Here is a 143,261-nt window from a genome sequence, read left to right as displayed (position 1 = left end):
CTGGGCACAAAAGCACACAGATCACACGTTTCATAAATCTGAAACTCAGCCATCTTCTTCAACTCGTGAAGCCCTCCTGCTGTAGATCGTTTGCTGGTTTTAAAACCAGCGGAGTAACTAGACAAACAGTGATGTTGAGGGAAAAAAGCAAAAACAAACCATATTCGCAGTTTGAAGACTCTTGATGGAAATCTGTAACAGACATCGAGGTTGAAATTATTGCTTCGTTATTGCATTAATATTAACTATGGGGAAATACATTACATAAAACCTAAAATAAATGTAGGTGCAACATTTTATGTTTGGGTTATGTAAGTGGACAGACACTTAAAAAAATCATGTAACTTCAACCAGAATCAAAGGCTACAGGCACAAGACCCAAAACTGCTAAAAAACTCTAAAATTATTTGCTTCTGATGTTCTTTCCTTCCCTACCTTCTATGTTATCCTATGCATTGCTTTGAAGAGTTACTTTCCTCCTGTATATTTGCTTCCTTTGTTTTCACTCATTGGTTTCACCTGTGGTCTTTCTGCAAGTGCCTTGCTTTACTGCAAATTTTGATATCAATCCAATAACAAGGGTCAGTATTGCAGATTCCAATACCAATACTTATACTACAGGGTGGGCCATTTATATGGATACACCGTAATAAAATGGGAATGGTTGGTGATATTAAAGTCCTGTTTGTGGCACATTAGTATATGTGAGGGGGCAAACTCATCAAGATGGGTGGTGACCATGGTGGCCATTTAGAAGTCGGCCATCTTGGATACAACTTTTATTTTTTTAATAGGAAGAGGGCCATGTGACACATCAAACTTATTGGTAATGTCACAAGAAAAACAATGTTGTGCTTGGTTTCAACGTAACTTTATTCTTTCATGAGTTATTTACAAGTTTCTGACCACTTATAAAATGTGTTCAATGTGCTGCCCATTGTGTTGGATTGTCAATGCAACCCTCTTCTCCCACTCTTCACACACTGATAGCAACACCGCAGGAGAAATGCCAGCACAGGCATCCAGTATCCGTAGTTTCAGGTGCTGCACATCTCGTATCTTCACACCATAGACAATTGCCTTCAGATGACCCCAAAGACAAAAGTCTAAGGGGGTCAGATCGGGAGACCTTGGGGGCCATTCAACTGGCCCACGACGACCAATTCACTTTCCAGGAAACTGTTCATCTAGGAATGCTCGGACCTGGCACCCATAATGTGGTGGTGCACCATCTTGCTGGAAAAACTCAGGGAACATGCCAGCTTCAGTGCATAAAGAGGGAAACACATCATCATGTAACAATTTCAAATATCCAGTGGCCTTGAGGTTTCCATTGATGAAGAATGGACCCACTATCGTTGTACCCCATATACCACACCAAACCATTACTTTTGTTGTTCCAACAGTCTTGGAGGGATCCATCCAATGTGGGTTAGTGTCAGACCAATAGCGGTGGTTTTGTTTGTTAACTTCACCATTCACATAAAAGTTTGCCTCATCACTGAACAAAATCTTCTGTGTGAACTGAGGGTCCTGTTCCAATTTTTGTTTTGCCCATTCTGCAAATTCTGTGCGCCGACCTGGGTCATCCTCGTTGAGATGCTGCAGTAGCTGGAATTTGTAAGGGTGCCATTTGTGAGTAGCTAATATCTGCCAAAGGGATGTTCGACTAATGCCACTCTCCAGTGACATGCGGCGAGTGCTACGCTGTGGGCTCTTGCTGAATGAAGCTAGGACAGCCACTGATGTTTCTTCATTAGTGAGTTTTCTTGCGTCCACATTTTGGCAAATCCAACACTGAACCAGCTTCACGAAACTTAGCAAGCAGTTTGCTGACTGTAGCATGGGAGATGGGTGGACTCGTAGGGTGTCTTGCATTGAAATCTGCTGCAATGACCCGGTTACTGCGTTCACCAGATATCAACACAATTTCAATCCGCTCCTCACGTGTTAACCTCTTCGACATGTCAATGGCTGTGAACAAAGAGAAACTTGTAAATAACTCATGAAAGAATAAAGTTACATTGAAACCAAGCACACCATTGTTTTTCTTGTGACACTACCAATAAGTTTGATGTGTCACATGGCCCTCTTCCTATTGAAAAAACAAAAGTTGTATCCAAGATGGCCGACTTCTAAATGGCCACCATGGACACCACCCATCTTGATGAGTTTGCCCCCTCACATATACTAATGTGCCACAAACAGGACTTTAATATCACCAACCATTCCCATTTTATTACGGTGTATCCATATAAATGGCCCACCCTGTATAGAAGCAGCTTATACAGGAGACAGCAGCATGTCGTGATTTATGAGCTGAGTCAACATCAATTTGCAAATTATGAACACATTTTAATGACCACTAAATCACTGTGATTTTTACTTTGCACAATAATTAGTTGATAAAACAAATCACATCTTTCAGCTTTTCATGTATTTAGAAACTGGGTCTTTTGGAGAGCTGGAATGCAGCAGAGATGCAGTGTTCATCTCTAAAGCACTTTGGGTCAGCTTCTGTTGTTTAAATGTGCTATAGGCTATAAATAAAAAAGACACGACAGTCACACAAAGGTTCAGTTGTTTATTATAGTGCAGGTTTAAGGTACATTTTTTCACTTCCAACATAAAGTATACTAAAACAACCTCACACAATTCAGTGGGTTACAAACTGAGCTTAGGCGATAATAACAAAGTATCGATCCTATCGTGCTTGTATTGATCCAGTACCAGTTTTGGTATTGATATTATCAATATTTGGATCGATCCACCCACCTCTACATTCTATCCTGTGTGTACATGGTCTGCCTGTGTCTCCACGTCTGTAGTGGGATCATCTCTTTGCTCTTCATTTGGCTACCTCTCAGTTCTTGTGCTGCTTTTGGGAACTCTCTTTTGGACTTTGGATACAATGTTTTTTGGGTCACCCCCAAAAAAACATTTTAATTTATTGTCTCTGCTTGTCCCTGCTTCCTGCATTTGGTTGCTCTCTTGTACATTGCTACCTTGATATTGCACATGTATTAATCATATTGAGACCATGACACAATTCAGTGTTTGGCATCACCTCTCATAAAACTTTAGTGATATTCCAAAATACACGCACACTCTCCACCCTGTATCCCCTGATAATTAAGAGCCTAATAGATCTTGCGTATGATGGCGGTCGCACTTTGGCTGGCATTTTGCATCGTTGAATGACTTGTCCAGTTGCTCAGTCTCTGCAGCACACCGAGGCTCTATTGTCAAAACCAAAAGACCAGAGTGCCTCGACACACCCGCAGGCGACCAATCATGAGTCCAGCTCTCATTAGCAGGCATCCATTGTGGGTGACAAGTGGAGATAATTACCTTTGACCACAAGAGCTCTCTTGTTCTCTCCCTCTGTCATAGAGACTGTGTCATAGAGTGTTATGGAGACTTTACAGATAAAAATATACCCCATCCTGCTAAATCTGTCACTTTTTTGTAAAAATAGGAGACTTGTCTATGGCTTGCAAGAAAGGTCCTTTGATTGTGATACTAATAGTTCTTGACCGTGATGAACAGTTTCACTTTGACATCACTGCATTATATCTGCTGATGCTTGGACATGTTACTACAAGATCAGATTAACTTTCACAGCATGACATGTTTCTTAGCAAATCCTGTACTGGGTTTTCATCACTTTATCTTGATTGATCTCTGTCTAAAAGAAGACTGTAACACAGAAGCACATCAGAGACAAGGATGCAAACCCCGCCACTCACCCACACACACACACACATATAAAGACTACCCAGCCAGATTTAGAGTTAACAAGAAAGGATGATGTGAATAGGGGGCTACTGGGCATGCTCTGTGATTGACAGGCCAAGCTGCTGTCAGCTCCTCCAGGCAAGCATCAGCGAGCAGCAGTCCTGCTACTGTCAGAGCTCTGTTCTGGTCCACTGTGCCACACATACATATGCACATGGCCGAGCACCCACAAATGCAAATCAGGTTGGACACACACATGTACACACACACATGTACACACACACACACACACACACACACACACACACACACACACACACACACAATCTATTATTTTCCCTTGTGTCACTCACACGCACATCCATGCACTGATACACTTTCTGTCCCTCTGCTGTGCCCCAGCTGTCAAAAGCCAGTTAAATAACGAGAGTGCTGCTCTCCTGCCTCTTTGCATAGAAGCAGAGAAGCTGGTTATTGCTTGTATGGAACAGAGTATGTGTGTGTTTCTTCCCAGCTGCAGTGTGGTCACCCCACATGGGGAACTGTCTCATGAGGCTGTAAGAGTAACCGAGCATGCCTGCTCATCCCTGTTTAGATTGGATACAGGGAGAAGCGGCCTTGCACTGTGGTTAGCCTCTTATTTTTAATTCACTTCCCTGGAATGAAATGTAATATTGTGCACTCTGGGACTAATCCTAGAGTAAGGCAGTCGTAGAAGTTTGATTTATAAACGGATCACAAGTTACAGCATCATTTGCATCAGAAAGATCTGTTTTTGTGCCATGAGCTCTAGATGGCTGGACATGTATCACTTGTATATATTTAATCGACAGGTCAACATGTTTCAGGCATTACAGCCGGGAAAATGGTGTGGCTGAAGGACTGTGGAAACTGAGAAGCTGTATAGGATTGACAAGAGAAAGCAGGTTAGTGTGAAAGGTGCAGTGCAGTCGTTAGCAGGTTAAGATTTACATTGCTGTTAGTTGATATAGAGGTGGTGGCAGATTTGAGCGCAAACTAAACATGGAAATACCAGAAATAAAAAAAAAAGTGTCTTCCACTTTATATTGCAGTAACTGGCCACAATGTTGCTCTGAATGAAAAACTAATGTGAGCATGTTAACAGGTTAATGAGGTGTGGTTTAATGTGTGCAACTAATCTGATGATGGTTCTAGATTAATAGTTAAACACAGTTTGTCCTGCTACTCACATGGTTGTGTGTGTCATGGCAGTCCATCCCATAATAAGATGGGTGTAGCCATCAGGACATCACCCACTGGTGAATGTGATTGGTGGTTCTTACAGAAAAAATTCCAGGGACGCTACAATCTCATGTGGCGTGACTTGTCAGTCACAATGTTGGCCAGCTTTACTGTTCTTTTGACTCTAATATGGACCATAATTAACAACATGGACATGAATGTTTAATTCATTAGGACTTGAGTTTGCATAGAGCCTATGGTCTGTTTTACTCTATTTTACTTATTACTATTGAATTAAATGGAATTTCAATGCATTTTATCTGAAATTACAATTAAATTATATTTACTTACAAATGCTTTTCATAGATACTCAATAATAGTAGAAGTAATAATAATAATGTAATAATAAGAGGTATTTTAGCAGGAAAAGAGATAATTATACGGTAATAGATTTTATATAGTGTGTAACTTCAAGTATTTTATAAGAAACAAGAAAAAAATGATATTGTAAGTAATTTTAAGTAATCTGATTTTTATACATATTATCAGAGTACAACTGAATAGTGAAGAATCCATCATGCACACCAAAAGAAGGTATAATTATTTAATAAGACTGGAAGTTAAGCTACTTCATAATTAAGCCTACGGCCCTGTATGTACTGCACATTTACAGCGTAGGTTGGAGAAGTATTATTTTTGTGCTAAAATACATGGAAGTTACTCACTACTTAAAATTACTCACAGTATAAATAAATCTTCTTCCTTGTAAAGTATCTTACGTTACACACTACTTACCATTTTTACAGTGTAGTCTGTTTCTTCTCTAAAATACCTGACATTACTTAAAGTAGCATAAAGCATAATTATTTCTTCTTTGTTGTAAAAATGTGAAATTATACCCCCTTATGCTAAGCTAAATTAATAACATCTTAATTCTAGCAGAATTACACCCTTGCTGGGAGCCATAAAGTGCTACCAAATGATAAATAGTTTACAGTGTCGTTAAAATACATTGAAATTTGCAATGCATTTTTTGTTTGTTTTTAATTCTTTTCCTGTGCTTAAGTTTTAATCTGGTAAAAAATTATAACACCTTCTGTCAAGTATTTATAACTGATTGACAGTAATAGTAATTACATGAAATTTTAACTGTGTTTTATTTATACATGACATGATAAAGCTTCAAGCATACTAAAGTATATTTAATAACAATTTAGTCAACTCCATTAAGAGTCCATTATGACAAAAAAACTCAGAGAAATCTATATCTATTTCACAGGATGTAACTGTATGATTTGAGATTTTAGACGATATTAATCATCAGTCACTCCGCCCCTCACTCTTCACACAGCTACACCCATAGATTTTTCTGTTGCCTCGAGGCCACACACAGGTATAAAACTCCAAGACAAATCTAATTTCCCTGTTACAGTCATTAGATGAAATATTTTAATATATTCTATCCACCTTGGTTTTCTTGTTACTTATCCAGACTTTCATCCTACAAGAGAGCGCAGTTTCTGAATAATCATACTGATATTTCATTCAGTAAGCACCAACGCTTCGTGTGAGTCAGGCTCTGAGTTGATGAAACCCACTTAACAGCCTGTCAAACCTGATTGTGGGATCCATTCACCCTCGCTGCCCTTGTCACCACCATCCACTGGAGCAAACCAGTTTATTAAGTTTCCTTTCTTCCTTTTAGACACTAAAACGCGCGTGAGCATCAGTATATACCAAAACTATTATCTGTCATTATGATTTTAAATCTTACAGCATTCCCATCATTCACTTACTGTTCTCTTCATTTAACTTTTCGCACAGCTCTGACCTCCGATCATAGTCTGTCACATGACATTCAGCTAAACTCTGATAACTTTGCCTACCAAGATGCTTTGAACATTTTCCACTGATTGCAAAACTTCTCTTAATGACAAAATCTGCAAATATAATTACTGCTGCAAGAAAACCCAGCCAGAGATAGCGGACAGAAGCTGTCATCTGCTATTGTTTTCTAGTCCTTGTCCTCCAACTGAACTTCACCGACCGACAGTTTAATTGGTTTCAGGGAATCGAGTGTGAAGAGGAGTCATGACCTTGATCTTTCTCCCCGATAAATGACTTTTTCTCTTTTTTTTTTACGAACTATACATGCAAATATGCAGAGTATGTGTGTTAGAGAGTTGAGAGGGAAGTAAACAGATACATATTGTCTCATTTTATTGTGTGTTTAGTGGCTGATTAGAGGCCTAATTAAATACAGTGTTAGTGAGCTCAGAGGCAAACAGAGGAGACACTGACCCTGCGACTTCTAATGCACCCTGGGGATCAGCTGAACAAAGAGAGTAGATGCACATGGGAGGACAGAGAACATGCATTCAGAGACTTTGAACAAACAAGCATCACCAGACCTTTATCACCTGAACCTGTCCTTAATTCACTCTTCAACCCGCACCATAAATATTAATAGGAGGGCAGCAGGAAACTAAGCAGAACTAAACATTAGATCATGGTGATGTTGTTTGCTTCAGTTCAGACCTGAGGGGTAAAAAAGCACAATATTCAATATATAGGCACGGGGACCAATGTCACAACCTTGACATATACCCACAACTGACAACTCACCTGCACTGATTTCAAAACAGGATTTAGCAGAAATATCTGTAACGGTATCAGCAGCCAATCTCACTATCAGTTTCTTTCCATCTGATGCACTGATACAGCAAATGTTCACTTCAGAATAATATGATTATGTGAGAACTGCACGTTCTTCGCCCTTTGGTTGAACAACCCTGTGTTGTATACATTTTACATATATGTACTGTTTGGAAAACATATAAAACAGCACAATCAGATGACTTACACAATCCAAATCTGTCGTTTGTTTCTGTTATTTAGTTTTGTTTTATTTCCTTTTAAAAGTTATATCTCAGGTAAGCCTGAAAACTGCAAATTGGATTATTTATAATATTGCAATTCTCACTAGTTGACAATAAGATTATTATATGTTACTGCATTTCTTTTTTCTTTTTCTTTTTCTTTTTGCTTCTGCTACAGACTGGATGTAGTTTGGTTTGTCTGTTTGTCATTGTAAACCAAATTACATAAAAAGTTATGAATGAATTCATATACAAATTTCAGGAAACCAGAAATCCAGGATTCAGAAGGTAGGATTTTTTTAATGTTGCAAGATGGGGGGAAATTGGACCCTTTCCATTATATTTTCATGAATATATATCAGATTGAAATAGGAAAACACAGAGAGACATCTTGACGTTCTCCAGAAAATGATCCAAACTAATAAGATAAGATAAGATAAGATAAGATAAGATAAGATAAGATAAGATAAGATAAGATAAGATAAGACTTTATTGATCCCACAATGGGGAAATTTTTGCGTCACCTCAGCTCAGGTACAGATATATGAAGGAAATACAAAAATATAAATAAGTACAATCAATGAAAAAAAGTAAGATAATACACTATATACAATGGTAGCATACACAGTATGTGATTATGGATATAGTTGGAAATATGGAAGACATAAACTATATAGCTTGGAAGGTCAATAGAGATCCATGTATTCTTTTCATTATAGGAATTCAGTTCATACATAATGTTTAATGATTTTTTCCATTTCTCTGACGTATGTATTTGAGGATCTAGGAAATGCAATTCGAAAAACAATGCTCAGAACTGAAGGAACATGTGGAGGCCAATATAATCAAGACTACATTTCCCACATTGCAATTCAATACCACATTTTCACTGACTTAGCTGCCACTGGTAAGATCTCTTTCTTTTCTTTTCTTTTTTTTATTCTTTCCTCCTGATTTTAGTTTGATCTTAGTGCAATTAAACAACCCCAGTTACATCATTAAAGCTGCTTTCTAAAACTTCAGACAGTTCTCTAAGGAGTCACATGAGACATGGTCATATCCACAGGCTTAGTGCTGTGAAGGTTTTTTTTTTAATTATTATTTTTGTTGAAAAAAATGTTTCATTAATTTTTGGGACTAAAAACCAATTGGGAGTGCTTCCATAACTTAGATTGGTATGAAATTGCGGCAGGTAATTCAGTCCAAATGATTTGGTTATATTTGGGAATATCTGTGTCATGGTCTGGGTGTGTGGCTGTAAAATTCCATTGAAGGTCTGGACCTCCCTGGTATCCACTAGAGATGGACCGATCCGATATTACGTATCGGTATCGGTCCGATACTGACCCAAATTACTGGATCGGATATCGGTGAGAAATAAAAAATGTAATCCGATCCATTAAATATCAAAAAAGCACCTCACAAAACTTGCTACACAGCGTAACTCGGCTCGAGCAGCTGTGTGTATTTGTAGCTTCGCTACCAAACCAGCATTTCATCTCCGAGGAAGTTATCCCAGAGAGAAGTAAAGCAAGTGTGTAAGTTCATCTCTGAATGTTTGTAAAGCATTTTAGCGTTAAGCTTAACAACCGATATATGGAGCGACTGCCCCTCTCTCTCTCTCTCTCTCTCCTGCTGCTACTTCAATCGTGAAACTGCTTAATGATCAGGTGATCGGCTTTTCTGTCGCAAGTCCGTCTCTCTTCTTAGTTTTTGGCCCACTTCTCACCAGAAAGAGGAAACCAGCGGTTGAACAACAGCAGCACTATTAAGCTTGATAAGCTGTTGTTAGAATTTATTTAATATTACTTTCTACACCAGGATCTTTTTCTACGTAGCTGGTAACTGTGCAGGGGCGGATCTAGCAAAGTTTAGCCAGGGGGGCCGATAGGGCATGAACAGGGAAAAGGGGGCACAAAGACATACTTTTCTTTCTTATTCTCATTTAAAATGTCTAGCTTTTAATAAATAATTATCTGAATCTTACACCCAAAGTTTTAATCTGATGTAAAATATATAGTAGTCCATTACTGTATATAGTAACTGTTAAGTCTAATATACCCTAGTAAGCTATACTACTTTGGGAAGATACCATCTGTGCAGTCTGCAATTCTGTTGAAGAAAGATGTTGAATCTATTTAATTATTCTTGAAAAATAATTTATTTCTGTGCATTTTTCCCCCTGCATCAAATTTAATTTGATTACATCGATTAAGCATCATGAGGTGGAGGGTGGGGGGTGGTTCCCTATTTTTTTTTGCTGGGAGTTTGCAACCCTATTAGTTAGGTTGCTTGATATTTCTGCTAAGTACTCTTTAAAATACCAGAATAGGGAGGATGGAGTAGGTTTAAGTTTATTAGATTGATTGGTTTTGCTGAACTATGAAATATTTTGGGCGCAGTGTATTTTTTACATACAGGTATAACAGAATAGCTTTAGTGTTGTTATTTATTTAAAGTTGAGTATAAACTTATACAAAATGCAGCAAGATATTAAAAAAACGTTTTATTGATTAAAAAACACTATATCGGATTCATATCGGTATCGGCAGATATCCAAATTTATGATATCGGTATCGGACATAAAAAAGTGGTATCGTGCCATCTCTAGTACCCACCCATGGGCAGGGCCTACAGCCCCCCTCACCTGAAGCTGATTGAGGCAATCAGGTTGGAGATTTAATCTGCTTGCTGACACTACTTCCTCGCCACTTCGTCAACTACCCTATGTTGGTAACCAGGCCTCACGCTTCATGTTCATGAATCTCAAGTGCTCTACTAACCTTGTAATCTCGTGTTCTAGTTACTCCAGGAAAACTCCATCATACTGAACCACTCATCTTGGAAATCTGGTTAACCCGCCAGCTCTCGGAATCATCTCCTTGCCTCACCTGCCTGCCCTCCTGCCCTTACACCACCTCGGGACCTTCACCACTCAGGACAGCTGCCACACACCACCTAACCCACCTGGACCGCACCACCTCTCCCTCAACGCTTCCATCTCCCACCTGCACATACTTACCTAATCACCAGCAGCTGCCATTGCTTTCTTGGACCTGTCCCCTTGCTTGTCCCTCTCCCCTGGCCAAGACCCTCACGCCCCATATATCAAGCCTTAAATCAAGTACTAACGTGAACGTCATTTTGGTGTTAGTTAACAAACCTTTGTTAAACCCTTTACTCTGCCTCCGCCTTGGGTTTCCTGCACGTGGGTTTGATTTTTGGTGCTTGGCCTCCGGCCGTTTTGTGACAATCTGGTTCTCTGGATTAACACGTAGTAGGTGCAAGGCTTGGTATGTAAACCTTTTCAAATGAGAGATTAGCTACACCTTCTACAAACACAATCAAAGAGCATTACAATTTCTCCCAACAGGTGCTAAAGCTTGGCTAAAGAGTTTCACTTTAAAGCATTTGAGTCTTAACCCTGTGAGGTATGGTTCATCGCTGTTGATAAGCCTAGGCTAACAGACTATGTCATGTTTTTTGTCAATGTTTGCATCAAAGAGTACTTGAACTTTTTTCCAAAACATCCATTTTGCTTTTCTCCAAAGGATTCAAGTCCTGTTTTTGAAGAGAATCCAGCAGCTTGGGGTCTGCATTTTGCAACATTGGAGCAGTGGTGGTCAAAGCTTGTAGGCACTGCAGAATTTTCCTGCGCTCTGCTAAAACGACTGACAAAACAGTATCTCTCAGCAGAAATAAATAGATACGAAGAGAACATACATTAGATGTGTACATTTTTGCCAAGGTAGTTTTTCTTATGTACTGCTGTTGAGCAACATAACGGAAAATAAGAATCATTCCTCAAGTTAACTGATGATAATGCTAGTTGGAGCTGCAGGACAATATTATGTGCATTAACATTTTTTCCAGTATGCGCCCAGTCACTTTTGCTTGTGTTTTTTTTTTTTTTTTTTTTTTTTTTTTTTTCAGTGAATACAGACTAGCTTTAACAAACTTGTGACCATTTAGTTAACTGGTTGTACCAACAATGTTTTACTAGTTTGCTTTTTTGGGGGGTCCTTGAAGTGCCACTTAAGGCGCTTGACTTGGTGCATGACAGCTATGAAGGGCTTGCAGTAGTCATTAGCAGCAGAGAAAGTGTATGACGTGGGGCTTTATTTCATTTTCTGGGGCAGTGAACGTAATGTACTGGTAACATAACATATAACACTTCTTGTGGAGAAAGTTTAACAGCTTACACTATGTTAAACACACACACAAAACCCCAACAATTTATTTGACTGTGATGTATAGAGAGAGTGAGAGGAGTAAAAGGGGTAAAGAGAGAAAAAACAGGAGATAAATATGTAAAATTTATTTATTTCTGTACAGATATATGGTGCTTATCCCTGCTTCTCTAGTGCTGTTCTGTTGTGGTATTACAGACCTTATGTTTGGGGGGTTTATTTTTTTTTCTTTTACATGCATTAGGAATATGTGTTGAGTTCACAGTTGAGCACCTCTCCATGCTCTGATGGTATTCTGCTTCTTTGCAATGATATTTCGCTTCAGAAATGCATGACCTCTTTGAGCATTCTCAGGACTCACAGGATTAGCATTGATTACACACCTAATCACACACCTAATGTGTTTCTCAGTAAATGTTAACATTTTGGGGATTACGCACACCCCACTTTTCAGTTATTTATTTGTGAAAAATGTTTGGAATCATGTATGATTTTCGTTCCACTTATCACGTGTACACCACTTTGTATTGGTCTTTCACGTGGAATTCCAATAAAATTGATTCATGTTTGTGGCTGTAATGTGACAAAATGTGGGAAAGTTCAAGGGGGCCGAATACTTTTGCAAGCCACTGTAAGTATACCTTCAAGGTATTAGAGAAACTGGTTATGGAGCTCGAAGGGAACAGCCTTTCAAACAAGGCCCTGGTTCTCAGGAACAGGCTGTACAAGTGAACAGTTTTCCAGTTATGACACGGGAACAATATGTTTACTACTTTGAATATGTGTCCTTGTTTATTTTTTGTAGAACACTGGTAAAATTACAGTACATAGTGAAACTGTAGCATCCAGTGTTCACTTTTCAAGCCACGGCTCTTTTGAGAAACAGAAAGTGTCATGACATTTGCACTGTATTTTTTTTTCTTCTTTTTTTTCTTGTCACCTTGAGACTGAGTGTGCCACACCCTCTGCTTCTGGGCAATCATTTTCAATCGCAAGGTGAATTACCACAAACATTTTATGTAATGCCAACTCAATCCCAATCGACTGCAAAATGATCACTGCATTACTGCCGTCTTGATTCACCAAAGTGATTTTGAAGCTGGCAACTGATCTCAGGTGGTCACAAACCTGGTCTCAGTCATTGAAGCAGCTATTTAGAAGGCAGTCAGTTTGCAAGTTCATTGGACATGGTCACAGTAATTGTGGTTGTGCTGCGATGTCTGGCCACTGTTTTCCCTAGAATGATTGTAGCATAAGTTATTGTGATGTTTTGGTGATAGAAGCAAGCCAATGCTAATCATAGTTTAGGTCTCTTGGTTATGTGCTTGCAGGTTAAAATGTTGGAGTGGCACAAATAATTTGTGTGGCATCAAATTTGATGCAGAACAGCTGATTGTTCTGTAAATAGTTTGAAATGTTTATTTAAAAAAAAAAAACGCCTTGGCTGCATTTTTAGGTAAACAGCTGCAAAAAAACTTCATTGTTTGCAAAACTCAGTTACTTTTTTGAAGAAGTAACTATATAATTAATTGCCCAACATTGGTCATTATATACTGTATTTTGCAGACAGAGAGTTACAGGACTCTCTCCCAGACCACAGACTCATACTCACAATACAAGTCAGAGCTTTATAAAAAAAAAAAAGAAAAAAAAAAAGTTGTGTTTTCAAAATTGGAGTTCAAATTATTTTTACTTCCAATAGTGTTAACATACTACACAGGTCATGAACAAGATTTTTTTTTTTTTAATTTTAATTGTAAGTGGGCTAAAGCAGTTAATTAAAAGTAGTCTAACATAAATGCTGTAATTTGATTATTTTAATAAACCATGTAACTTGGATGGATTCGATGCTGGCGTGACCACAGTGCACATGTCTGCTGTTGCTCACAGTGGTCCAAGGGACCGCGCAGGGAGTTTGTGTGTTCGCTCAGACACATGAAAAATTAGAGAGAACATTGATCCAGAGTGATCTGCCAATCTTCAGGCATGTTTTCATCAACCTTCGGGACTGTCTTGTCGGAAATTGACAGTCTCCCGCTCCTTTGTTTGAAGTGAATTTCAGTACGACTGGCTGCAAACTCTCTACACCGCTTGTGAACATTTTTGACATCCATGCACAACTGTCCATACACGTCTCTCAACTGGCAACGAATTTTCAAGTGGTCCTTTTGCGTTCAAAAACAGAATAACTGCGCGCGCTTCGCACTTGGCGGTAGCGTTCAATGGGAGCTCCATTTTCATAGGGCTGCCAAGCCAAGATTGAGCATCCCAGCGAAGCCGCGCATGCTTGTTTGGGAGTGGAGGAAGCACCAATCACAACAGTGTGGCCAACAGCCAACCGATGTACATATGTTTTTAATGTTAATCCAACAGGTTATTTTTTTCAGTGTAGATGGGCCCTATAGTTTCTGTTTTACATTAACATGCAACATGCAGACCGCTGCACACGCATGATGTCCTAGACACCTTATCAAAACAGATGAGATTAAACTTTCATTTTACCTGAGGGTGCCTTTGTAGATACGATCAGAGATGTGGTAATACATGTAACATACTAACAATGTCAAGTGGGAATGATATAAATATTTAGCTAAAACCAGAGGTTTAATTATAAATGAGGAAGGACATTTGAGAGAAAACGGTATGGATTATGCAGTCTGAGGACGTGTGAAGGAACAATCACAAAACACCAATATTGCACATGGCAGGTGAAACGAATGGGAAGCTGTGGTAAAATAACCGTTTCAAGCCAAAGCTGTACAGATTGCAGCTCACTGCACTCTAACAGGTGTAATGAGGATACAGAAGGTATGAAAAGACCTAGGTACTGTACACAATGCACATGTCAATCTGGTGAAAATAAAGTACATGTAGAGGAAAGGCGATCAGTGCCACACAGTCCACAGAAGCAGTGAGAGTGCAAAGTATATCGGCACTGTCACCTACTGACGCGGTCATTATCACTAATCTGAGATGAGGGAGGAAATCGTCTAAAATAAGCTAAAATATCACTGCATTGGCCACACCTTTGATTTCCATTTAGCTCATATTGCTCCTGAGGCCCTTGAAGGCTATTTTTCATGCAGACCCCCTCCTTTGGTGCTCCCCCCCACCCCCACACCACCCCTTTTTTATTCCCCAGCTCTCTCATCCCCTCTCCACCCCATTGCCGCCAACAATACCCCTCTCACCACACCGCCCCACTCTCAACAGGCTTCTGTGGAATTTATTCAAATATTTTGACATTTCGCCTCCCCTCACTTCCCGAGCAGAAATGATTTGTGACAGCTGGAGATGGGTTCGGTCGGAGGAGCTTCCTCTAACACCCTGCCTTCTTTTTTTTTTCCTTCTCTGTCCTTCTTTGTAGAAGGGCAGATTTTTCTCTTTCGACTCCCCATCTTTTTTTTCCCTTCTTTATTCACCACTGCTCCTGTTAGCTGGCACAGGCCTTGAAAGCCTCTCACCCAGTTTTTTTTTTTTCATGTGACTTCGTAGTGTGATAGACAAACTGGGTGATATTCCTCTATTTGTTGACATTTTGTGTTTGCTGTCTCTTTTTGTGCCTTTTGCTCAGTGCCCACCTACTGTTTGATCCTGGGCTGACACCATGTATTGGTAACATGGAGGGTAATCCTTCTATGAAACGCCTTTCATCTGACTCCTCTGACGATCGAGTGCAACAAAATCCTCGCTTGTGTTGCCTATAGACAAATATAAATAACACAATTTTTCTACAGTGTGATCACCTGCATGGTGTTGCGCAAGCTGGACAGTAAGGGAACGACACCAGCACTTTCAAGGTGCCTTATTTTCCCACATGCATTTCAATAGCTGATAAACTGATAGAGCATCAACATGAGGAAGCGGTGCATCAGGCAGTGCTGCCTGTGACAGCAGAGTGCGGACTACAGCGCGGTGCACTGACAACAAAGACTCCATTTGAATAATGCTGCTCATTAGTTGGGGGACAGGGCCTTTTTCTGTTGGCGCCTGTCCCTGGTCACTTTGCACCACTGCGATAGACAAACACGCACACACACTCAACACCAAGGCTGTCATCCATCACCACTCTGGGAGAAAGGTAGGCGACGCTCAAGACAAATGCATTTTTCGTTTTTTTGTTGTTTTTTTTCCTCTGCAATGATTAGACATTTTCTCTTGTGGAGCATCACAGCATCCACACAGAGTGAAGAAAGTGATGCCAGCTCTCTTGTACTGTACATGGCGCAGACTGAAGGAAGCTATTGAAGAAAGATCTGAGATTCCAGCGGAGACTCGAGCTGTTGGAAATCCTTTATCAGCTCCAGTGTCAGACTACTGAAGAATAATAAACTTCCTGACTGACCACATACAAAAAAAAAAAACAACGAATCGTCATTATAATCTGGCATCTGCATAAAATTAATGAGTTTCTGTCTAAATTATACTAAATTAAGTAGTTTTACTGTGTTTCGTTAATCTGTACATGTCCTAAAATTTTACCTCCATCTACTACAATCTACCGCCCCCAAAAAATGAAAAATACAAAATTTCCATGAATAAGAATCAAAGTCCAGTATCCAGGACTAAAGTTGGATATGCTTTTGCAAAGCAAGTGGAAACATGAAGCTAGCGTCAAAGACACGTCAATCCCCACAGAGTCAAGTGAAAATGCCCAGAGCAAAAATAAGCATATTTGGTTTCCGTATGATAGGAGCTTATTGTTATTCATTATGAAGGGCTTGGCTAATTTGACTGACAAGTGGATGCTGTTTGGGGGTTTTTTGTTGTTGTTGTTTTTTTTTTTTTAAAAAGTAGTGAATTACTGATGGACCTTGCTGAAAAGCTAACTCGCAACCACCACTAGCATTTATGGTTAACACCCTAAGCTAGCTCTGCCTGTACTGGGGTTAAGCTAGCTTAAACTGCCACCTTAAATAAAACAAAATTTAAAAAAAATAAACAAAAGAAAGCACAAAAGCAGGAAACCAAAAAGAAAAGAAAAGAAAAAAACTGTAAAATAGTGTTAATAATGAGTGATTATTTTCGATAAGATCTTAGCGTCATTAGCTAATGCTAGCTGCATTTATAAACCATACCAGAAACTCTGCAAACATGGTTGAGGGGTCCAATCTAATAACACCAGTTAGTAAAGGTGAGGCTCAGCAGACAGCTGTGTGGGCGTAATGAGTTATAAAAAAAAAAACCAAAACATCAATCTACCATACAGTTGTTATAAAGTTAAATGGATTCATACTCATTAAGTGCTTTTCTACTCTGAGCATTCATGCATTTTCTGCTGCAAGCCTCATTCACCCAATCACACACACACACACACACACATTCATACAAGTGTTTTTTTTTTTTCTCTACCTAAGGGCCTTGTGTAACATTCGCACACAGACTAAAGCTGATGGATGCATTGGGGGCAATTAGAGATTCAGTATCTAGCCCAAGGATACTTGGACATACAGACTGGAGTAGCCGGGGAACTGATCCACCAAATGTCCGCTTAGTAGATGACCCGCTCCACCTACCCACTCTCTATCCAAAGGTGGAAACAATCCAAAGATAAACAAAGCATATTTTTGTACCTGTAACCATCTATGTCTTGGAGTCAGCCTGAAATTGCCATTCCAGGAACTGCAGTTTCACCGTTTGATTAATTTTACAACCCTGGAGGTTGTTGCTTGCTCCAAATGCTGACTTTGTGGTTCTTTTTACAATGAAACACTCCCTTTTGTTTTTACAAGAGCACTTGTATCAGTCATTTCAAAAAGTAGCACCAGACAGCTGATATCAATGTTTAGCTGCTCTTTTTATGACATCTTTATTTGGACAGAGCCAGGCTGGACTAAGCTAACTGCCTGCTGGTGGTGGATTCATAACAGCATTTTCCTCATTATGATATGATGATAGTTTTTCTTTAACTTGACCTTTTTGAATGATTGCACTACCTCAGATGAAAATATATACAGCATGCACCATAGGCATCAACTGAGTATCGGGAAATCCATCTTCAAGTACGAGCACATCTCTGGTAGAATTTAATTAGACAGTGGTTTATCCTTTATGCAAATAAAAAAAAAAGATGAAACCAAAGTAATTTGACTTTTTAAAAAAAGAATATTGTGATTGTTTGAACAGACCTGTGGAAAATCCAACTGTAGCTCTATAAAAGGAAAAGAATCAGTCATCTGCCAAGGACAGCCGGAGCTAATAAGTGTGTAACATGATAGAAAAGAAAATTAGTTCATAGCTGTCATCTTCTTGATGAAGAGGCAATCAAAATCAAAGTGAATCACTCTGTGAGGAGGATTGTGTTTTGGAATTCAAACGGGCAATGCTTCAATATGACAAATCAGCCGGTGTGGTGCATGTTGATTGATTCCGTCCATGAAAACCTAATAGATTTAGCCCTCTGTGAATTTGGCTCTCATTAACCTCGCAGCGTTTTCATACGAGAATGTATTGGAGCCATTTTATCCACCACTCAAAGGCAATTCAGTGGGTGATAAATCCTTTGGCTTATCTGGCTGCAGGTGACAGCACAGCAGAGCACTGAGGCTGACGGGGGCACAAACACACTCTCACAGAAATGCATGCGCACATATTCACACTCCGCAGACACACGCAAACACACATTCTGTTGTGACGCACACACATTTTCTCATAGGGGTCGCCATGGTGACCCATGTGCGGAAAAATCCTGTGATCCAACCGGAACCGAAGACATGCTCCTCGACCCGAGCGGCCAGCCGCAGCACAAAAATCTTCCTCTCAGCTCCCAGAAAAGAAGAGGAGGAAGACGAAGAAGAAGAAGGAGGAGGGTACAAAAAAAAAACTGAATTCAATTACACAGTCGAAACCCACTCCTTGCCCTCCGGGAGTGATATCAGCACCATTTAAAAGTCTGATTACTCACAAAACCAATAACATTTTGACTCCTTGGTAATGGACCAGTAGATTAGAAAATTTAGATTACATTTAACTGCCTGTAGATTCTCATTAAAACGCCACCAACTAGTTAGAAACAATAGGTAATTAAGAGTGTAATGAAGCGCAGTAGCGTTAGCGCACGTCTGCACGTATGCTACTCTTGTGGGACCCAGCCTTACTTTGCACTTATCCTGCAGCAAAGCCATACCAGCGTCTCATTTGGGCAATACGACATATTTAATTAGATTAATGAATTTCGGTGCCGTCTCCATGGGGTTGGTTGCGCTCCTTGCAGTGACAGTATAACAACGCATTATATATTGGGGGAGGCTTGCAAGCTGCAGGCAGGCCGGTTTTAGGTTGGTCCCCTGACAGAGGCGCAGTTTGTGACAGTTTGGGTGGAACCTGTCTCAGGTTTACTCCTGCAAAATTGTCAAATGCAAATAATCATAAGCAAATGTGCTGCAAGATTGAGCACAAACTCTTATCCAAAACTCAGATTTGATTTAGTAAAGTGAGGTGTATTGAATTAAACATGATTGATTGTAACAAAAACAGAACAAAAACTGAAAAACACAGGCAAGAGAACTAAGGGTGATAAATGGGTTAGTGTTTGGCTTAAAGCTAGTCTCTGTTGCTCTGGCCAGTCAAAAGTAAATGCTTCGACACAAAGTAAAGACTAAAGGAAATGAAACGGGCCGTGGGTCTCTGAGGCTGCAGCTAACTTGTTTGAAATACTTGGAGACTGTTTTCAGCCTGCTGTAACAGTCAGTTGAAGAAAGTTTTTATTTTATAATGAAATGGTAAATAACTCGGAAATACATTTAGCACGAAGTTCATAGCACCAATGTGATACTACCTTAATATGTTAGCTTAAACAGTGTTCCAATTGGGTTTACAGGCAGTTTTTAGGCTGAGATAATTTGCTACAAGAAGATGAGAAAAGATTTTGCTGAGTGTAACATGAATAGGTGTTACTGGAGTTGAACTCACCTCTTACGACACTGCTGCTATGACACTTCTCTCTTCCACGTCAGCATTTCTGTGTCTGTGTTGAGTGTCTTACCTCGCACAAACCTTTTGGGTGGCAGCGACAGTCGATAACTCTGTTTTAACAAGCAACTTATCTCACTGAACGTCACCTGTTTTTGAGCATATAGTCTGCTTTAGTGATTATTGGCGTAAACGGGACCTTTTCATAGCTCTGCTGTGTTGAGATATATTTAATTAATGAATCATCCTGACTGTGCTGTTTACAAAAGTTGATTTACTTATTGATTACTGAAAAAACTCATAATTCGTAAGTCATTTTTCTTATTAGGTTACATGTTGTGAATTTTTATGTAATTACTCACACACACACACACACACACACACACACACACACACACACACACACACACAGACATACTGTATGTGTAATAATTAATATATACTGATGATGATTTTATTGTGTTTGTATTTTATTGTAAATTCGTATGCTTTGGCAGTGTGATTATGTAAAGGTTAATGTCAAAACACCACAGATAGTAGTAATAAGAGAGGTTACAATCCATGTGAACAATAATACAGTGAGCACTATCATAAAATTCTGACTTAAAATTTAAGGGGAAAAGCAAACAAAAAAGGCAAAAATTGCATTGTTGATTTCAATAAACAGATTAGACTTTTGTTGAAAAAATGCACATGTCCAGATAGGGTTGATAGAATTGACTGCAAACAAAGGACAGCCACTGGAACTAATCACCTTTCTTAGTTTTAGAGAGGTTAAATGTAGTATACTACAAGGCCCTGATTGATCCACCCTGTGGGAGGAATAATTGCTAGTTATTAAGTTACTGATGCTGGCTACTCTGGACAGAGTATGATAGTTATTCCAAAAAAGAATGGATCAATAGAAGTTACAGCTGTTTACAGCTGTCGTTTAATAGCTGTTGCACCATCAATCCATCCGTACTATACCAGCTGTCACAGTGCAGCATGCGCTGTTGCCCCATGGGCTGGCAAATTAATAACAAGGAGTTAGTAGTTTATAATAAATGTTTTTATCAAACTAAGTATTAGCTATAACTGTGTTTTAGGTTAAGGTGGGAGCTCTGGTTACTGATTTTTCTTTAGCTGTAACTTTAGCTTTGAATATTTGCATTATTTTTGTTTGATTCAGTTTTTAGAGCATTACAAACATTTTAACTGGCACTAACAAGAAGTCACATATTACTCCAGTTTTGGATTCTCTTCATTGGTTGCCAGGAAATTTTAGGTTTCATTTTAAAATCTTAGTTTTAACTTTTAGAAGTCTATGTGGTGAAGCTCCCCAGTATATCTCTGACCTGTTGAAACCTCATGCTTCTTCCCGAGCACTTCCCGAGGTCTTCAGGTCAGAGGTTTCTGTTGGTCCCACGTACTAGGTTCAAAACATGTGGGGATCAAACTTTTCAGGCACTGGCAAGGCAACACTCTTCTGTTGTCTTTACACTCCATTGACTCTTTTAAAAAGACATGTCTATACACTTTGTGATTTTTTTCTATGAAAAGTGCTATATAAATAAATTTTACTAACTTACTTACTTACGATTCGTTATGGGTGTTGACTTGTACAGAAGACAATGTAGACCTGTATGGACCATAGACTGTAATGGGGCTTAGTAACCGTGACATTATCTATTGGTTAGGGAAGTTTCTGAAACCTGGAACTGAGCGTTTTCCCTGTGGACATCTTGCTGTTTTAAAATTAAACGCGATCTATGATAGTAACCATTAGGAGTCTCCCTCTGCTGGCTATTATCGGAATAAGCACATGTTTAAAGCACTTTCACTGTTTGCACAGCATCACACTGACCCATAAAAACACAACTCATAACTGATGAATAGATAGCATTCAAAGCTTTAACCTATTTAGTCAAATGGGTCCTCATCAGAGCCAAACAACACAGTTTATATTAACTGTACACTTTTGCACCTTTGCCTATGGACTGCGAAGCCATGCTTGCTATCATTTTTCTTTTGTAGTATTGCACTGCCCTCTATGGGACTGCATCCAAACTGCACACAGTTTTGTGTGTTTCGGGCATATCTCCTGCCCAACTGTTTTCAGCACATTATGGATCTATATTTTAGCACAGAGGGCATTACATTTTGCCGAGAAGCTTTTTAATAACAATTTCTCGAGCTCAGCTTTATTCAGTGTCTACTGTAAATGGCTTGCTGTATTTTAACTTTTTGCGCTGATTTTAGAGACAGGCACAGATGTTCCACTCTCTATGTGTATAGACACAGCTTGTATGTGAATCACTAGGGGAATATGTCTAGAAAGCGCATACGCATTTGCACACCTCCAACCTGGTAGAGTGTTTGTGCTTGTAAGTACTTGAATAATTGAGCCAGATTCAAACACACCATCTCTCTGAAAGGAGTCATGGAGGAGGAGGAGGAGGAAGAAGAGAGAAGGAGAGCAGATGGCCCAGTGCAGATAGACTCAGAGACTGGGAGCGAGGAGTGTTCTCTGAAGGACAAGGTCTTGTATTGTTGTGGCTGCGAGGGCAGCTCTGTCACACGTCGTACCAGGGGTCCCCAAAGAGCCAGGGTCTTATGGTGTCAGTGTCCCCCCAGTCCTCATCCCCCAGCCCTGGCCTATTGTGATTCTTGTTTTTTAATTTCTCAAACGCAATCAAGTGTGACACAAACTGTTTACCTAGCGTGTCTGCCACAACCAAGAAGAGAAAAGGAGAGGAGAGAGAGAGAGAAAAAACAGGCACACAAGCCAGGATCTCGGCACAAAAATAATCCTCCATAATACCAGAGAGTTTAAAGAGGCTTTGCCAACACCTCCCTGAATCCCCCCCCCCCTCCACCTCTCTTTGCTCTTATGAAAAAAGGAGGGGGGAGATAAAAAGAAAAAGGCAAGGAAAAAAACACATCAGAAGAAAGCTGTTAAATTCGCCCCTCAGTCTCGTTTGGGATTGCTAATTATTGTTTTTAGAGCACAACAATTGGGGTATTAGGGCATAAGCGGCTGGAGATAACATCCAGAGGAAGGCGAGGGGAGGGAAAGGGGAGAAAAGGGAAGAGGTGCACGGGGGGAGACAGATAATGGCTCGACAGAAGGGGAGCTATGATAGGGTCTGGTCCATGGCAGTGTCTCTCTGTACTGCGACACACCACAATATCGGGGGACTCGCTGACTCGCTCTGTCTCCAAGGATCTTGAAAAGTGAAGAAAACTTGGCAAGGAAAAGTTTCTAATGTTTGACAGATTATGAATTTGGCTGAGATCAGAAGAAAGGGAATGAGAACAAAGTCACCACATCACACCACAACAAACAATGTTAATATAACCAAAATATTCAGGAAAAGAAATGTAAAAATGCTGCTATAACAGATATGCCTTAAGAAATATATAAAACCCCTTGTGGAATTGTCATCAAACACAACATTTATCATCAGCTTTATGGGAATTTTGTGACTTTTAGCTCTTTGTTTCAGTTTTAGGCCCACATTAGACGCAACCAATGAACAGCAGAGTGGCACATTTAACAGATAAAAAGACATATTTCTCTTAGAGGACTAAGCAAGCACAATCTAAAGCAAAGGAGAGACAAAAGATTTTGAAAATCAGCTGTGGAATGAGTTAATTGTGAGCACAAAAACTTTTATCATCTTTCCATGACTTTTGGTGGGAAAAAAAACCCTTGCAGTTTCTGTCATGGGTTACATTTTCATGTTACGAATGGGCCAGTTTTGGTGTTGGAGGTCTGCAAATGAAAAACTAGCAGATTTAGTGACATCACAACCAATATACAAGAGAAGAATCTAATTTTTAAAGCAATGATAACTTTAAATTAGAGGTGATCCAAACACCGATCCTTGTGGAACATCAAACATTAAATTATAGACAGAGGGGACATGGTATGGCAACATAACATGTTTAATGATGTTGTATATATTACATGACTTGATTTGATTCAGGTTTATTTAGGAGTGAGTGGTTTGTGGTGCTTAACTGCTGACACTGATGGGCAAAGATAGATGGCACACTATCGTATTACATAATAATTTTATTTCAATGAAGAAAAGAAACTTTAGAGTACCAAAAAAAGTACCTGGAGATGGCGTATGCCCCAGAGGAGAGAGAAAAAAACAACTGGAAAACACATTCATACACACGCACACACACACACGCACACACACACACTTTGGCTTTTATCCTGTGAATGAGCAGGCCAGCCAAAGTCATCTGGAAGCCTGCACATGCCAATGAATAAATAAAGCTGTAATTAGTAAAGAAAACAGCGCCACCTGTTGGTGTCCCACCCCTGTGAACTCGGACCATTATAGGGAGCTGTGGGAAACACCTGAGCCTACAAAGGCTGTGTGTTAAAGAGTTGGCACACGCTCAGAACGTGCGTGGGCGTATCAGAGGAAGTTTTTTTTCATGTGGGCCACCCGTGTAACCATGTGTGTTTCAGGCCTTCCATTTGTAAAGAGGCTTACTGAGCATATGTGTTGGTATTGTGAGAGCGTGCATGTGTTTGTGTGTTCACTTGTGCTCGCTTGCGTATGTGAAGGGGTCCAACTGCATGTCCTGGGGCCCACCTGGCAGCATTGTGCAGATTCCGGGGCCTGAGCAGCTGGCCTGGGGGCTGGTGGGGGTGCTCGGTGCGGGAGCAGTAGAGGAGGTTTAAGAGGGGCGTGGGGAGGTCTTCCATGGCCCTTCTCCCACCAGACCCAGGCAGTAGGAGGCAGATGGGCAGGCCACAGTCACTGCCAGAGGGCCAGAGGGGCCATGGGGCCAAGGGACAGGGCCAGCCAAGCCCAACAGAGCTCCCACGCATGGAAAAAACATCAAAAAGACCCCCCTCCCAACAAATAAAAAACAGAACAAAAACAGCTAACCTACAATAACAGACTTAATACATGTAAATTGGAAGACTTAATTTATTAATGGATCCACATCCATGAACAAATAGTAAATTGGTACTAGTTAGTTTTTATATATAACTATATAAGCAAAGTACTAGATGATGATCACCATAGTTATTGCAATCTATCCTAAGAAAATACAGCAAATGTGTCAGAAATTCAACCAGTCATTGTTTTCAGAACCTGTCTGGAGCTAAAAGGGTGAATGACCAAAAACTGATCATTTATCATTATTGACCATCAGAGAAAATGTTGCTCTCTTCCATACTTTTAATGTTGCTCAAATGAGGCTAGACTGCTGTAAGTGTCCACGTCTTACACACCGATGTTCATAAAGACGATTATGAAGTCTCTTTTAAACCTTCCGCAGCTGCTCCAACACATGCTGAAGACAAAAAACAAGCCTAAACCAGCACAATGCAGAGGACGGTTTTAAACATGGGGCCGGGTGATTTCAAAGGATATCCTGTGTGAGTGTTTGTGTGGGACTGATACTCAGATTGTAGTGAACTTGTACTATAGGTTGATTCTGGTGGTGGTGGTGGTGTGGTAAGTAGCCACCGGCTCTGGTAGTCCAGAGAGCCACAGATGCTCCACTGTTTGTGTGTTGACTCTCTGTAATTTGTTTGCTCTAATTTGTTTTGCCGTGCCAAGGGAGTTCAGATTTTAATTTTGCTCTGTGTGTGTTTACCCCTCTTTGTGGATCGCTGATCTGTTAAGCACAGAGCGAGGGAGAGACAGTCAGTGCGGAGGGTGGGCTGTTCGCAGAGCCAAATTAAAAAAGGAGCAGTGCAGATTGTTTTAAGCTCTGGCAGCCCCTTCAGGCCCAAAGGCCTCGCTCGCAGCCTGCACCTGCTCCGTCCCCGGGGAACTTGGTTCCTGATCCGTGGCCCTAGCTTCTCCTCCCCGGGCCCCCTAGCCCAGCCGCCTCATCCCCTCCTTTTCTCTCCTCTCCACTCCACTCTGACTTCTTGCTTCCTTTCTCTCTCCTCTCCTTCTACCCCTGTCTTTTCCAATTCTTCCCCTCCAAAAAAAAAAACCTCCCGATGCTCCTTTTCTCTTTCCTCCTCCTTCTCCTCCCCAGTGACTTCCCACTATCCCTTCACTCCTCAGTCCTGGCCTCTTCACCTCTTCTCTCCTCTCCACCACCTGCTCCTCTAGTTCTTTCTCATTCCTCCTTTCCCTTTACTTGCTCCTGGTTACTTCCTCTTCGCCCTGGCTCAACTCTCTCTTTTCACCTAATGATCTTTTTTTCCCTCCTCCTGCTCATCTCTTCTCGTCTTGCCTACAGAGTCATGGCACACTCTTAATCAGCCCCCCTCTGCACATGAGTGATTGTGGCTGGTTTAGCATGATTGAAAACACACCACCACACGCACGATATGCAGTCGGGGATACGACAGCCTCGCACATTAATGCACAGTGTGCGTGTCAATAAAGCTGCGTCATGACTTCGGCCCCTTTCCGTTAAGCTGAGATGCACAAGGAAGCAGAGTGAACACGAAACCAGGGTGTGGTTAAAATTGTCACAGCTAGTCTTTATTGAAATCATCCAGTCACTCCAGTTTGTATGACTGCCACAGGTAGTTTGATCAGTCAGTCAGCTCTACATACAGTATGATACACTTTGTCATACATACAATATTTACATTACACCAGCAGCAAACGCTATGACGTGGTTCCAATAACAAGACATCTAGTTTTAATATGGCTTGATTAATGCAGTCCAACTGTACTGTAATATCATGCCCAGACTGGATGAGGCGACTGAGAAGCACACAACCAAGACTGGTGCGGATCAGGTCGGAATGCAAACCACAGGACGACATGATTGAAGAAGGTTGTTTCTACAACCTGAGTCTCAGTTCATCTCTGGCCTTTGGGCAGCTACCCAGGATTGTTCCCCCAAAACAATAAAAAAACAAAACAAAACATAAAAGTCATCTCCTCAGATGATACATAGACATGCAGACAGTTTTGGTTTTCCCTGGCCAGGTTTTGAGATATCCACCTTTACTTCATAAGGATGGAAATGGATGGATTTTTTTTCCTTATTTAAAGTGAACTGCTGCTCTCACTTCCACTTCATAGTTTTAAAAATAAACCTTGTGTATCTTCTACAGTGCCTCCCTCAGTCCGGCCTCTGTCTGAAACAAGCTCTTTTACCTCTCATACATTAAAAACAAATTTCTTCTGATCGGGTGCCTCTCACAAACAACAGGTTTGAACAGCTGGTGGGTCGGCTTCTGTTCCCACTGCCAAACCTATTAGGGATAACCCCTCATTGATCGCAGTGAGAGCCAAGAGTGGAAAAAATGTCTAAAACGGAGCATTAAGAGCAGTCTGAACCCTGAGCTTTTGGCTCACAGAGATTACCAACATAAACTCATTATTAGAAAGGTGGACATGTTCAATATTAATCCAGTAAGCTAACAGTATATTATATATATCGCTATACACTTGCTCATGAGAGAGATTTAGAGCATTGTTGTTCAATTGGCATTCCTGGCTGTCTGATTTAACTACAGTACTCACTCAAATTTATCAGTGGTTTGGTCTCCAACTTCTGAAGGAAATTTTAGCTCTTTACTTGCTAAATAAGCTCAATTATGATCACCAGCAAGTTGCCGTCATTATTAGTGTCATATGGTGCTAAGCAGTTTGTCTAGAGCTAAAAAGCTGCCAGCTGCTTCTGAGAATGACACTAATGAGAGCAGTGAGACTTAACAAAAAGCAGTTAAGTTGCAGCCTGCGCAACCAAAACAATCACCGGAGAGGTGCTGTGCCTCTTTGTAGATCTGAGGGAAAAATGCAACACGAGTCTGTTTGCATTAGAAAAATAAATGGATCCTTTTCTGAAAAAAAAAAAAAAAAAAAGAAGTTACCAACAGCTTTAAATAATTCTGCAGAAATTTCTGACAGTTGCTCAAACAAAAAAAAAAAAAAAAGACTCAATTTTTTGGTGACAGGTAAAGTATGTTCAAAAATGTTTCGAAAACATGCAGAAATCAAAGGTCATCTTATTAGCTTTAGTATTTAACATTAAAAGAAGATTAATTTGAATGATTTACAAGTCAATAGATTTTTGTGACAGACATCTGAAGGCTGGGTTCACACTCCAAGCCCCTATGCAGAAATTCTGGTTTAATCCTCCGATGAGTTTGTTTGGCACTTTTTTTTTTGCATTCCTCTCTTAGCCAATATCAGAAAAACAATGAGACGCATGTGTAACAGCGTCCCGTGCATCGTACTTTTACACAGAAGCGACAAGAGGCCGAAAAAATGCGTTTACCGTTTCACTTTTAAGTTGATGTGCAGAAGAAGCCGGCTAATCAGAGAGGACGAAGAGGAAGATCGTGGCTTTTTGTGGTACAGTAACTCCTAGCTTCATATAGAGGCGTGGAGGCAGTGTTGGAGCCCGGAGTGGGTGGATTCTGATTTTCACTGAATAAAAAAAACTCTGTATTTCAGGGCTCCATATGAAAGAATTGAAAAAAAGAAAGCAGATTTCTGTGATTTGTGCTTTTGTGAAGAAACACGAGTGGTATTTAAGCAGAGTAATCTGATTTGGGCCTTTTTTGCCAGCACGTGAATATAACCTATGAAACCTGTTTGCACTGTAAGATTCTAGGCTAATAAGTGTTTAAGTTAACCATCTCATATCTCATGTTTTGTTCCTTTACTTTTTATTTATTCCTCTTTTTGAGACATAAAAACTAATGAATCTGACAACTCTGACCATCTATCCAGCAAATTGAATGAAGATTTTTTTTAATTTTTCCAGGAATTTAAAATAAAACTCCATTAATCTCGTGGAGTGAAATAAGAAAAGAGACATCTCCGAGCCTGGAGAATTCAAAACAAAACTATCTGCACGGTTTAGTGCCACTCGTGAGGAGAAAAAAAAAAGTTTATAATCAGGGTTTGTAGACCCTTTAATGCAAGTCACACTTACTTTTTATGTACCATAGTCAGTTTTTAAAGCCATCATATTTTCATTACGAGCACTTCCAGCGAGCTTAACGTGACAGACAAAAACGAACGCTCCCCCCGGCCCAGACACTTTGGTCCACATTTTAATCAAGATTTTCCACCAAGCTATAGTCGCTTCCTTTTCATTTGGTATTCTGACTCAGTCCGGTCTGCAAACACTTTATCAGCTGCTTCACTGATGACATTCACACCCGGTAACATTCGCATATGCGCAGCCGACATGAGCAGCACAGTCCACTGCAGCTTGATCTTTATCAGCGTCATTCAGTCTCCATTCTGTGCCTTCACAGCTGACTCCTCCGACTGAAATGAGGTGAAAATTAAATTTCCACTAGTGCAAATTAAGATCTCTCTTTGAGAGAAATAAGAAAAAGAAATAACATTAAATATATGTATATATTTAACAAAAAATAAATTACTGTAGAAAGAATAATATCAAGTGGCACTGATAATAAATTATATCATAACAAAAAAATGTCGCAAAGGAGTTTCGCCCATTTGTTTCAATGTTCTGAGCGCTGAGGGTGAGTTGTTGCTGCGCTAAGTTGTAGTATGCAGTATCTTTCTCTCTCACACACACGTACACACACACACAAGCGCGCTACGTATGAATGGGAGATTTAGCAAAGAAGTGGAAATTTCTTGTGTTAAATGTACTGCACGTCCTTAGGCTGGAGTGACCTTGATGTAGAAGGCAACAGGCGGACTGCTGACTCCATCTAGTGGTCAAATACAAGAACTGCAGCTCTTCGATAAGACCACAAGAAGTTTGGAAGAAACTACAAAAAAAAACAAAAAAAAACCCCGACAACAACAACAAAAAAAAACCCCAACTCTCCAAGTTCAACAATAACAAAGTGCAGGCAGATAATTACTTACTGGGCAGAAAATAGGATGAAGCTTGCAGAAGAAACAGGCACAAATCTTACCTCCTGATTTCTGTTCAACAGGCCTATACAGTAAGTGTATCTGGGCTTTTAGACAAAATGATTGAATTACTTTTTTTCACCACATACAGAAGCATGAGGGAGCATGAGGAAAATGACTTTAGGGTCAACTTAATGCACGGACTGATGCTCAATGTCATCTGTGTTTACTCCTCAGCACACGGATGGCTAACAGCAGAGACATGGCAGCTGTTCCTTTTTCAATCTCCACCTGTTTCAGTGGTTTTGTGCGTTATGACACACGGCAGAGTGGTGATTAGTTGCATCATTTCATAGCAAGTGAAGTGCCACCTGTCATGTCTGTAGCACTCTTCTGTTGCCAACGCGCTCTTCATGAGATGGTTCCTTTGTGTGTTAACCTTTCGCGCTAGCTTCTGCATCTTAGGATGAGACAAATAAGGCAAAGAGGAACTGTCACGGGGACAGTTCTGACGTTATGGGAGGGAACTGACTGTACAGTTGCATGTTTTGTAAGGTTTATTTTGCATCGTCTGCATACAAACGCCCAGTCTGCCCATTGGGAAGTTGTAACATGCTGGGCATTACAGGTGGAGGAGCTGGAATAGTTCTTTCAGCTGTGTGCGAGCTGCTGCTTGGACACATCGTTCCAGCCAGATTTATTTAAGCAAAACCACACAGCAGCCTGTAGCACCGACTGTTCCAGCCTTCGGTCAGTCTCAGTCTGCCTAGGTCAAACTTCCAGGTCTGGCATTGACTCCTCTTTAAACTGAGCATCATTGTCAGACCCTGTGCCCACGTCCGAATCAAATAGCGAGCGGTCAGAGTCGGGGGAATGTGTGTGCGTGCGTCCGGCTGAGTGGCTGCTGCCATCGCTGTCGTCCAGCGTGTCAGTCCTGGAGAAGAGGCCGAAGTCCAGCAGGCCCGTGGGGGTGCCCCCGCTGCTGCTCTCGCTGTCTCCGTCGTAGTAAAAATCCTCCACCTCAACAAACCACTCGGGCCAGAACCTCCTCCGCATCCGCTCGCAGAACATGGCCAAGTTGATCAGCTCTCCTGTGGAGACATGTAAATCTTTTTGAAGACAGAGAAGAAACCAGCAGGTGGTATCACAGGTGCTTACTGCCTTTGTTAGTCTTTTTTGGGGTCTGGTTTTGTTCCCACAATCACCTTGATCACAAATTATGGATTAAAACACAGAATCAAGCTCTGATGCTGTTCTCTGAAAAGATAAGACTTCAGTGTTCCCTGTGTGAGACTTTAAAGCTGCTCTCTGAGCTTGTGTAAGCATCACTGCACTGCAGCAGAACAGCACTGCCATCTAGTGGACTGCACATAAAAATACACCAGTGAAAACATCTCACAAGTATGCTTAAATATTGCAAGGACAAGGTAATATACAAAAACTTGTGATAAAATACAGCATGTATGTGTTGATTTGCAATTACTGAATAGATCATCTGACCTTTGATAAGCTGCTCTGGTCGTGTTCCAGGTAAAGTCCACATGGCTTGAGCTAGATGCCCAAACACTGTAGCATCTAATGTTGACATCTTAGACCCCATGAAGTATTTCTTATCTCCTGCAAGACAGAAAACAAACAGCAATTTCAAGCAACGGTAAAGGGAATATACAAGAACTTCCACAGCACTGTGCAGCTAAAGATGGTTAAATTAAAACTATTAGTAACATTAATAAGCAGCGATGAAGCAACAAGTTGGCCAGCTGATACTGTCCCTGTTCACCAGTACTGGCATGTTGGCTGTTAGTCATCTGCTGTGGCATGTTAATGCAGAGCTGAGAAGACTTTAAAACAAATCAGTTTTTACAGTGATGATTTACCTGCTGCAAATCAATAACAGAAACAAAGTAACCAAACACACACACACAGACACATAATAGATATCAAAAACCAAATTAAAGTACTCCTTTTTCAACTCTGCAACTCATTCCATCTGTGTTGCTGAAAGGTTTTTTGCTACAGATGATTTTCATTCCACTTGTACTGGCAGAAGGTGTTTGTAAACCAACAGTTTTCGCTTTACTTTGAGCTTTTCTGATGCACTAACTCTTCATGAACTACCTTTAGCTCACTTTTTGAGATGTTTATCATTAAGACCTTTGCACACTGAGTGTGCTGGGAAAAAAACGTTATATTCCGAATTCTTGGGATATGAGCTGGTCATGTAATGTTTATACATATAGGATATCAGTGGGGCAGTTTAAGATCTTGTTAGCAGAGTCAGTATCGCATCTGAGGAGACAGAAATCATTTCAAAGAGCCAGAGCAGTGTCTAGCTGTGTGCCTGAGGTAAAATAGTATTATTTTACCATTTCAATATCCATCTTAATGTATGAAATATCAGTACAAATTTGATGCATCAGGTGTGTGAAGGGCTTTATTTTAAGATTACAATACAAAATGATCTATCACTAGCACTAAATCTTAGTTCACGGTTGTTTTTGGATAGTTTTTTTCCCACCTAAACACATTTCACCGAGCACATTTTGAACTGCTGCAGAGAGAGTGCTAACACTGACTAGAAAGACAGAGCATATTTCTCCCATACTGCCTTCTCTTCATCGGCTCCTTGTTAAATCCAGAAACAAATTTAAAAACCTCCTCACGTACAATGTGTTGACACCCTCGATTATTACAACATTCCTTTGTGATAAAGCTTATAGTCCTCCCCTAGTTACACTGCTATAGGCCTGAACTTCAGACTTCCCATGATGCACTTGGTGTTTCTTCTTCACTCACCTCCTTCCTTTAGACTCTGCATGTTTATACACCACTCTGCATTTAGCCATCAGTTATTATTCATCTCTGCCTCTCTTCCACAGTGTGTCTTTTGTCTTGTCTCCCTCCCCTCACCCCCAACTTGTCCTGGTTCTGTTGGATGTTTTTTTTCCCCCAACTCTGCCAAGTGCTTGCTCATAAGGGGTTGTCTGATTGTTGGGGTTTTCTCTTTATTATCGTTGGGTCTTTACTTTAATATAAAACGCCTTGAAACTTGTGATTTAGTGCTATATAAATAAAACTGAAATGAACTTCTTTTTACTTTTGTTTTTAAATTTGTTCAATTTATTCATACATTTTTCAAATAAGTGGAAATACTCTGTGATCTTTGAGTACCCCAGGCAGCTGCTGAGATCTCTCCTGGTTGGGAATCCCTGCTCTTATACACATCATCATCAATGCCATTAGAGATGTTTTTAATGTAACCTGTAAACACTTCCAGTAATGCAGAGGGAAACCAAAACACTACAGGAAGGCTGGTTAATGAAAGGTTGCTAAGTATTTGTGTGCTTTTCTTGCCCTTCAGAGAGCAAACTTCAAAGTAAACTCATTTCATTTTGAAGTTGGGAAATCAGCTCTTCTGGTTAAAATGCCAGATTTTAGATGAACACTTCTGGTACTTGTGCGTAACAAACATTAAAAGACGGAAGCCAGATGGTTGTAGAGTGTACCAATGTTTTCACTCGGGAATGACTTTTCCATTTTATACAAGCTGTTGTTCGCTGTAATGACACAAGCAGATCGATGCAAAGCACTATTCTAAACACACTTATATTGCATCCCTCCAGCTAACATCCAGAGCTTTCTCTGTTTTCATTTATTACTGCCTGTACCTCAATAAAATTCAAGTGCAAAAACGCAGATAAATGACATTTTGTTCTGATAAATATAAACCAATTAAGAGGAGCTTGTGAATATTTTGAGAAATATCAGCTCACAGTAACAAATTCATGTATTTTCATTACAGCCAATGGAAAAAAGAAATAACACTAGCTCCATTATCAGCTTGCATAACAGCATTAGCGTATCGCTCTATAACCACAGTCCTGAAGAGGTTAGTGTTAGTTCTACTGAACAGGCGTCCGTACCCAGTAGAGTGGCCAGTGTCCTCATGTCCTTCTCCATCAGTGTGTAGACCTCCTCCTTGGAGAAGCGTCCGATGCCGTGGCCGTACATCTCCCGCCGCACCATGCCACCATTCAGGTGGCTCAGCATCCATTTCAGCGTGTCACTCAGAGGCCCACTCATCGCCAGCAGCTTCTGTGTTTCCTCCAGGTTATCCACCCACTGGCAGTAGGCTATTGTCCTGAAGGAAAACACAATGTAGACAACACTGTGTTACGATTACACTGGCTGGCAAAAAGCTACTCCTCTAAATCAAAAGTGAGCCTCAGCTACACCTACAGTCTGTCAGTTTCTTACACTCTTCCTGTACTTACTTAGCTCAAGATCAAAAGGTATTCCAAATGTTGGTCTAAAATCATCGTGGTCTTTTCAAAAAAGAACAAACTGCATTTGAAACTGAGTCTTTGAGCCATCAGTTCATTTGTATCATTTATAGTTGAACATACAAAATGATTTCTACACAGCCAAAAAACCTTATTGCACTCAGCATACAATCCATGTACCAAGAACATAGAAGGTATAACACCATCAATATTAGCACATATATTTAAACATAAAATTATCACACACAAAAGGTTAGGGATATAACAGTTCTCCAAAAGCATGTTTTTGTTCATACTGCTGTTTTTAAAAGGGATAAATAAAGCAAAAACAAGGAAAAACAGCTTTAATGACTTAATGCTTAAATCTTATTTAGTTAGTTCAGTCACTGCATGTCTGTGTTCACTTTGGCATTTTCCCCTCTGCTTTGCAGAAACATTGTCATGTTGTGTTGTATTAAAGATCTATAAATCATTAGTTCCGTTTCAAGTAAAACCAAAAACTACACTAATACAAGAAAGAAGAGCCATGTTTATTCATCTCTCCAGTCTAGTGCTGTATTTTTAAAACTGAATATGGTGGCAAACCAGAATTTTACGAAGGACCAACAGTAATATTTTACTCTATGATGCTGAGTCAAAGCAAATTAGAGTGGGATTCCAATAAAAGTGTTTAATGAAAGGTTCAGCCACTGCATCGTAAAGCTTTATGTCTAATGACAATTAGCCTCAACTTAATCAATAAAAGTGCTCCACCCATTCACTTGCTGCCAGAACACAACATCGTATATTCAGCCCTTCAAACTGTCGGCCTGAGGGTTGAAAGAAATGCCTGGAATCCGTTCCTGCCGCTCATGATAAAATATAGACGCCTACTGCTGCAAAGCACCGGAAACTTACAGTTACTCATGAAAAGAAAGCAATGCTGCAGAAATGGCAGCATATAGTGTATCTCTATATTGAGATTTTTCTCACACTGTGGTCCAACAAATCCTGTTTATTTACAAGCAAACAAGCCCAACTCAAACCCTCAAAATCCCTTGTGAAACCACTAAAGGACAAATGTTTCACATGAATTCACTCCATAAAACAAAGACAATGAAAACAGCAACTCTGGTATTTCATACATTTGTTGCTTCTGTTCTGCATAAGTTGTCTGTGTATCCAGATACTACGATGAAGCTGTTACATTCTTACACACTTGGACTTTTCACACTGTAGGACTTTTTTGGGGTAGCCCATCTGTTTATGATCTGAAAAAGTCTGAAGAAGTGAAGAAAGTTGTGCTTGGTGCTTTTTTTTTGGCTCAACAACAAAACTCAATGACAGCCAAGCTGTTTGTTGATAATAGTACAAGTGTAGGGGAGACCTACATGTTTCTACCTACATGGGTTAGAGCTTTTACCCCTCAGTTCATCTAAAGGCCAGCGCCTGGCCTCTGTCATTTTTCTGCTGTATGTGACTGGTTGCTCAATAGAAACTGAATTAAAGAATCTGGGTTATATTAATTTTCAGAGTGGGGACTATCCATTGGCCAAATGCTACTTCCTGTTATATTATCTAATGTCCAAAATGTCTGTATTCTTTAAACAAACAAACAAACAAACAAACAAATCAGAAGAGGAGCAAGCATAAATAGAGTAATGTTTTTTTTAATCCCCAGGTAATTTCAAATGCAACCTTTGCAAATGTTTCTGTGCAGTTTGCACCAAAATGCATTTTCAAGATAAAGCTGCAGTTGCAGTATTTCCCAGGGAGAAAAAAATGCTAATGTGTGATCCTGGCAGATGGAGAAGGATGCAAGAAAGAGAGGAAGATGGATGGATGAAGGATGACTGTTTTCAAAAGTTCTGGCTGCTCAATAAAAGAAATTTTCCATACAGGAAATTGAAATCTTACATGTAATGTCCTCATTCATTTTAGAGTTTTATAATCAGATACATGTCTGATGCTGTACTAAATTACATTTTTTTGAAACCTCTTGTCAAACAAACTGAGTGTTATTCAAGGGTTGCATGGGAATACCTGGCAGTTTAGTGCAGGCTAAACAGTACATCGGACTGGTTACACCGAGGGTGGCAGGGATCATTTTGGTTTATTTAAGGTAATGATGTCAATTAGATTCATTAGATAAACTATGGCTTTTATACTAGCTTTATAGTGTCTAGGATTTGGGGCCATTTAGCCATAAAGCTTATGAAACATCTACTTATACAGTATTTTAGTGAACTTTGCTGGCTAAATCCACAAAGAGCAGTGAATATCAGAGCAGCAGCCCAAGTCAGCCAATCACAGCCTGCACACAAAGAAAAGTCCAATGGAGCTCACGAAACAAATCATTTTACTGTGTGACTTATTTCTTATTTCTCTTGAAATTCCTCTTTGACATTCACTGGATCACAGCTGCTAACACTAGTTGTCTGTGTATGTCTACTTTAAAGTATAGTTGAGTGATCCTTTTCTGGTAGTTCTTTACAGCAAACAAAATCTAATGTATTACAGAGTTATTAAAAGATTTCTATTTTTAAAAAGCACAGCAAAATAAATGAGTATATAATAGTATAACCAGCTTTGAGAACATTTTCTGCTCTATAACCATGCCACTATGAATCAGGAAGGCAACTCTGTGTGTGCACGATCTAACCAAATCTATCTCTAGGCTGTGTCTCAGTACACAAAGAGCAGCACGCTGTCATGCTGCCCTTCCCTGAAATAAATAATTCACTCAATAGGTCTATATGTGGGTCCAAACCTGGTGCAGGGTGCATGGAGAAGCAGAGGAAGAGGAGCAGGGAGGTGACACAAGGAGACAAAACGGGAGGGAGCGTGAATGTGGATTACATGAATGACCTCTGCTGCTTTTAGAGAAATGGAGCAGATTCAGTTTATAACACAAAGCCAGCAAATTGTTCCATCCTTTGTTCCTTTTTATAAGTGAACTAAAACCAATGAGTAGTTCAAATTGTGTTCTAAAATTATTATATAGAGAGCAATAGGCCATACCACATGGATCAAACCGAGTTAGTGTGTGTATGTGTGTGCGCCTTTGTGAGGGGGATGGATAGAGAAAGAGAGATAGAGCTTTTAGGTAATGGAAAACACTCCTCTTGGTGTAGATGGAGTGTGGAAAACGATTTCTTAGCAGCATGTCCCTCCCCCAGTGATCCTGGAGTGACTCACTGCTGCGAAGGATGGCAGATATCACAGCCTGGGCTGAAAAGCTGCACAAATAATCTTACTTTTTTGTTTTTAGAATAAATCCACAGTGTGTCTTTTTTCTCTTGCTGCTAAAATAAATTGGACCTTTTTTTCCCAGGAGGATCAGTGTAGGTGGTTCCTCATATGGTTTAGCACTGAGCACATTAAAGTGTGGATTTAAATATGAATGCATACACACAAAATTACATAATCAACTCAGCACCACATAATTTCACCCCTCAAGTGCAATAATTAAATCAAACTGTAGAAACAGAGAACTGCTTTCTGTCTTTAAAATGATCTGAAAGTGGCTTTTCCATTTAAAGTGCCTGAAGTCATAGCTCTTAAAAGCCTTTCAAAGGCACGGCTACAGCACTATATACCTATACGACTTACTTACCAGTAGAGGTGTTCCTCAACCATTTTGGTGACAGCGCGGGACACAGCTATCTCCTGCGGGGTGAGGTTCTTGTTGAGGTTCACACCCAGCTTCTCCTCCAGGAAGTCCACTATAAACTCTGACCCCGACACCTGTTCGTGGTTGTACTCGATCCAGGGCATCTTACCTTGCGGAGATAGCCTCCCATCAAAGTAGTTCTGCAAAGGGAAACAACTTTGCACATAAATTTCCTGAGCTGTGTGTACATTTTATTAACAAAACAAAGAGACTGTAGACCTATGTGAAAATGGAGACTTATTTGTGGCATGAAACCACACAATCATTGACTAACAAGCTGTAAATCACAAGTCATCATCCATAATAAGCATGTGGTTTCAAAGTCAGACCCAGTCTTCCTCATTGCATCCATTTTTTGCAACCAAGATGGTGGCAGCATTAATACTCACATAAACACTTGATGCTTCAAAACAAGACCACAGAAACCAATGAGTGGCATCACAGTAGCATTTCCTTTATACTGTCTGTGTTCCCAGTAAATCTACTATCCCTTCTCTGCACGTGTCCAAACTATCTCTAACTTGCCTTTCTAACTTTATCTCGAAACCACTCGATTAGAGTTGTCCTCCACCCTCCCCCCGATACACTCCTTTATAATCCTGTCCCTTATGGTCATTAACAACTAAAATCTTAAGATCTTCAACTCTGTCACGTCCAACAGCTACAACAGCTTTCATTGTTTTTGTCCTTATATGGAAGCTGTTGACAAATGGGACCCCATTTCTAAGCTGCCATTAGCTTGTGCTGCCCAGTGTTGATGCTGATGGAAGAGAGGCATTAAGGCTGTGCAACAGAAGTAGCTATTAATGGCTGAAGAGAAAAACTACTTAAAAAAACTCTTCAGAGGCAGAAACACCCCCCTCCCCTCTCTGTTATCACCTGGTAGGGCAGATCCGCCATCCGCAGGTACGTCTCTATTTTGAGGCAGAAGGGCGAGAGGCTGGGCACACCATTCTTTGGCCTGGAAAACTGATGGAGGATGATGGCGTCTTTGGAGTCCAACTCCTGCTCCTTCCTACATAGAAACCAAAGATGGAGAAAACATTGAATGAATAACAATGAATAAATGTTGTAACTGTAAATGTTATACCTCTTTAAAGACCATTCTTAAACTCGCTAACATACATTGTCTCATTTTGTACATTTTGTTCCAGTGTTAACGTTAACAGCATACTTTCATCCATTCTGTGTGGATGAAAGTATGCTTTGGTGTCTCGAGCCTTGCCAACTATGCATAGATACCAAGAGGAAAAACTGCCTAAAAATGTTTCATTTTAAGCCAGCGAAGCCGAAATCAACCGGTTTTTCCACCTGTTTTCAGGGTCAATTGGTGCAGTGGGCCAGTGAGATAAATTCCAAACGTAACTCAGCATCTGAACAGAAAACAGGACTTTGAGTTCAGCTTCAGGCTCTGGCCAACCTCCCTGTGAGGAGTAGGTCACACCTGCAGTTTTTTTCTAGCACGGTGACACACTATTCATGCCGAGTTCTGTTTTCTTTGCAAGTTTTTTAAAAAAAAATTATTATTATGTTAAACAATTCCAACGAATCCCAATCCAACTTTATTTATAGAGCACTTCAGAAAAACAACACAGCTGACCAAAGTGCTTTCCTGTTAAAAGACAACATCAAGATTTAAACAAACATATTAAACAAAAAGGAAAAATATATATAAATCACAGTAAAACATGGAAAACTATAAATAAAATAAACAATAACATATACAAGAAATAAAACGAACAATAAATGAAAATAAGTATTAAAAGGAACCAAAAAAACAACACTTTCTTTATTCACACTGAGGTCACTAACTTTTACATAATGAGTCTGTACTTCAAGTGACTAAGTGTTTTGAGATATACTGGCATCACTAGCTGTTATTATACTCCATTAAAACTCTTTAAGTGATTGTCAAGACTAGAAATTTTATTTCCACTTTGATAGATCGCTCTGTGAAACAAGGAGCAGCTGAGCTACCTCAGGCTTAAAATCCACAAAGTTGTATTTATACTGCTCCACTGTATTAGCTGAGGGGTATTAAGAGGTTCAGTTATAAGTCAGAATATTGACTAAATGAGTCATCTCTCCTCCCACTGTACTGTAGGCCTGCTGTCTAAAGACACTTAAGATAATAATAAGCTAGAATGCAATTGTGCAGGGAGGATGTTGGTGGTATTCCTACACTGCTATTACCGTGCTAAAATTGTAGTTGAGGAGTGTCTCAATGCTATCTAATATGGCAATTAGAGTTCAGACCTTTTTTGCAACCAGAGAAATAAAACTACACCTAACACATCAGCACAGGGAAAAACACTAAATCTAATCTCATTTTACTACACCGCTTTCCTAATCACATTACACATTCATCTGGGCATCTATTTCTATTCCTGAAGAAGCTTTCAGGCATCATCTCAGGTACACACACACAGACCCCATCTGCTCCGTTTAGCATCTCTTTTATCACTGACCACTGCTCCCTATATTTGAATAAATTTATGTAACTGCAAAGCGGTCTGACAACACTTACTCCACTTTTAACTATCCTTTTTTAGAGTTAAGTTTGTGGAATTATATTATAGATTATGGTTGCTTTTGTTTTGAGTTCTATCCTATTTTACGATCACATTACAACATGATGTCATTTTTTTAATTATTCGGAGGGGGAAAAAAACGTATTTCTGTACATTAAGACAAAAATAAGTAAAAAAATTTTTTACCCACGCCACTTTTAGAGTGACAGAAAAAAATGATAAAGCAATATTTTGCATGGCACTATTGTATCAATAAAGGGACACCAAATATCTATATTTTATTAAATAAATTAAAATACTCTGGAAACACTACAATAAGAGAGCTCATATCATGTAGCACCAGCATTATATAAGGTTAGCGGCGCAAATTCACATGAAATCAGCTGAACTTTTGCAATATAAAACAACTCAATAAATACATCGTTAAAAAACAAAACAAAACGAAAAACCATCCAATACTGGACACAGTTAGCTTGACGATGCTACCTCCTACTTCAAAGCAAGCAAATCACTCAGTCACACGAATTCATTTGTAACAACATATATTTGACTGTGAACAATTTATCACTGTAACACTTGATCACAGTTAATTACCATATTATCAGAAACTGATTCCATGTAATTGGCAACTTGACCCCATTCCAGGCTGGATGTTATCTAAACAAAAACTAAATACAAATCTGTTTTTACAGGATAGTACACAGTTTATATTTTATTATATTCTAAAAAATAATATGTTCATTTCTATTTTAATATCAGCAACATGTTTCAAAAACCCCAAGTCAACAAAAGATTGTTTTAAAAAACAACAACAACACACAGCTGGTTGAGTGTTTCACAACTTATGAGATTAAACTGTCATGGATGCTTCATCCTAAAATATAAAGAAAAGAGCAATCCCTCAATCTACTATCAGTCCATATTTCAGTGCCAGCATCTGTGGTTGTGTGCATTGTGTGCTTTGAGGCAACGTATGCTGCCATCCAAACAAGCCTTTTATTTTCTTTCAGGGAAGGCCTTGCTTATTTTCAATAAACCACATTCTGCAGAAAATATAAATTCATGCTTGCATGACGACAAATTCTTATTTTTTTCATAACGTTTGTAGTTAGGGCTTAGTTATGCAGGCATAGGCTAAGGCTGCAGTGGGGACTTCCCATGATGCACTAAACATTTCTACTACACTCACCTTTTTTCAGTCCCCATGTTTTTGTTTTTTTGGTTTTGTTTTTTTAAATAAATCTAGTGCATGCCATTAACTTTTGTCTAGTCTCTCCCATAGCTTGTGGTTTGACCTGTTTGCGGCTGAGATCACAGCAAATATTTTTGATTTCCCTAAGCTTTGTTCTGCTGGAGATTCCTTCCTGTTTAAAGGGAGCTCTTCCTCTCTATTGTCACAGTGGTGGCTAGGAGTTGTTGGTTGTGATGCTAAATAAATAAACTTGAGCTGACTGTGGTGCTGAAACCTCGCAGGTCTCCTTGGTAGCTGTCCACAGTTACATGGTGCTGAAAATATTCTAAATCTGCAGAGAAACTGACATCATTTTATTACGCCTGATCTACGCATGCCGTCCTTCTTCCATGCACGTTGTGGTGCTTCGTCTCTCAGAGGAACCACTTAAAGAACTTCTCAAAGATCTCTCAGCTGGGAAAAGGAGAACAAAAGCTGACTAGTCGTAGCAGCAGCTCTGCCAACAATACATCACATGGCACGGACATCTGACGCCGGCAGGCTGCGGGACCAGCCTCAGCGACCTGCACGTGATTCAGAGTTTCTGCACGAAATGCACGGTTCACGCAGCTTGTGGATCGAGGAGGGGGGAGTGAAAGCAGAAACTACCAGGCCACTGTAACAGGATGTGCTTACTTCCTGGCACTGGCCTGGCCGAAAAAAATAAATAATGCGTCCATTCACAGACAGGCGGTCTGTGCTCTGACAATAGTCCCGTGTTAATCTCTCTTACAGTGATCGCATACTGATCACCAGCTTTCATTGTAGAAAACAACTGTAAATGATGCTGCTGCAGCTGCTGTGTCTCAGCTCATTAAAGGTCAGGCTGATTCCGCAGCGTCCGAGGAGCGCTTCGTTTAGACACGCTCAGGTGCCGATGTGTTCTGCACGGGAACTGGCACACGAGCGGACGCGTGACTCGCTTATTAATTATTTTTTTTAAGTCTCCACCTAGTGTCGTGTCCTTTGAAGGAGAAAACGAGGGACGGCAACCTCAGCAAGAGCCTCTTCCCGCGAGAGCTGCAGAGGAACCACATCCCCATGTACACACTCCTGTATCCATAATGCTTTATGCGGTGTCACTCATCAGTCACTGTCAGCGGGGGTGGGTGCGATCAAAACGTGAGCCCCGGGAGGCAAAATAAATACTAAACAAACAAACAGAAACCCGGTGGTGATAAAGATGATAAAGAGCGCAGGAATGTTGTGCGTCCCTACCTGATGGCGAGCAGCTCATGCAGTAGGTAGGCTGCAGCAGCCAGCAGGGCCCCCCCGGTGATGTACAGGGTCTTCTTCCACCAGGAGTCCGAGCCCAAAACCGACATGATGCCTCCGTAATCCTGCAGAGGAAAGGCGATGATATAGCCATACAACGACTGCTGCTGCTCGGAGCCACACAGCCCGATGGGCAGGCTGTGATTCCGCCCCAGTTCAACAACACACGGCCGGGAAGAGGCGAAACCAGCAGCCCAGTACATCCTCTTCCCCCGGTTACAGCCGCCCCGCGTCCTCCCTGCTGCAGTCCCCGTTAGGCTTCATCGAGACCCCCGGCGCTGTGTCTACAGCATGGCGGCGGTGTGGCTAATATTGATCCAGGAAAGCGGAAAAGGTAAATATCTGGAACATCACTCCCTGAGATGAGGCTCGGCAGCCAGCTCGCTTTCCTTCGCAGGATCTGCACAGCATTATCGCGCGAATAACAATGGCAACACCGCGACTTCCGGTCCCTAATTTCAAAATAAATGTCAGTGTCCACACTGTTCCAATTACATTTTTTGCACCTAATATTTTACTTGCAAAATAACCTTTTCTGCTCTTAATAACCGTACACAGTGGCTGTTAGTTATTGCTAGTTTTCCATCACATATCATGTGAATGAAATTCTATCATAAATCTGAACATGATATAAACTAAATTATTCATTTTTGTTCATGAAATGTTTTAATATTTTAAAAGTAGTCAAATCATTACCTGATTTGTCTGACCAAATAAATAGGTTTAATTTATTAATAGCAAAAACAAATTAAAGTAGCTGGGACCAAAGATTATTTGGCTGTTTTGCTTCCAAATAATGGCAAAAGCTTAAAGCAGGCCCATCATGTATTCCCTTATTTTCTGTTTATATGGCAGATCCTCATATGACCAAAGTTTCGAGGTACTAATGGGTGCTTCCTTTTTTCTCAAGGGACAGACTAAGATAAACATGAGTTAATCTGAACTGTGAATTGTGCAAAGCTACGTCTACATGCCTATATTCTATGCAGTTTAGATCAAGGTGGAGGGCTGTTCCAGTTTTTTGTTGTTGTTTTTGCATCTCTCAAAGAGCTTTAGTCAGATACACTTGGTTTGCAAAAAGATGTTGTCCAATCCCCACCATAGAAACAAGAGTTTACGAGAAAGAGAAGCAATTGATCTAATTAAGTTCTGCATAGAGCTGGTAAGAAACTTATGTGATTAACATCTGTAGAACTTAATAACTTTCACAGCATATATTACGTGTAGTGGAGTGTACATTTTGATCATCAGATCAAGGTAAACAGAGGGCTAGAAACAAAAAAAAAAAAAAAAAAGAATTACCCAGTCCTTTTATTTTTGTGGCAAAGTTGGGCAACTTCCGTTGTTGTCTAGTCAAATGCTGGTTACTTCATGCAGCCGGCCTATTGTCTTTCTCCGGTGGAGGATCGGAGCCACCCCGCCCTGACGAGCCCCTGAACGCAGAGACTCAGTCACCACCACGAAAACAAACTGTTGGCCAACAGCAGCCAAACATGATGATAAGCCCTTCTGCTCCGCTTCTACATTTTAAGCGGCCTCCAACCGACTGACTGCTCCGCTTCAACTACTACAGACTGCTGATTCCATGAAGTGCAGTGTGTTTGTGCAATCACACTGAAGCACATTACGCAAACGAGAAAAGTAAGACACGGATTGCAAATCCACTATGCCACCTGTGCTGTGGGTATAGACTCTACTTACAGTCTAACTGTATAACTTAGTGGTAAATGCACTAATAGGAAGGAGTACTCACTCTGGAGCAACTTTGGAAGTGGAAGAAGACGTTCATCCTGACGCTTTAATCCAGCAGGTGAGTTGGAGATCTGTTTGTCGAGCATGCCGAGAACAGGATGTAGACAACTCTGACAAAAGAACATCCAGTAGTTACGTGTCCGCCGGTATCATCCTGGTGCCAATTACCTGCCTGCTGCTGTCTGACCCCGTCAGGTCAGTGAAGGAGGGTGACGTGCTTACCGCAGCCATGGCTACGGCAAGTTAAACGCGCGGCCTCGTGGCTCTCGGGAGCGCGCATTACAGCAGGAGCGTGTATTGGTGTTTACTGCTGAACCAGCCTGAGAATATGACACAGCAGGCACTGCTGGAGCAAGGCATTTAGTAAACACACACATAGATATACTGTCGGCAGATAGAGGAAACGACTTTGACATCAGGAAGCATCTTTATGACACTTTTTTTTTTTAATGGCACTTTTGGCCAGATCGCTCTTGAAAAATACATTTTTGATGTCAATGACACTCTTTACCTAGATAAATATAGGATACATAAAAGTCACAGTGCCAAAAACCGACTGCAGCTTCTTACCTTGTGACAGGACTGTTTTATTTCTGGCTCAAAATGGCTTGATATCATTCTTAAGAGACATGCTTGTCATGTGTTTGACAGATTGTGGGTTGACAAGTCATTTAAAACAGTTTAAATATAGACAATCATTTTGGGGCAAATTCCTGAAATCATTTTTCTGGCACAACACAGACTTAAAGCACAGCGCAGAGTCTCTAACACAGCAGCACAAGAACAGCCTCTAGGCATCAGATAGAGGGTTGAGTCTACAAAGGGAACAAAGTTGAACAGTGTGCAAAGGTGCCCCAGAGACTATCCAACATATAGTAATAGGATGTAAGAAGCAAGCTGGAACTGCATAGATGTAGAGGCACAACCAAGTGGCTGTGATAGTGTACAGGAACATCTGTGCTTCATATGGACTAGAAGTCCCAAAGTCCTCAATCACAAAAGGTGGTTGAGAACAACAGGAGTAAGGTCATGTGGGACTTCCACTTCCACATAGAAGCTGCTGGCAAACCAAGCAGTATTGTAGTGATTGTTGACAAGGAACAGAAGACCGCAGTTGTCATAGATGTTGTAATCCTACCGGACAGCAACATCGGGAAGAAGGAGCACAAGAAAATGGAGAACCAGGTGCTGAAGAAACATCTGGAGCAGATGTGGAAGGTAAAGTCCAAAGTGGTCCTAGTGGTAATAGAAGCATAAAGGAGCTGGAAAATTAGCTTGAGCAGATTCCAGGCACAACATCAAAGGTCTCCATCCAGGAGAGTGCAGTCCAAGGACCAGCTAAGATACTGCACAGAGCACTCTAACTTCCAGGCCTCTGGTAGAGGACCTGAACGTGAGGAGCACACACATACCACCCCCCAGAGGGTGACAGGGAGAGTTCTTTTTAAAATATGTATATACAAAGAGCTTTTTTTTTTTTAAACCAGTGAAATGTCAACATATCTGAAATTGAAATAGGTGTAGTGCTCAGTCCCCACAGTGTGCTCTGTTAGCTTCTGCACATGTTCTACAGTCATATTTCTGGTCTCTTTAAGACCATCATGCAAGCATGACTTATTCTCTGCACGAGGGAGATCTGTATTATGTAATACTTCCACATGAGACCAGACCCCTTATAATCCCACAGGAAATAGTTGCCCCTCCCCTCTGTGGACACAAAATATAAATTAATATTAACATCTAAAAACCTGAAATCATGTTTGTTTGTTTTTTGTTAGCATTCCAAATAAATCACATTTTTCACTCTCATGCGTTCATTCTTGAGAAATCAAAGTGATGTGAGGTCAGTTTTAATGGAGGATGTTGCAAACCTTTAACTATTCAGCCTCAAACACCACACTGACGCAGGACAGCATATGCTGAAAATGATTACACAATTAAAGGATGCACCGTTGCTTTACACAGCTTATCAAACACTAGACATGTATTCAGCGCTCACGCAGCACAGCACAGCACAGCATCAACGGGTCTGCCAAATGCAGCACATCTCTAATTCTATCTGCAGGCAGTTTGTCCCTTTCCTTGAATAAACTCAGTCTCATGTGCTGCGTCACAGCTGGCCGACAGGATGTCAGGGCCGCTCGCGTCTGAGTTATTATTTCTCATTTTTGGATTTCTTCTCAAGTGGCGTGGCTCAGCTGCTACTTTCTATGGTGTGGTCCTCTGGGTGGAGGCTGCTGTCCTCAGCCTGTTTTCTCAGTTTGACGGCGTGGAGGGCGTAGTTGATGGCAGTGCTGTCGGTCCAGCTCCAGGCTCCCGACAGGGGGTTGTACAGCATTCCTTTGACAGACTGCACCGAGAAACCATCTAACAAAGAAGGAAGACACTGATGTCAACACAAAAGGCAAAATTAGATTTTTTTTTCGCACTACTTCTGAACATGAATTATAAAATGAGCTTTGCAGACAATTTATGGACACAGAAATCCTCAAAATTTACTGCTGTTTAAAAAAACTTTTACATTTTGCAGCGACCTTTTGTAATATGGTATATTTACTTAGTTCCACATAGATTTGCCCACCTAATTATTTAAAAAAATAAAATAAAATTTTAATTTTTAGTCTGTTTTCTATAGTCAGTGGGAGCTTCTTTTTTTCTCCCTCCAAAGGGACTTACGAGACTCCAGGAGGCGTTCCAGGTCTACTGGGCTGACAAACTTCTCCCAGTCGTGGGTCCCGTCGGGCACGATGCGCAGCAGCTGCTCCGCTACAACAATGCCCAGCACGTAGGACAGGTTGGTTTTATTTATAGTCGTGATGAAGAGTGAGCCACCTGGCTGCACACAGGGAGCAAAAATGGAAAGGTTTGATTCATGAAATATAAATTAAACAGACTGCGTTACTTCTGGAAACACATTTCATGACACCTCTGCAGGTGACATACAAGGGAGGAGGCTCTTCTACGAGAGGCAGCAGGGTATTTATAGAATGGATTTAAGGCTTTCAGAGGACAAAATCCAGCGCGCGAGACATGGAAGGATGCCAAACCTCAAAGTTCAACAAGGCCAAGAAAAATAGGTTGAACAGGAGGGGAGAGAAAAAATAAATAAAAGCATGAGCATCAAAAAAATATATGTATGCGTGGTCAAGAAAAGTACATTTAAATGTTTGGGTTTTTTTTAATGAAAGTGCAGAAGAAAGATTTAGACCAGAGAGAGAGAAAGAAGTCCAGTCATGACTTAACCTCATGCATTAAGCTTTTTTTTTTTTCCCTCTCAGCTACTTTTGGCCCACTAACCTAGGAGATTCTGACCCCCAGGCTGCAGTATGGACCACGGCTTTCACTGAAACTTTTCAATGATAAGTACAAGGCACACACAGAAAAACACAGCAGGTCATCCACAGACCCCGTCCGGCCCGGTGCTGACTCAGGCACCCATAACTGTCTAATTCAGAGAGAGGGAACCTCTACCTGATATGCAAACACAAGTGCAGTATTAATACACAAATATCAGAGTCAAAGTATTAAAAAACAAAACGAAACAATAAAACAACAAACAGCACCTTTAGCACTTGGCTGCAGCAGAAGGCGAACGTTTCCAGGTCAGCCAGATGTTCCACAACCTCAGACGCCACCACGGCATCAAAGTGTCCCGCTCCTTCATCCTCTCCTCCTGAGAGCTCTTCCAGGGTGCACACCTGGTAGGACACCCGCTCACATAGGTCCGGGTCAAAGGACGAATGCAGCTGGGCGGTGCCAATGCTGTTTTCCACTGGATCTATACCCAAAACTTTAGCTCCCAGACGACCCAGGGGCTGGAGGAGGATGAGGAGCAGAGAACTGCATGTCAAACTTTTTTTTAAAAAAAGCAGAGTCGAATACGATTCACTTAAAAGAAGAACAGACAGTACAAAACCATATTAAAAATGATAAAAGTAGACAAAGCACACATTTTAAATGAATAATATATTAGTTGCATTAGCTTTGAGGAATAAGAATAAGATTTTTCATTGTCCTCTTTGGATGACAAATACAACATTATACATCAATCATATTAACTATGCTAAATACTTAAAAAATAAGTCACTGTTCAACCACAACAGCTAACAATATGAGCAACATTTGTCTTGCATTATAAAAAAATATATATGTATCACAATAACTCATATTTTACTTAGTCTTAGTAGAAAAACTTGACTCTTACAAACAAATAATGTTGTACTAACAAACTTGAAGTGTTACTGCTTTGTTATCTAACCTGTCTTCTTCAGGATGCTGTGCTCATTTGACTGAAGTCACTGATTATGTGTTGGAACTCACATTTCCACACGCCTTATGTTTACCTACAGTAATATATTCACTGGGGGGGTAATAGGCACAGATTTGCATGAACTATTAAATTCTGGAATACAAAATTTAACGAGAGAAAAAATTTCCTGACTTCCATCATTCACTTTATCCACACTCATCCATAACCTGTCCATCTTCATAAGAAGAGAACTAGTAAATGGGGACTGTTGTTTTACATGCAGGTAAATACAGCACAGTGTAGGTCGAATGACAGTTATTTGAATTCAATGTTAGGCTTTTATAATATATCTAAAACATGTCAATTAATACAAGAGATTTTGTGGTTGTTGAGTAAAAAATAAATAAATAAACAACTCATGAAATTTAAAACAATATCAATTATGGCAGTAATGCACCATTTCATCTCCACAAGACGCTGTGCTGGCACTGTAAAGAGAGTGGGAAAAAACATAGCAGCGATATGCAGGAACATGCACTAAATAAGGGTTTGGTGTGAACGGTGCCCTCCTGTGGACAAAAGCTAAACATCCAAGTCTGACTGAAGAGCTTTTTTGCCCAGGGGCCTGATATCCATCCTTCCGCTGCTGATCCCGTGTGATGGTAGGACTGTTAGCTAAGAGACGGTCAGACACACAATAACAGTCACAGCCTTAACAGGCGCTCTTATCATGTGTGTCTGTGTCTCAATAAGACAACCTGTGTGACAGAGCTGTACAAGAACAGGACCTGATTTTGTCTTCAGAGATCACACAGCACAGCTGGTGAGTCCTCAGCTCGCATCAAAGCTCCGTCCCGGTCATGCAGCTATCAGCGCTAACAAACAGATAAACAACTGTAAACGACCGACTGTCCGATCCACCACGCCGTGACCAGTCAGATCAAAGCAGAACGAGCACCGGGCTGACGTTGAAATGTTTATCCGGGCACTGCTGCGTATGCATGTGAGAAGCCTGGCACTGAAGCACATCGAAGGCACATATTTACGCTGCACGAGGGAAGAAAAGACTCAATGTGACGTGAAAGGTAGCAATTGAAACAATTGCGCCCGGACAGATAATATGTAGCAGGAAAGACGCTTTTCTTTGGCGCTGTTGTTTGCTCTGAGTCCGCAGCTTTCGGACACTTTTTACCTCTGTGAGCAGGCCTCCTCCACAACCGACGTCCAGGATCTTCAGTCCTGCAAGTGGCTTCCCGGGATGGCGCGCTCTGTGCACATTCAGCAGGTTATCCCTGTGCAAGGTAAAAACATATAAAAATATATCTCCCATTCCCAAGTCTTCAAGATATTTCAGAATACTCTACAACAGACCTAACGCTTAAAAGTAAAAGAACATTGGGCAGATATGAAATTGTGAACCTCCAAAGTCTATGAGAAGCCGCTTAGCATGAGGAAGTGTAGGGGTAACTCCATGCTGTATTACACCATCTTCTCTCAAATCGCTCCGAGCAACAGTGTCAGCCAGCAAATAAACATCCTCACTTCCTTCCCCGATATGCAGTCCGACAGCCTCCTGCCTGAGGCCCGAAACATGGGAACAGGCTGAGACCTGACTGCACATCATGCTCGTCATTAAAGCTCTGCTAAGGTGCCAAAATATACTTGCATCCATCTAACTACCTCCTCGCACTACCACCACCCAGACAGAGCCAGACAAAAGCTACTGCTGAACTATCAGCACATAATAAACCATTACGGTTAGCATGAACTCAGTGATTATTTTCATAAAATTTACTTTGACTTAATGAACCAAAAACCCCAAAAAGAAATTCAGTCTCAAACCTGAAGTATTTCTGAGTGTTTTCCAACTTTATATTTTAGAAACTGTGGGTAAACATTTTGTCAAACAGGTAAATTTGCATACACAATGAATAAAAAGTCAAATAATGACCTCTACATTTTTTTCCCTATCATACTGTGTTCCCTCACTTTGGTGATGCTGGTAGAGTAAGCCATCTATCACATGGATCCAAATATCTCCGTGTTCCACTTCGTTGAGATCAGCTGACTGTGAAAACTGTAGCATATGGTTCGCATCATTTTCATAATAATCAAACCTTTCAGTGACCCACTCATGTCCTACAGAAGGTTACAACTGCCATCTTGGAAAAGACCACTCCATAAATCTGTATCCTTTGATAAGAGGACAAGTATGATGGAAACTCCGAATTCCACACAATAAAGGGCAGATTTTTTTCCTTTAATTTGTCACCATTGCATGTATAGTTATGATTCACTGTATTGCTGTCAGTGTAACATTTTGAGGACAAAATAGAAGTAGACCATTTTGCTAATAACTAAGACAAATCAAACACTAAACCCTGTTTTGTTAAAGACATTGCATTTGGTTACTACGCGGGGTATCTGCACAGATCCTGAGTCTGTGTACAACACCATGTATTACAGAACTAAAGCACACACTGAAACAATGAAGAAAATAAGGCACCATGGCAGGATGAACTATCAGAGTCGCAGAGCTCCAGCAGCAACAGTGGCAGCACTGCTGCTGTCTCTCATTTCAACTTGCCCTGAGGGTAAAATCTTATTGGGCAAATCATCCCCACTCAGACATCACTGACACTAGATCTGTCATACTGTCACCATAAGCACACATCATCATCACCACCACCACCACCAAGAAGATCCCAGGGTGGGGGAGGGGAACACAGCACTGGGCTCTTGGCTGGATGGCTGTCATGATTACAGCAAAGGGTCCTGAACAACAGATCTTATCAATCAAAACAGCCCCAGCCGACCCCCAAAACATGCACACGTGTAGAGCCAAAGCAGCTGAAACACTATTGGCTGAAAATGTACTGATATTTGGAAGAACCCTGTCACTTTCAATTTCTCTTATTTTTCCTTGTATCCTCACAAGTTGCTTTCAGATACCACGAGGCCGCCCGGCTTTCCTTTGGGTTATGTTATGTTGACACCATCTGTTGGCGCCTCTGATGATGATTGACGGGCGGATTGTGTACCGTATAAAAGGCACCCTCAGGTCGTTCATGGCGTGAAGAGCTGCAAATTCTCCCTGTTCATCCCACCACTTGTTTGCCAACGACCGGAACTTCCTCAGTTCATCAGGGTCCACGGTGCTGTGAGAGGCTGACCGAACGCTGCATGTGGAAAAAAAACAAAAAACAAAAAAAACAGGCATTAAAGTGGAAACAACCAAGCCAAATAAACAAGGAACCAACAAAAGACTGTTCTATAGTGTCGATTATAAATAATAAAAATCTCACTATACTTTTTGATTCAAAATTCTTCTCCAGAACCTGCAGCTGAGTAGCCCGACAGCTGTGTTGAGTCGAGCTGTTTGCCCACATATTCCAAAGTATACACAGCGCTTCACTTGTTCCACATTTTGTCATGTTAAAGCCTTATTCCAACATGGACTCGATTATCACTTCATAATGAGTAAAAAGGTTTGCTCGAAATTCTTGCAATTTTATTAAAAATAGAAAAAAAAAATATGCCATGTAAGTATTCAAAGTCTTTGCTCAGTTTGATGCTACTCGCTTTGCACACCTATCTTTGGGCAGTTTCTCTCATTCTTCTTTGCAGAAACTCTCAAGCTCCATCAGGTTGGACAGAGTGGGAGTTGGTACACAGCCATTTTCAGATCTCAAACTTCAATCATGTTCAAGTCTGAGCTCTGGCTAAAGTCACTCCTTTGTTATTTTGGCTGTGTGCTTAGGGTTGTTGTCCTGTTGGAAGATGAACCATCGCCCCAGTCTGAGATCCACACTAAGGCTGACTAGTCTCCCAGTTCCTGCTGCCAAAAAACATCTCCCAGCATGATTCTACCACCACCAAGCTTCACTGTAGGGATGGTATTGGCCAGGTGATGAGCGATACCTTGTTTCCACCAGACATGATGTTTAGCATTCAGGTCAAAGAGTTCAATCTTTGTTTCAATTTCAAGAACTTTGTTTCTCATGGTCTGAGAGTCCTTCAAGTGACTTTTGGTAAACTCCAGGTGGGCTGTCTTGTGCCTTTTATTGAGAATTGGCTTCTGTCTGACCCTCTCCCATACAGGCCTGATTAGCACAATGCTGGAGAAATGATTATCCTTCTGGAAGTTTCTCCTCTCTCCACGCTGGAGCTCTGTCAGACTGACAATCGCTTTCTTGGTCACCTGCCTGACTCAGGCAGAACTTCTATTTACAGATGATGGTGATACTTTTGATGAAGAGTAATTTTTCTGTAACCTTCTCCAGATTTGTGCCTCAATAAAATCCTGTGTCAGAGGTCTGCAGACAATTCCTTGCTTTGTTTGTGCTCCAACATGCACTGTTAACTATGGGACCTTATTTAGACAGGTGGACTCCAATCAAGTTATAGAATCATCAGATGACCAGTGGAACCAGGATGTACATGATTTTGAGTGTCATAGCAGGGGCTTTGAATACATATGTAAACATATTTGTTTGCTATTTTTAGTAAATTTAAAAGAATTTAAAGCAAACATTTTATTAACCGTGTCACTATGGGGTATTGTGTGGATTTTTTAGGTAAATAATGAATTTAATCATTTTGGAATGAGGATGTAACATGATGAAACACCAGCAGTCGTGTACTTTCTGGATGCACTGTGTTGGGCTATGTACCAATATCAGTATCATTGGCTCTCATATGTGAGCTTACTGTTTTTCTTATCCTATCCAGTATTTTGCATTCTGCTGTGCTCATCATACTTTGGACATACTGAGTGCAGTAAAACTGAAAAAAAATGAGTTAATCTAACAAGCAAAATACCAAGTCCTTTTGTTACTGACATCAAACATATAGTTTCTGAAGATGCAAATTGCAAATGCAAATTCTAAAACAAAAGGTTGTGCTGGTATTTGACCCTCGGTACCCATTTCATTCAGTTCATCTTGCTAAAACCAAGTAAAGACATGTAAAAAAAACCGTGTAAAATGGTTCGGTAACGATGCAGTCTCTGGTGACGTGCAAATTTTTACAAATGCTGAATTGTGCCGAATTTTGTTTTTTAGTTCATGCATAAGTCACATGCTCAAAATGCTATCACTTGAGTAAAAGAAAAAGGTAGCATTTTTAATGTTCTAAAAAATTTGGTGAAAAGTGTTCAGCCACAGGACACATGAAGTGACGCTCACTGAAAATCGTGTATGTAAGCAATGAATCGGTTTGTGCAGAGATAATCTGCTTGGAAGACTTTCTAATATGTTACCATCCACAAAGATATTCAACTTTAAGATACTTTGACTATAAGGCAGTGCATTGGAGGAGCATCACACATTTAATTTAACAAAATGACAAACCTGACTATCTTTCTGGATGCAAGAGGATGCTTGTATTAAATTTCAGAGTAGTAATTAGAATTATTTCCGTAACATATTTATGATGCACTATGTATCAGCTGTCCAGAGACGTAGAGCTATCAGGGTGAGCCTCGGACCTCTTAGTCTAAGCAGTAGCTGTATGCTGCTAAATTTCACTGGGTTTTACAGTTTCTTTCTTTCTTTCTTTCTTTCATTCAAACTTGAATACCGATTTCTAGCCCTGCTTCCGGCCCCCCAAATATTCTTATACAGTGTGGCACTGTAAAGGAAGGTGTCACCACACGAGTGTGTCTGCTAAATACCCGTTATGACGGAGCACAGCACGTCGTTCTATCTCCCGACAGGCGCTCCTCTGCAGCCACAGTGTCCGCTGTTTATACACCGCAGTCCAGCCGAACCCGCTTCGACCTGCGGCCCTCTGGGTCAGGCCGCAAACAGCGGTCGTTTTAAGGCAGTGCAGCCCTAACATGAGGCGGCGAAACTTGTTGGAGTACATGTCATAAAACCATCGAGGTACTAGCTGTGAAGTTCATAATAAACAGTCTTCTTCGTCTTTGGAGTTCAGCGTCGCTGGTTTTCCTTCTTCTTCTACGCTGAGATTTAAGCGCAGCTCTCACCGTCGCCGTTGCACTGCTGCCCTCCTCTGCCTTTGGAGATGAGCCCACTTCTCCACTCTAGTTTCTCGGGCCTCTCAGGTAAAACCAGCGAGATGCTCCCCTACAATGTAAAGCCTGCTTCCAGATTAGTTACTATTTTCAGTTTCGTCATCATTGACGTTGACTATCTTTTTCAATTATTCCCCACTTCCTCTTGAGCTGCTAAGGACCCAGTGCCTCTGCCACTCTTCATTTATTTATATTTTATGTATTTAATTTTATGCTATGCCAGTTTTCTTTTTTGACTGCTTGTGTCTGCTCTATGGTATTCGAAAAAATAAATATGAGCAGTAAAAGTATGCCAAGTTCTTCCTTAATTGTTTAAAAATTAAAAAGTCCCAGTTGAGACCTGACCAACTGGACAATGTAGAGTCTAATGACTTTGGTTTGTTTCATTTGTCCAATACACTTTTTTACCCAGTAATCACTTGCTGGTTAATAGGATCCATCAGTAAAGAAATCGGATATTGCAAATCGCTCACTAAAAATCAGTGTTTGCACAGTAGGAAATGAAAGTTCGACAGCTTTCTGTTTGTTCCCAGTTTTTTAAATTTATGTTTTAAAATGGATTTGTGGGAGTCATACTCTCAGTTGTAATGCCTGATCAAACATTTAACTATAGTTTCATTTTTTTAAGGTGCCAATCATCTCTGTACAAACAGAAAAAAAAGTTTACTCATTGGGGAAAAACCAAAACTGATAACTTCACTGGCCAATCATATGTTACTGATGACTATTTTTTACTACTAGGGTGTAATTTGTGATAACTTGTATTATGTTCACATGTGGAACAAAACAGTAAGATCACCTATGACAAGAGCGTTTCTGGCACAGTGGAAACAGCTGAATGGTTTGAAGGACGTGAGATGAAGATTTTTGTGTTGACTGTTGTCTCCAAATTCCAAATGTGATTAAGCATTTAACCTGCACAGGCTTCAAGTACTCATGTGGTACACTAACCTGTGCTCCCCATTTGTCAGCGCTTGGACTCAGTGTTAGGATGCATTACATGAAGAGTTGGGTTTTTTTCCCAAGGCCAAATCCAAGCATCACCTTTCAGTAAACTGTCTGGATGTGCTCATGTTATATTTTTATGTTCCAGGATTTTAAAAAAAAAAAGAACGAAAAAAAAAAAAAAGAAAGATCAGAAACAATGGTGTACCAAACACTGGGCACGATTTTCAGGCTCACCTGCAGCTGAGAGCCTTTAACAATGTGTTATGTAAGAAGTGAAACTACTGAAGTGTTAATATTATTTTATATTGAATAATTGTTTTTCAGTATGAACAAACAAGCAATTTGATGCTTTAAACAGAAACCATTATCCTAACTACAGCATCAAAAAATATTTTTTTCCTAAAGTAAAAGTTATTATACAAAACAACCTTTTAGATTTCTAAGTTACATTTTGATGTTGTAGATCTAAATTGATTTGATTAAAATAACTTATTTAATGACTTAAATATTGCTGCATTGCTTTATCTATAACAAAACAGCAACAAACTTGTAGATTTAGTTTAAAAAGTGACACTCTAAAGCTTTAAAATATATGGTAAGGAATACAAAGTGCACCATTTGCAGTACCTAGTGGAACAGAAGTAGCATAACTTGTAAATACTTAAGGACAAAGCAACCGTTCTTCAGAAAACTGAGAAAATGTTTTAAGTTACTTTCTACCATTCATTCTATCAATGCACGGTTTTTGCATCACATGATTAACACTACTTCCATCCAGCAGCACTGACAGCTGAACACATGCAGCCTTAAAGTGTGAATTATTGTAATCTCAGGGAAGTAGCAGGATCCTGCTTTGTATGGTTAAGTTTAATGCAATTGTAACACGCATCATTAAATACTGTGTTAGTAAATACTGAATTAAGGTCAGAGAGGTAGTGAGGCAAGACAAGAAACAGTTTATTAGACATCTTACAATAATTGGAGAAAAAGTTAATCTTTTTTTTAAAATATACACAGTTTCACTTGAGTTTTTTAGTGTGTAATTAAACTGTGCATGATAATGGAAACTCCTACCATTCAAACTTGTTCTTCAGGCACACTTTAAAAAGAACATATTTACAGTAAAAGAAAAGTATGAGGGGGTTTTCACCTACACAACTGCCTCTATAATGAGACAAGCCTGTTCAACTCATGGAATTTAAAATGGCAAAGTGCACAGATCAGGGCAGTGACTGTGCTCCTCAGCGTCTGCTACGACGGGAGGGAGACGTCGACCTGAAAGAAAGTTATGAACACGACATTATTCCTGCTCTAATGACACTGATTGCAGTGCACAACAGAACAAAACACGTTTCACCAAAAATACTGTCAAGACTATAAATACGGCAGAAAACTTCCATAAAAACTGATGTTATACAAATTCTACAGATGCAAATTAAACTGCAGAACATGGCGAAAAGGCAAGTTTGTTTGTTTGGCTCAATTTGACATTTTCGCCCTCTATTTTGGCCAGGAACCAGACAAATCAGGCAGATGCAGATGTTCTAGGGAAGCGGTACTTGCTAGTATTCAGTCATGGCATATTTGCATTTGACATAGAAACCGTTGTGAAAGATTTAAGCCTTTAATTCATGAGACTTGACTTTACACAGTCAGGCACGTGTAGCTGTATTAAACATTAAATTTTCATAACAGCCAACACTTTCCTCTCAGCTACTAAAACAGATCAAAGACTCGAGAGAAATCACAATGAAAACAGTATTATACAGTATTTTGAAAGAGAAAAAAACGAATACTACCTTGATCGCGACTTAGACTTGTGTTTGCGGCTTGCCTTCTTACCAGACTTGTGAGATTTTTCCGTCGATCTTGAGCGACTACGTTTGGATTTCTTATATTTTTTTTCCTTGCTAACTTCAGGGGAGGGGGATCTACTTGAGTCAGAGTCTGAGTGCCTCTTGCTAGCTTTGGCCGAGCCCTTCTTGCTGGCTTTACTATCATGTCGCGAGTGCTTGTCGGTTTGAGAATCGGTTCCTAACTCGCTCTCTTTCCTTTTCTTCGATTTGCCATTCTCTTCACTAACTACAGAGCTCCCTTTTTCCTTCTCCTTTTCCTTCTCTTTGGTCTTTGGCTTTTCCTTCTTTTTATCCACCTCTTTGTCTCTATCTTTATCCTTCTTTTTCTTGTCTTTCTCATGACTACGACTCCTTTCCCTCCTCCTCTCTCTGTCTTTGCTAGAGGCCTTTTGTTTATGTTTGCTGCTGCGACTATGACTGCTGTCCCTGCGTTCCCGGCTCCTTTTCCTCTCTCTATCCCTCTCCCTGTCTCTGCTGCGACTGCGACTTCCTCTGGCCCTCTCTCTGGCCCTGTCTCTGGACCTAGATCTACTCCTTCGACTCCTGCGCTCCCTGGAATCACTGCGATCTTTCTTGTGGCGGCCTGATCGCTCTGCACTGCTCCTCCTCCTGTCCCTGCCCTTCTCACTGCGATCACTACGATGCCTGTGTGAGCTGTGGCTGCGGCTGCGCTGCCGGGTTTTGTGGGATGAGGAGCGACTACGTCTCCTTTTCCTTCGCGGGGAGGAAGATCGAGAGGAGCTACGGGAAGATGCTGAGGAAGAAGATGAGGAGGAGGAAGATCGACTGCTGCTGTGGCTGGAGGTGGAGCGGGAGCTGCTGCTGTGACCATTGGCGGGAGAATCGCTGCCGCCTCTCCCTGAGCGTTCCTTCCCTCTGCCTGAATGCTTTCCCTCACTACCCTCCCTCTCACTACGGGACCTGCGCCTGTCTGCCAAGGGCTCTGCCTCCCTCTCTTTCATGTCCTGTTTGTGTGGATATTCTGACTGACTCTCATCATATTCCCCCCTTTCTTTACTTAATCTCTCCTTTGCCATCTCTTCTGTACAAACAGAAAACAAAGACTCAGGTTAAAAGTGAACTAGTAACACACATTGCACAAATGTCATTTAATATTTACCACGTGCTAGCAGCGCCTCCTGAGCTTGTTTCTCTTGCAGCAGCTGCATCTCCCGCTCTTTGCGGCGGAACGCGTCCTGCTTCTCCCGGATGCGGTGACGTAATTCTTCCTCATCTGTGTCTGAGGATTCGGATCCTCGGACGCTACGGCCATCCTCATCCTCGCTCTCATCTGAACCATAGTCACCGAGCCCGCCTGCCACAACAGAGCCCCCAGGTTGTTGAGTGTTGGAAACTGTTAAGATCCGCTCTCAAATCAGGTTCCACTTATGAAACCACTCAATCCAAACTCAAGGTCCCCATGAAAGGCACTTAATCTTGTTTAACTTTATACTTCACACCAGTAAACCTCTTATTAACAAAGAGTACACATACAGCTCTTAAACACTTTCAACAGTCTGTAATGTCTTTGAGAGCATGCTTCTAATTTCAAAGCACAGATCTAAAAAGCAAGTCAGATGCCACTTTTGCCTTAAATAGTAGCAGTGAAATATTGGGTGTCACGCTTTGTGCCAACAGCTTTTCCCACGTTCCGACTAATAACCCCGACTATAAATCAAAGAAATTTCCCTTCCCTCCCCACCAGTGACAGAAAAAGGGATACTCACTGAGACCGGTCAGAGAAGCCAGTGCACTTGACTGTGCCAGCTGTTTTGCAGGAGCTTTGATTCACATCAACAACAGGAACAACATGTTAAAACACATACTGCCATTTTCTCAAAGGCAAGAGTCGCTAGAGAAAGGGATGGGGGCCACAGATAAAGCACTATTCACAAGAGCTGCCATTGGTAACAAGAGAAAAAAATATAAAATAAAACAAAAGAAATGGAGAAAAGAGAGAGGGTTAACAAACAAACTTCTGTCACACATCCAAGTCAAACAGTCGGACAGGAGCGAAAGAACCAATCTGTACTAATGCACAGTCACTTCACTGGAGGAAGTCTCTTGTATCTACAGGTGAGTCAGCGCTGAGACTTTATTCAGTCTTACAGCCATTCAGCAGCACCTCCAATACCATGACAGGTTTTCAATACTGTCTGTGACAAACACTGCTCTGCTGTGTCCTGATGCATTAGCAGAGAATGGTTGGAAATGCATATCAGACAGACATACTCTGATGTATGCTGCTCAGTCACCCTCACTTACAGGGTGTTACGGAGTAATTTTAAGAGGCACGTAACGAATTCTGTCCAGATTTAAACATAATGTTTTTGTGACAAGCAGAGATAATGCAAAAAGAGGAAAATATAAGACCAGACCTCGAGTGGCTTTCCTGTGAGTATCTCTAGCCACATGCAGGATCTCTTCATTTGTGACCTCAAGAAGGATCTCTGTCAGGAGTGTTTTTGTCATCACCATCTAAAACAAGGAAAAATTAACAAACATCTCAATATTTTATCAATTTCAACAATTAGATTAAAATCAAGCGCTCAAAAAGGAGTCAACTGGACGTTTTTGGTTTGTAAACACATTTCACCTCCACAAATCAGAAAAGAAGTCCAGCTGCCTCCTTTTCAAACACTCAAAACTAACATGACCCGGACTGAGAACCTACACAATCACACTCAAATCCGACTACTTGAATGTAATTTGAAAGTTCAAACTGACCAGCTGGAATTCCTTTTCCTCCTCAGTCATTTCAGGTTCACTGTCTTCTGCAGGGGGCGAGGGACTCCGCGCAGAAAATGCTTTCTTTAGTGAAATCTTTTCTTCGTTGTCATTATCATCATTGCCCTCATCATCACTGTCCTGATGCAAACAGAAGAGAAGAATGAGTTTCAATCAAGAAAACATAGCCAATCATTGCTACAGATAAAGACGGAAAACAAAACTATTTGCAGTATGGGTCTTAAATGAGTTCCTTACAAATTTACTCTTGCGGGGCAGACGTGGGCCATCACCACCCTCATCGGCCTCATGGCCTTTAACGTCATCTTTTGCCATTTCTGCACGCTCCTTCTCCATCCGCTCGCGCTCCAGCTTCTTTTGCTTCTCCCTGTCCATCTTTTCAAGACCTTCTCTGATCCATGCAGGTAGTGTGCGTCTCTTTACAGCATCTGGAGATCAAACGTGTTATCCACATATATTTTACAAACGATTAAACTATTCCAGTACAAATCCATGTACACAAAGAAGTTGTTGTATTAATATGGTGCATCGGTTTCTACAGCTATCACCTATTTAAATTTGACTCTTTTTTTTTAACCAACCAAATTTTTATAAATACCTTTTGTATGCATATAAAATGAAGCCAACACAGGTGGAATAAGGACTTCGATTATTTAAACATATAGTCATCTACTGATATTTATCTCATACCTCAATACCATTTTCTTGAAATGTTTCTAGAAAGTTCAGGAATTTAAATAAATAACTAAAAAAAAATAAAATTAATTCAGACATCAGGACTCACCTAATGGTGCTGCTGGGGCCTCAGGTTTGACAGGGAGCTGGATAGGGGATCTTGGCCTGTCTCGAAACCCAGGCGGTCTGGCATCTCGTCTGTTCTGAGGAGGACCCTGCCAGTATGGGGAGTGGAAGCCTGCTGGTGTCGGAGCAAATGATGAGGCAGCTCCATGCTGTTGAGAGACAGCACAAACTCAAAATTAAAGTCAGTTCTAAGTACTTAAGGTCCTCTGTTTCGGCAGTCACTAGGTGTGGGGTTGCTTTTGTCTTTCCCCACTCCTTACTGAGCTAAAAGGTATACTTGGGTTAAAAGGGGAAAAGAAAAAAACTCAACAAATAAAGTAATAACAAACCATGCTGGATCCTCAACAAGCCAACACTTCCTCTGCACAGCATCAAGAAAGCAAACGACTGATACGCCTAGATGCTCGGACCCGGCAGAGTGTCTATGGATTGCTCCTTCTCGTGCTACTTGGCTGTCACACTAAAACCAAAACGCTTCAACAGTTTCTACCGTAGCATCTGCATACCTGATAATCAAACTGGTTCATGGCCATGGGGGCCATGGCGTAGCTGTCGGGCTGTGCCCCATACCCATGGCTGTTCTGGGGGTAAACCCCATGGTGGGCTTCAGAGTTGAATTCCACGCTGTCCTGGCTGTTGCTGTCCTCGCTGGGGTTCACCACATCCATTGGTCCTGACCCTGGAGGGATCCAGGCCTGGTCAGGGGGTGGAGGAGGAGGGGGCTGGCCATGCATTCCCCATTCTGTTAAACACAAAATACTTAAACAAGCCACAAGAGAAATCTCCACAGTTTTTTGTTTTTTTTCCAGGGGGAGAGCCATGGCTCAAAGGCTTAATTGTGTACCTGGTTGCCACATTCTGCCAAATGCTGGGTCACCCTGAAAGTTGCTGTGATTATTCTGTCCAACAGATTCGAGGCCTGGGATGTCCTGACCATTGGGCTGGATGTTCTGCTGCTCTCCTCCTGTAGACTCTTTTTGGGCTATCCATGCTTGCGCCAGGGCTGCCCAGTCCACCTGACCTGGAAAAAAGTGCATTAAGACTAGTTGCCAGTACAGTTTTTGAATCCATTGTAAAATATTTAGATTTTTTTTTTATTGAGGGAGCAAAAATGCCATTTGTGGTGCATGAGCATCACTCACTAACCTGGATCATGCTGATGCTGAAAAGATTGCATCCACTGCTGCTGGCTAAGAGGCCATTGCGGCCAGGGCTGTCCTCCCTGGTCCCACATTGCTCCTTTCACGATTTACACCTGAAACACCCAGATCAGCTACATTTAATTGTATTGTGCACTCTCAACATGGAGAGGTGTGTCAGTGTAGAATTACACTTGCCAAATGGCAATAGAATTGCAAGCTGCAAAAAAGTGCTAACGCTACTTCAAACTGACCGGCTAGCTGTACGTTGGGAGACACTTCCCTCTTAACGTTAGGACGCTACCTAATGTGAGACATTGTGTCGTTACTTGCATAGGATACTGAAATTAATTCGGGAATTGTGCATTGGTTCTTTTTTGTTTTTTTAATTAATTTTTTTTTTTTTTAGCTAAGAAAGCTTAGCCATGCTAGCGTGAGCTACTATTAGCTAGGCTAGGCTGAGTCTGAAAACCAGCAGTTAGCACCACATTTTTCTCAACGACCAAGCAAAGGTTCACTCATTTAAATTAGGCCATAATGGGAAAGAAGAGTGGATGAAATTTACACTGAAGCTGTGCTTTGAGTTTACAGATTTCCCACCTTTGCCTGACGGGTTCGTTCCGGCGATGCGGTCGCAAATCAAAATGGCTGTACAGGCGAGCTGCTCGGAGGAAGTACGAAAGAAGAACTGCTGCCTTCAAACTAAATAGGAAAGTTACAAATCATTCAGTATCCATGGTTAGTATAAGTTTGCTGGAAGATTATTTGAAAGGTCGAAGAGATACTCAATCTAGTCTCTGACTGTATGTGCAATACAGTGCTTGTGAACTGGACATTCATTTGTCCTATGTCAAAAAAGTTGAATTTGTTGTTCTAATTTGAGCTATTAAATACATTTAATGAATTTTAAATTTTTGTAGCTATGACGGGTGCATTCCCTAACCTCAAATAATAGTTTTGTTGTCTAAACTTGAATAAATGGGATTAAACTGAAAATGAAACGGAAGAAAAAAGTCTTTCCACTTGAAAGCTTTTCTGTACGAGCAGCAAGTGAAGGCAGCACGCCAAAGGCTTCAGATGGTGATGTCAGTGTGATTTTAGCACCCATTTATAGCTTGCGTAGTCTTCATGTAACTGGAATGCCGAGATGCCTTTCAACGTACGCCCTCATAGAGGGTATAGAGAATGTGCCGCAATGTGCATTCAGAACCACAGCCATTTGGATTTGAAACAACAAATCTACCCAGGGCCTTCCTGTTTGTAGGGACCCTTCTAAGCCTGTAATGAAACGCCGTTTTCTTGTTTTCGACTGCTCGTTTCTCTGCAGTTCTTCTTCTTCTTGTTATTATCAAGCTCCCTGACAAAACTCAGCTGAGTGAGCGAACTTCCAAAATTAGAATAGAAAAAAATGAAACAGCCTAAAATAAAATAATGAAAGGAAATTGAAAGAAAGCAAACTGTGGGACGTCAGTTGTTAATTTTCTTTCAAAAGAAAGGTGGGAACAGCACAACTAACAGATTAAGGATGGTTTAAATATCAGCAGTTGTTATAGATAGTGTAAGTAGTTACTTCATAGTGATGGATGTGTTCATGTGTCTTTTTCTCCTTGTACCATATACACCAGCACCTGTTTTTATTACTAAATCACCCAACATATCTGAACGACCATCGCGCTTCCGTATTCATTTTGATAATATGAAGTCAAACACTCAAACATATCAGATCATCTCTATTATTTACAATCATTATGGTGACTTTGGTGATCTGGTTGGATCTTTGATGTGCCTCAGCACCAAAACGGCTGGAAAACAGTATAAGGCTGTAAGCAGGTTAGCCTAATATCAGTCCTGTATGCTTCACTCCTGTGGAGGTTATGTCTGTGTAGCAGCTCATTAGGCTTAGAGGTAATCTGACAAAGACTAGAACTGAAGATGTTTCTTGCACATTTTTATTTTAATAGTTTCCAAAGTATAGATCATCAGTTATTATTATTATTATCATTTTAACTAGTTTAAAAAAAAAACTGCAGAAAATAATTCATTTGTAATGAATGAATATTTTGCACAAAAAGCAGCCACAGCCATTTAACATCAAAGGCTTCTTAGCTTGAATTTTTTTTTTCCAATAACACATTTAAAATGAAACACTTCATTGTCAAACACTTGATTTGTATGCAGCCACAGATTGTGCATGTCACATTTCAATATTTTATTGTTCAAGATGCTGGGTCGAAATTTGGTTCTTCCTAATTTGTGTTCTCTTTTTGAGTATTTTTCACCTTCATTACTTCTTAAGTACAGGAGATACCCACATGAAATTCGCACAGCTGTAAAACAGCTGTAAAACGCTGTTACAAATGGCAAGCAAATCAATTTCACACCCAAACCAAGTGGCAGAGCTTTTGTTTCACAAAGCTTTTTAATAACCAACTTTTAGCATCAGTATCATGGGGAATATCATAGGTTTAATAGCAAACAGCACCAGTTTAAGGTTTATAATATTGAGTAACATAAGAATGAAGCAATGTTGGTGTTCACATTTTTTTTTTAAAAAACTCAGACATATTTATATTCTGAAAATTCTTCCATTCATTTTCTCCTGCTTAACCATTTCAAGGTCACAGTTGGGCTGGAACCTATCCCAGCTGCACACCCAGACAGATCCAGCCCATCACTGGTCTGATGCAGAGCAGAGACAGCCATTCAAGCTCACACCTACAGCCAAGTTAGAGTCACCAGTTAACCCCAATCATGTCTTTGGACTGTGGGAGGAAGTTGGAGCACCTGGTGAGAACCCAGGCATTAAATGGAGAGCATGCAGACTCCACACAGGAGATTCAAACCCATGACCTTGTTGATGTGATATTATGGTGCCATCAAATGCACCACAGTTTTTCCAAAATTCCCACAATTGGAGCACACACAAGAGGTTTCGTTCTTTCAGTTGGATTCAGGTCAGGTGATTGGCTGCGTCATTTTAGCAGCACTATTTTCTTTCTCTGAAACCATTTGAGTTTCCCTGATGGTGTGTTTGGGATCATCACCTTGCTAAACCCCCCCCCCCTTTGAAACACTTGCTGATTCTGGTTTTTCTGTACCTTTCTTTGCATTCAATACTTTTTCCCTGTGTGAATTGTTACCAACATCTGGTAAGAATTTCATGTCAATAGCACCTTTAGAAATGTTTTTTCTTTTTAACTAAAATCTGATGCTTTCAATACTTATTTCACCTGCTGTGTCCATTTGGGAATCCAGCCATTTGCTGAGCATAAACAGGTGCTCGTGTCATTCTGGAGGTTCAAACTGCATAATTTAAGACTTATTTATTGGCATGAATAAATTAAGCCATAATCAGCAGGATTCCAGCATTAAACAGACTGGATGGAGCCCACCATTTTTCCTAAAACAGAACTGAAGCACTTTATGAGAACATGTCGTGTGTTTGAAGAGGTCATGTGCAGGTGTTATTTAATACCATCGTGTACTCTGTTGGTATAGTGTTGGTGCATTTGCCCTGTGAAGAACAAAGCCTGAGGCGTGTGCAGTCCAAGTGTGTGAATGCTTCCATGTGAAAACGTGTTGAGCGTGTTATACATTAGCGAGTGCATGTGCAGCGTGGTGTGCAGCTGGACCAGGCTGACAGTGAGAGCAGTAAAAATTTAACCTCCACTGCTGGTAGACGAGCTCCACAGCAGCACCTTATTAGTTTCTTAAAACTGTCTCATGCAGAGGGAGGGCGCTTTTCATTACACGAGATTAAATCACATCAAATGCCTCAGCAGCATGTCCTCCAGCCAAAAGCCCCCCTTTAAAAATAGACAAACGCACTTCAGAAAAGATTTACTCGTCTTGTTTGGTGGCGGTTTGACAACATGTTCTATGTTCCAGCCGCACGGCCGGGATGTCACAGCGTGTGGGAGTGAGAGAACGCGCGGGGCGAATGTCTTTGGACGTTGCCCTTTTTCCTGATTCCACACCCACCTCCTTTTCACCAGCTCCCGACATGTTCTGAAGCAGTGCTGCTTTGCACCCGTCACGGCCGATAACGGGCGAAGACTGGCTGAATGTGGCACCGCGGGATCCGCAGTGACAGCCGAGATAGGAAGAGGGAGACTGTCGACGACATCTTGTTTGGAGTAAAAAAAAAAAACAACCCAAAAAACAAAACCCAGCATGACACCAATTTAGCAGCAGAAAACATTAAATCTATTGTGATTTCTTTTCTACTACTAGAGCTGTTGCACAAGAGAAGCTTAAAGAAAAAAAAAAAAGAATATCGTTGAATATACTGTTCATAAATTAGGTTTATTTTTATACATTATGTTTTATGTTCATTCCATAAGCAAATTTAAATATTTTTCTGGGAGCAAGAATTTGTCTTGAGGAAGGAAACCCTGCACGCCTGGAGCACCATGAGTTTTGTATTGTCTTATATGTACAATTACATACACTCAGTACTGTTTTTGCTTACAGTAAGCAATACTGTACATAAATAACCCACGCATATCCCTCTTTATATGATTGCAAGTTGTCTTCTCACCATGCACGGGTTTCTTAACCGTGAAGAGAGGCACAGATTTTGTATTTTTTCTGTCGCAGGCGAACATAATTCATAAACTCGGATGCATACGTTGAACTCTTTTCTGTCTAATCGTTTGGCAAAGCAGGAGAAATAAAAGTAGTTGAATCTAAAATATTTTCATAGAAAAACAAAAAACAGGTCATTTGTCATGGACATTTGAAGAATAGGAAATACATTCATTAGAACATCAACCCATGCACATTACAGAAAGAGGTTTTTCTTATTAGCCTTTTTTTTAAGCCTTTAAACTGTTTTCTAACATGTTTCTCTCATTTTTTTTCTTCTTTTATGCTCAAGCTTATTCATGGCATTAGAGAATGAAGAGCAAGTCTGTTGTGGTGCTGACTGTTTGTCTGACACTTTCGCGTGTTCGGGTGGAGCTGAAATACAATGAAGGCAGAAGAAGTGCGTTGTTGATGCGATAAACATCAAGTGCGCCTGCCTGCGGGGGGGAGAACTACACCGATGACCTTGAGGGAGAGTATGTTAAAGAAACTCGGCTCAAACTTGCCGCAGAAATAAAAAACCAAACAAACTTGTCTTTGGCAAATTCAATTCACTGATAGTCAGACATTTATACATTCTGATTTTAAGAAAACAATCCTTTTGAAAAAGGCCGAAGTAGAATAATGTTGTGCTACTTCTTTAAAGGTGCTGTGTGGCAACTTCAGTCAGTATGTTAAGCCAGTGTGTATCCTGCGTCAACAGAGCCAAGGCTGATTTTTCAGACTGGGTGTCTCAAATGTACAAACACAGATTCCAGTGAACTCCACAGAATGCTGCTTCTCGGCTCCTCCTCGTCTATATTCGTCTTTACTGTCACAAATGATCACGCTCTCACTGAAGCCATTGCCTCACAATTCAAATATTTTGTGCGGAGCATTTACATTCATAACACAACCAGACTACCAAGTCTGATTTAAGCTGGCGATCATTTACTGATGTGAAAATGGTACACAGCACCTTCAAACTACATTCACCGGTCTCTCGCTCACTCACCCACACAAATACACGCAACCGACACCAACTCATAGGCGCCGGGTACAGGTTAGCATGCAGTAAAATTCTGCCACTTCCAGTTAGTTATAGTAGTAAACTATTATGCATTTTACATCTCAGGCACGTGACTGTGGCTGAGACACACCATAACATTTGAACAGCTCAGGTTCAATAACACTCTGGTTTTCACCTAGCCTCTTTTTAAAGAGCAGGCTTTTCATAGTAATGATGATATTAATAATAATAAAAAACAGAACATGAATGAAAATCTCTAAGCCACAAAATAAAATCCTTTTATCCTTTATACATCTACAATATTTAAAGGTGCCAATTTAAGTAATACAAAGGTGTATACAGTGAAATCCTTCCCTTTTCTTGCCTCCAAAACACCCAAAGATACAGTAAGAGGAGTTTACAGGCTTCTGCAAAAACAACACAAAGCAAAAGGAGGTTTTCTAGAGATAAATACTTTCTTCTGTCATGTTAGAGGATTTCCTCATAGAAGAGCAGATATGCCTGAGAGTTGAGTACCCTTGACTCTGGTACCATCTGAACTGTGGTATCGCTGACATACACCCACTGGCCCTGGGAGCTGCTGCAGGTGTCCCTGGCACCTGGGAAAAAACAAAAACAAAACCCACAGTGTCAACATCGTGAGGCATAAAGGCTCCTCCTGGAGTCGGGGAGTGGAAATACAAGGAGATACTGGGTTACTGGGAGTAAATATTGGGACAAGCTGTCACTTCATGCTTCCATAGCAACAAAGCTAAAATAATGCTAGCCAGTCAGGAGTGCTGAAAATAGCTCAAAGTGGACTCATTGTGCTCTTCTTATTTTCTATATGTTACAATGGATGAAACTTTATATAACCCTCAAAATGTCACAAGGGGCATTTTAAACTCCGTTCTGAGAGCTTACAACACTCGATTTATGGTAACTAAGTGGTAAGACCAGTGCCATCAAGTAAACAGACAGAAAGCCTCAAATAACAAGGTCACAGATTACAACAGGCTAACTTACTGCTATTACCTGCGTATTATAGCAGAAAGACTGCATAAATTAAAAAAACCTGAATACTTTTTAAAGTCTTTCATTAAAACACATTTTTAAAAAGGACCTGCAGACATGTTGGCAATAAGATTAATTTTTTTTACCTACTACTCTCACATGAAAAAAAGCAAAGCATGATTATATATACAAAATAATACTTTCAAGCTTAGCTGAGTTAAAATGAAATTATTGTAGTAAGTTACTTTAATAATTTTACATTGAGCAGCTATAGCAGAAAGAAGAAATGTTGAGGAAGACAAACTTTCATTTAATAGAGATGTCACACGGCCTTAAGATAAGAAATTGCTCGATTCACCAGTCTGTCAGCATTCATTGTAAAGATGTGAGACCTGTGTGTCATCGCCAACTAAAAGCTCCTATTGTAAGACATCATTTCTTAACAATATTTTGGAAGCAGCAAGGAAAACTTCTTCCTTGAGGTTTTCAGCTATTTTTCAGCTTTTCTGCAAACCTGGACACGATATAAAAAGAAAATGAAAGACGGAAAGAGAAAAACATGGCTCCAAAGAACACAAAAAACTTCCATTCAACCTGCTCTTTGTGGAGGACATCTTTGAGGTTACAGGGGAGTCAGGGTTTTATTGCCAAAACACTGACTAAGCTTACAAAAACACAGAAACAAAATAACAGATAGAAGGTCTTGAAAGAGCTCAGGAGAGCTGGCCCCTGACCTGACAGGTTCTTGTGCTGTTGTTCTGTTTTCCTCTGTGGAGCGCGCACTTTTACATATGCAGTGTAGTGGCCTCCACGCATTGAGCCACTGTGTTCGACAATCCCGTACAGGCTGTAGAGGACACGCTCACCGGCTGCCAGGTTCTAGTGGGAAAAAAAAGAAAGAAAGATTAGCAAAAAGTAAAACTGAACTTTAAAAAAAAAAAAAAAAACTACTACCAACCAAGGACTTTCATTACAAGCTGAACCAATAAAGTGATGTAGTCACGGAAAAAATCTGAAGGTGCAGGAAAGTTTTCAGAAAATTTAAACTGTAAAACCTTGCAGGACGCAGAGCAGAAAGGAGCCAGATCCAGGATCAGAGGAAAGTCAACATGGCGGTTCACCTTACGGAGGTTCATCCCTGCCTTAAAGGAGAGAAAAAACAAACAAAAACACACACGTACACACACCAATCAACAATTAGGCTCTCAAACTTACTGATGATTTTGCTGAAGAAAACAGAGTTATGGCTGCCTACCTGGTGGAAGCGTTTCAGGTGCAATGTGATGACAGGAGGCAGTGAGGATATGAGCATCTGCTTCCTAGCGCTGGTGTAAACCTTCTCCACTTTCTTATCTATGCAAACACAAAAACACAGTAATGTCAGCTACAACTATTAACTACTTGAGTAATTTAGACAAACACAGAAGCAAGCCAAAAATAATATCAGCCACTCAGTATGGGCAGTATGGATTCCTGGACGTCTGTTCAAACTTGAGCGGTCATTTTAGAGCAGCAGTCTGATATGTGAAGACATGCAGCAGCTCATGAGAGTGAGTCCTCAGATCCAAGGCCTGAGATTTCAGCTCTGTGTATGTTATGACTCACACTACAAAGAAGTGGACCGCTACAGGATTGGACAGACAATTTTCTGTGTATGTTTTTATTCTTTCCCCCCCACAACGACAAAAATACCAACTCCACACAACCAACTGTAAAGAATGTGAAGAATACTCCGATGGAAGATTTTGCGTGTAGCGTATAGACAACCTGTGGTCTGGGATTCAAATGTACAATAATCTGGAAATAATTTAAAATATGCTTGTAAAAAAATGCTGGTTCCTTATCCTCAAAGCATTGTACTCTGCTTCCAGATGTTTGTTTTCTTTTACCTGCTGAGCTGCTCTTGCGCAGCTGCTTCATCCTACGTTCAGTGCAGCTCTCACAGAGCAGCCTGTTGTTGCCCATCAACAGCTCCACAGAGGTGAACTGGTGGAGGCAGGACTGGATGGAGCACTCCTTGGAACTGGGTGTGTAACTGTGGGACAGAGCCTGGAAGGCCCCCTGGTGGTGCTGATGGTGGAGATTGTCTCGGCTCTGTGTTTCTCCGTGCTCCTCTGGAGAACAGTGTGCAGATGGAGAGCAGTCCCCAGAGCTGAAGCTCAGGTTGACTTTAGAGACGGCGCTAACTAGCTGTTCCACAGCGCCGCCTTGCCTTGTGGAAGACGATGAAGAAGGAGATGAGGCGGAGACAGGCGTAGGGGACGGAGTGAGGGTGGAGGTGGATGATGGGGTAGACATGTGCCTGTGGCTGTGGCTCTGGTTGGAGGAACGTGGCGTCCACTCGCTCTCAGAGGCCTCGCTGTCGGCGTCATTGCTGCTGTCTTGAGCACCCGAGTCTCTCTCGCTGCCGTCCGACAGGCTGCCGGCAGCCGCCATCTTACAAACTGAGACGCAGTGGCTTGATCCACCTGCAACGCCTTCATCCTCTGGTCGGTCCCCACTAAAGCCTGCTCCTTTCTCCTCCACAGAGCTGGAAGACCTCCTGCTCTGTTGCTTCTGTGGAAAGGGAGAACAAGTACATTATCATTATCATGCACACTGAAGACTGATCTTTCTGCAGGATACTGCATTTTTATTTTAAATTCTCATTCATTTAAAAAAAAAAAAAAAATTCTCATATCTGTACACAAGCATTCTAAGAGTCTTTCTAAAGGAACTCTCACCAAAGCCAAAAACCACAACACCTTCCCATGAATACTGAAGGCAAGTCCATCTAATGCATAATCATGCATTAGAAAAACAGAAACCAATGTCAGAGAAACCAAATACCAGAGAGAAAACCTCTGCCAAGGCAGCTCACTCTCTGGGCAGTATTTACTTTTCAGAGAACAGTATTGCATTTTCTATATATTCAGTTTGTTTCCTTTGTTCTTTTTAAAGGTACTTTGAGAAGTTTGTAGTTTGGTTTTGTTATTTATCCTGGTGAACCCCATTTTAATATACTTGATGATGAGTACAATTATTCTTTAGTTTTCTTTATTTATGTGGACATTGTTTCAATCTTTAGTTAGAAAAAAAACTTTATTTTCTTTTCCTAAAAAAACAAAACAAACAAAAACCCCAAAACAATTAATGCCGTGTATTTGAATTGTTATAACTGTTACTGTAATGCATATAAAGTCAGAAGAAAATCAACTATACTCAAAATGTATTAAATAGCTCAAGCTCTTTAAATAGCATTATTAATCACTTTGACCCTGAGATCAATTTATTGACCTTGAAGGAGGTCAATAAATTGTAATATTTTTATAGTACTTTCTATATGTTGACAATACACACCATACTTGTAAGAATCATAGTTCCTAAGTTCTAAGGCTTTTTGTCAATTTGCAGATAATAAATCAATAAGCTGGTCTTGCAGATCTTGGTGGTTGCCATTCATGGTCAAATTTCAATGGATTGTTAACACGTATCTACACCCAGAAAAAGTTTTAGGAGAATTCATTCAAAACTGTCCATAAGATTGCATTTGTAGACAGAACAACATGCACACAAACACTACCAAAAACATAACCTTCTTGGCAGCGGTAATAATAATAATAATAATAATAATGATGCTCAAGAAAAGGAGCAGAATAGACCTGTACAACAGTCTCACCTGTCCGCTCAGCTTCCTGGTATTTCTGTTGACAGAGTGTGTTGCAGAAGGAACCTGCTCACTGTGAGCTGTGTGGCTCTCCTGCTCCCGGGTGCCCTTCCCCAGCCTACCAGGGTTGGAAGGTTTTGATGTCTGAGCACAACAAAAACATGGAGGTGCAAAGAAAAAAAAAAGTTTCAACAAGGACATTGAACTGATTTCAGCAGATGAGGTTGGCCAGTAAAAAAAAAAAAAAAAAAACATAAAACAGAGAAATGCACCACTAACCCAGCAATCTGTGAGATAACTTCCAGCTCAAACTGTCTCAGAGAGTTAATTTGTATCCTTTAAATTATCCACAATGAATGTAATTTACAGCAGCTCACCCTCTCCTCTATAATGGGCAAAGAGATGTCAATGAAGGCTTCCTTTACTGTGGATATCTGAAAGAGAAATAACTGCAAGTCAGTGTCATGATATAAACGTTTAATCTCTTCAACAGTTAAAATCATAGTTCTGCTGCAGTCTAAGAGAAGATGACTGAAAATGCTTTCATTTCCTCTCCTCTTTCTTAGCTCCACACCTGCTGCTCTCCATCTTCAATGATACTCTTTAGTTTGCATAGAGGCATGTGCTTTGTTAACCACCCTAAGCTTCCACAATTTACTGTAAATGCCTGCTGTAAACAGTTGGTATTCGAGCTGGTCCTTGAAATGATTTATGTTTGTTTTTCCACTGACTTCCATTTGTTACCTCTGATTAATTCTGGAATGTTTCCTGGACGTCACAGCTGGTAAAGAAATCTTGTTGCTTAGTTTTGTTGTCTTTTCATTTCTGGTTAGAGATAAATGTCTGCCAATTTCTGACTAACTGAAAAATACCAGTGCTGCTCCTGTGACAATCATTCAAAGCAAAAAAAATCAAATAATTAAGGCATGAAATGTCTCACAATGAGTCCTAACTAGGTTACACAGCTATTAAAAAGCGACTCGTGTCGGAGCTGGTTGGTTTAAGAAATGCCAGCTTGTCAACCCTCATGTGCTTCATACGTTCTAATTCTACAGAGGGGAAAAAACCCTACAGAGCAGCGTCTGACTGGTTCTTCCCGACTATTCAGGTCCTTTGCTTGATTTCACTCGCTTACGTGCTCGCACTCTTCGCACATGATTGTGTTTGTGAGCTCGCCGACAAAGATGCGGTCGACAAAATTCATCTTCACACCTTCTTTCCCGTACGCTGATGGAGAAAAAGACAAAGGGTTTTCTTTTATTATTTATGCATGAAAATTGTGATTATTGCTGTTACAAGATTACCTTCAAAATTTTCAACACTATAATTTCCATTTTAAACACTATTAAGCATCACAATTTACAATCATTACTGAGAATTAATGAGATCAAAAAGTGCAAATAAAGGACTACTTTCACTGCTGAGACAAAGGAAGAACATGGGTCAATAAAAAACAAGTGACACAGATCATAATTAACTATTTAAATTTATTAGCTGCTGTATAAATAACTGATTATACACAATCAATTTTGGATACACAACTGGAAGGGTGAGCTAAAACATGAGCATGTTTATTCTTCTCTTCATGAAACTGTCCTCTGCTTCAGGAGTAAATTAACTGCATTTCCACCAAATGCCACAAGATGGAACTATTGATCTCTGCCGTGTGCCGCCTCCATACGAACCTTTGACTTGGCGTTTGGTCTCCTCGTCTGCTGTCTTCTCTGTAGGATTGTTGAACGCCTTTAAAATGCCCGCTTTCACCCTCTGCATATAACAAAACCAGAAAAATACTAGAAGTCACATTCGAGGTAATATTCATAAATCAAATTAATTATATAAATGATGGAAATAAAATGCATTTTTGGGGGGATATTTCTTGAATTCTCTTTATTACATCCATTAGTGACATATCACAATCTCGCCTGCAGCTGAGCCTGACAGGTATACCCATTATAAGCATCATTAGTGTAAAATAATTATTGTGCTTGTCCAAAAATGTTATCATGTAAATCACTTAATTAAATGTGCATGTTTGTGTGTGTGTGTGTCGTTATCTTATTGGAGGTGACATGGTCAGTGAGTGTGTTGTGAGAGAGCTGTGAAGAGGCACAGCCACAGTAAAGCACCAATCAATAGATAATTGGCCATGGTCCATGTCTGAGTCGAGACCAGTCGGCCCCCATTGTCCCGGGACCCACACACTGCACTGGCTATTTAGGTCAAAAAACCCTGTTAATCCCAGCCCGGCCAGTCTGCACCTCATTCAGAGAGCGTGGTCAAACCAGGATGTGGCTCTCCTACTAATTAATTACCAGTAACCCCCATGCCTCTCTATCTCTCTCCCCCAAAAGTAACAGCATGCACTGTCTCACACAGGATGGGCCAAAGGGAGGGGAATCTGGTCGGGGGGCGTGAAGAGAGTTGCTGGTACAAGTGTGCAGGGGTGGAAACTAAAATGAAGACAGGGCAAAGAAGGACAGTCCATGCCCTGGGAGGGTAATACCTCCCATCTCAGCTAATTGGTGATAATTGACTGGGTCTAAATTAGCATATTCAGATCTCTGATACTAATGGCCATTAAACACAAACACTTAGGGCCTCTAAAAGGTTGGCTACACACAGTGAACACAATATCGTGGCTCTCCCGCTCTCTTATACACACACACACACACACACACATACAATGATGTGGATGTACTATCACTAATATTACATTTGTGTGTTCACACAAATAAGAAACAAATGGGTTTATTCCAGTTATGAATGAATCAACGTTTCATGAATTGATGTGTGCATCCTGTTTTTCTGTTTGAGAACACGGGATAATAATAATGCTTTGATTTTTACAAGAAACATTAGTAACTGGTATGACTTATGAGTTTTAAAAAAAGGCATTCGCTAATGTAGGCCTAAAATGCCACTGAATCTCTGAATGTGCTGCATAAATGAGTTTCTGAGTCAATGAATAGCGGAGGCCATACCCCCCCTCCCTCTTTACCTCCTTGATTGGATTGGGAGACGTGCTGATGAGTGTGTGTGCATGTGTGTTTGGGAGGAGGCTGTGGGCGACCCTCAAGCACAATGGGACGGCCCTGGAGCTCATTCAGCAGCTGTGGGTTTCCCAAGATCACACAATGATGCCGGTTATGCCACTTGCAAGTCCCCTAAGTGGCACAACTGTTACTGTTCACAAGTTTGAATGGGAACAGGGGAGCCGAGCCCGTGGCCCTTTCCTGGGCCCGGGGCTGACCACTAAACACACCCGCTAACTTCTCCTCCTTGGTTTCACACAGCCACTGGTGGGATCACAGGGGCCAGCTAAGCCCTCCAATGGGCTGTTGTGGGGTCTCCTAATTGCCCCATGAAGGGTTGTGGGGGCAGGGGTTCTCTGTACTTGCCAAAAACATGGCACCATAAGGTTTGAACACAACTGCTGGCTAAAGCTGACATGGGTTTATGTGAGCGAACAAAGCCACCCACAAAAACACAGATGAATGTCTTATGGTGATAGCCATCTAGGATAAGTTTTAAGATCTTTACTGAATTACAGCATAATGCACATGTGGAGCAGTTGATAGGACTAACAACAAGTAAGACAATGATTAGCTCCTCATGGCTTTTGAAATAAACACAGTGGCAATACCGCTGGAGCTAAAAATCAACCATCTCAATTATTCTGATGCATTTTTTAACTTAATTATTAGCACGTGAGATTGAACTATCATCACCAAGTTACTAATGTGCATTTTTTTAAAGCAATCGAGCTGAGTGTTTGAGCAAACTTTAAAAGTCAAGCACCTCTGTGAGGTTGTACTTTGTGTTATTCATCCAATTTAGGTTTGGATATTTATATGTTGACATGAGGTGTGATCATGTTTGTCACTCTGCTCATACAAAAAATAAGTCAATACATAAAATCCATTAAATCTGTCTACTTTCCCCTTCAAGGTCGACTCCCTGATCACCACCTTTAGCTGTGCGGTTAGTTTTCAGTCATGGAAGTCCTATTCTGATCATTCCCACAAGTAAATATCAACTTCTGTGTCTAACTGACCTGATGTTTTTTCCTCACTGGCAATAAGAGCTGAGTCTGTGGCCATGACCCAGAGACCAAACAGCACTCTTCACTGAAAGAGTCTGCAGCATCCAAGACTGAAGGCAGCAGCAGCATGACCAGAAGCAAGCTTCCTGACATTAAAAGGGTGTACCATAAATTCATCCAGCAGACTCAGACAGGGCTCCCTTTGTAAGGCTTAGATGTTTTTGAGACAAGAGTTTGGTGAAAACTTGAACTGCAGTGCCAGCAACTTTGATCCAGCACACACAAGTTTTGTGTGGCAAAAAGAACAAAATTCTCACTTCTCACTTCCCCAGAATTTAAATTTAGGTTAAAAGGTCAATTTTTGGACACACTGCAGGTGATTCAACACCCATCACAAAGCATAAATGTAAGGGGACAGACAGGGACTTCCACAAAGTGAGCTAAAAACAGCAGATAATCTCGAAACAGAGGAGGCTGAAGGAATCTACAGGGCAGACGGAAATTAAATCTTGTTTTTGTATCACATATTTCCTAGTCAGCACAAAACTATAGCTAAGCACATTGAAACTAAAACACATAAATCTATTGCCTTAATGTTTGCTATAACCTTAATATGTATTCATGTTGTTCTGCAAATTTGTCTCATACAAAATGTTCTAAATGCACCTGAATGAAGACGACAAAAATAAACCACAAACACTTTGTGCTTGATTGAAGAACATAATATAACAAAACATCTCCCAATTCTTATTCTGGGCTTAGAAAAATCATATGGATTATTGAAATACATGAAAGCCTATTATGTATGAAGGCGTACTTTAGTTTCTTCTACTCGTATGGAGTCCAGTAAGTAGTGCAGAAGCTCCTGGCTGTCTTGTTGTTGGTAGCCCTTGAAGCATGGAGCTCTGGAGAAAAACAGAAACATATTTTTTTAGAAGAAAAAAAAACCCACAACAAAAAACCCAAAAACAAAATAAACAAACAACAACAAAAAAAAAACAAACAAAAAAAAAAACCGCCCAGAAAACAAAGTTAATACTAACTGAAGGATGGATGTTTGTGAAAATACAGTGACAACATCAAACGTGGGAGTGAATCTGACTCAAAAGATTCTGTTGTTTGTGCACAAAAACTGATCGCGTTATCGAGTCTAGAAGAAAACCACTGAACACAAAGCAATTAGAATCCATGGCAAAACACGCAAAAAGAAGAAACCGTGCATCAAGGTCTCTCAAGAGTTTTCACTGCTGGATCTGTGAAATCCTATCTGCCACTATAACTCCTCCTTTCACAATCCAGGTGGACGCAGTATAAAGCTTATACACTTAAAGGACCAACAAACAATTTGTTAAAGTTATTTTGGTGGACAGAATATTTTCTTCATACTGTCATGTTAGCAGAAACCCAAACAAGACATTTTGAATTGTCCCTAGATATGATTTAAAACCAGAACATCAATGACAGAGTAGCTCATTAGGCTCATGACCCAAGACAAATCACAGATTTTAAATGTTTGTGCAGGGCAGAAAGAAAGCTGCAAGTCCACTTGTCGTTGGTTGGCTCTAATGCGCAATATAATGAGAATTAAAATCCACCGAGAAGTCGAGGACGCTTGCAAACAGTCATATCCAGGATCTTAGGTTAACAACTTCACTAAATGGTCTGAATAGAATATTGTTCAGTACATCATAATTGGGTGCTCATAAAACCACAAAAACAACCTTGAGCTTGAGCACAGGTTGGGTGAACTCACACACAGTGATCACATGTTTGATTATATTCTGACCAAAACTGTAGGAGGAGGAGCAATTTTAGTGAATGTGAACAGACCACCAGATGAGCTCCAGCTCCATCTGAGTAACCCCATTACCAGGATGAACACCTATTTGCTACTAGCAAATGAACTGTGTGAAAGCAGGTCCCCCTCAGATAAAATTAAACATATTCTTTTTGTGAAAGCAGTTGCTTATTACACTGAACTTCAATAAATGATAAATTCATTATACTTTATTATAAAAAAAATTATACTGGATGGAAAAAAAAGAGATTTAAATAAGTCTTATTAAATACCATTCTTCCATCCATAAAAAAGTAAAAAATAAATACAATGAAGCTCTCCAAGCAATATAAGAAGAGGTTCATAGGCAAGTCACCACTCCTCTATGTTGGATACTTCCATGAAATTGACTTTCTGCTGTGCACAAACCTTCTTGGTAAAGCGAATGGACACCATTAGAGTGGTTAGAGGGGAGGCTCTCCTTGGCTCCGACCCCTGGCTGTCCACGGTGAAGCAGATGTGAGGACAGATGCCAGGGGCAGATGGGTAGCCAAGGTTGGAGCTACTGCGACCTGTTGGGCCGAGGCAACCACATAACCAAAGGACAGGTTGGTTCAACAGGGATAACACATACTGAGAGGCCACATTCCTGATTAGACAACATTGAGGGTGGTCAGAGGTGGGCAGTGCGTAGTAGTGGGTTAACTCCTTTCAGGCCATTGTGGATCTTTTGCTATGCTATGATCTTTGTATGTTAAGTTTCTTTGCTTGCCAAAATGTTCTGAATAGGAATGCTGCACACCTGTTCCTGTCTGATGAAAGCAGTTAATCCTATTATAACTATTAAAAAGGAATGCAGTGTGTCAAATATAAATTCTGACCAATACATTCTCCTAATGACATTCCTAATCCTACTTATGTGGGAAGATCACTCAGACCAAAACAGCTTTTTACACCCTTGACACTTGCCCTGAACAAATTGATGTCCATAGCTAGGAGAGAAATGGCCAAGCACCTCTCTTCAACACAGGTCAGAACCTGTAAATCTGGAGGAGATCAAAGTTGCCCCACATACTCGCATCTTATCCTAATCTCTGTCTTCCATGCCTCTTTTTGTGCAAACAGAAGGCAACGTGCAGGGGTGAAGATGTTACAGAGAACATATGTTATTTACTGGCGAGCCTCCAAGAAGAGCAGCAAGTAAAGGAATGCCTCCATCTAGCTTTGCCAACTGAATTTGTTGATCAACTAAAAGAGAGAAATATGAAGACAAAACAGAGGGGAGAATGCGTGAGACAGAAAAAAAAAAGGGGGGGGGAAAGAGAGAGGCAGTGAAAAAGAAAAAAAAAATGAATGCGCATGGTTGGTATCAGTGGGAATGAGGAGGTCTGGAAGTTCATCCCAGTGGAGACAAAGCAGAAGGGCCCTGTAGCCCTGCTCTCAATCTGGCCAATACAAACAGCTGCGGTGCTAACACAATTAATAGCCGGATGAGTTAGTACCAGACACAAGGCCACACAAGCTCCCCCCAAGTCGAACACACACACACACACACACACACACACACACACACACACACACACACACACACACACACACACACACAAAAAAAAAACATGTTTATTATTATTAATCCTTTACTCTTAGATGGCTTTAAAACATTGCAGTTCAATGTTTGCATTCACTGCAGCATTTAAACACTATGAATAATTTCAAATTAAAAATAATAAACATTTGTTGTCACTCTGAGAACATTGTTAGTTTAACTACTGACTTCACTAATGGGAAATTGAGAGACAAACCCCCCAAAAACATTCATTCTGACTACATGGATTGGTCTGCACCCTCACTGATGCTGACATACTAGTGCTGTATAAGAGAAAGAAAACTCATATATCATGACACAGTAACGTATTTAAAGGTTGATTCGTCAATGAGAAATGGCACAATGTTTGAAACTGTAACATAAAAAGATTTTATGCCTATTGAAATATTCCATAAAAACGCACAAAAATTCTAGTGCAACAGGGAAAAAAAATAAAGAAAAAAAAAAATCACTGAACCGCCATCAAAGATTGGCTTTGTACTTTTAATTCATATTTTTCTGGTTTTGATCATGAAGCTCTCAGCATCATTATTCGAAGGTGTCCTGTGTTCACAAACCAGATAGAGAGCAGCAGAGCAGAGGGAAAGGATGTAAAGTTTCAATGCCAGCTTTGAATATGTGCACATGTCAAAATTATTATTCTTATTTTTATACCAACGCTGAATCTGTCTCTCTTCTTTTAATGTGGTGTGCGCTGTATGTGCATGTGACCTGGATGCCAGCACTAGATGGAATCCATTGTTGTCATGTGCTATTTCTATCAGGGATGAAAGGCTTCTCACAAGGCTTATTTATGAACAATTTTTGAAAGATGTGAGTATGTGGACACAGTACACGGACAGAGAAGAGAGCCAGCATACTTTTCATTTTTTTGCTCCACAAGAGTGTCCAGTGGCTGTCCTGAAAATGGAATCAGTCCTTGAAAGAAGCAGGTGTTGATGAATGCCCTCTGTGTGGCCTTTTTGTCCAGATTGTGCATTACACATGTGTAGAGAGTGCATCCAGATAAAGTGATGGACATTAATGATGAAAATTCTCAAAAAATTGTCATTTTTAATACTTAAGACATTTCAAGTCCAGGTCCAAAAAGGAAAACAGACAAACAGTTGTGTCTGTAATTATTTTTTTTCCCGGTTGTGCCACTGACTGGCTTTGTAGTACACTGGGTACAAGCTGGGACCCTCACTGGCACCAGATACAGAGTGTGGTGCTGGCCGTCCGACACACACTGCTTGGCACTGGTCTGAGAACAGACCAGACCCCGTGCTGTTGGCAGGAGGATGAGGAAGCAAGCTGTGGGGTACTCAGCTGGTTAAGGTCAAATCCATGTGAACACACGCACATTTAACACAAAAATGGGCTCGACTGTAGGATGAGCTGAGTAGAGTAGGTTGACTCATATGGCTGTTTCAAGGTGTCGGAAACAGACTGTGTTTGTCATTATAATTCAGAAGATTAGTGCTGTTTATTCCAACTTCTACCTTATTTTCAAAGCACAACAGCTCCAGCCTGCAGATTTACTTCCTTTTACCGAGAGTAAAGCCTAAATCAGAGTCTGCTCTGCGTGGGAATACTGTAAAACACTGGATCAGCCATGGCTATAATCATTGACCCCTGCTAAGTAGAAAAAAACCATTTAAACTGCGCTGATCACAGACTGAAGGCCCCATTATGCAGTGTGCTAACACAAACATACAGGGAAAGACTGATAAAGAAATGATAAAAGCGCTGTTAGCCCTCGCAGGCCAAGGGCAGACCCAATCCTCTTTGAGTGAGAAGAACTTGCAGAGGATGGCAGGACATTTTCAGAGTACAGGTACTGTAAAGGTCGCTACAACAGAAAGAAAAATGTCCCAGTAAACAGGAGCAGTTCTTGGCCTTGGCCTTTCAGATCAAAGGCTTTAGGCCTGAGTAAATGTAGATAGGCTGCTGTGAGTCGTCGTCTAAAAACAGGTGATAGCGCAGGCTATCATCAGGCTCAGAATCATGTATGTTCTGTGGCGTATAATTAAATTTAAAAAAAGTTAAGTTGCCAATCACAACACTAACAAAAAAACAACAACAAACAAACAAAAAACAAAAACAAAACCCAAAACAACCCCCCCCCCGCCCCAAAAAACCCCCTAGACAAAACAAAACTCCTCATTAAAAATAAATATATATTGAACACTACATACAGCCTGAAAGGAATCTGCAGCAATTGTGACCAGAGACAAGTGACTACAAGCAAAATAACTGCTGGTGATGGGAAGCGGGCGACACCCAAGAAAAATTTCTCTCAATTCCAGGTGATAGTACATACATTAGAGGCTTGCCCAGACCACTGGAACCTGGCTATCCACAAACAACCGTCCGTCAGCTTCAAAGCGATGTGTGACGAATGCGTTACTTCAGTAGGCATCTTTCTTGATGAGTTTATGTTCTGGTTTGTTAGTTTTAAGTCTTCCTGATTACAACAAGACAATTTTGTCTTCATTAGAGTGAAAATGAAGCTAAAGCAGGGAATGCTTTAGGGCAAGGCTACCTCATGGCAAATAAGTCTCTGCTGTATGAGTGTGCAGTGTCCCTCACTTTTTGAATTGGATAATTTGGCTTCAAGACATCAAGATGGCGATACCAAAAACGGTCAGCCCTGCTTCCTTGCCATAAACAAGGGGTTCACCAAAACGAATAGCTCTGCACGTTTGGTTTGACGCAACCATGAAGGGGATTTATGTCTCTGGCTGGAGCAAACCAGCAACTTTTCACCTGCCAAGTGAATGTGTTAACCACTACACCATGGGATGCAAAAAGTCTACATAAAATTCATACCTGTAAAAGGCTACAACATACAATAACTTGAATTCTTACATGTCTATCTATTAGATCAGCGGTCCCCAACCCCCGGGCCTCGGACCGGTACCGGTCCGTGAGTCGTTTGGTACCGGGCCGCGAGAGTTGAGGCTCAGGTGTGAAATGTATGGTTTTCAGGGTTTTTATCGGTTTTCAGCGTTATTTTGTTATCGTTTTGATCGTTAACTCGGTTTTCCTGGGTCTTTTAACGTGTGTTATGAATAAATCTTCTTTTTTTCGGTACCAGTACTAGTTTTATTTTGTTATATTTATCCACGACACATTAAAGGCCGGTCCGTGAAAATATTGTCGGGCATAAACCGGTCCGTGGCGCAAAAAAGGTTGGAGACCGCTGTATTAGATTATGTGAATTGAATTTACCAAAAATAAAAAAAAAAAGGTTATAAAAACAAAACATTGATGATAAAGTGCATCAAATATTATTGTCATTGGGAATAAACATGAATGCTGTAATTGAGCAATAAAATAAAATAAAATAAAATAACATATCCCCTGTTTCCCACCTCTTTGCCATTTGAAGCATAAAAACAATGTATTAAATCTGTCATTTTACTGTACTACAATAAAGCTGTATGGAAAAAAGAATAAATTAATCATTTGATACAGTTTAAACAAAGAGTAGCATAAAGTGTGGTGAAGCTTAAAGTCAAATCTGTCTATTCAAATGTATTTTAGTGGAATAGATTAGTTCTACTTGAAATTAGACATGTATGAGTGCATAAGAGTGTGCAGTGCTTGCTGTCTGAATGCACAATTGCCTGCATGCGTTGCAGGGCGAGGTGGTGCCAGGTGAGGTGGCATCCCACAAACACACACTACACAAACACACACAGAGGTCTGTCTGATAAAAGCTAGGTACCAGAATAACTGTAAAAGCCGCACCAGAGAACGATCCAGTCATCCAACGTCAAATGCTCTGGTCATCCACCTGCACTACTAAACAGTGTGAGGCCCCAGCCCCCCTCCATACACACAAACACGGTGGACCCAACCAGCAGGGTACCAAGCTCAACCAATAAATCAGCCAACCAGACACCCACACTTTTCATGTAAGAGCAAGGTCTGCCTGTCACACAGTCTGTCAGACCTTGGATCAAATGCGACACAGGTGGCACAGCCATGTGGAGAGAAGCAGGAGAACTACAAATGGCTAGCTACAGCGGTACAGTGATTTGAGTGCATGTTCCGTGTACGTCAAGGTTAGTGTGTGTGAAAGGCATTCAGCAGAGACCATGTGCTACTGGGGTCAGGCTGGTTAAAAGTGTGCACTGCTGCAGTAAAGGGATGAAAGCAGGTGGAAGCTGTGGCTCCTGCAGTGGTGATGGACAACAATAATTATGGTGAATTCTGATGGCTTCACTGACCCTGAAACCAAACATTGGCAGGAGTCTGAAGCTGGTGTATGATGATTGGTGATTTTAGGTCCGCAATTACACAACCAGAGTTCAAAATGTCTGAAAGGTTTGTCAATAAAATCCGTGTACTCAAAGTACAAATACTTTTTTACTGTGCTTACGTACTATTTTCAGATATATGCATTTTACTTGAGTTGTTTTTTTTCTGACTACTTTTTGATTTTACTCCCTACATTTTTTAAATATTTGTAAGTTTTTATTGATTATCTTGCACAAAGTATTTACATTACGAGCGTTATAACATTCCTGAAAATAAGAAACCTGGCATTTATATGTATAGTTTTTGTCCATACGCAATTTTGCTAAACATTGGAGACAAACATATATGACAAACAATTTCAACTCCTCAAAGTTGTAGCAAGATGGAAGTGGTATGTCCCGATTGAATTTCCCAGATGTTTTTTATGTAAAATGTTTATTTTGAAATAAATATCTGGTTGTGATTTTAATTGTAGGCAAAAAAAGAAAAGAAAACCAAAAAAAACAAACAAACCAAACCAAAACAAAACAAAACACACACAAAAAAAACCAAGAAAGAAACCAACAAACCGAACAGTAGGACCAGTGGAAACAGCTGGCCCAGTCTTGATGGCATTTTCCACCTCATAGTTGTTTTACTAGGTAAGGTAAGCTATTTAGACAAAATTACTTCTTATCTCTTTAATATACTGGGTCCACTTAAACCAGGGTTTGTTGAATTTCTCTCTTTAAAGCCGCAAAGACATAGTGAGCCTCACCATTATAAATATTTGGTAGACAGTATGGTGCAGTTCTTGTATTCCTTCCAATGCTTGGAGCCATTTTCTTGTCAGGGTTTTCTTAGCTGACATTAACATAATTCTCAGTAGATATTTAACTGCTGGATTAGTTATATTTGGGAGGCCTAAGTACATATATAAGAAATCAAAGGGGATTTGTGTGCAGAAAATCTTTTTCAAACATTTGTGGATATCTTGCCTAACCCTAATTTTTGGGCAGGACCAGAATAGATGGTAGTGATTAGACTTCAGACTGCCACATACTCTCCAGGACCCTCTACAGTGTAGGCAACAGAAAATAGATACACATTTTTTATTTTCCTTCTTTGTCTTCTGATTCAAGATGAGTATCATTAGAATGAAAAAAGTTAGACAAAAGTGATTTCAATCTACTGAGATTATGTTATCATTACGTTAATATAGCACAAGGTTCAGTTAGACTTGCATAAAAATAGAAGCATCCTCCACAGAGGTTTCTTACTTTAAGTGCATTTCTGAGCCTGTGCTTTTTTACTTGAGTAAAGAAGTTGTATCAGTACTTCAACTTTTACTGGAGTATTTGTTAACAGTAGTATTTGTACTTCTACTTTAGTACAGAATGCTTTTGCTTTTGCCAACTCTGCTTGCTTCAGACTGAAAATATTCAAATCAACATAGCCTCTGCTCCAGCTTCACTAGCTTACATTATTTCTCATGTTCCCCACAGATGAGGGGACACATAAAGCAGAGGCTCTGGGTTCACAGGAAGTAGCAGGTGATATGAAAGGTTGTGCCTTACTTTTGGCAGAGTTGGTTGAAGAGGATTTTGGGATTGACACAGCCTTTCCCTGGATCCTTCATGTTGTGGAGGAAGGCAAACATGGCGGCAGTCAAGGGTTCTGGACTGGGCAGCACTACTGTTAGTGGACTCTGGAATAGGAAGAACACATGAAAGTAAAACATGTTGTTCTTCTTTGAAGTAATTAGTATCTTGTTTATGAAATAAGGCCAGAAATACAGAAAACATGAAAATACTTCAATTTTAACTACTACTAAGTTGTAACAGCATTCTAAAATTTCTGTAATTATCCATATTAAAATATGCATAATTCTCCTTTATTAATGAGAATAATAAGCTGTACCAGATTTGTCTCTGGAGGGGGGCAGATCCTCAATTTGTACCCCTTCTCCTTCACTTCTTGGATAAGGTCAATGAGCATGTGTGTCTGGGACAGGTTCTGTGAGGAAAACAGAATCATGTTAAGACTGTTAAGCGTGGTCATCGTTTTCTAAAGGTGGGACTCGCTTATACAATATTAATGCAGTTTAACATTTTGCAATATACTTAGTACTGCAATAACATCTATTGTGATTTGTCACCTTTCCCCAACTGCAAATTATGTCCTCAAAGTTACTTTGTCAGTATCTGTTTCATTCATGTTATGGTTTTGTTGCAAATAATTGTCAAGCACACCAACACTGTCACTAAAACCTGCCATAAATGTTGCCAGTAAGTCTGCTATCAGTGTGCAATTTAAATTTGGGTCAAGTTGGCAATTACTTGCAATCATTTATGACAATACAGCAATTAACTGTGATAACTCATTAAAACTCGCATGTGAAATTCACATTTAACCATTTCATTTGGACTTAGCAACATTCCTGCTTTATATAACCAGTATACAACCATTTGGCAGCCAGTTGAATCCTATGGAGTTGTCCTCAGTGACAAAGACTCATTCAGACTGATGGCAACATGCAGGCAATCTGTCTGTATTTATGAATTAAACAGAAATTATTTTCACACTTTTGACAATCTTTCAGAGGGATTGCAGTCGGTCCAAGTCAGACTGGAACTGTTTGCGGAAACATTGCCTCTTGCAATCAAAAGTTGTTGTGAGGATCTAACACTCTCAAGGTCTAAGCAACCATTTACTCACCACAATTTTTTAAAATGTAATGAAGATCCTATGTTGTAGTTGTGTGACTGAAGGTAGCTTTGTCAAACCATGTGTGTCCAATGTTGGATGGTTTTTCGGTTAATTTAAATTAGCTAACATTATCTCAGATGAGGTAAATGAGGTGGGCCCTCTTTTTTTCTAAGTATTAGAATTTATTTAATAAAATATTGATATTTGGTGTCTCTATATCCATACAAAATAACACAATACCAAGCTGTGTTGATTTTCCCCCCCCACCATATCTGACACTCTGTCTCTGATTTTAACTGGGGAACAATATTCATCAGGTGCATTAGATCAACTGGTTTTAACTAGAGAATATTGTACATTAAAGAAGTGGCTCCAACTGATCAAAACCACAGATTCTAAGATTTTTTTTCATAAGGCAAAGAAACAAGAAAAGCTATAATGTTTTAGAGATATAAAAATGTTTCTGCTTGTGGCAATATCACGTGGTCAACTAAAATAGCTGCGCAACAATGTTTTCTCTATTTTAGTATGATTTAGAAACTTGTGCCGAGTTTATCACTGAAAAGGCAAAATTATCTATGATCTGTATGAATTAAATGCAGAGAAGATCCTTGGCGAGGAGATAGCTTGAAGCAGTCATTGTCCCTTCATGTTAGAGAAGCATCTTTTCCTCCCTTTTCAAGAGATATTTGTTTTGTCACATCCTGGCAATAAAGACTGTTGCTATGGAAAACACACAATGGAGCTGGCATTGTGAACACAGACACAGCTCATCCTCTGACAATTATGTGTTTTCACCAGAAAGATTGCAATTTTCAAGGAGACAATACAAACAGACAGGGAGAGGGAGGGAAAAGCATGTAAAGCACGCTCACTCGAATTTCAATCAACGAGGGAGACCCTGAGGGTGATTAACAAAATGGCGGAAAAAAAACAGCTTCATTGTTGAAGAGGCATGTCAGTTTGCAGTCACCATGACATGACCAGGGAAAAACTGAGGAGGGCTCTATAGCTGTGCTGTGCTGTGAACGTGCTCTGCACCAACCGAGTGCCAGTTGTGTACAGTAAAGTCTGGAAATATTTGTACAGTGATACAAATTACATAATCTTGGCTTTGAATGCCAATATCACATCAACCACAGAGGAATCACAACTATTTTTTGTCCAGAGTCATCCATTTTCAAGGTCTCCAATGTAAGGTCTAAAATAAAATGTCCATTTTAAATACGTTGAGTATCCTTTGAAAGCAATGACTCCCTGATGTTTAGAATCCGTGCACCTCCCTAAAGGAGGAGCTTGATACTTTGTGATGCTTTTCCAGGACTTTATGCTGTAGTGGTCTCCAGTTGTTTGAGGGTCTTTCTGGCTTTCCAGTATTGCAAGTAAGTGATAGACTTGGCCATTGCAGTAGTTCACTTCATCACCTTCAAAAGTGTCTGGATTGCTTTCAGAATATGTTTTAACTTATCTTTGAGTTGCAAACACCAACCAGTCAACACTGTTGAAAGCGAGCTGACAATATAGTTGATACGAGTTTTACTGTCTTTCAGATGACAGCATGCTTCAGGTCACAGATCACTTGTTTGCATCTCGTGGTGAACCCTCTGTATTTTTTCCCTCCTTAACGGTATTCTTCACTTGGCTGCATGTTCTCAAGCAGTTCTTCTTTACCATAGAAAGGACACTACGATCATCCACCACTCCTGTCTTCCACAGATGTCCAGGAGTTCATGCACATTTACTATCTATGGCTTCTTTCTTTTTAAAGGATGCCACTGGGAGCTGTATGCCAAAAATGATGCTTCTGAATATTTTAGTGTTCTGTTAATGGCAACAGTTTCTCAGTTCTTGAGTTCTGACCCATATTATAAAAAGAGTAAGATTCAAGTAAAAAAAAAAAAAAATCATCAAGGAAGAGTAACAGAAACAGAATAGCAATACCAACCTGCATAACAGCATTGAAGAAGCAGGTGTTACCAAGGTTATTGATTCCCTTAACAGGGACCAAAGCACTGCTGACTGAGCTCTTGCCTTTTGGTGGGTCAGCATAATCTGGTGGTCCTTCTCTGAGTTTTATGATCTTGGGTGATACTGCTGGAACACATAAAACAAAGAGGTACAGTAAAAGGCTATAAGTTAGAGTTAAATGACAGGATTATAGTGTGCACATGGTTTTGAATTAAACCTTAATATTATTTTTTGTAACAAGACTGAAGTCAAGATGCACCAAGTGAGGTGGGGGTCTTGAACAAATTTCCACTGTCCTGGAATACTGGCCAAAAAAAGAAAAGAAAAAAAAAAGATTTTGCCTTGCAACAAAACTGGGACTGGGAGTAGGGTATTGGGATGGCAGCTGGAAGGAGAGCTGGGTCATTTGGGAAAGCAGATGACAGCTGTAGAAGTTTCCGCTGGTTAGTAGTGGAGGAGTGGGGGCTGGGGTTGGAGAGATGGCTCTCCAGAGCCAGCTGTTACTCCTGATCACCAATGAAAACTAACCTTCCACAGAAAGTAAGACACAGATGGTCAGAATCTAACAGTGGCATACAGCTTGCTGGGGACAGACTAGAGTTAGTACTGGAGCAGTGTGGGCTGATGGCGTGCCAGCAGCTAGCAATATAGCTAACACCATGATGGGTCAACAATAACACGTTACTGACACATGCTAGTCTTCTTCACTAGTTAACTTATTGTTCTTAACATGACATCTTACTTTTGGAGTTTATCATGGTAAAAAAAAAATCATGAATAAATAAAACACATAAATATGTGACAGTTGCAGCTTCTTCAGGTAAAACGCAGCTGTTGTTCGGAAACAAACGCCTATGTGGGAACACACCATAATCCTCTACAGATTGGCTTTTTTAATTTATCAGCCTTAGGCACAGTAAGAGGTCTACACAGTGAACCAGCAGTAATGAGAATACCAATGTAGCCATTATCAACTCCCTAAAACGATCACTGTACACAGCTGAATACTGAAATGAGAAACAATGAATGTGTTCTGTTTGGTATTAAAGAAGAAAATAGACTATTTCAAATGCTAAACAATAACCAAGCCAGGAATGAGACACACAAGCAACTCAAAAATGTACTACTCTTTAATTAACATTACCTATTTGCAGTGAAGAATGAGAAGATATTTCAGTCAGAGTGCATTTCATTTGTCAAATTAATTCATGAATATTTTGAAAGATTTATCTATTTGTTTGTATGTCAGGAGAAAGCTTTTCTTTAATTTCTCTAATGATCTGGAAACTTGATGTTCATCATATTTTTTGTCTATTTAGTCCTAGTACTTTGGGATTTTCTGCCTTAAACAGTAAAGGGCAAAAGCATTGAGCCACCGTTCATTTCTTTATATTTTGCTTCCCAGCAACCAGACTTTCTTGTAATCTTTTAAACTGGCCTTGAGCAATAGTTCTCCAGGTTTTCTGAAACTCTTCCGAAGCTCTTTTTTCACTCATTTTTTAGAGGAATGTTTTCTTGTTTTTGTTTATTTCTTTGTTAATCCACTTAAAAAGAAAAAAAAATGCACCTAAATTAAGGATGAACCAGTGTTGTATCCATACATAACAGATAACTGTAATAGCAGCCTGTTGCAATACACAATTTGTTTCCTTTTCTTCACTAGAATCTGTGAGTAATGTCAGAATCACAGTAATACAGTAATAATAAACTTTTTGCACCAGCAAGGTGATTACCAAAGAGCTATTAGCTGAAAACTTGGTATAAAATATCTAGGTATTAGGGCTGTTCGATATGATGATATATATCGGATGACGATATTAAAACGTCTATCGTTTCATTTTACGCTATCGTTTGTTTCGTGGTGTCGCAAAATAAACTGTTTACGGCAATGTTTTTTCATCGTTTTGATGGTCACTGTAGTGGCTATATTAATTTCTTAAAGTTCTCTATTTCTCTTATATTTAATATAACCACACTACAGACGGACAAGCACCTGTTTTTATGCGTTGTGGTTAGCAACAATGACGGTAACACCATCGCGTGTCCGCTTGTTTATGTTCCACATAAACCTTTCACAATAAAGCTCAAGATCCTGTTGAGACTTTTCAAAATAAACTGAATCACGTGAAAGAGCAGATTATTTACGGATGAGAATTAAAAAAAGAGCCGCCAGGTGCTAAAAAAATAGACCTTAGACTCAAATGTTAGAACAGGCTTTTCCCCGCAGCACGCTGTGTAATAAATACTCACAAAGAAAACGGCGGCTGTTACAACTTATGTCTAAAAATGTATCGTTTCATGCATCGGTTAAAACACTTGACTCCAGCTACATGACGCGCAGCTGGAAACACTTCATGCAAGTCGAGCTGCCCGAGATTCACAGAATTTATAGAAAATGTTACATTTGTGATTTATATCGTTATCGGACGATAGAATTCTTATATCGGGATATGAGATTTTGGTCATATCGCACAGCCCTACTAGGTATGATGCACCTAAGAAGTCATTATAGCTCAAAAAGAAATATGATGCATCTGACCCTTCAGTTCTACTGTTCACTAAAGCCTCATCAGAAATGGTCTCACTGGAAGCGTTGCTGGCAGTTAGCCATTCTTAAGGAACGGAAACAGGGAGAAAAGGCTTAGGTAGGCAAAATTATACAAGAACTGGACTGAAAACCAGTGGCAACAGTTCTGGTGGAATGATGAATCAATATGTGAAATTATTAGTCAAAATCTTTTCAGTATTTACAGAGGAGGTCAGGAAAGATTTACCACAGTGTCTACAGCCGTCTTAAAAGCATGCTGGAGGCTCTGTCATGGTTTAATGCTAAATTTCAGAGGATTGTGTTGGAGTGCTTCTTAAAAATAATGAGCACATGAACTTGTTAGAATTGTACAAACCCAGTTTTTGATTTGTATCCTGTACTTTCCTTTATGTTTGCACATGTTTAAATGGTCAGAGGGCCCGTTGGCGCCAGTGTCCGGCAGCCTCGCCTCTGTCAGTGCGCCCCAGGGCAGCTGTGGCTACAATGTAGCTTGCTATCACCAGTGTGTGAATGTGTGTGTGAATGGGTGGATGACTGAATGTAGTGTAAAGCGCTTTGGGGTCCGTAGGGACTAAGTAAAGTGCTATACAAATACAGGCCATTTACCATTTAAATAAACCACAACAACCATTTCCCATTTTCTAGAAAATTAGTAGTATATATAGAAATAGTGGCCCAAGTCTTTAGCCCAGTACGCTATAGTGAGGCAGATCATCTTATAGAGATTTCAGAAAATGTTACAGGATTTTTTTTTCTCCCCCCCCCTCTTTGATGCAGTACAGGACAATTGAAATATGCCATTTGCATTACGCTCTGAATGGCATTAACATTGAGAACTGAATTCTTTTTAGCAGTAGTCAGTCCTGAGTGTAAAGAATTTGTGAATACACCAGCATGATTTAAAAAAAAAAAATCAAATAGTTTGTTATTGTAGTATTAAAAAAAAATTCAGAGTCAAAGGATTTTCATGTCATTTTAATCTTATTTAAAAAATATTGCTGAACAGAAGTTACAACAGTTGACGTAAAAAAAAAAAATTCAATGACTTTCCTACTGCATAGAAAATATAACCTCTCTTCTGAGCTGATAAAAAGACATTTCATTACAAAATGGCAAATTCTTGCAGGGACTGATGGAAGCACTTTCAGGTCCAAACGCTGTTGAGAAATCCAATAATTGCTGAGAAACACAAAGAGAGTTTGGTCCATGAACACTTTATACATATAAGCGAGTCAAGAGAGCAAGCTAGCAGCGAGGTCACTAGCCTGAACCTCCTTATGTCCAAACCGAGAAATTCAATACAACAGTAACCCTTTAAAAGAACCTGCACCTTTGCTCTTGCCATTCTCTTCCTCAAAACAAAATGGCCCTGCATTTGCACATATTGAATTTATAGAATCACTCTTTGTGCATGTTTACTGAAAAAGCTATTCAACATACAGCGATAGGTAAGCCCACTCTTGGCCGCTACCAAGCAAGCTTTCCCTCCCCAAGGCCAAGGGCATTAATACGACTGTCCTGGTCAGAGTCGGTGGAATGTGAGCCTTGGACTTTTATTTGTGGCTTTAAAAATTTGCATTTTATACTAAATCAAATTGCATTTTATACTAAATCAAAGAAAAGGTCATCTTTTCTTTTAGATAGATTTGAGAAGAAATACTACAACAACTCTGTCACAATGCACAGTGCATGGTTTCTTTTTTTCATTGTATTTTCTTGCCTGCACCAATGCTGCTGCCTTAAATTATATTGCTATAACAGAAAATATTTAGCGCTGATGAGAAATGAAGCAAGCGTATTTAAGCTTGTCCTCTAGATTTGGGATCAAGAAGGCAGGGGCGAGGTTCAGCTTGTCGGGACAACATGCTGCTGAGACGCTCCACCCAGTGGTGCTAAATGCATCTGGCTCTCTGTGCTGGCAACATCTGGAGGCCTATTTTCAATTTCAATATGCAGCCATAAGGGAGCTCCCATATGTCATCACATACAATGCATGGAAAACAAGTGGGGATGAGAAAAGGCCATGGCCTGATCGAAGGGAAAAAAAAGAAAGAAAGAAAAAATCTGTGTATTTTTGGAGTTTTGGTGTGAGACTGAGAAGGTGTGAAAAGAGACATTTACGCAAGTATGGACAATTGAGCAGAAGAGATAGTTGAGTGGGAGTAAGAGTGTGTAAATGAGCATGTCTACTTGTTGTGGTATTTGAGAGACACAAAAAAATCAACAAAGTGCAACTTGAGTGCGAGAGCCGAGACCTGCACTTGAGCTAAGAGAGAAGCAGAGGAATGAGGGAATGAAATGGATGGAATGGGGATGCCGATGGACACACACTGCATCTGGGACCGTCACCCAAGGTAAACAATGTTCAGGGAGCCATCTGGCTGAGACTGGAGGCGGAGGAGGGGGTGGGGGAGCGATGGGCAGAAGAGGGCAGTGTGGGGGAGTAGAGGGTGGAGGGAAGGGTTGCGACGAGCACAAGCATATGGAAAAGCAGATTTTTCCTCTCCCCGCAGCAGTCAGCGCAGGCAAATGTCAGCATGAGCTGCATCCACGCTTGACTGTGCTGCACTCGGCACCACCACCTGGCTCTCCTTGCTCAGCCACCGAGTATGGGAAGCAGTGACACTGTGGAGCCTTTCCCCAGGGCAGAGGAAAGCATCGTGGTGCTCGAACTTGCCCACATGCATGCATGTACACTAACACCTCCTGTACTCCCTGCTCTTTTTCACACAACGGAAATACAAAGAAACATGCTTACTTTGGCAGGGAATATCACTAAAAGTACTTGCAAAAGAGAAAGAGAAAAAAAAAAACGAACTGCCTTACATGTTCGACATTATCAAGCTGAAGCAAGGCTAACATCAGACTAAAATTCAAGCTCACAAAACAAAACATATCCAGTTTTGTTAAAAATTAATATTTTCAACTTTATTTTTAGCAGCAGCGCACCACAAAGACTTTTTTTTTTTTTATATCTAAGAGAAACTTAATGTAAATTTATACTGATATCATCAAGACAAAACACAGGAGTCTGCAAAAGTCTATTTTCAAAAGGCCTTTACTCTGCCTTCTTAATGCAGTTCACAGTTGGGCTGGGAGACTGTCAAATGCAAAGGCCAGTGGGCGTCATCCACGTTCACTTACAGTGCAGCAGTGCAGAGGGCCAAGGCCGGCTCACTTCATGCAGAGCAGCCAGTCAAGAGGAAGGCCAGGCAACACCAAATGTCTTATTAATTTGCTAATTTGTTGTGACTGCAGGGCATGAAAAGCCCGTTTCCTTGCCATCTGAGGCCAAGAGAACCCAGTGCCATGTTACTTACAGACACACACACACATTTAAGCACACAGATTTTACTACCCACTATCTGGCCTACTTTCATGTGCGGTGGTGGGAATAAAGACAGAAGCACTCTTGATTACCTCCATGAAAGCACCACCAGGGGACAAGCATCTTACTGGCTACTGACTCGGCAAAGGTAAACTGACAGTAAACTAAGAATTATGGCTTACAAAATTAACAACCAGGGTGAGGAAATCAGGTGAATAAAAGTGCCGTAATCCAACTACAGAATATCTCTGACTTAAGCCACGGTCTCAAAACTGGAGGCTAGAAGTGCAATTCTGAGCACAAACAGCCCTGGTGCAAACAATATGTAAATATTCCTCATATAAACATGTGATAAATTTCCCACCATGACAGCAACCTATTTAGAAAAGGATTTAATGTGAGTGTGACCAACACCACACAGCAATAAACTTTTTGCAAACAAAACTGTTTTGGCCTTTGAGAATTCTGAGTTGGAGAAAAAAAAAAAATTATAAAAGGGAAATGAGAGATAAATCCATGTTATTCCTGATCCAGCAACATTCAGAGTCAGCCACTTAATGCAGCTTTGATGTGCCGACTCTTACCTAGGGGTCCGTGTCTGTGTCAGCAGATATGAGAACATGAAACTTCTTACGATAGGAAAAGGAACAAAGGCAGAGCACAAATATAAGTTGTGCAGCTACATTTGTCTGACACGACTGTGCACTGTATTCAGGTCAGTAGTAGTGATGCTGCAGTCTGTACAGTTCTTTACTGCATGCCTCCTGTTGGGCGTACACACAGGGCAACGTGGCGGGATATCAACTAAAACTGTGTGAACTGGTCTGGCGCTTTTAGAGGAGAGTGACCGAAGCAACAACCTATGAGAGGGAAGGATATCGCAATCTGACATCAGGTCAAAGTCCTTCATTTAGAATGTTTCTGGAAACATGCAACAAGGTTACCTTCACATCCAAAACTTAGGAATGTCGACTATAGCAAGCTGTCAACCACACAGCAATGACACAACCAATGAAGCACTTTATATGTGAATACGGCTTTACTGGTGCAAGTTCATGTGCACAGGGTGGGCTTTAATTAATGTTAAAATTAATGTTTAATACAAGGATGTTTATGATGATTTGGTTATGTTAAAATAAAGAAAAAAAACTGTAAAGCAACCCTGAATCATTTTCAAAGATATTTAAAGAAAATTGCTTGAATACATTGATACACACATGCAGTTCAGTGATACTGTATATTAACACTCAGATTTTCTTACAATTATAATGCAAAGAATGACTCGATTCACAACCAACATTTTAATTTGCTCCACAAAGACTCCCCAGCTGTGTTACATGCTGCATTCTAGCCTCCCTGAGGTCAATTCGCTTTTTTACCCGGGACTCTGGCACTTGAGCTGAAGGCCTTGATGGTGAGAGACCACAGTTAATCGACTTTCTTTCTTCCCGAAGCTGTTGTTGTACAAAATTATTATAGATTTGGAAAAAAATCCTTGCTGGGGCTCTTTTGTGCTTAGGGACTATAGGAAAGAGAAAGAAAAAAAAACAGAGTACAACAGCAGCTTCTTGAGAAACCCTGGCCTCCACTGAAATGCAATTTCACAAACTCCTCAACAAGCAACGACCATCTATTTTGCTGCAACAATGGCTGTCCGCTTCTATACCCATTTGGCCGACCGGTGTGGAACAATCAAGTGGCAAGAAAGGTGACAAAAAGGTGACACATAATTTAAAGAAGCAAAGCTGCATGAAAGCTGTTGGTAGCTACAGTCCAGCTCGGCAGATCAATCCCCACCAACAACGGACTGTGGCCTGGCACTGTGCACAAAAAAAAAGGCTATTCCACAGACATACCGTATAGGTATATAAAACAAAACACGCAACACTGCTCACCTACAGTCTTTAAAAATGAACAACACAAAATCAAAAGCGTATACCTATGTAAATTTGTCAACCCACCACATGTCTAACTTATGAATTCTCTGTACATTTCTTTTAGAGTCTGTGTCTAACACACACTATGTAGACACTTTTAAAACACTTCAAAGAATCTGAATTTTTCAGGTATGTAATGTACTTAGAGGAGAAAAGATATTCAGATTTATTGTGCCAGGAAGAGCTTGTGCTCTGTGCTGCAAAGAACACTTTGTGCCAGTGAGAATTCAGTAAAATGTATTACTGAAACTTAAAGCCCTTTGTAGAGGCCAAGTGTATAGTATGAGCTGGAAGAAAATAGGGTATCTGCTTGACTTGAAAGTTATTTTTAACATTCGGCGTTATGTGTATCTGTGAATGTGTGTGCATGTCCACTGAGAGTTAACGCGCTCCAGCTGTTAGGATCCAGTTGCTCAGACTTGTTGAGGACCCTGGCTCCCACTAGTGCAGCACACAGGCCCAGAGGTGGTGAGACATACAGCAACTTAACAGAGGAAGCTAGGGACAGAAACGGATAGCGATGGAAAGACAAAGAACGACAGATCACAGGGCTGAACCCTGCGCAGCTGCGCTTGTTCTTCAGGGAACCCAGCCGGGGAAGCAGCGCTCAAGCGCTTAATTCCACAAATATGTGCAGTCATGCAATGTGCAAGGTGGGGGCAAGGGAGGGAGTGAGGGGAGAGATAGCTGCAGAATCAATCTTGCAACTTCCACAGCCATGGCTTAGATTGGGGACCAGCTTGCCTGGGCCTCAGTGGCTGGCCTCTGGCCTCTGGCCACTGGCAACTGGGCAGCATGCAGCGGGCGATGCAGAGACGGCCTGAGAGACTGAAAGTGATGATGCCCACCACCCTGATCAACTACAGTCTGCTAGGAGTTCTTTCAGAATGCCAGCACAAAGCAAAAGATGCACACTGAGCTGAAGGTGTAGGTACATGTAAGTATTGAGAATGGGAGTTGATGTCTATATGGATGACTGACTTGGTGTGGGGTGGGGGGCTCAGGTGGTCCAAGTGAGGGAAATGGACAAGTCTGAAGATAATAAGTAATGCTGAAAATACTGCAACTAAAATCCAACTCTATTCTACGTCTAGTTCTTAGTATTTCTAGTAAGTTTTATTGCTTTTAATGACAAGTTTGCTGCTCTAATTCAATTTTAGACCGACAGAAGGGTAGAAAGAATATTCTTCAAGCACTTAGCAGCATAGAAAAACAAAACAAAAAATCAGATAACCATTTCACCCATTTCAATAGTGTGGGGTGTCTCTGCATGAAGAACAGTAGGTCAAACTTCACATGACCATTGCCACCAGGGGGAGCAGGTGTACTGCAGTCGACTGCTGGAATGTCAGCTCTTCACTTAGAAGAATAACTTTTCTGACAGGAGCCGTCTTATTTGTGGATCTGGCCACAACGCAGCCACTAACTGGCTCGTATACTGTTATTGTGCTATTGCCTTCTACTCATAGACACAAAACATAGACTGACCAGAATATTAAGCACATTATGTAACATGAGATGTATTCAACTAAAGAAAGGATCACCAGTTTAAAGGAATGATAAATCTTGAGCTAAACTGTAATTTGGCCCTGCTGAAACTGCAGTAAGCATGTACGTTTTGTATAACTGAGGCTTAATTTGACAACAGTGGATGGCCAGAAAACACCTTACCTGATGTTGCCTTGACAGAGTGCTTTTGTAAAAAGTCCAGGCTCTGAGCCAAAGCCTTCTTGTTGCAATGAGTCGAGAGCTCTTCACTGCATTCGAAACACCTGTCACGAAGAGAGAGGTTAATAAGACCGTGTTCATTTTACTTTAGAAACTAATAAGACAGTATTTAACATCCGAATTACTTGGCTAGAGTGGAAAGCAGTTTAGAAATCATGATTAGGGATGGGAATTGATCAAAATTAATCAGTGTTGGGGTCATTACTCAAAAATATATTACACATATTACACAGAACACCTTTCTTAAAGTGTTCTTCTACTTAATTACACCCAGGCGAAAGGCATTTGTTAAACTATTCATTACGTTACTTTCATGTTACTCTGTAAAATGATCTGAAACGAAACGTCTCATAATTACTATTTAACTACATAAACCTAGAGGCTACAGCCCCACACACCAGCACAAATCCCTATCCTAATAAGAACACACGTGATCTTTCTCTTAGTATTGATGTATGAACACAAATCAAAGATGAAAACCAGCAAAGAGACTTTAAACTGATCGTCACAGTGATTTTACTGTAGAAACATGAACAGGTAGACACAGAGGCTGCAGCCTGACCGCTCAGGCTCTGTTACCTGTTGAATTTAAGCAGCGGCTTCACCGCAAATAACTGCTTACTTTATCACAGTGCTTTTCTGGTGTCAGCATTTACTCAGCTTTAACATCCCATCTAGCTTAGCACAGTGTCTGTGAAAGTGCTTGTAAAGAGCCGAAGTTGTGTTAACAATATAATGCAGTTTCTGCCTTGGAGCAGTCTCCACTTAATTATCATGCTCTCATCCTTTTATGCAATAAAAAATAAAAGTAATGTCCATATCCATGCTGTAAACTGTGATACTTTTTTCCTCCCCTGACACACAAACTGAAATCAGCTGATTGCAGCAAGAGCTCAAGATCTGATAAGCAGGATCGATAAGCAGGCAGACTAATGATTCCAAGGAATTGGACTACTGGGAGCTGGTTCTCGATTCCCATCCCTAATTATAATGGAGGAAAACAAATTTTATTTTATTATTTATGAGCCTAAAATGATGTAAAAATAATTTACAAATAAACAAACTGGTCTTAGAATTGTGGTAGCCAGGATCAAAAAGACTGCAGGTGCCTGTTGTTTTCTATTTGAGCTCACATGCTGGCAGCATTCTGACACATGCCATCGCAAGGTGACAAACAGGGCACCATTGTGTGCAGCCTTGGCTTCTTTTCATGACAGTTCACAATTAACTTCCTGGGTTTCTCACCAGGCCTTCCATGTGCTCAAACTGATGGTGATGCAGTGTGACTCTGGGTGGAAAGCCTGTTGATGCTTCACAACATGCTGGATCCCTGACTGGTTACAGCCCTGTAAAAACAGAAATCTTTGTTGGCAACCATAAAATACACTCTGGGCTCACAACATTTAAGGTGCAACAAATCTTCAAGAGCACAGTAGGGTGAAAATCTTTATTCAGGGTCATGTTTAGACTTCCTCTTTTCTTGAAAGTTCCAACAGGCCTAACCACTTCATTATGGACATTTTCTTAATGCTTCACTAGCTGCGTACCCTAACCAACAAAACTGAATGCCTAACCCCAAGCCTAACCATGACCTAACTGTAACCCTGAAACTAAAACCACATTTTAAGTCTCAAAAATGCCTTCAACCTCAAGGGGAGGGGCATTTTGTTCTTATAAAGGACTGTTGATAGTTTTGTACCTTGTAATTGAAGAATTTAAAAAAACAGAACTGTATTTTCTTCTTTTTAGCCACCTATGTCATAACTTGGTTATTTGTAAACCATGAATTCCGGTCACATTGATACAAAATGTCTCAGTCACAATGCTGCTGAAAAATACACTCACCAAACACTTCAATAGGTACACCTTTTCAACTGTTCATTAATGCAAATATATTTTAAGCAAATTACATGGCAGCAACTTAGTGCATTCAGCCATGTAGATATGGTCAATAAAAACTGGTGAAGCTTTAACTGAGCATCAGAATGATGATATAAGTGACTTTGGGCATAGCTTGGCTGTTGGTGGTAGATGGGCTGAGTATTTTAGAAACTGCTGATCTATGATTTTCCCCACAAAGCCAAGGCAACAGTAACTCAAATAACCACTTGTTACAACAAAGGAATGCAGAAGAGCATCTCTGAACATAGAACACATCAAACCTCGAAGCAGCTGCGTTACAGCAGCAGAAGACTGTGTCTGCAGAAAAATGATGCCACAATTTACACGGGCTCACCAAAATTGAACAACAACAAAAAAGTAAATAAATAATTTTTAAAAAAATTGGTTTGTTGAGCATGACAATGAGTTCATTGTATTCAAATGGCCTCCACAGTTACCAGATCTCGATGCAACAGAGCGGGGCAGAATGTAAAATTAGCATTTTGGACATGCAAGCAGCAACTGTATGATACTATCAAATCAACAACGACTAAAGTTTCCAAGTAATGTTTCCAGCACCTTGTTGAACCTATACTGTGGAGAATTATGGCAATTCTAGAGGCAAAATGCAGTCCAACTAGGGCTGCCACAAACGATTATTTTGATAGTCGACTAGTCACCGATTATTCTTGCGATTAGTCGACTAATCAGATCATGCATCCATTGGACGTAAAACGTACAGATTATTGCAGCAGCATGCATCTGCTCTTATATAACTATCATTAGCTTACAGCTTTAAGTGTTTAAGGTATGTGAAACTAAAAATAAAGACAAGATGATAGTTTATTAAACTTTTAATGAAATTTCAAGTTTGAAGCAAACCGAAAACAAATATAACAAAATAGCATTTTGTGCTTAGTCCTCACAACTATATTGAACTTTGGGACTATATAGTCAGTATAGCAATCTACACGAGATTATTGTTCATAGCCAGGAAAGTTAGCTTTTCTACATGTTCTGCAGAAAGGCTTGCTCTCTTTTGAGAGCAGATGTTCCCTGCTGTGGAGAAGATCCGCTCCGATGGGGTGGAGGATGCAGGAATGCACAGAAAAGATTTAGCTAGCTTTGATAGTGTGGGGAAACGCCCCTCATTTTCGCTCCACCATTTAAGAGGATCATCCTTTTTAGAAACTGTGGCTTCTTTAAAGTACAGCTGAACTTCACTTCTCACAACTTGGACATCTTGGTCCTCCTTAGATGCTTCTTCCTCATTGTCACCCTGACTGTCTGTGTCAGACTCAAGGAGGTTGTCCAGAGCAGTCTTTTCAGTTCTACCTGAACCATTGGCCGTCTGCACTTTTGCATGCTCATGTGTCCCAGCATTTGCTTCTTTGACAGCAAGCACTTCAACAGTCCCCTGCACTCTGATGACATCTTCAGGAGCCAAAAACTTCAACTTTCTGTATCTGGGGTCCAAGGCAGCTGCGAGAATAACAGGGTTTTCTTTGTCTGCTGAGAAAGTACATATACTCCCCCATCTCTGTGTTATGCCTTTTTCTGCACTGGCAATGAAAGATTTTCCTGAGCTCGTCTCCAGTTGGCTTTGGTGTACAGCCCGTGTCAGGCCTTTGACCACCTGTGGAAGACCTGAAACCGTTGTGTACTGCTGTCCACTAAGGTAAACAGTAGCAGTCTCAAAAGGTGCCAAACCTTGCTTCAGTTCTTCAAGCAGCACCCACTGCTCTGGCTTCAAGTCGAAGTAGTGTTTCCCCCTTGGCGTTACCTCGGGATCTGAAAGAGTGGCAGTGAGAGGCCAGCGCTGTTCGAGGAGTCTCTCTATCATGTGAAATGTACTATTCCATCTTGTACTGACATCTTGGATCGGTGTATTTTTCTTCACATTCATTTGCTCCTGTTTCATTTTTAGTCTTGTACTAGCCAGCTCGCTTCTCTTAAAGTGCTCCACTAGCTGCCTAGCAGCACCTAGTGCTCTGCTGATGGTGGTTTCTTTGAGAGCAGTATTGACTATGAGCTGGAGTGTGTGTCCAGCACAGCGGATAGAGGCCCATCCATGTTTTTCTTCAAGCAGTCGCATTGCTGCCACCATATTGGAACCACTGTCATGTACTACTGCTTTTATTTTGGCAGGCAAGATGTCAAACTTTGTTAGCACCTCTTCCATCCATGTCACTATATTGGCACCAGTATGCCTCTCCTCAAGAGGCATGGTATCAAGGATGAAGCTCTTCATCTTCCAATCTTCACTCAGGAAATGGCAAGACACACCAAGGTAGGCCTCTGTTGCACGACTGGTCCAGACATCAGCAGTCAGGGTGAAGAAACCTTTGACACCACCAAGGGTCTGCTTTACCTACAGATATGAGATGATTTGGAACAATAGTAAGCATTAGGGAAATACATTACAGTATATTTTTTCATTATTAATAATGCTTGTCAGTTTATGCATTAAGATTTAAATTTACCAATTGAATAATTCAGTTACATCAAATACAGTTACGTATGTTAAACAATAAACATTCAACATATCAGTAAAAAAAAAAACAAAAAAAAAAAAAAAAAACTTTCCATTACATGCTTTAACCAAGATTAATTTATTGGTTGCTCAGTCAGCAAGCTCTTAATATTATTTCATCATGAAATGTATTAAACTCTAATACAAATTGCCATTTTGTGTTTGTGGTGTGAGAGAGTGGAGAGAAAGAGAGACCAACCTTCTCAAAGGTAGCATCATATTTCTTTTCCATCAATTTGGTGAAGTGGGATTGGCCTGGTAGGTAGCTATCATGGTAATCTGGGTTGAACTGCTTGATCATCTCTTTGAAACCTTGATCATCAACCATAGACAGGGGTCTCATGTCCGTCACCAACATGTTCAAGATTGATTCAGTCAGGACATCTGCTTGCCGAGGTGTACATGTTGTTGGCTTGGTGACAAAGTCGTCCATTGAAGACGAACGTATTTTTTTTAGCAGTCCTGTAACGTTAACAGCTATTAATATAAGCAATAATAAGTAGTGCTCTCAGCGTTAATCTCGTCAATACGACGTTAACGCGGCAAATCCCCGTTAGCGCGATAACGCGGTGCGAGGGCTGCACGGCACTGACTAATGGGGATTTGCCGCGTTAATGCGGTTATGGCGTTAACATCATATTAACGAGATTAACGCTGACAGCACAAATAATTAGCAGCTTGCTGTTTACGATAATGTTAGCAGCTAACTAGCCAATTAGCTTACCGAGACGACTGTACCGCTTCGTCGTCGGATGCCATGACGTGCTTCCTTTTTAGATGCTCGTGCATCGCTGTTGTACTGCCATGGAAGGCAAGTTCCATTTTGCAGATTTTGCATTGGACCTTCTTTTCTTTTGTTTGGTCAAAATGCTCCCAGACTTTCGAGTTCCGTTTCCGAGTAGCCATGATAACGAGACTGCTTCTTCTTCTTCGTCTTTGGCGTTTAACGGTATCCTTGTAGGTGCATTTCCGCCATCTTCTGTTTCAGTCTGTTATTACACTCTTAAATCCTACTGTTATTCCTGCACCTTTCAGGATTTTACGGCATTTTAACGATGCCTCGACTATTAAATTAGGCGTCGACGATTTTGATAGTCGACGTAATCGTGACTAGTCAACTAATCGTGGCAGCCCTAAGTCCAACCCGGCACTATTAAGGCACGTTTAATAAAGTGTCCAGTGAGTGTACACATGAAAGTAAAGAAACAGTCAAGTTCATACACAAATAAGAATTAAAGAAACTTAAATATGATAATGACGTTCTTACTCTGTTGTTTATTTCAATTTAGTTTAAACTCTGCTGCATCACATTTTGCTTTATTTATCATTTTTAAAAAAAACTTACCTGAAAACCACACTTTAGACACACCAGAATGTCCTGAGAGGCTGCTGGCTCGCCATCAATCATTGTCCTTTCCTTTAGGCACTCTGAGCATACCGACCACACACTCGAGAGGACTGATTTCTTTACTGAGTTCAGGTCCACTGCTCTACTCACATGCTGGCAAGTCAGTCCTGTTAACAGACAAGGTGTCTTGTAAGCAAGGATACTTTTAATTGAAGATGAATTGGACTGTTCCCATAAGAATAATGAATGAAACCTCACAGACTTTTCAAGATTGACAAAAAATACCCAAGAATAGTATATAGGACTCTACCAAGTCAAAATTCATAGCCTTAACCGTAACAGTCCGGTGCCATGTACTGTTACGGTGACTTACCGCTGACTTCATCTGATGATTCCTCATCTCGAGGTTTTCTTGGTTTATTAGTCCGCTTAGTCATGTCGGCGGCTTTCAAGGAGAAGGGGTCCTTCAGCCGCATCTGGTGCTCTGAAAGCAAGAAGGGACAACACTGGTTTAGTTTTACACATTTAGGACACCCACCCATAATTTTGTTTACCCAGGTACTACACAACTGCTATTATTATTTTCTTCATAACGGAATGAGGTACTTTCAAAATAGCAAAAACAACCCCAAAAAAACCCTACAGTTTAGATCAGGCATTGTTAAATGCACACACACACACACACACACACATTTATTGTGTTGTCATTGTACTACAGCACAGTCCTACAGAAATGTGCCAAATTAAAACTTTATGACAGCATGTGTTTACATTCAGATAGCTATGCATACATTGAATTGTCAAGCACTACTTTGCTTCCAACAATAGTGAAAAAAATTATATTAGGATAGAATAACTAATTATGTTTGCACAATTACACTCTTGCTTTCTCATATTTTATATATATATTCAGTAAACTACTTTTCATTAAAGCAGTTGTTTTTTCCCTCCTTCATTCAAAAGCCCAAGCCAACTCCTCCTTGCTGGGCTCTGACTCAACGAAATCCACTTTCAAGACAACAGCACTAAAAACAACAACAACAACAAAAATTCTTTTTTTTTTTTGTGCCATACCAGAATAGCCTCTGCTGAAGATTATTTAAATAATTAAACGGTAAATGCAATAGGTGGTTTGGCTGTTATAAGTTGGTGTGTTTGACGCTACTCTCAAGCTGGTGTGTTCGGGATGATTAAATCAGGTGATTGATTTAACCAATCAAAAACTTTCCACTGCTTGTAGGTTTAAGCTGATTTTCCTGGTGGACTCCTTTTGAAAGAATTTTTACACCCTTCGCCTAACATGCTACTGACCTAAACGTTTTCTAAACTGCAAGAAATCTGGAAGCGAACGGTCACAATACCTACATGACTACACGATATGCCACTGCTAAATAAAGGCAGTAGGAGAAAATGAGAGTTTTTACGACAGATAACTCTATTGATGGACAACACCATGATTAAGAGGCCTTAACAACCCCGGCAGCCCGGTTTGGGTGAGAATAAGAGGCGCCTAACCCATTTATTAAGGACATTTTCAAAATTAATTTATCTTTTTCATACTAGATTTAGCGAAAATGGAATATGTATTAACTCACCTCTTAAAGTTAGCTCCTATGTTGACTTTGTCAGCTAATATGAAGCCAACACTGAGATGTCAGCTCTTCCTGGGTTGCAAAAAAAGGCCAGCTACATTAGCTTGGTAGGATAAAAACTGAACTGGTGTGTTTTATCCAAAATTACACGCAGACATTATGGCTATTCAAAGAAAAACCGCGCAATACCGTCAACAGTTATCTCAATATCTTTTTGTTTCCACCCTTGACTTTTAAAACATGTGTCAAGCTTTCGTTAGCATTTACAGGCAGCACTAGTTACATGTGACGCACTACGGCAGCTCAGGTTGGCCCAATGCTGCATTCAAGTTGAGTGGGAAAATCTCTTTTTTACTAGAGGTAAATAAAAGCTTGTTTCCCATCTTTATGCGTTTCCCAGTTTCCCATGGCGGCGAATGCAACATAAATAATGTTTTTTGTTTTGACTTGATGCACTTGTTTGATCTAATTAGGGGACATGATGCTAATTTGTGTTGATAAATGGTTAGTTATTACTTGTTTGAAACTATCAATAAGGCATTTGTGGGGAAAGAATTTTGGCCCATTAGGATATCCGTACGTCTGCGCAAGCGCAGATAATTGTCGGCATTGTGACTTTTTTTAGTTGTCCCACGCAGATACGCTTAAGTGAGGGTTTGTGTTGAAGAGCAGTGATAATTTAGAGTGCAGTATCTGGTTTTGATAATCACACATGGCCTTGCGAAGTTGTTGGAGACTTGCCGGTGTTGTCCCGCGGCTTTTATGGAATAATACCGTCCAGTTTGAAGCTTGCGTCCCGGGAGGACAAGGCTCTGTGTCCAGCAGTGTCAGCACTCGCCCCGGTTACAAAAGTGAGGTTTAACATGAGTGACTCACTGTCATGTTTCGAAGGAGCTCATATACTGCATTAAGTATATTGTCTGTCTTGTTTTTAAACGCAGAGTTGCTGTTCCGCACATTCAGTTCAACGCCAGCGAACACAATCGTGAGTTATGAGCAGCTGAAGGAGCTCCTGGTTGGGCAGAAAGCGGTAGTTATAGATGTGCGAGAGCCCTGGGAGCTCCGAGAATACGGCTTCATCCCCGGCTCCATTAACGTCCCCCGTGAGTACTGCTCTCTCTACCTGCAACATTGTTGTCCGGCTGGGCTGCCAGGACTTGTATACTAGTGTAGTATACTGCAGTTTGTGTGGGTTGGGGTAAATAACAATTCGTAAATGTCCAAAATGAAGCAAACTCATACACAGTTTTTATATTGTTCATAAAACAAACATCTGAAGGTGTGCTTTGTCCCCTTGGCTTTATAATGGCAAGTTTAATTAGGTTTGAAATGTGCTCAATTTTACATACAATTCTAAATGGAGTAAAACGCAAGCAATATGAGCCACTTCATATTATATGGTACGAAGGGGGGCATTATTCTAAAATATTACTACAATGCTTTCAACCAACTGTTCTCCAGAGCACCAAACCCATCATACTTCCTTAACCTTTGTGTTTTTTGACTTTACAGTGGCGCAAGTGAACACTGCACTCCAGCTGGGTCCAGAAGACTTCAAAGAAAAGTATGGTGGTGAATTGCCCCACCATACAGATAACGTTGTGTTTACTTGTTTGGCGGGAATCAGGAGCAAGACTGCGCTGAACACGGCCATCACACTGGGATACAAAGAGTGAGATATGTGTCCTTGGCTTATGTCTGTCACCATCACTGGTTTCCACCTCGTCATTATGTTTCTTACTAGAGTTGGCCATTTTCAGTCACGAGAAAAGTTATCAGTATTGTGGTTAAACTTAGACTTTTATAGTTACCATGAGACAGCATTTACTATAGTTGAGGTTATTGCCTTGTAGTTACACAATGCTGTTCCTCCTTGGAAGGATACCACATGTCCCACATCACATTTTCTATGTCTATGTGTCAAGTATTAAAACGCTGTGATTGTCTGGTGATGGTAAAGTCACATACAAATGCATGATTTTGTTTAAAAGTCTTAAATTATGAAAAGTCTGTGATTTCATCATAGCAAATGTTCACTTTTTTCTTTCTTTTGTGTCTTGTTTCAGTGTTCAGCATTACTCTGGAGGATGGCAAGACTGGGTGAAGCATGAGCAGCATAATCAGTGATCATGGAACTGGAAAGAGATTTATATGTTTATTTGAAGGTATTTTTGCAATTATTCGAGTTTAGAATGTGAAGTGATGGCGCAGCCTTGTAAAGGGCTTAAAAAATCTTCATGGCTCCTTATTTCAATGTTAAAATCTCAAAGAGGTGAAACCAGTTTGCTTAAATCCACATCTGCCATACAATATTACTTGAAACCCCTCTTTAATTTCTCTCAGGCTTAACCTCCTTCTAAACCCTTTACAGCTTTTTGAAAAAAGTTCAAAGAATCTTCTGAAGTGCTAAAGATTAACTATGCAAATAAAGTCTTCCACTCCATAATGTGAACTATTTTATTATTTCCTGTTGACATATTGTAAATATTAAATTGCTCAACAGGCAGTGCAGACTTTGCCAATACTTAATGCATTTATTAATAAATGTACTATTTAATAAAGTTATCAAAGCTAAATAAACTAATATTTAACTTGAGTCTGTGTGTGTTTATTATTATTTTTATTATTTATATATTGGGCAGGATTAGTAGATGACCTAAGAGGACATTCGTTTAAATAATTCCAGATATAAATAGGCATAGAGAGGCTTGCCGGGGTGACAGCTGCTGGGGAAGTACTACGATTTACTGTATTGAAGGTCCTTGTCTAATATCCTGTATGAATTTGTCACCAACTCTCCACAGGTTCCTTCATCATCCGTGATAATAAATGGGTTTGTTTTCAGCAGGGAAGAATGTTTCCACTACAGTTTGCTGACCACAGCCATGGACCTTGTTCCCTATTCCTTCTTTTACCGCTTGAGCTGAAAGTCCCTACAGAATCAGCAAATTTTAATCTCACTGTCTTGTTTAATTTGGACAATATTGTTTTAAGTTACTTTAGTTTATCCTAAAATTCAGCTTAATCATTGTGAGTGACAGGAAACTGGCCTCTAGGTGACTTTTCAGATGCGTGAGTAAATTATCTAGAAGTGTGGGGACATAATTGATAGCTTTAAAACATACCTGACATTGTTGTATCACCTCAACACTTTACAGGGATTTTTGTTTCTTTTATATTTGAGCTTGGTGTTGACAGTAATGACTTGTATATAAAAATAAACAGCTTTTGAGAATCAGAAGTTTTTGTGATGCAATAATATATTTACTTAAGATTTACATCTGTATCTATATAAATATTTAATTTTGATTGTATTAAGAGAGTTTCACCTCTCTGATACAGTTTTTAAATAAATAAGAAAATATTTATGAATATTTAAGAAATACATATGAAAAAATAGTTTTATGAACACGTAAACATATTTAATACCATATATTGATGCATATATATTATATGAGCAGTTCCATTGGTACATTTGGTAAATAATCTTTACACAAAGTTGTAAAAAATGAAGTTTTCACAGGACTTAATAGCTCTGTGAAAAACTATGTACATTCATATGGTTACTGGTAATTGCACTTGATTAAATGATCATCAGCATGTGTGAACATCTCCATCAAAAGAGAAGTTTTGGCAGTTTGCTGGTCTGGAGCATTCAATACCACAAGCTTTCCAGGGGTGGACATCCCAGCAAATCCCCACCCCAAGGTCAGACTGCGCTCAAAAACTGCAAAAAACCCAAGGGTAACATCTCAGACTCTACAGGCTCAGTTAGCATGTTAAAGTTCATGACAGTTAGAAAAACACGGAACAAGTATGGCTTGCTTGCAGTGGGTGCCAGGAGAAAGATAACATGGAAGATTAGGTTTACAAAGTTACATCTGAAGAAACCACAAGATTTCTGGAACAATGTCCATTGAACAGATAACACCAACATGGAGATGTTTGGCTATAATGCTCCGTGCTACATTTTGTAAAAACTAAACACAATATATCAACACAAACACCTCAAACATGCTGCCAGCACGGTGGTGGATGGGTGATGATTTGGGCTTGTTTTGCAGCTACAGGACCTGGGTACCTTACAGTCACTCAGTTGACAATGATCTCTGTATACCAAAGTACTGTAGAGTCAAATGTAAGGCCATCTGTTTGACATTTGAGGGACTGATAATGTCATACAGAAAACCACTACCTTGAGATACTCCATCTAGTAAAGGAGTATCTTAAAGTAGTCTTAACTTTATTTACTACCTAATTTAATTATTAAATAATACATTTATTCAATCAGTTTGCTGAACGTTCTCTGCTGCCACAAGGGCGTCTTTCATAGCAAATGCCACCACCCTCTAAATATAATATAATTATCTGGTATTTGTCATTTAACACCAATAATAATAATGATAATAACAAAGCATTTTTAGTTCAATATTATCATCCATTTTAATAAGTAATAATTAAATATTTAAATGAGTATCAGGCAAAAAAAAGTTATAATACCACACAATGATGTATAAGAGTTTGTGGTCTTAGTAAATGAAGTGAGGTTTTATAAATACTGTAACAGAAAGCATCATCATAGTGAACAACGGTTGGTGGAACATGAAACAAGCAGCTTAGTAGAGCAATGACTATTCACATGACTGAAATATTCCGGCTCTTCCCAAAAGTCCCATGCGGCTGCGAGATGTGAGGTCAGTAGGAGAGAATAGATGCTCACTTAATCCATCACGGCAAGTTTTCACATGGAACTGTGAATAAATCATCTCATAAGTTGGATTTTAATGTTCTAAGCGGACTAAACCAACATCGGCTTTATGCATATTTTGAGTTTTTTTGTGGTTTACCATGTAGCTGTGGTACCTTCTTTTTTATAATTGATCTCATTGTAATATCATCCAACCCCTGCCCATGTGATTCTGTAGGTGTCAATGTAAACCATGAACAGGGCTGACTGGCATTTATGCCCTTTTATCACTGTGTCATGTCATCCGTAAACTCCAGACTGTAATCTCCCCCCTCCTTTTCTTCCGCTTCCTCATTTTCCCGCTGAAGCAGTTAATTCCATTTTCTTTTTTCTGCATACTCCAGTTTTAATATGTTGAAAACAGAGCAGACTAATAAGTACTAATTTACGTCAAAATCTTGCCAGCGCTCTTTTGTTCCTCTGCAGCCACAGCCTCATCAGGTCACCCTCTAGCTTCTGCTCAGCATTCAATTAAAGTCCCTCGTCCCATCAGAGCACATCACATCAGAGATGCACCTACTGGCTGCAATGACTTACTGGACCCTGCCTCATTGCCTGCCTGCCTGTCTCCCTGCTTGTCCTCTGATGCCGGACATTAAGGTGGTGGATGTGTTGTAACCCAGGCAAAAACCCATTATGATTTGGATAAAATAAGGAGTCTGAGAGACTTGTGCCCACAGCCATGATCCCAGCCCATTTCTGCTTCTCACAAGCTGCTGATACATATCTGAGAGGCAGGTCAAGCCTGCTTTAGTACGGAGGTTCAAGATTCCGCATGCGTCGGCTCATGACCTGGGCTGTTTTGAACAGAGCAGGAGCATGACTGTCAATGGGGAGTATAAAACCTCAGACTGTGCTGACAACCAGAGAGTGCAACAAAGGAAGGTTCAGGAGCAGTAAAGTGCAGCAAACCACTGACTATTTCCCTTCACAGAACCAAAGCCACATAGAAACCGCTGCCATGAGCTTCAGCCCAGAGAGGATCTCGTCCTACCGCCGTCACTTTGAGGACAGCAGCAGCTCGTCCTACCAGATCAGGGTGTCGAGCCCATCCCCCACCAGGAGAGAGGCCCGCCGTGCCTCCACCGGCTGCTTCTCCTCTAGAGCCGGGGCCAGCAGCATGCGTGTGGACTCAGTGGGACGAAGGACCATGTCTGCAGCACGCAGGTCTCGCATGGTAGGAGCAGGGTAAGCCACTGGATTTTTGTTTTACAGGCGAAGCTGCGAAAATAAATTCTTCTTCTCTTTAGGATAATTTTAATCACTTAAAGGAACATATTTTGGTGCCTGTGGCTGTAGGTTAACTTGTATCAGTCATTTCAGTGTGAGTGCAGGCGCCATGGTGTGCGTTGGGCCGAGCGGAGAGCCTGCCATAGACCTGGATGTGGCTGCAGCTGAAAACCAGGAATTCCTCAGCACCCGCACAAGCGAAAGACAGGAGATGATCGTCCTCAACGACAGACTGGCCGTATACATCGACAAGGTAAAACCCCCTTTTTCAACTCTATTTTACTTATTTTGATAGGCGCAGCGAAAAGCAGATATCACACTGAACTCAAACATGTTGCACAGAAGTAATTCTCATCTTGTGGAGTGTGGTTTAGACTGAGTTTTCGTGTCCTTACAGGTGCGATCGCTCGAGCAGCAGAACAAGCTGCTGGAAACTGAGATTGAGGCCTACCAGAACCGGTTTGAGAAGCCTGTGGGTCTGCGCCTGCTCTATGAGGAACAGCTGAAAGAGCTGAAGAAGATTGCTGAACAAATGAGAGTTCAGAGGGTGAGACGAGAAATCTCCCGGATCCTGCCTCTGCTCTTCCTTTGCTTAGACACTCAAGAGGGCATTAAGTTTACACCTCACCGATCTGTAGAAGATCCACCCAAACAACGATACAAGACGTCAACTTGGTGTTTTCAAAGTTCTTTACCTGGTAACAAGCTCATTTCTGGCAGGCAATTTGAGGGGGATCCTGACAGTGTTTGGGTGTCACAGACTACAGCTGTTGTCAGATGTGTTTTATGCACAGATGAGATGACTTGATAATACGCTGGCAGGCACACACACAAGAATGAAGCTGAAATATAAAATGCAAAAGGCTCAGCTAGATTTTGCGCACACCCTTGTGTTCACCTTCAAATCTAGCAGACAGGCATGTTACTTATGCTTTCTTGGTTTTCAGGACATTTCCTTGGCGGCCAAAGAGTCTGCAGCTGCTCAACTAAAGGCAATCAAAGTCAAATATGAGGAGGCGGTGGAGCTGAGGAAGAAAGCCGAGTTAGACATTGAGGCCTTCCGTCCAGTGAGTGACATTAAATTAGCCACTGTCCTGGGTGTGAACGTCGCCTACACATTATTTCTCAGGGGCAGACATACATGATAACACTTCTGTTTATTTTTCAGGATGTGGACAAAGCCACCTCCTCCCGCATTGCCTTGGAGAAGAAGCTGGAGCAGTTAGAGGTTGAAATTGAATTCCTTAAACGAATCCATCAGCAGGTGGGTGACATCTTTACATAGGAATTAGCTATTCCAAGTTTGCCTTTTATTTTTAATGAAAAGGCCTCTCTCTTTTTTTGGTTTAGGAAATTGATGAACTCATGAAACAGATCTACGCCGCTCATGTCTCAGCCCAGAGTGCGTTCACTCTGCCCGACTTGGCTGCTGCTTTGAAACAAATTCAAACCCAGTATGACGATATCGCAGCCAAAAATCTCCAGGTACAAAAATATCACACAAAACCGCTTCCAGATGATGAAAAGTACACAGTTGAGTCTTCTGTAACGTTATCATTCTCCACTGTTAGGAAATGGATTCGTGGTATAAAAACAAATTTGAAGATCTAACCAAGAAGACGTCGAGGCATGTTGATAAAGTTCGAAGCGTTAGAGAAGAAATAGCCAGTGCCAAAAAAGATGTGAGTATTACAAGTGAAAATTAATATGTAAGAACCGTTTATTAATATTGAGTGGCTATAATTGGGCTGAAACTGTCTCTAGATCCAAAGTAAAGAACGAGATTTGGATGCCATGCGGACCAGAAACGAGGCTCTTGAAGCTCAGATCCGTGAGACACAAGAGAAGTACAGAAAAGAACTGGAAGACCTGCAGGTAAATGTCGGCTCATGTTGTCCCAGGGTGCACACCTGATCCCACCAGAGTCAGTCATAAATACACACATGCTCTCACATTCATACATGCAAACACAAAGCCACTACAGCAACACATTCATTTTATAACCCTGATTTCCTGATAGGCTCGGATTGAGGCCCTGCAGCTCGAGCTGAAATCCACCAAGGAGAAAATTGCGCTGCACCTGCGTGAGTACCAGGAACTTCTGAATATCAAGATGGCTCTGGAGATTGAGATCACAACTTACAGGTAAGTGAAAATGATTTTAGGGTTGTGTCTTTAAGTGAATATTAATAAATTTGGTAATTTTTTGTTTTTTTCTTCTGCAGAAAATTGATCGAGGGCGAGGACCTGCGGCTTTCTGGCATGATGCAAACCTTATCTCTCACTAGCTGTAGCATGAGTGCCATTGGTGCCGGGATGAGCATCAGTGGAGGAGGCATGGGAGGTGCAGGTGGAATGGGTGGTGGACTGATAGGACGTGGTGGTGGTGGAGACATTGGGGGCAGAGTAGGAATGGGTGGGGGCATGGATGCAGGAGGCATGGGAACAGGTTCAGGAATTGCAGGTTTAAGTGGAAGAATGGGTGCTGAGGGTACCAGTGGTAAAAAAGGTCCTGCTGGTACATCAGCTGGGGCAGACTTTACTGGTAGTCATGGATTAGGAGCTGGGGGTGTAGGTATAGGTACTGAAGCTAATGGTGGGGTTGTGGGCAAAGGCAATGGCAGCAGAGCAATGGGCACTGGAGGAACAAGTGGTTCTGGTGCTGGAGGTGTGGGAAACCTGGGATTCGGTACTGGAGGCAAGAGTGACAGCAGCATAGGTGGGACTGGAATGGGTGGAGGTGGTAAAACTGGAGGTTCAGGTGGGATGGGTGGAACCGGCACTGGGTTTGGTGGAGGAAATGGTGGTGTAGTTGTAGGAAAGAGTGGTGGACTTGCTGGAGGAATAGGTGAAGAGGGTAGTATAGCCCGTGGAATGGGTGGTGGAGTTGGAGGCAGTGGAGGAAGTGGGGGTGTGGGTAGTGACGATGCTGCTCTGTCAGCTGCTAGTGGCATGGGGAAGACAGGTGGAGGAAAGGGTGGCATTAGTGGCACCGGGACTACATACGGCTCAGATGGACATGATAAGAACATCGAGGCCTATGCAGAGCAGGCTGTGGAGCTGACGGAGAGGAGGACGGTGCTCATTAGGTAAAGGTACCATCAGGTGTTTTTGCAGTTCTTTCAAACAGGACAAGCACTCACACCCAGAAAGTACAACCAAACACTACCCTTCATTAAAAAACAATGACTTAACCTGGTCTGTGACAGAGTCGGGTGTGGTTTAACATGCTTGTTTCAGTCACTTTGTCTCTCTGTCTCTCTACAGAACAGTCAAAAATGAGGATGATGTGCTGGAAATGGACCACCAAGAACAGACCTACACCATCACCGGAGCGGCCGATGAGTCGGACAACGAGTGAGCAACACGAATTCCCAAGTGACCTCCTCTCACCCTTAAACCTCCACGCCCCTCTGAGCTTTGCACTGACCAAGCCCCATGTCTGGACACTGACCTTTGCCCTTTTGCCCCAGACAAGAAGACCATGACTGACTCTTTTGCTTCAAATCAGGGGCTTTAACTATGCCTCACTAGACAACGCAACATATTCTCTAAACTTTTGTGACCCCCCCCCCTTTTTTTTTTCTACATGCCGCAAATAAAGCTATCAGCATTGAATTACCTTGTTGCTCTTTTATTTCGTGTCCTTTTGAAGAGTTTATATGAGGATAGAGAACATCATTCAGCAATAATTCAATGCTGGTTAAACCTCATGTTTTGCTTAGCACAAAGAAATGCTCCTTAGAATCCTGGCTTTGGCTTGAAATGATGCAGAGTGAAAAAGGGAAAAGGAAGTCATGAGGGAACAGCAAAACAGAGAAAGAGAGGGGGAGAGGGACAGAGTCACCTGAGGGTCGAGATGGTTGCCCTGACACTTTCTGCAGGGCTGAGGAATCCGTCAGTCAAATGCGGTCCTGCAGCAGAGTGACGGCACACAGCCGTTTCCTGTCCTCATTCCATCCATTTCCACACCTTTTCCCACTGCTGCTGATCGGGAGAGATTGGATGTGGCCAGCAGATGCCAAACACGCTCAGTGTCCTGCTCAGGGGCAGAGAGTGAAGACATGCAACACACCAATCCTGAGACAGAAAGCGCAACAAAGACTGGAGCAGAACCGGTGGTCCAGTGCTGTCACGGCAGCAGTAACATTACTGTGCCATTATTATTATAATTTGGCACATCTCAGGAAAGATAGGAAATAAATAAATAAAACAAATAATTCTCGGTGGATGGAAACCCAGAAAGGCTTCCTCAGTTCAACGTAATAAGGCTTCAATGGAACTTTTAGTTGTTTGATTGAAGATTTTTTGATGTTTCATTGGCAGCTTTAGAGTGGATATATGTCAATAGACAATTATTATTATTTTTTCTGAGTAAATAACTTAAAAAGGAAAACCAGCAACAGTGATACACGTGGGATAAATATGAGTGAGTTATTTAAAAGATCAATAAATACATTTTAAAATAGCAAAAACAGTCAAAGCAAAACAAAGAAAAAGGGGGAAAAGAACCGAGAAGAAAATTAGTAGATTAGACTTAGTCAAGTATTTTAGTGTGTAACCTCGTATTTCTTGCTGCACAAATTATTTATCTGAATAATATGCACTGACTTCATTTTAAACTCACGTCATTTTCACGAGCTCAGCCCACTCAAACACGCAGGAGAAATTAGTTTGAACCCGAAGCTGTCCATCGAAAATATGACGCTCATGTGAGAATGAAACAGGAAAGCATTTATTATCGATAGCCTCGCGTGTTTTTTTTTTTGTTTTTTTTAATGTGTGGAGCTCTCCATGGTGCTTCCGTCTTCACACTGAGAAAACTCACTGGGGGAAAAAGTGAGTACATTTTTATTTAAATATGATAAATAAATAAATAAGTATTCTGAATTCCACAGCATATAAAACAAAGAGGCAAAATGCGCTCCTTTAAAATAAAAGTTTTTTTAAACCCCTCAAAGACAGCGTACCTGATCATTTATATTATTTTTTATCGCTTATGTTTATTATTAGTTGCAGTTTCCTTTTAGAATGGAAAAAAATACAAGACTGAATTAAATGTTGTTTTTTTTATTCTTTTAACGTTTAACTTGTCGCAGTAAAAATGTTAGAAAATATTGACCTCCTTGTTGAGATAATAACCGTGAAGTTCGCTAAAAATGTCTAACCATATTCAGCCATGCAGGCGAGTCAAGGTATCATGTCTTTAAGCGTGCTCTTTGCCTTTATATTTGTTTGTCTCACATTGCCAGCTTGCAGAGACAAACCCGCCAAAGTGGGTCACTAACCTTCATCCTGGGAGAAAAAATGCGTTTTTGCTCGGGGCGAGGGAAAGAGCTCCTCAGATTCACCGAGAAGGGCAAAAGTTGCGACTTTCTTTGAAGCCGGTGATTCTCTGTCACTTCGGCGCATATGCTTTGGGTGGCTAAATCCCAATTAGGGTCGGCTGACACGCTGCTCTATTCACGGGCGACCCTGCCTGCATACATTTGCCTAGGAATGAACTCCTCAAATAGATCTGCTGCTAAATGCGCCGGACAGCAGAGAAAATCGGCCTGAGTGACACTTTCTTTCTGAGGCGGTCGAGTGAGAAAAGGTATGAATTTATAAGGTACACCGAAACATATCAATTCACGGAACTTCACGCGCCTTTATCCGCGTCTTCTCACGCGAGACAAAGTGAGTTGAAGTCAGGGAAAAGTGGCCTTCCAAAAAAAACAAAAAAACAACTTTGTTGAGACTTTGAATACCAAAACGCTGCAGCCCACTTTTGAGTAGGGATTTTTTTGAATGCAATCACGCATGAACAGCGCTGAATCGGATGCCATTTATTCGGCTCCTCTCTAATGCGATTTTGAATATTAGTCTGGGTTAAAATCCCAATCATGTCATCTGGTGGGAGTCCCATACAAGCACAATTACTATTCAAACGCGTCTCAAATGTCCCACCCGCATCAAGGCAGCTGGTCTGCCCACGGTGCAGCTTGCATCTTTCCCCAGGTTTCTCAGAGTGTGAAACACCTTATAGATGAGCAGGGGAGGGTGTTTCTGCAAAAGCAAAGAAAAGCACGGAGAAGATGGACGGTCTGCTCTGAGAGCAGGCACGAATCTGAAAGGAATAATAATGATTGTTTTGCTGGGTGGGATTCGGAGGGGCCAGAGAGCCATACGCTCGAGGATTTCAGTTTTCTTTCTTTCGTCTTCTCCTTTTTTTTCTTGAATCAAAATTTAAGTGTGACCGACTGAATGCGAGAGGTGGGCTACACAAGATGTGCTGGCTTACACGCGGAGAAATAAATGGATTTAGAGGAAAACAAAGTCATTTCTAAAACGTGGGAATCTGTGAGAAATAGGCCACATTGCTAAGTGGGACAATGATTGGGCTCTCTCCCCCCTCCCTCCCCTGAATAGACCCAAAGAAAGTTTATGGGTCGACATAAAAAATGTGTTTTCTTCTGCACTCAGAGGGGTCTTCAATGGTTAGGCCATTGAAACCAGTCCAGGAGAGGTGGTGGTGAACCCTTGGCACCCCTGAAGTATAGTCAGGGCGCATGAATGGAGATCCCTGGTGGGGCATTGCTCTCCGTATTTACCGCGTTGCTTTGCAGACAGGTTGTTCCTCTATATTCATGGGTCATTAATGGCCAACCAGTTAAATCAGAGAGAGCCCCACCGTTTAGACAGTTTTAATCCAAAAAAGGCTGGCAAGAGGCAGGCAGAGAGGGCCATAAAAAAGAAGAAAAAAACCCGACTCCCACCTCTTCCGAGCACCAATTCTTCTCAGGTCGTTATTTAAGTTTATTAAAGAGAAGAAGAGTTCATTAAAAAGAAAGAGCACTCGCAGAATCCGCAATAGTTTCTGAATAAAGATCCAACTATGTAATTAATGTTTTTCTTAAAAAAATAGGAAAAAAAAGAATAGGAGGAGGCACAATAAGGCCGCTCCAGCCATTTAATTTCATTTAATTTTCCATCCCATTTGCCCCCAACACTGCCGTCACTCTGACACCGAGCCTTTTGACCACTCTTCAGGGCTTCAGAGCGCACAGCGGAGCGGGGATTCACCCCGGCGACTTTTTCCGCTAACAGAAAGGAAAGTCTTCCCCTCTTTTTTTCTTCTTTTTCTTTCCTCCTTTCATTCACCCCACCTCCTCCTCAGAGAATAATTAATTTCACTGTGGAGAAGTGCGGGCCTTTAAAGCAAAGCAGGGGTGGATGGGAACCAGTCGCAAATGGCGAGGCGTTAATAAATAACTCCCCCGCACAGCCGGGCGCAAAAACATTGACAAGATTGTTCGCGTGTAGTTCAGGACTGTGGAGGAGCGCAGGGAGGTGGGGGCGAAGGGGGATAATAGTACCTGAAATAGTTTATTTTCATTTTGTGTGAAATAGTTTATTTTCATTTTGTGGAGAGATAACTGACGGAAATGCACTAATGAAGTGCTTTTATTTCATTTTATTTTTTAAATTTATTATTATTAGTAGTATTAGTATTAGTATTATTAATTAATTAATTAATTTATAATTATTTTTATTTATTTATTTATTTATTTATTTTTAATTTTTTTTTTTTTTTTGGGGGGGGGGTCTCTTTATTTATCACCATCTTTTTGGTTCTAATGTCGCATACCCACAGTCTTTCCTCACTCTAATAGTAATAATCCCCTTCCAAGATAGTTTTAGTACCACATGTTTTACATTAATTGTGCGTGTGTGTGTGTGTGTGTGTGTGTAAGAGAGAGACACAGGGAGACGTGCACAGTGGACAGGTCAGAGGTCAACTTGTTCATGGTCTGCACTGATCACCCAGTTTTTTTCAGTTCAGACTCATAGACAGCATCAAAAAACATCCGTATCTTTAAACAACCTGCTGCGCGGAGCCTCATTGTGAGTGTGTTTCTAAGTCCGCCAGTACACAGACACTGTGTTCGCCAAACAAGTGGGTTTTGGTGGGCATCACGTAAGAGCTACAGATCTAAGAAAAATGTTGTTAGAAATAACAGTTTTGGAAAGAATATGGAAAGAATAATTAAAATATATTAACATCCATTCTCATCGCAAAAAAAAAGAAGAAGTACACTGTATAGCCAGACCTGCCTGTGTGAGCTCATGCAAAGTTTTGGAGATACATGGCTTTCATAGGGCAGCGATGTTGCCATGGTTATTTGACTTTATTTATTTATTTATTTATTTATTTTAATCAATCAATTAATCATTCAATCAACCAACAGGTTCAATTACTATGTCAGTCCAGCCACAGGAAACAGCCAGCAGAATCACCTTGAATCTAGCGTTTCTATTTCTAGCCTTTTTAATAAGAGAGACAGAGTGAGCATATTTTTTTCTTTTTGTCATAATAATAAAAATATTAATAACAATGACAATATATTTTTTGAGAATATATTTCTTCGTTAAAATAAACAGCCTTTTGTACAAACGATGCTCCATGTTTACATATATATACCTTCATAAAAATACCAAATATATATATATATATATATATATATTTGGTATTTTTATGAAGGTATAAATAAATATATTCTGCAATAATTCTATTATCTTCGTGTCCCTGAGCAACCAAAAAGGGAAAAAAATCATCTGTTGTATCTTGAGCCAAGAGAGCCACAAACAAACAAAGTGTGAGCGTCGTGAAGATGATGATGATGGTTGTTTCTTTCTCTCTCCTCCTGCTGGTGGTTCTCTCTTTTCAGTACCTGCCTGATCTCAACCCGGCACACGCCGAGAGTCAATAGAAGTTAACAAGTCCTCTAAACTTTCCTGCGCCTTTTGTTAATCTAAGGACACAAAGGCGGAGGCAGAATAAAGCCCTTTGAAGTATGCAAAGCCTAAAGAATGCCAGCCAAGTAGATTTAAAGTAGCCACTGATTTCCAAAAACCTGCCTTGAAAGGGAAGAATGGAAAAGGGTGAGGATTTATGGAGAAATTATACAGTGGATTTGTCAGTTAAAATATCGGAACTGTCTGGAGGACAAAGCCACATGCTGAGGATTAATGGCCGCTCTGGACCTTTGATTCTGCACCCTCTTTTCTCTGGCCTTGACAAATTGGATTTCGGGGATGGGAAGGTCGCCTGGCCCTTTGTGTCTCTTGACCGTTTTGGAGCAATTCATTATACAGCGGGGTGAGGGAAAGTCTCCATGTGACCAGGCCGGCCCGTTTTCTCTCTCCACACAGCTGCTGGGTGAGCCCAACTCTCTCACACTCACTCACTTCCACACAGTCACCGCTGCTGCTACAAACTCAGGACCGCTCCCACCCCCCACCACCACGTCCTCCTCCTTCTCTCCCTCCTACCTTACAGCACAGCATCACCTCTTTGCTACAATCCCCCCAATCTGAAACACCCTCACACACTTGCATCCCCAGATACAGGAGTGGGTGGGTGGGTGCGTGGCTGGGGGTAGGGTGGGGGGTAAACTTACCCTGCTCCATCACTAGAAAAGCCGGAGAGCATAACGCGACCGCGTCACTTTGAGGGCGGACATCGGCCTGTCCTCATCATCTCCTCCTTTCGCTTCATCCCCCTTCCCTGTGCGCTCTCCATACTTCCGTCTCCATCAGTCTTCATGGTTCTGATCTCACCCCACGCCATGCAAGCCACCCGGGCGTCCACCACCGTCAGTGTGTTTGCGGACTGCAGCATCCCGGCCGGGCTCCGGATTGGACCGGTACCGGGCATCTTCAAACTCGGGAAGTACGTGTCGGACCGCAAGGAAGTAGGGCCCAAGAAAAAGGTAAGTTTAGAGCATTAAAAAAAGAAACGGGGAATAATTGTCTCTTTTTGGAAAGTTCTTGTTTTTACTTTGCATTTTCGAGTTTTTTTGTTATATATATTTTTTATTATTAACGGTTTTATTTTGAAATTTTTGGCAGATATAAAGATTGATTAATTTTTGTAAGCTTGCCTTTATTCAAAAATCATTTTCGTTATTCCAAGTTTGTATCGGAACTGCTTTATTTTTTCGCTGATATAATATACATTAAAGCATTTTACTATATTTATATAGTATATTTTACGCGTGATTAGAATTATGTATATTATCTGATGTTTTAAAACATAAGTAGCTCCAGCAACACTAGAAATTAGATGTATATTTTTTTAAACTTGCTCTGTCAAACTCCATCGGGCCTTGAGTTAGGCTTTTAATTGGTTTGGCCTGTCAAGTTGGAAATAATTGAGTTCCATTAGCGGCTGACTTGTCAGTCTGTGCTTCTACTTAACCGGCCTAATGGGCGACCCGGGTCTGCTGTGTGGGATTTCAACCCCTCAGCCGCCTCACATTTCTCTGCCTGGCGGGCCTGTTATTCCGATGAGCCGTTTAATTTTAATCTAATCCGGCCACAGAAAGATGCCACCGAGACAACATCCTAAAATAAATCAGCACAAATAAAGGAAAATAAAATAAATTAAAAAACATAAAAAAAAATAACTAGATTGAAACACTGAAACATGAATTAGTCCCACGTTATCAGCAATTAATTATTTAAATTAAGAGAAGCTTGGGGGTTAAATGATGCCCGTTCAAAGACCAGCATTTTTGCACTTTTTAAGTCCTTCGGACTGGAAGTATGGGAGGGGGGCGAAACCAATATATCTGCCCCCTTTTTTTTTACACGCGCAGTAGCGAAGAGTTTGCGGCTCTGTGAGCATCTTTAACTGCGCCGTGTTATTGTTGAAGCTGTCATCGGGGGAGATTGATGTGTCTAAATGCGTGGCCCCGGGCTGCCGGCGATCATCAGGTGCAATCTCTGTGTCAAATGTCACGCTTCGATCTTTAATGTCCTTGAACAGTTTAGAAACGCTCTGACACTCCTCAAATTCGTTTCCCATATCAACTCAATTAGGCCCGTGTGTCATCCTCTTTAATGAATTATCAGCAGAGCGGAAAAAGACGCATTAAGCGCGTTTTAAGGAATATTATTAGTGGCCGCTAAACCCTTCAGGTAGCTCGACTTGGAAGACAGTCGTTTGTGGCAATTTCGTTTTTTGTAATGTGAAAAAAGACCAAAATAGCAAAACTGCATTTTTTTTTTAAAGAAGGCAGCGAACTTTCTTTTAAAAATGTTCCTTTTTCTGATGGTCAAAAATGGCCCCCACTGCTCACGTTTGTCTTCATCGTGTTTGTCTTTTTTCCCCTGGCTCAGATCCGCTTGGTAAGGGGGGAGTTCGTAGATGAGTCAGGATGTCCCGTCCCGGACTGGATCGGATTAATCCGCGCCGCCAGGAACAGCCAAGAGCAGAACCTGGAGGCTTTTTCGGACCTGCCTGGCGGACAGGTGAATATTTTAAGCCCGTGACATCACAGTTAACGGCCTCGTGAAATTTCTCATGAGCAAATTCCTTGCCCCTCTATATGGACTCTTAAGTTAACACTACTTTTGTTTTTTTCTTGAGATTTTCTACCGCGTGCTGAGAGAAATCCCCGCAGGAGAGGAGCTTAGTGTGTGGTACTCCAACGCTCTGGCCCAGTGGTACGACATCCCCACCACGGCCACTCCCACGCACGACGAGAAAGGTAAACGAGTCTGCAGAGAGTGGTGCTGCTAATGTGGACAGTTGAACGATTTTCAATCCAACAACAACAACAACAATAATAATAATAACAATATCATAAAAAATCAGTGACGTTTTTTTCCTTCTAAGGACGCGTGTGTCGTTTTCACGTGAACACTACCTTCTGTGGCCATGGCCTCCGATTTACAGATCTGACACATCGACATGTTGAGGGTTTTTATCACCGTGCAGTTAAATGACTGCCAATACCCCATAATGTGACTGCTTTATCGCTCAGAGATGGAAATCAATTGGATGTTTTTTTCTTCCCTGCAGGCGGATTATTTATTCAGTTGCAATGTATTCTTCATGTCGTGCGTTAAATAAAATATCGTGGTTAAGAAATCAAGTGAAGAATAATATACTGGAATAAAAAGATTCGTGAAGGGAGAGAAAACTGCACTTTTAGCTGTATTTTGGGTGGTGTTTAATTATTAAAAACTAGTTCTTGTGGGCGGATGAAGACGATACAGTGGATAACAGGTCATAAACGCAAATCATTTTTTTGGAGTAAAATGCTAGGATGAAATGATTCGATTTGCTAAGATTATAGATAATACAGAACAGGAGAGGATTTCAGTTTTGTGAAAGATAATTTCTCGATGGGTTAAGATTTTTCATCAGCCCGTCTTCGAATTTTTAATCAATTTGTGCGGCCCAAATTGGTGCAAAGTAGGCGTTTGCGCGTCGGGGATTAAACACTTAATCTTGGTTAAAAAAAAAAAAAAAACTCAGAAGAATTTAATCGGTTTAAAAAAGATTATCCACCGATACTTCATTGGAAATTCCATCAACAGGCGATTATTTTATCTTGCACATTTAATTTCGAGCTGGAAGGGCCTCTTGAATACTTCCTAAAAGCACAGCGGCGAAGCTTTAAATGATATCAAACTTGATTCAAGATGTTTTTTAAAGCTCTTACTCTGCCACAAAGTAGTTGCGGTTCTTGAAACACAGAATAAAAAAGCAATTAAAAGCAGAAACTGACGCGCCTCGGCGACCATGGAGAAAGAAGAGGCTGGTGATTCAGTCGCGAGACTGGAGGTTAACAAATGTCATCGCTCCATTAATATTCATGTATTCAAAAGCAAATAAATTCAAAAACAAGTGCTTCACGGTAAATTAGGTGGGTGCGTTAAGGTATTGTGGGCTAATGAATGCTAACTTTTATGTGGGGTGTATATTGCCCTGATTCTCCGGCCCAACACACCGTGTGCGCTCCTGGACATACGCTCTCCTCCATTATGAGGCGTCAACAGATGGGCCGCCGCCATTGTTTCCGGGGACTTGCGATTTCAAGCAACAGCTGCTGTCACTTCCACGGGAAAGAGCACAGAGAGGAAAAGTCCCGCATTCAATGCGTCGTTTTCTGAGCGCCAGATTGGGCTGGGCGTTTGCCCTTTTGATGGTGATCATAAACAATGGCCCGTATGAGGATTACAAAATCATTACATCTATATTAGGCCTAACCTCAGAGTGCTGGACTGGGGGTCATTATGATGGCTCCATGTGTCTATTACCATTTGGCACCAGATCTTAGAAATCATATCCATTAGGCTTGAATTGAAATTTCAGGTGATGTGTAGCAGTGACTGATAAAAATCTGTCAGAGTAAATAGGATATTTAAATAGGTTTTAATGTTATAGGTTTTTTTATGCGATAATGTAGTTGGGAATGGGAAACGTGTATTTTCTGATTTTTCAATCCTTTCAGCCCAAGCTTATGTTTGTTTGACTTGTGTGTGTGTGTGTGTGTGTGTGTGTGTGTGTGTGTGTGTGTGTGTGTGTGTGTGTGTGTGTGGTTACATGTACAGTTTTGGGTTTTTTTTACAAGTTACAGTGGCTGTTATTGCCATTTTACGCACGGGATCTAACGCTCCACATTAATGTCTCTGTTGTTGTCGTATGTGTTGTCTCTGTAGGTGAGGAGCGTTATATCTGCTGGTACTGTTGGAGGATATTCAAATACCCGAACACACTCAAGGCTCACGTTCACTTCCACTGCGCACTGAGCAACGGGCGAGGGTTTGTGAGCAGCGAACAGGCCAGGGGCACAGAGACCTTCAGCAGGTCACCAAAATCTGGAGACATTCCCAACAACTCCGCCTCACCGAGGAGCGCTCACAGTAATTCCTCCATCACAGACTCGGGTCGGCGGGCGGTGTCCTCGTCCCCGTTTTTGAACAAAACAGGACTGTCAAAGAAAAGCAGCTCCGAGGAGCAGGACAGGGCCCTCGACATGAGCGTCACTTCAGGCAGAAACCAGGGGCATCTCCTCGGCCTGGGCGCCACCACTTCAATGCTAAGCAGCATGGGCTTCCATCCTGGTGTGCGCTCAGCCTTTAAGCCAACTGGTGTCTCAAAAGTCCCGGGAGCGGAGGGCTCCAGAGAGGAGGCCAACGGAAAGCTGAGCGGTATGGGATTCAGCAAACTCGTTGGGAACATGAAACCAATCCGCAACGTGGGCGAGGGTCTAAACGCAGGAGGGAACCACCCTCCCAAGTGCCCACCTGCAATTATGGACTCCACATCTCCAATGGTGCCGTGCACAAACGCAATCCGAGGTTTCCCGCTGCTGCCTCACATGGAGGAGACCTCAGCTTTCAAGCACGTAGAAAGTCGTTTCCACTCCGGCCTGTCCCCGTCCCGTTACCCACAAATGCCCCCTGGTCTCCATTTTGAAAGACTCTCCCTCCCTCACTTCGACGGTGTCAAGACTTACGGTGGAGACTGTAACATCCCCCTGATGCCCTTCACTGTCTATAACGGGGAGCTCTTATACAGCTCCCCCTACTATCCGCTGAAATTCCACTTCAGCAACCTCCTCAAGTACCCAGAATCCGTGTCATACTTTGGTGCACCCTCGCTGAGCCACGACCTGGGGTCGATCACGAACATTGACCGGGAGATCGCCATGCACACACAACAGCTGTCAGAGATCGCAGCAGAGAAGAACCGGACACGGCTGGATTCCATCCCCGCCGGAAGCACGAGCAACACCACTTCTGGCAAGCCTAAAAAGGGACATCTGTGTCTTTACTGCGGCAAGCTGTACTCCAGGAAATACGGCCTGAAAATCCACATGAGGACTCACACAGGCTACAAGCCGCTCAAGTGCAAGGTGTGCTTCAGGCCCTTCGGAGATCCCAGCAACCTGAACAAACACATCCGACTCCACGCGGAGGGAAACACACCCTACAGGTGTGACTTCTGCGGAAAGGTGCTGGTGCGGAGGCGGGACCTGGAGAGGCACGTCAAGTCCAGACACCCCGGACAGACCGTCAAGAAACTGGAGGACAAACCGGGCGGTCTGTTCGAGGAAGCCGAGCAAAAGAGCGACAATGACAGCGACGTGGACGTGTGCTTCACCGATGACCAGAGCGACCAGGAGTCGAGCAAAAACAACGACTGAGATGTTTTTCACGGCCACATAAAGACTGGCATTGTCTTTAAATATTGTACACAGCAACACGTGTCATTTAGTCTTGTATGAAGTCTTGCATTTTTATATTTTAGATGCCTGGAAGGCTCGCGAACTACAAACATGAAGAAAACATGTTTCTGGCCTCGAAATAAACGTCATAATCCACAGCCTAGCTGTTAATCTCAGTAATAAGTGGGGAGCTAGGCTTAGTATTCAGTTTTCTCACGTTTCCCGGCTGCTTCGGACCCCCAAAAACCCTTTAAAAAAACAAAAAACAAATAAAGAAAAAAGAAAAAGATGATCGTTGCGTTTTTGCCATGCAAACCAAACCACAACAAAAGTGAAAAACAAACGAGGAAGCTTCGACATTTCGAATTTTATTTCAAACCCGAATCCTCGCCCTTTTCCAGATTCCTTTTGATGCCGACGAAAACACATCTGCCAGCGATTCAAAAAACAAATAAATAAAAATATTCACATTTCAGCAAAACCGTGAAGGCAGCAGCGCAAAACAAGCAAACCTCAGTCACACAAGAAAAACAAAAGCTCACAAGACTGAATATGACACTAAAACACGTCTCCTTGATTTGGTTTGCAGTGTAAAACTATCTCTTGTAAAATCCCCCACATCCCCCTCCTCGCCAATTAATTTCATGTTTGGAACTGGTTCTTAACTAAAGGCCCACCAGAGGAGGGGTTAGCGTTACATTCGCTAACACGGGATGTAGACACATGATCATTGTTGTATTTCCCCTCCCTCGGACTGTCAGTTGCACTTTAACAAACAAGAAAACAAAAAAACAGCAATGAGCATTTCATCTACACGACACGGCTGCTTAATTAGCTGCTGATTATTGATTTGAATATTGTATCTATAGCCTCACCCGCACCCTCCTCCTCCTTCCCACTCACTCACTCACTCACACACACCGGCGCCTCGCGCACTGTTCTTAAACTTGCACTTTCTTGCCGAGGCGCGCGCTTCTCGCTGAGGCACCCGATAGCGTCCAGTTTATTTAAGGAATCACGTCTAGACAAAGAGTATGTATTGAGTGCAGTTATAGCCTATGTAAAGAAGTTGTAAAGTATGATATTTCAAATTTCAGTGGAGAAGTGATGTATACGTTCGTTTCAAAGTGATCTTGTCCACGACGGACAATGTTTTACTCCTGTCATTGAGTCGGTTGCTTTTTAAATAAATTTAATTTAATTTTTTTCTTAAACAAGCTGTGTGTGTGTGTGTTATAATCCTCTGCTACTTCAAACATAAAACTTCATCTAATACACGCTAATAAATACATTTTTATTTATTAATCTATTTTATTTTATTTACTCAGATTTTGGAGGCGCTCAAAGTGGGCGTAAATTCCGCTACAGCTGCGCAGTGAGTCGCCCCTATATTGCCCTTAAAACAAGCAGAATATGTGTGACAATAAAGCAGGATTTCTTTTTAAAATATACATAAATTTAAAAAACAAAATAAAAAACAAGTAGCTAACGGAAGAGAAAATGCCACTCAACTTCAACTGGGTAAACCCGGCTTCCCAAAAGAACTTGTTTAAAGACGTCTCCTGCGTGGTGGAAGACAGTAGGCCTACGTCTTTGTAAGCTGAGGTATGTTAGAAATATTTACAATTAAAATAGCAAAAAAGCGGACCCCTGTATTTGTCACACTTTTACATATTGTATTAGCAGATCGTTAAAGCGGTTGCATTCAGCATTTTATTCTCTTTGCTGCATTAAAGGAGGCATTTTGTTTCTGTATATGCGCCACAATAAAGAAATTTTCTAAAATAGCTGTCGTCTAATGAAATGGTTTATAACCGTACAATATTTAAGTGAAAATAAAATCGAGTAAAATTAATTAAACATAAAAAACCCCCAAAATTGAATAAATTGGAGGATTTTTTTTCGCGAAATTAAACGAAAGCCAAAGGTCTGCTCCGGCCCACGACTGCATAAAATCATAGAGTGGGTGAAGGTTTCATCCCGTGTGGATTCTCTGGACTGAGGCAAGCTTTTTTTGTTGTTTGTTTTTTTCCTGCTAGCAGGGCGGACATTGCTACACCGCTTTGTTCTGCACACAGTCCCCCTCGGTTAAGGAGCGACGGTGTCCAGTATAACAGCAATCACAATCAGAAATTCAGTAATACATAAAATCCGTTTGTTGTGGCTTTCTTTTATAAATCACGGTATTTAAAAATGCGTCATGAGCTACGTGTTAATTTACCAAGTTTAATTGGACAACTTCCTCCTGCTAATTTTAAATGAGCACTGTTGATTGGAGTGCATCCCATCATTTTGAAATTAAAGCATGGCCCGGAAGGTTGCAGTGGGGTTGAAACCCGTTCCAGATCACATCCCGGGTACACCCTGAACAAGTTGCCAATCCGTCACAGGCATAACACAGAGCGACAACCACACACTTCCACATTCACACCTGTGGCCAGTTTAGAATGAACCCAACACTGTTTGTCTTAGCACACAGCACAGCACACAGGAAAACTCCAAGCAAATGTCATTAAAGAATGACTATTATTAATTAATAGTCTCTAAACGAAAACATGTTTCAACAATAGGACAGTAAGAAAATAATGATGACAATAAAAAAATGATTCCAGGCTGCGTTGTGTCCTGTTTACAACATATGAGAACAACATACTCTCAGTCAGATTCTACGTAATCTCAGCTCAGTGTGGGTTCAGTTTAAAAGTTTAAAAGGTTTGGCTTGGACATGATGTTGAGGTGCAGTTAATATGCTACTTGATGTTTCCTAATACTTACACAGAATTTTTTTTAAAAAAAGGTGCTGAACCGCCTCAAATGTCTGCTTGGAGCTGATTAAGCTCCTCACTTTATCTCCAAGGGAAAGCCGCGCCACCTTCATTTATTTTGCTTTTATGCATGCTCTCATTCTTTTGGTCACTATCACAGGCAGAGATGGGTAATCCGATTACTTTTTTCAAGTAACGAGTAAAGTAAGGGATTACTATTGAAAAAACGGTAATTAGATTACCGTTACTTTCCCGTAGGAACGCTGCGTTACTGCGTTACTAAAACCGTGATTTTTTGCAAGAATGTCTCATGACAGTGACGTAAGCAAGTGCGACATTCGTGACAACAGCTGTGTGCAGATCAACAATGGATCGACTGCGGGAGAGAGTATGCGCGTGCAGCGTTTAAAGCGTGGAAGTACTGACCTTACTTTAAGTTTGATTCCATAAAAAGTGACAAAAACATTAGTGTCCGCTGTGCCTGGGAAGAAAACTTCTTTTTACAGCGAAAAAAACCCCTAAACTTCCAAGCAAGCATCGAGTGCGCTATGACGTAATGGGAAATTCACAGAGAAACTCGCGGATTCTTCCACTGACCGCTGCAGCACACCTGCACCAGGGTAAACCTCCGCCTACCCTACTCCTGCTTTACAGGTGAAAATATCCTGCTTTACAGGTGAAAATAGAGCAAAAGGACCGCTAGTCTTTGACTTTATTTATTTTCTGCTGTGTTTTACTTGCATCTATTTGAAAGACTGAGTGTAAACACACAAAAAAATATATATTTTATGTGCTGGAATGTGCAGAAAATAGGTTTAAAACAAATTTCTTCCAGTCAGAGAATGTTGCATATAATTACATTTTTGCTTGATGCATAAAGTTAAAAGATTAAAACTAATAAAAGAAGTTTTAAAAAGGGACTTTTCCATTTGATTACATTTTGTATGATGGATTGTAGAAAAAGTAGAATTGGGCTGAAAGATCTATCGCTTTATCACCTATTCAGGTTGTAAATCGTGTTTTTAAAAAGTAACCAAGTAACTAAGTAACTAAGTAATTAATTACTTTTGAAAATAAGTAATCAGTAAAGTAACGGGATTACTTTTTTGGGGAAGTAATCAGTAATTAGTTACTGATTACTTTTTTCAAGTAACTTGACCAACACTAATCACAGGTGAGGGCAGGAAGGTAGATCGACCAGTAAAATCAAACTCTCAGCTTCACGCTCAGCTCTCGCTTCACCACAATAGATCTGTAAAACATCTGCATAGCCTGCTGCAGATGCCGCACCAATCCGTCAGTCAATCTCCTGTTCTTTTGTTCCCTCACACATGAATAAAACCCCGGGATCGAAGTGCAGTACAAGGAGAAATGTCAGAAATGTGATATGAATTAGCAGAATTAGCAGTTTATGAATTAGCAGTTCAAAAAAAGTGAAGTTCCACAAAAAGCAAGAGTAATTACAAGAAGTATTTTTTCATTAATAACGTTGCTCCTTGCAAACAGCGAAGAAAGCGGTTACCTTATGCATGCAGCAGAGCTCAGTCTGCCTGTAAATGATTTAATGTTCCTTTACAAACCTCACAGCGTGTAGTAAACACGAGAAAAAGGAAATGAGGCATTTCAGCTTCACAAGCAGCCAGGTTTCGTGTCCATCTGCTACCTGCTGATGGACAGTAAATTTTAAGGTTATGTGAAGTGCTCTGAGCTCTGCGCAAAACCGTTTGTTAACATAAGGCAATGGCAAGAAAAAAAGAAGCAGCCAAGAAAAATATCTGAATATAATAACTTTAGAGTCATTTTTCTGCTTATCTGTCCTTCTACCAGGCAAGTATTTCGCTGTCCAATCAAGAGTCTCTAACCCCTAAGATACTGAGCATTACTGAGAATACTGACTGTAATTACTGGATGTTAAAATGCAATCCCTGAAAATGTAATGCCGCTGCTACATCACATTCCCACTGAATGCAGGAACGCATGTGCACAAATCATCAGAAGTCTTGCACCAGATCGCTGCCATTTAAAGACAATCCTCAAAGCAAACCAAACACACTCTTCTTTCCCCAACATCTCTGACCACTTTTGCCTCTTTTGTGGCAAAAGTGCTCTTTGAGAAAGAAATTGACCCGCCTGGCACTACACAATGACAATTTACTGCTGTGTAACAGGTTGGAAAGCAATATGACATGCTTGTGCTCCATATCAGCGAGTACTATTCCAATCCAAGCACCATGTGTTATGCTTTAATGGATATGAGTGAAAGCTGTGACTCTTTCCATCCACCTAATAACTGCCCAAAGTGAAGCAGTGCTAGGCTTCTGGAGAGTTTTCCATTAGTGAGGTGAAATGGATGGTGGGGTTGAGTGTGAGTCAGGCCTCCGTGACGGTAAAGGTACAAATGAACAACAAAGAGAAGCTTTTGATTTGTGCTTGATCTTGGTTCACCTGCTGGTCACGAGCCCTGGATAGTGGCGGAAAGAATTCTATTGCACATACAAGAGATACAATTAGATTTTTTTTCCAAGGGGAAAGGTGACTCGCTTCTCTTGTAATCCTAGTGATTGCATACCGAAGCTACCTTGGCTGCAGTGTATTATCTTTAAAATAAAGACACAGCGTTGTGCTGCTGATTTTATTTTGGATGCAGTTACGTTCCTTGGGACTTGCATAGTTTAAGACAAGAAGAACAACGGGGCAGCGTGAGGCACATGAAACCCTCAGCAGAATGTATACTGAACATGTAATCTCATTATATTTAGCCACAAATGCACACCATGATTTGACCTCCAGGAATTAATGTAATTAAAAATAAACTCAGCAGGGCTGCAGCTTCTGGAGGGATCACATGGAGCCGATCTGTCCCCTTTATGTGTCTGCTCACTTGTGCTCACTGTACCCTGTATTATTGTCCCTCCTCCGTTTAAGCCCACAATACTCAGGGCTCATTGCTGTGGGCCCCCGCATAAGTCTGGATCAGATCCAGACACTGTTTGCAATCCACCCCCCACCCCACTCTCTCAAACCCCGCTTGCTCATCCCCTCCCACCAGCGTTTTCAATCAATTAGTGCCATTCATTAGTGGGAACACTGGGGAGGGAAAAAAAGAGTTTGACTGGGGGGTTTGACTCCCAGCCTAGAATTTGAACCAAAACTCGCCTTCATTGGGAAGCTGACCACCACTCCAGACAGACTTGTTTCCAGGCTACAGCTAAGCCTCTTCTAGAGGCTTGGTGTAGGTATCCTCGATCACAGGAATCCTTTTTAAACTGCTTACCTCTGCCGACAACCATGTTGTTGATCTAAACTTCTAAACATGCAGTTTTGTGCATTAATAAGTTACACATGCAATTTTAAACTCATGGATTTAAAAGTGATCTAAATATCTTTAATCATTTCAAATGGAAGTGCTTTGGGTTTTATTTTGCACCCTCTCATTGCAAAAGGCTGAATATAAAGCAATGCAAAACTCAGCACCGGTTATCATCCATAACACAAACAGAACGTTCTTGGCAAGTGTACAGAAAAAAAAGAGTATGATTACAACAAGGACACAAAGACTGTGTCCATCCATCGCTTTCATAAGAGAAATAAAAGTGATGTTGCACTGGATATATTTATTAAGTAGGGACTGGAATGAATAGTTGAATGAAATCTCTTGCTGCACTGCTTGGAGGAGATCTTCAATTATAAGTTTGAGGGTCTGTTTCTCACCTGCTTTTGGATTTTCAAAATGAACGCAGCGTTTAAATGCTTTAAAAAGGCAAGTTCCGTGCCTTTATCTTTGCTTTTCCCTTACAGGAATGACTAAATTAATTTCACTTTTATTCAACAGCTTCTGACAATCGAAGGCCAGAGAATTGTTAATACAGTGTGATTGCAAATACCAGGATGAAGGCTATCTAAAAATGACCATCCACCCTGGCAACTAACAGGCCTGTAAGGAGTTTGCATAGACATTTAAGACTGCTAGTTTAAAGGAAGTTAAAAGCACAATGAACTGAACACCAGATAATTATGAAGAATAAACAGTTGCTGAGATATCTGCTGAAGTTTAGCATGCTATCGTGCTAGCATCATCTCATATCCTTGCATGAAAAAACATTTGTAAGACACAAGTGCTGCCCAGAGGTCATACTTTTCTTTTCCACAGTCCATGATCGTGCCCTCTTTCCAGTCATGTTAGAGGACGTTACTGAACAGAAGAGTAGGTTGGCTATTAGCTGGTTAATAGTTTATGCTGTAGCACTGTCAAAGTTGGAGTCAATAAGAAACTAGAGGGCACTCTTTTATCATGAGGTATTCTCTATATGAAAGCCTTTAAGGAATCCAAACGACTCGGGCAGCTAGAAAGCCAGAGTGCGTTACAGAGCTACACTACAAGTAACAAACAAACAGTCAAACATCTGTTGTTACTTGTAGTAAAAAAAAGTCAAACGTACTAAAATAAAGTCTTTAACGCCTTAAGAACTAAAAGATCACACCGTTTTAATCAAGAGCTAGACGTTTTCTTGAAAGAACAATGCACACGATATTTAGCTATGCCACTACTGGGCCCTATGGACAGCAGTGTCTGTCAGTCAGACTGCCACAGTCTTTAATGTGAATTATCTCAGCAACTATTACACTGGCTGACCAGAATGTTCACAATCCCCACACGATGAATCCTCCTTCCCCTATTTTCCCCTCAATCTACCATTATTGGGTTTATTCTGAACAAAAAGGAACTCTAATATGTCTCATGATCACATAACTTTAATTTTTCTTTTTTAGCTACGTTGCTTCCACATGGCCGCAATGCAAAACTATGGTAAATGGGCTGGTTCTTATGTGGAGCTTTTCTACTCGAATTAAGCATTCAAAGCACTTTACACAAGTTGCTTTCTATGCTCTTTCTATGTAAGTGCTTTCTATCCAACATTCCCACTCTGACAGAGAACTTGGGGTTAGTATCTTGGCCATGCAGGTGGGAACAGACGGGGATCAAAGCACCAACCTTCTGATTAGCTGGTGATCTGCTGTACCACCAGAGCTACAGCCAACCCCAATACTGACATGCCTTGCATTGAAGTGTCAATATAAAATTTGAACATGTATGCTTACGTGGTAATGTGATGTGACCAATTCTAGTGCTTCACTGCATCTGATAATTCTTAAAAATAAAAATAATAAGAGTGAAAGAAGTAAAACAAGAAGAAAGAAAGACAGAAATTATGCTTTGACCTTTTCAGATTCATGATTTCAGCAGTTTTCAAAAAAAAATTGTTGTGTGTTATTTGACCTTTCCTTATATTCAGTGTTGCACACCATAACAGGTTCAACTTGCCCACACAATACCGAAGAGCCCGATTTTTTCCTACTGGCAACAACAAAATAAAGCTTAAAAAATCTCAAGGCTGTCTTATTTTTTTGGAGAATAGCAAAGGAATTTTTAAAATTTTCTCTTCAAATCACAAACATCTCTCTCGCAGTTTTGTGTTTTTTTTAATGGGTTTGTGCGTTCTCTCACCCCGGTTGTTGCGTTCCTTTGGTCTTGTAGCGACTTCCACAGTCGCTAGAGGCCGGGGATGGAGCCTGCCTATTCGCCTGACGCGCTGTCAACTTTACGCAATAATGCGAGAGGTGGAATTGTTTGCTTGTTTATTAAAGTGCTTTGAGAGTTTACAGAGTAATGTCATCGGCTCCTGATTCAGACTCTTAAAACATCACAGGCTCTAATGTAACAAGGCGAAACATGTTGTGCAGCGTTCAACAAAAACTATGGCTACCCAGCCCTCCTCTCTGTCAAAATCAAAACCAGTGAATGACAGACTGACAACGCCCATTTATGTCACCGCTAGCACCCACGTGACTCCCATAACAACCAAACAAATAAAACCCAGTGATCATCAAAAAATTCAATACATTCAATTATGGCTCCTACAGGTCTGTTATCATGTCTCTTGAGACCAGGTGTTCACACCTGCCCTGCCTTCCTGTCTGCTGGATCACCTTGGGTGTGTTAAGCCCTGAAAACAGCACGCAAAATCTTGCTACAGTGTAAGACCTGACAGATGCGTAAACGACTTGATGCTAAGTGTATTTCAGATTTTTATTGTCACAGTGGAAAGTGCAGTGCTTTAGGATGGCTCTATCAGGTGGTAGCTCGATCAAAGCATTGGGCTGAGTGAGTGTGCCTTCATTAATGTGTCAGGACACCCAAAATACAGCTTTCCTTCTCTTATGTCTGGTTTTATTTGACCAGGTTTTGAAAAATTGTTTTCTGCGATGTCTGCCTAAATCCTAATTCAGTGGATTCACAATTGCAGAACTCTGAAAACACTTTGGAATTTTCAAGTAAGTAAAAAGTCCCGATGAATACTGTTCACGGGAAGGTAATTGGAAGATTTTCACAGGGCATACCTTTCATTTATATTTTAAAGTTTTTTTCTTCAATTCTTTAGTCATCATGAATGAAATTCCATCCCTTTCCAACATACGGGGGTTGCAGCAGGCATTCAGATCAACACAAAGTTTTTGTGCAGTATCGTTGAACCAGTGGTTTCATGTGTATCCCAACATCATCATCATCACAGTTCAGTTTGGCTTCATTTATACAGCGCCAAATCACAACAACGGTTGCCTCTAGGTGCTTTATATTGTATTGTAAAGACCCTACAATAATGGAGGCAATAGAGAGAGATGCACAATCCAGGTGTGGTTTATAATGGACTCCTCTCCAAGAAGTCCGCCTCAAAAATCTGAGGCAGTTTCAAAATCTGGCCCTGAACATTTTAGGTCGGTTTAAAAACACATCTATTGATTTCTCGACGGAAGATCTGATCTGAGTAGCTGTTCTGCTCAGATCGAGGACAAAGTAAATCCCCGCTAGACGCACGTAGTCTTGGGACACCTACACAAATGGCATTCAAATCCAGCTCCATGATGGCAGCCACTCATTTATGTGTAAAAGAGAATCAATAGCATGAATAAAACCTGCAAGGAACTGGGTCAGAATCAGCACAGACACCAAAGAGCAACCTGGTCTCCAGGAGCCACTGGATGAAGCACACAACAGCTTTCATTACCGAATATTAAGAAATAGGTTTTTCTTCAATACCATTAATGTTTTTTTAAATTTTATTTTACTGAAGCACCTGCCTTTCCCATAAGCACAGACAGGCAAAAAGAAATACTAGCATAATGTGATGTTGCTGTTTTGTTATTTCAAGGCCACGGCCCACGTTTTTTTTTTATGTTCACCAGTCTGTAAAGGGAAAAATCCACCGCTGAGACTTTTTTAAAAAAAAAAAAAAAAAGCATGTAGCAATAGAACTGTGTTTTCTGCACAGCTGAATATTTCAGCATACTGTTATTTTTTGTTGTCAAGCATGGCTGCTAAAACAAATCATGTCTCTGAAAAGGACACAGCGAATGTTTGTCTCAGTCTCTCAACGTGACAGAGCTGATGTTGCCTGACTGCTCTGCTGCTGGCAGCTGGCTCTCCTGGAGCAGGTAGACCAGGAAATGAAAGCAGGTAGAGCCAGCATGCACAACTGGTCAGACAGAGCTTGAAAGAGATCAAACAAATAGAATCGTGTGTGCACACTAGCTAACCGTACAAATGATGTCTGCAAAATCATGTAGCAGACGAGCAGGCCTCATAGCCATGACGGGAGTCTGTCAGTCGGCATGTCAAGTGACAGAGTGGCTGCAGGCAGCTTGCTCTCCTGGAGCAGGTAAACCAGGTAGAGTAAACACACACAGCTGGTTTCACAGAGCTGCAGAGAGAGAAGAAATACACACATGTGAGAAGACATACATAAAGGGGTGCAGAAAGAATATGATGCATGTTGACATGCACATATCTGTAGGGAGTTGCACAAAGAGGTAAAAGGAGGGACACAAATTGTAATCAGAAAAATGGACAGATGGACGAGCATGAGATGTACAGCCAGTGAAACAAGCTGACAACTTTGGCTCAGTCGGTCAAGCAGGCAGACTGCTGTGTGGGAGTCCACTTCCTCAACTTAAGTCAGAGAGAGACTATTAATCCCTGATCACGGCCCAGCTTGTCAGTTGTGATAGCAGCAGGTAGAAGGTTTAGACTGTGGCACACCAGCTGTGGCCCACTGGTACCCTCTCCTCCTCTGTCCCTCCACCACTTCTGCAACACAAACACATGCTAAACAGGCCACTGTCTCCACCGGCTCCCACATTCAGCTGCAAATGAGCCTGCTCAGGGCCCCCAGCCCCGTTTGATGTCATGAATAATGAGGATGAATTTTCATTTGCGCAGGTTTCTGAAAACTATAATGCCTATTGTTTAGTCTTCTCACATCAAGCAGTCAGCTCTGTGAGCTCGGGAGTCTGTTTATGTGCAAGTTTCAAATACACATTAATGACAGGTTTTAGTGAGGATATTGTGGCTACGTGAGACTGACTGTGCTACCAAGTCAAATAAACTGTGGTCTTCTTTTGATGCTCAGCATGTGAAGCATCAGTGCACACACGAGGCTCCTCCTTGACATGATGGACGTCTGATGAAGTGGATGTGAAGTCCTGCTGGCAGCCTTCTCTCCCTGAGCAGATGAACTAAACTTAGAAGACGTACACACGTGATTATAAAGAGCATGTAGGAAGAACACCAAGCTCACAAAAAAACTAAGGTTGCTGTTAGTGTACTAGCTGCTGGTATACGCACACACCCACAAACCTGAATGTCTCAGAAGAGAGAGAATACACAAGTCTTAAAAACTAAAATTAGTATTGGTAAAAATACAAATGTGTTATAATAATAGATATAAAGGAATGTTCCAAACACAGACAGCATAAAAGACGGACATAGAGTAGTTCTCGGGTCTGAAAAGTGAATCCAATATTAAAATGAAACCTGCCCTTTTTAAAATGGCTGTCACCATCACTGTGGTTGCAAAAAAACTTGCAAAAAAGTATTTTGGGCCCAAACTCAGTAATCACTTTCCCACTGAGTACACAGGCTCAGTTTTATTTAAGATGATACTAAAAAAGTCCATTTTGCAAATTGTGGTTGTTGTAAGTGTCAAAAAGGAAGATTAACCTATGTCCTCAGTTTTCCTATGTCGTCATGTAGGAACGTGTTGGGTGCCCGAAAACGTAATATGTTGACGATTTGTCACCTAGCGTAAAATGTTACGCTTTGGGAGTGAGAACGTGTTGTATCCTGAATGGCTAAGGATTTGCAAAGTCCTCAGCCAATGAAGCGGCATCTTCATAGCCATATCCACTCCTGATTCTGATTCTGACACCCCCCAAATAAAATAGTGAAAGCACTGAAATTGAGGCTTTCCATGTGAGACTTCTGCAAACCAGTGGGTGATGTCATGGTATCCGTGTCCATCTGTCCACCTTTTATAATGTCTATAGATCCAAACTCTGAGGTCACCTCTAGATTTAAGCCCTGACTTTGGAGCAAGACCCCAACTGAATATACACATTTGTGAGTGGACCACTGTTGGCATTGGTATTTAAAATTAAAAATTAAAAATTGGTATTTAAAATTTTAATACACGCTACTTGGTACTTTTAAAAAAAGTAATGCTATACACTACTTTAAAACTACCCAGGAAAAGTTATTTGTTGCACTACTCATTACACTGACATGGTGTGTAAAGCAGTGTCAGAAAAAGGTAGAGGCAGAAATTGAGTCTACAGTGCCACTAGTGTCAGCAAACACTTAGCTTTTTCACTGGTTCTTGCTAGCTTTGTGCGAGCATGCTGTCTGCGTATGGGCTCAAAATGTGGTCATAAATATTTTGTACTTGTAAAAAAGATTTGTATGTGTAAAAAGAATTTGTGTGTGGACTTAGCCCCAAAAAACCCCCTGCAAGTTACAAGTACGAATTTTGACCCTATTTTTCTTCCTTTCATCTGATTGGTCAATGTCATGTCAATCACAAATGTAACAATCCAATCAGAGAACAGATGGGTTTGGCTGTCGGAGGGGCGCTTTTTTGAACTGCAGGTCCTTGAAGGGAATAAATGCCCTTTTACATGCCAACCCAGCGTTTTCCTTCATCACCACGAAGGAAAACAGTCTGTGGTCGTCCGAGTTTGGTGATTTTTATGTCACAGGTCTATGTGTTTAATATAGGGACTTCCACAGCCTTTTCAACAGCGCTGCGGACCGCGGGGTGGGGGCGGGCAGTGTTTTGGAAATGACAGTCTTCATTACAAAGCTTTCTTCGTTATGAATTAGCATACATGTTTTTATTGAACATTTGAAGAACCAGCAAAAAAAACAAACTCTTGTAGAGGACATAAAGTCAGAGATAGAAAAGACAAGGAGCAGGTGCATCTCGTACAGGTAGAGCTGTTGCAAAAACCCACAGAGCCCAGCAGCCAGCGCAACAAATTCTGGATCCTTTGCTCTTAGTTAGCAGTTAGCATTAGCAGCACATCCTGCGTCCGATGTGAAAGGACTTTTATGCTGCGCACTGTGACTCAAAGCAATGGTCCTGGGTCAGCCCTGACTTTGTGTTAAACTAATCCTAAAGTAATAATGGTATTTCTAACCACTGATATAGCACAACTTTATCCTTTCAACAGCTGCTGAAAGCTAGGGGACCTAGCTGCTATCGGATATTTATATAGAGATCCTCCAGCTTCAAACTGTATTACCCTTCAAGGACCTGCAGTTCAAAAAAGCGCCCCTCCGACAGCCAAACCCATCTGTTCTCTGATTGGATTGTTACATTTGTGATTGACATGACATTGACCAATCAGATGAAAGGAAGAAAAATAGGGTCAAAATTCGTACTTGTAACTTGCAGGGTTTTTTTTGGGCTAAGTCCACACACAAATCTTTTTTACGCACACACAAATCTTTTTTACACATGCAAATCTTTTTTACACACACACAAATTCTTTTTACACATACAAATCTTTTTTACGCACACACAAATCTTTTTTACACACACACAAATCTTTTTTACACATACAAATCTTTTTTACGCACACACAAATCTTTTTTACACATACAAATCTTTTTTACGCACACACAAATTCTTTTTACACATACAAATCTTTTTTACAAGTACAAAATATTTATGACCACATTTTGAGCCCATATCTGCGCAGATGCTTGCAGAGACTCAGTCTTGTGTCGCCAGCAGTGGATAGCTATTTTCTGCTAGTGCACAGATTGGACCTTACCATTGTGCTCTTGTCCTTTTATGTTACAGAGAAAAATGTAATGTCCACATCGCCACTCCTCAACAGTTGTAAACTGCTCTACCACTCCTTCCTGCACATGAACTGAAGTCAGGTGATGCTAGCGTAAGTGTGCAGGAAAAATGCTTGTGTGAGTGTTTTTTCTTTCCACCTGCTCATCTTGCAGATAACTGAAGGTTTTTAAGACAAATAAAAACCTAATAAATGTAATGCATTACATTACTACATTAAAGTCAATGCTGTGACAATAAAGCAACTCTTCAGTGAATTCTGACTGAGAAAAAAATCTTCTCCTAAATGAGTTCTGTTATACCAAAACAAAGAGAAGACATTTTGAAAATAATGGGGCTGAACCGTGACAATCTGGATTGCGCTGTGGAAGAAGATGGATCGAACAGACAGGGAACAAGTGTGAGCCACAAAAGTAGCAGGTCTAGCTCTCATCGACTAACTGGCGGGTGAATTGTTGGATTTAATTGAAGCCCACAGGCTGCTACAAGTTACTATCGATAGACTGTTTATGTCCATAAGAGACTATGAGTTAACATATTATCTAACATCTGTGGTAAGTCATGGCTATACCAATGTGCTCAAACTAATCTTATGTGAATGGTATTTGACTGCCGAGGTAATGTTCACTGAGCTGAGGGTGAATAAGTTCTACTCCTAAAAAAGACTAAATATTTGTTGAATGTGGTCCATTGATTTCCTCATTACCCTCAGCCTACTAAACAACCAGGCGACTGCTAATGCACTAGTCATTACCATTCAGAGTACTGGCCAAGGTCTCAGAAGGCAAACCTTTCTCTTCGATCCTCAAGGGCATTCATTGCTGTGTTGTTGTGTACCCAGTGAGTGCCAAGTTTACTTTACAGACTGAAAATAACAGTAAACTGCTGCAGGAGACCTTTTGTTTCGTTTTGCATTTCTTTGGTTGTTCTGCATTGAAAACCATGCTACATTGTGTGGTGGCCCTGGCAGTTCAACACACTGCTGCCTAAGACATTACAGGCAAGTAGTCACAAAAAATAGCAAACCTAGTAAACACATTCCTCAGAGCTCAGTGTTCAAACATATTGTCTTCCCGGTACAGTAAACTCTTGTCAATGGGTTTGCATTTGCAACGCCAAGCTATGTCTTGATAAGCTCATATTCAGCACCCTGCTCCAGCAGCTCTTTCAACATTCAGACTTTAACTTGTGAAAAGGTATGCATTACTCCGTTAAATTGGTTTTCATTTGTGTGTTTTATAAACTAACAAGAAGCACTCAGAGAGCTCAAACTTCCACCAAGCCAGCTCACTCCACGATCTCTTACCTACATATTAATTGTTAGTTGTTTTCTTTGTTCTTTGTTAATGTACTTTAAGAAGTTTGTGGTGCAGTAAAAATAATGCCTGTTTGGGTTGACTTGAAAGAAAAGTATACATGAAATGTGAAAATGAGAGCAGAGGTCAAATGTGACCAATAAAGTGATATTTAGAATCCAGGAACACCAGGATCATTTCATAAATGTTGCCAATAAAAACAAAGACAGTAGAATTTTAAGCAAACTTTGACCCTATTGACCTTGAAGAAGAGGTCAAAGGTCCAATGTCACGTAATCTTTAGATTACCCATATCATTTCCTGTATGCCTATATGTTGTCAGCGCAAACAATGGAAGTGAGAGTGACAAAGCTAGTTTTAAATATCTATATGTATCATTTTAACCTTCCGAATAATGTATTGACCTTGAGGTAGAGGTCAGAGGTCAAATGTGACACATTTTAAGTTTTTATGCAGTACATTCTTTATGTTGACAACACGCACTACACTTTCAATAACCATAATTTGTTTCTAAGTTTTAAGGATTTTTTGGGGTCAGTTTCCAACCAATAAATCGTTGAGTTGACCTTGTTGGATGTAAGACAAATTTTAATGGATTGTTAATATAAAACCACTCTACACCCCTACACAGTTTTATCAGAATTCAATTAAACATTTTGCGCTCGTGTTTACCGACAGAATGACACGCATGCAAATGCTACCAAAACAATAGAAGGTAATTAGTAACTGAGACAACTGACATAATTATTAAGTAATTTTCATTACTGGCAAAAGGGGTTAGATCAGGGGTCAGCAACCTTTAACACCCAAAGAGCCATTAGGACGCGATTTCCACGCAAAAGAAAACACTGAGAGCCGCAAATACTTTTTGACATCTAAAATGAAGACAACACTGTATATATTGTTTTTTTACCTTTATGCTTTGTGTGAACAACTAAGGTCTATTGCTTGTGAAATCCATGAAGTGCTACAGAGAAAATTACATTTTATTTATGTAATTGTTACGTTCCCCCGAAGGGGTCTAGGCATGCGAGTGAGGGGACCAGTAACAAATGAGTCCAGAACAGAATGAAAGGAGAACAGACAGGTGTTTTTAGTAAATAAAATAGTCTTTATTATAGATAATCTTAACATAAAGAGCCGGCAACACCGTTTTACCAATAACACTTGGAAAAAGGAAAAAAGGTTGCAATAACAAAGAACACAACCAAACAAAAACTCCACACCACAAGGAGGCACTTCCAGGGGCCCACAAGCTCACCCTGTCACTAGTAGCAGCTAGCTTTACTGCCGCCGAGGCTCACAAGCCCACACTACTCACGTAAAG

General features: G+C 40.8%; 8 protein-coding genes across 14 annotated transcripts; 3 read left to right on the top strand and 5 right to left on the bottom strand.

Annotated features, from left to right (window-relative positions):
• Positions 1-26,363: 26,363 nt before the first annotated feature.
• faxcb (failed axon connections homolog, metaxin like GST domain containing b) lies at positions 26,364-44,896 on the bottom strand. 2 transcript variants are annotated; one of them, XM_084942687.1, is made up of 7 exons: positions 44,432-44,896; positions 42,622-42,743; positions 38,521-38,656; positions 37,585-37,781; positions 33,630-33,847; positions 31,207-31,323; positions 26,364-30,797 (listed from the first exon to the last, which is right to left on the bottom strand). In XM_084942687.1, exons 1-7 carry the CDS (start codon positions 44,465-44,467, stop codon positions 30,478-30,480), a joined length of 1,146 nt encoding a protein of 381 aa, XP_084798813.1. In that variant the 5' UTR covers positions 44,468-44,896; the 3' UTR covers positions 26,364-30,477. The 2 variants fall into 2 exon arrangements, with proteins under 2 accessions (XP_084798813.1, XP_084798811.1); XM_084942685.1 differs by lacking the exon at positions 44,432-44,896 and having other exon boundaries at positions 42,622-43,117.
• A 105-nt stretch (positions 44,897-45,001) lies between these two features.
• Positions 45,002-54,783, bottom strand: coq3 (coenzyme Q3 methyltransferase). The gene is made up of 6 exons (XM_084942688.1): positions 54,354-54,783; positions 51,721-51,858; positions 49,872-49,971; positions 47,994-48,245; positions 47,107-47,266; positions 45,002-46,797 (listed from the first exon to the last, which is right to left on the bottom strand). The coding sequence occupies exons 1-6, from the start codon at positions 54,545-54,547 to the stop codon at positions 46,625-46,627; spliced, it is 1,017 nt and encodes a 338-aa protein (XP_084798814.1). The 5' UTR covers positions 54,548-54,783; the 3' UTR covers positions 45,002-46,624.
• Positions 54,784-56,600: 1,817 nt separating this feature from the next.
• Positions 56,601-62,905, bottom strand: pnisr (PNN-interacting serine/arginine-rich protein). Of its 4 annotated transcripts, none has more exons than XM_084942681.1 (12): positions 62,809-62,905; positions 62,216-62,324; positions 61,914-62,090; positions 61,576-61,811; positions 61,053-61,218; positions 60,506-60,696; positions 60,248-60,388; positions 59,899-59,998; positions 59,248-59,301; positions 58,641-58,835; positions 57,464-58,562; positions 56,601-56,939 (listed from the first exon to the last, which is right to left on the bottom strand). In XM_084942681.1, exons 2-12 carry the CDS (start codon positions 62,301-62,303, stop codon positions 56,906-56,908), a joined length of 2,481 nt encoding a protein of 826 aa, XP_084798807.1. In that variant the 5' UTR covers positions 62,304-62,324; positions 62,809-62,905; the 3' UTR covers positions 56,601-56,905. The 4 variants fall into 4 exon arrangements, with proteins under 4 accessions (XP_084798807.1, XP_084798809.1, XP_084798808.1 ...); XM_084942683.1 differs by having other exon boundaries at positions 57,464-58,559; XM_084942682.1 differs by having other exon boundaries at positions 58,644-58,835.
• Positions 62,906-66,494: 3,589 nt separating this feature from the next.
• On the bottom strand, positions 66,495-105,973 carry usp45 (ubiquitin specific peptidase 45). Of its 2 annotated transcripts, none has more exons than XM_084942875.1 (18): positions 105,674-105,973; positions 104,452-104,562; positions 104,076-104,245; positions 99,562-99,662; positions 98,260-98,360; positions 88,753-88,901; positions 86,019-86,114; positions 85,676-85,806; positions 77,306-77,393; positions 74,129-74,210; positions 73,579-73,670; positions 72,821-72,877; positions 72,456-72,587; positions 70,687-71,353; positions 70,053-70,150; positions 69,853-69,939; positions 69,532-69,676; positions 66,495-68,403 (listed from the first exon to the last, which is right to left on the bottom strand). In XM_084942875.1, the coding sequence occupies exons 2-18, from the start codon at positions 104,552-104,554 to the stop codon at positions 68,273-68,275; spliced, it is 2,430 nt and encodes an 809-aa protein (XP_084799001.1). In that variant the 5' UTR covers positions 104,555-104,562; positions 105,674-105,973; the 3' UTR covers positions 66,495-68,272. The 2 variants fall into 2 exon arrangements, with proteins under 2 accessions (XP_084799001.1, XP_084799002.1); XM_084942876.1 differs by having other exon boundaries at positions 88,753-88,898.
• On the bottom strand, positions 101,037-104,065 carry LOC146377451 (E3 SUMO-protein ligase ZBED1-like). Its single transcript, XM_084942877.1, has 3 exons — positions 103,455-104,065; positions 102,930-103,192; positions 101,037-102,568 (listed from the first exon to the last, which is right to left on the bottom strand). Exons 2-3 carry the CDS (start codon positions 103,161-103,163, stop codon positions 101,165-101,167), a joined length of 1,638 nt encoding a protein of 545 aa, XP_084799003.1. The 5' UTR covers positions 103,164-103,192; positions 103,455-104,065; the 3' UTR covers positions 101,037-101,164.
• Positions 105,974-105,998: 25 nt separating the features above from the next.
• Positions 105,999-108,911, top strand: tstd3 (thiosulfate sulfurtransferase like domain containing 3). Of its 2 annotated transcripts, XM_084942880.1 has the most exons (5): positions 105,999-106,521; positions 106,612-106,773; positions 107,183-107,342; positions 107,737-107,835; positions 108,475-108,911. In XM_084942880.1, exons 1-4 carry the CDS (start codon positions 106,383-106,385, stop codon positions 107,795-107,797), a joined length of 522 nt encoding a protein of 173 aa, XP_084799006.1. In that variant the 5' UTR covers positions 105,999-106,382; the 3' UTR covers positions 107,798-107,835; positions 108,475-108,911. The 2 variants fall into 2 exon arrangements, with proteins under 2 accessions (XP_084799006.1, XP_084799004.1); XM_084942878.1 differs by lacking the exon at positions 108,475-108,911 and having other exon boundaries at positions 107,737-108,266.
• Positions 108,912-111,378: 2,467 nt separating this feature from the next.
• On the top strand, positions 111,379-115,008 carry LOC146377448 (desmin). Its single transcript, XM_084944813.1, has 11 exons — positions 111,379-111,605; positions 111,741-111,900; positions 112,045-112,194; positions 112,595-112,714; positions 112,816-112,911; positions 112,998-113,132; positions 113,219-113,329; positions 113,412-113,522; positions 113,668-113,792; positions 113,873-114,736; positions 114,915-115,008. The coding sequence occupies exons 1-11, from the start codon at positions 111,379-111,381 to the stop codon at positions 115,006-115,008; spliced, it is 2,193 nt and encodes a 730-aa protein (XP_084800939.1).
• Positions 115,009-121,113: 6,105 nt separating this feature from the next.
• Positions 121,114-128,405, top strand: prdm13 (PR domain containing 13). Its single transcript, XM_084945045.1, has 4 exons — positions 121,114-121,402; positions 122,814-122,945; positions 123,064-123,184; positions 125,145-128,405. The coding sequence occupies exons 1-4, from the start codon at positions 121,235-121,237 to the stop codon at positions 126,632-126,634; spliced, it is 1,911 nt and encodes a 636-aa protein (XP_084801171.1). The 5' UTR covers positions 121,114-121,234; the 3' UTR covers positions 126,635-128,405.
• Positions 128,406-143,261: the final 14,856 nt, after the last annotated feature.

Source organism: Perissodus microlepis, chromosome 11 (genome assembly GCF_051167445.1).
Source record: "Perissodus microlepis isolate ML-2025 ecotype Zambia chromosome 11, ASM5116744v1, whole genome shotgun sequence".
NCBI lineage: Eukaryota > Metazoa > Chordata > Actinopteri > Cichliformes > Cichlidae > Perissodus > Perissodus microlepis.
The sequence above is the reverse complement of the archived record's forward strand: the minus strand, read 5'-3'. Positions and strand labels throughout refer to the sequence as shown.

Coding starts and splice junctions, on each gene's coding strand:
- faxcb (XM_084942685.1), bottom strand. CDS start 42,881: ATGTACTGGGCTGCTGGTTTCGCCTCTTCCCGGCCGTGTGTTGTTGAA. Junction 37,782..38,520: donor TGGCGGATCTGCCCTACCAG/GTGATAACAGAG, acceptor TTCCCTTTGCAG/AACTACTTTGATGGGAGGCT. Junction 31,324..33,629: donor GACACTGGCCACTCTACTGG/GTACGGACGCCT, acceptor TCTGTCTTGCAG/GAGATAAGAAATACTTCATG.
- coq3 (XM_084942688.1), bottom strand. CDS start 54,547: ATGTACTCCAACAAGTTTCGCCGCCTCATGTTAGGGCTGCACTGCCTT. Junction 51,859..54,353: donor GCTGTGCTCCGTCATAACGG/GTATTTAGCAGA, acceptor TTCCACATGCAG/CGTTCGGTCAGCCTCTCACA. Junction 46,798..47,106: donor GGAACGCCTCCTGGAGTCTC/GTAAGTCCCTTT, acceptor CTTCTTTGTTAG/ATGGTTTCTCGGTGCAGTCT.
- pnisr (XM_084942681.1), bottom strand. CDS start 62,303: ATGTGGGACCAGGGAGGACAGCCCTGGCCGCAATGGCCTCTTAGCCAG. Junction 60,697..61,052: donor GGCCCCAGCAGCACCATTAG/GTGAGTCCTGAT, acceptor TTTGATCTCCAG/ATGCTGTAAAGAGACGCACA. Junction 59,999..60,247: donor AGGAAAAGGAATTCCAGCTG/GTCAGTTTGAAC, acceptor TCCTTGTTTTAG/ATGGTGATGACAAAAACACT.
- LOC146377451 (XM_084942877.1), bottom strand. CDS start 103,163: ATGGACGACTTTGTCACCAAGCCAACAACATGTACACCTCGGCAAGCA. Junction 102,569..102,929: donor ATGATGCTACCTTTGAGAAG/GTTGGTCTCTCT, acceptor TCATATCTGTAG/GTAAAGCAGACCCTTGGTGG.
- usp45 (XM_084942875.1), bottom strand. CDS start 104,554: ATGCGGCTGAAGGACCCCTTCTCCTTGAAAGCCGCCGACATGACTAAG. Junction 74,211..77,305: donor TACGAGTAGAAGAAACTAAA/GTACGCCTTCAT, acceptor TGTTATATGCAG/AGGGTGAAAGCGGGCATTTT. Junction 73,671..74,128: donor GACCAAACGCCAAGTCAAAG/GTTCGTATGGAG, acceptor TTTCTCCATCAG/CGTACGGGAAAGAAGGTGTG.
- tstd3 (XM_084942880.1), top strand. CDS start 106,383: ATGGCCTTGCGAAGTTGTTGGAGACTTGCCGGTGTTGTCCCGCGGCTT. Junction 106,522..106,611: donor CACTCGCCCCGGTTACAAAA/GTGAGGTTTAAC, acceptor TTTTAAACGCAG/AGTTGCTGTTCCGCACATTC. Junction 107,343..107,736: donor ATCACACTGGGATACAAAGA/GTGAGATATGTG, acceptor GTCTTGTTTCAG/TGTTCAGCATTACTCTGGAG.
- LOC146377448 (XM_084944813.1), top strand. CDS start 111,379: ATGAGCTTCAGCCCAGAGAGGATCTCGTCCTACCGCCGTCACTTTGAG. Junction 113,133..113,218: donor TCGCAGCCAAAAATCTCCAG/GTACAAAAATAT, acceptor CTCCACTGTTAG/GAAATGGATTCGTGGTATAA. Junction 113,523..113,667: donor AAGAACTGGAAGACCTGCAG/GTAAATGTCGGC, acceptor ATTTCCTGATAG/GCTCGGATTGAGGCCCTGCA.
- prdm13 (XM_084945045.1), top strand. CDS start 121,235: ATGGTTCTGATCTCACCCCACGCCATGCAAGCCACCCGGGCGTCCACC. Junction 121,403..122,813: donor AAGTAGGGCCCAAGAAAAAG/GTAAGTTTAGAG, acceptor CCCCTGGCTCAG/ATCCGCTTGGTAAGGGGGGA. Junction 122,946..123,063: donor CGGACCTGCCTGGCGGACAG/GTGAATATTTTA, acceptor TTTTTTCTTGAG/ATTTTCTACCGCGTGCTGAG.